This window comes from Ranitomeya variabilis, chromosome 4 (genome assembly GCF_051348905.1).
Source record: "Ranitomeya variabilis isolate aRanVar5 chromosome 4, aRanVar5.hap1, whole genome shotgun sequence".
Classification (NCBI taxonomy): Eukaryota; Metazoa; Chordata; class Amphibia; order Anura; family Dendrobatidae; genus Ranitomeya; species Ranitomeya variabilis.
Window position 1 is genome coordinate 413,330,496 of NC_135235.1, and position 144,179 is coordinate 413,474,674.

General features: G+C 44.7%; 1 protein-coding gene across 8 annotated transcripts; it reads right to left on the reverse strand.

Annotated features, from left to right (window-relative positions):
• Nucleotides 1-3,865: 3,865 nt before the first annotated feature.
• LOC143765040 (gastrula zinc finger protein XlCGF66.1-like) lies at nucleotides 3,866-115,156 on the reverse strand. 8 transcript variants are annotated; one of them, XM_077251297.1, is made up of 10 exons: nucleotides 115,088-115,125; nucleotides 85,805-85,898; nucleotides 24,237-24,389; nucleotides 11,776-11,923; nucleotides 11,472-11,651; nucleotides 11,267-11,390; nucleotides 11,128-11,183; nucleotides 10,896-10,986; nucleotides 7,915-8,003; nucleotides 3,866-7,841 (listed from the first exon to the last, which is right to left on the reverse strand). In XM_077251297.1, the coding sequence occupies exons 4-10, from the start codon at nucleotides 11,851-11,853 to the stop codon at nucleotides 7,095-7,097; spliced, it is 1,365 nt and encodes a 454-aa protein (XP_077107412.1). In that variant the 5' UTR covers nucleotides 11,854-11,923; nucleotides 24,237-24,389; nucleotides 85,805-85,898; nucleotides 115,088-115,125; the 3' UTR covers nucleotides 3,866-7,094. The 8 variants fall into 8 exon arrangements, with proteins under 8 accessions (XP_077107412.1, XP_077107416.1, XP_077107411.1 ...); XM_077251301.1 differs by having other exon boundaries at nucleotides 7,915-8,000; nucleotides 11,776-11,981; XM_077251296.1 differs by having other exon boundaries at nucleotides 11,776-11,981.
• Between the last annotated feature and the right edge of the window lie 29,023 nt (nucleotides 115,157-144,179).

The window sequence follows — 144,179 nt, forward strand, 5'->3', positions numbered from 1 at the left end:
AATGCTGCATAAAAGGTTAATGATGGCCCCATAAGATGCTCCATAGAATAATATGCCCCATATAATGCTCCATAAAAGTTGATGGCCCCATAAGATGCTCCACAGAATAATATGCCCCATATGCTGCTCCATAAAGGTTGATGCCCCATAAAATGCTCCATAGAATAATATGACCCATATGCTGCTGCGATTAAAACATAAATAAATAAAAAATTACACTCACCTCTCTTCGCTGGGGGCCAGGTGCCGGTGTCGCCACTGGCTCAGGCTCCCTACACTTGCGATATTCACCTGTCCCCGTTCCACTGCCACGGTGTCTTCCGGCTGTGACTGTTCAGGCAGAGGGCGCGCACTAAACACCTCTGACCTGAATGTCACAGATAGAGGACGCGGAAGACAGAGCCTGGCGGTGGAACGGGGACAGGTGAATATCGCATGGCTCACCCTCCCCGTCATACTCACCCCCTCCTGGAGCAGTCTCTGCACGTGCTAGCTTCTTCGATGGTCTCCGGCAGCTTGCTCCTGTGTTCAGCGGTCACATGGTATCGCTCATTAAAGTAATGAATATGCGCTCCACTACAGCATGGACCACGCTGGCGCTCCTCCTCTCTCCCGAGCCTCACTTCCAGTGCCTATACACCAGAAGTGTATTTAAAGATCACTGCAACCAATGTCCAGAACATCACCGCAGATAGCATGAGGTATGCTATACACTACCTTTACTCACGGAAGAGGTTAGTAGGAGGCTCTCTATCTTGCATTCCCCTGCTGAATTAACTTTCATTGATACTAGGTATTATATATCCTTGGATTGATAAAGCCCCAGATAGGGTTGAAACGTAACCTTGCCTTCACTCATTTCAATATTCTGTGGTGATTTTTTTGTACATGTTGTGAGACAGTGACCGGCGTTATTGTGAACGGCTGGTATGTCGCAGAGGCAGAGGTCATCTGCTCTGTAAGCCTGAAATGTTTCTCTGGGACCTGTAATTCCATGAGCCTTGTTTAGTTTATGGGGGATTGCAGGTTAGCCGGAGAGATGGGCGGGTCTGGTTAACCAGCTACTTCCCATCAATGGGCGTGCCTCCTGGGATATAATGAGACTGTTGTTTAGTCGCATACTCTGTTTTGGAAAGTCCTGGAAGAGGACAGGTCTTCCTGCAAAGCACATGGTGGAGGTCATGTGCCTGTAAAGTCTGTGACGGCTATCGGAGGTGGGGAAAACCACCGTCCTTCTGAGGGCCTGGAACTGACAGGTTTTGAGCTTGTCGAGCAAGTCATATTACGGGTCAGTGGTCCCAGTAAGGCAGCTTCCCTGGAAGTCAGGACAGACTAGAAGTCAGTGTGTGGAGCAGAGCTCCTGGAAGGTAACCTCGGACAAGGAGATTGCAAGAAGGCAGAGAGGTGTTTCTGCTATTGGAACGGACTGGTGGTCATAACGTGTTTTGTTGATGTACCGAAATGGACTGTACTTTATGCGGTTTATGCTGTCTAAATAAACCGGATGGACTGTTTAAGTGGGAAAGTGTTCCTGTGTGCCTTAATCCCATTGCCAAGTGAGTGCTCCCCAACACATTGAGTGAGCGCTATCTCCCAATTTAATATACAGTGCCTTGCGAAAGTATTCTCCTTGGAACTTTTCAACCCTTTCCCACATATCATGCTTCGAACATAAAGATACCAAATGTTAATTTTTGGTGAAGAATCAACAACAATTGGAACACAATTGTGAAGTTGAACGAAATTTATTGATTATTTTACATTTTTGTCGAAAAACAAAAACTGAAAAGTGGGGCGTGCAATATTATTCGGCCCCTTTAACGTAATACTTTGTTGCGTCACCTTTTGCTGCGATTACAGCTGCAAGTCACTTGGGGTATGTCTCTATCAGTTTTGTACATCGAGAGACTGAAATTCTTGCCCATTCTTCCTTGGCAAACAGCTCGAGCTCAGTGAGGTTTGATGGAGATCGTTTGTGAACAGCAGTTTTCAGCTTTTTCCACAGATTCTCGATTGGATTGAGGTCTGGACTTTGACTTGGCCATTCTAACACCTGGATACATTTATTTGTGAACCATTCCATTGTAGATTTTGCTTTATGTTTGGGATCAAATCTATTGTTAGTGTTTCTCTGTATCTTGTGTTTTATTCACATACAACTTCACTGCATGGACATTAATAATACACATCCGCCTGATGAAGGAGCCAGTTATAGCCCCGAAATGAGTAGCAAAATAAAATTTGATTTCTATTCACCTCATCTCATGTTTGGAATCCTTCCTGCAATGACTGGCAGTGCTCGTTCTCACACCAGTAATTTCTTCTCATCACATTTACATACACACAGCTCTGCTACATACACACACAGCTCTGCTACATACGGACATTTACATATACACAGCTCTGCTGCATATTTACATACACACACAACTCTTGAATACATATACACTGTATATACACATTACCCAATTTGCAGTTCCTTCCAGGTCATGTGATTACATGATCTGAAAGGTCCTTCAGCTGCTCACTCAGGAAGTGCAGCCTTTGTGCAGATCTGGGTACCTTCCTCTCCTGGTCTGCACCAATCAGTTACTTATTAGGCAGATTTTTTTTATTAATTTCTTGCTAAAAGTGTTTCTTATATCCCCCAAAATACAGTAAGTTCTAAAGTAATTTCCCTTTATCATTTAATCATATGACTGTTATATGTTTCTCTACGATTTGCAAACAACTATATATATATATATATATATATATATATATATATATATATATATATATATATCTCTATCTATCTATCTATCTATCTATCTATCTATCTATCTATCTATCTATCTATCTATCTATCTATCTATCTATATATAGTTTCTCCTCATCAACAAAGTACGATTTTCCGCTAATTCATTCTTCACACTCTAGGTATAATAATGGCTTCTCACTGTGTGGTATTTTTGATGTCTCAGGGTATGTGCACACGTTCAGGAATTTTCACGTTTTTTTCGCATACATAACGCATACATATGCATCCTATCATTTAGAATGCATTCCGCAATTTTTGTGCACATGATGCGTTTTTTTCCGCGAAAAAAATGCATCACTATAAAAAAAAAGCAGCATGTTCATCAATTTTGTGGATTTTTGCGGTTTTCCCGCTATTTAATGCATTGGGACAAAACGCAAAAAAAAAACGTGTAAAAAACGCGAAAAAAATGGATGCGGATTTCTGGGAGAAATGTCAGTTTTTTTGTCAGGAAATTTCTGCAAGAAATCCTGACATGTGCACATATCCTAAAGGACAACCCCTTCTCATCATTCCTCAGGTTTGAGTCTGTTAACCCCTTTCTGTCATTGGACGTACTATTCCGTCCATGTGGCCCTACTTCCCAAGGACGGAATAGTACGTCCAGAGTGATCGGCCGTGCTCACGGGGGGATCGCGGCCGGGTGTCAGCTGACTATCGCGGCTGACATCCGGCACTATATGCCAGGAGCGGTCACAGACCGCCCCCGGCACATTAACCCCCGGCACACTGCGATCAAACATGATCGCAGTGTTCCGGCGGTATAGGGAAGCATCGCGCAGGGAGGGGGCTCCCTGCGGGCTTTCCTGAGACGATCGGTACAAGGCGATGTGCTCACCTTGTACCGTGCGTCTCCTCCCTGCAGGCCCCGGATCCAAAATGTGAGTGGGGCTGCATCCGGGTCCTGCAGGGAGGTGGCTTCACAGCGCCTGCTCAGAGCAGGCGCCGGGAAGCCTGGAGCTGTGCACGTCAGATCACCGATCTGACACAGTGCACAGCAAAGTGTCAGATCAGCGATCTGTCACTTTACTGTGATGCCAAGCCCCCCCCCCCCCCCCGGGGCAAAGTAAAAATGTAGAAAAAAAAATACATGTGTAAAAAAAAAAAAAAATCCAAAATGAATAATAATAAAAAAAAATATTGTTCCGATAAATACATTCCTTTAGCTAAATTAAAAAAAAACAATAAAAGTACACATATTTAGTATCGCCGCGTCCATAACGACCCGACCTATAAAACTGTCCTACTAGTTAACCCCTTCAGTGAACACCGTAAAAAAGAAAAAAAAAAACGAGGCAAAACACAACGCTTTATTATCATACCGCCGAACAAAAAGTGGAATAACATGCGATCAAAAAGACGGAAATAAATAACCATGGTACCACTGAAAACGTCATCTTGTCCCGCAAAAACGAGCCGCCATACAGCATCATCAGTGAAAAAATAGAAAAGTTATAGTCCTCAGAATAAAGCAATGCAAAAATAATTATTTTTTCTATAACACAGTTTTTATCGTATAAAAACGCCAAAACATAAAAAAATGATACAAATGAGGGATCGCTGTAATTGTACTGACCCGAAAAATAAAACTGCTTTATCCATTTTACCAAACGCAGAACGGTATAAACGCCCCCCCAAAAGAAATTCATGAATAGCTGGTTTTTGGTCATTCTGCCTCACAAAAATCGGAATAAAAAGCGATCAAAAAATGTCACATGCCCGAAAATGTTACCAATAAAAACGTCAACTCATCCCGCAAAAAACAAGACCTCACATGACTCTGTGGACCAAAATATGGAAAAATTATAGCACTCAAAATGTGGTAACGCAAAAAATATTTTTGGCAATAAAAAGCGTCTTTTAGTGTGTGACGGCTGCCAATCAAAAATCCGCTAGAAAACGCGGTATAAATAGTAAATCAAACCCCCCTTCATCACCCCCTTAGTTATTAAAAATTAAAAAATTAAAAAAATGTATTTATTTCCATTTTCCCATTAGGGTTAGGGCTAGGGTTAGGGTTGGGGCTAGGGTTAGGGCTACAGTTAGGGTTAGGGTTGGGGCTAAAGTTAGGGTTTGGATTACATTTACGGTTGGGAATAGGGTTGGGATTAGAGTTAGGGGTGTGTCAGGGTTAGGGGTGTGGTTAGGGTTACAGTTGAGATTAGGGTTAGGGGTGTGTTTGGATTAGGGTTTCAGTTATAATTGGGGGGTTTCCACTGTTTAGGCACATCAGGGGCTCTCCAAACGCGATATTGCGTCCGATATCAATTCCAGCCAATTCTGCGTTGAAAAAGTAAAACAGTGCAGTGCTCCTTCCCTTCCGAGCTCTCCCGTGCGCACAAAAAGGGGTTTACCCCAAAATATGGGGTATCAGCATACTCAGGACACATTGGAAAACAACTTTTGGGGTCCAATTTCTCCTGTTACCCTTGGGAAAATACAAAACTGGGGGCTAAAAAATAATTTTTGTGTAAAAAAAATATTTTTTATTTTCACGGCTCTGCATTATAAACTGTAGTGAAACACTTGGGGGTTCAAAGTTCTCACAACACATCTACAGTAGATAAGTTCCTTGGGGGGTCTAGTTTCCAATATGGGGTCACTTATGGGGGTTTCTACTGTTTAGTTACATCAGGGGCTCTGCAAATGCAACGTGATGCCTGCAGACCATTCCATCTAAGTCTGCATTCCAAATGGCGCTCCTTCCCTTCCGAGCTCTCCCTTGCGCCCAAACAGTGGTTTACCCCCACATACGGGGTATCAGCGTACTCAGGACAAATTGTACAACAAGTTTTGGAGTCCAGTTTCTTCTCTTACCCTTGGGAAAATAAAAAAATGGGGGCGAAAATATCATTTTTGTGAAAAAATATGATTTTTTATTTTTACGGCTCTGCATCATAAACTTCTGTGAATCACTTAATGGGTCAAAATGCTCACCACACATCTAGATAAGTTCCTTAGGGGGTCTACTTTCCAAAATGGTGTCACTTGTGGGGGGTTTTAATGTTTAGGCACATCAGGGGCTCTCCAAACACAACATGGCATCCCATCTGAATTCCAGTCAATTTTGCATTGAAAAGTCAAATGGCGCTCCTTCGCTTCCGAGCTCTGCCATGCGCACAAACAGTGGTTTACCCCCACATATGGGGTTTTGGCGTACTCAGGACAAATTGGATAACAACTTTTGGGGTCCATTTTCTCCTGTTACCCTTGGTAAAATAAAACAAATTGGAGCTGAAGTAAATTTTTTGTGTAAAAAAGTTAAATGTTCATTTTTATGTAAACATTCCAAAAATTCCTGTGAAACACCTGAAGGGTTAATAAACTTTTTGAATGTGGTTTTGAGCACCTTGAGGGGTGCAGTTTTTAGAATGGTGTCACACTTGGGTATTTTCTATCATATAGACCCCTCAAAATGACTTCAAATGAGATGTGGTCCCTAAAAAAAAAATGGTGTTGTAAAAATGAGAAATTGCTGGTCAACTTTTAACCTTTATAACTCCCTAACCAAAAAAAATTTTGGTTCCAAAATTGTGCTGATGTAAAGTAGACGTGGGTAATGTTACTTATTAAGTATTTTGTGTGACATATGTCTGATTTAACTGTATAAAAATTCAAAATTTCACCAAATTTCCGCTTTTTTTCACAAATAAAAGCAGGTAATATCACAGAAATTTTACTACTATCATGAAGTAGAATATGTCACGAGAAAACAATGTCAGAATCACCAGGATCCGTTGAAGCGTTCCAGAGTTATAACCTCAAAGGGACAGTGGTCAGAATTGTAAAAATTGGCCCAGTCATTAACGTGCAAACCACCCTTGGGGGTAAAGGGGTTAAAATGAAAACAATTATACAAACCTCCCATACAAAGGCCCTTCCAGTGGTGTCGGCACCCGGGGCTCATGTGAAGTTGTTACATAATGTGAGCCCTGCGCCCAATCAGCAATAGTATCACTGTCACAACCTTTGAACAAATCGAACATTAAAAGGAAATTGGAGAGAAGCCAAACCCCTGGCTTCTTGTTGATGTTCAACATGTCTGAAGGCAGAACAGTGAAGCTGGCCTTGATTGAGCGAAGGGCTCATGTGATGTAACAACCTCACATGAGCCCCGGGAATGCAAGTCCCGACATCGCTGAAACGGCGCTGGCAAGGAAAGCGAGTATGAGTGATTTTACTATAATGAGGCCAAACATGAGGAATGACAAGAGGTTACCTAGTAGTTGACAACTTCTTTAAGAAGGTACATTTTTCAGTTAAAACATTGACATTCTGAACATGAAAAAAGCTTCTACCCTGTGTGATAGCTCTGGTGACTAAGAAAACATGATTTTGTCACAAAACATTTCCCACATTCTGAACATGAAAAAGGCTTCTCCCCTGTGTGGGTTCTCAGGTGTCTAGCAAGATGCACTTTCCGGTTAAAACATTTCCCACATTCTGAACATGAAAAAGGCTTCTCCCCTGTGTGGGTTTTCTGGTGTCTAGTAAGATGCGTTTTCCGGTTAAAAGATTTCCCACATTCTGAACATGAATAAGGCTTCACCCCTGTGTGAGTTCTCTGATGTCTGATAAGACTTGATGTGTCTGTAAAACATTTTCCACATTCTGAGCAGAAAAAAGGCTTCTCCCCTGTGTGGGTTCTCTGGTGTATAACCAAATTTGATTTCCGGTTAAACCATTTCTCACATTCTGAACACGAAAAGGGCTTCTCCCCTGTGTGGGTCATCTGATGCTTAACAAAATATGATTTCTGGTTAAAGCATTTCCCACAGTCTGAACAAAAAAAAATCTCCCCTGTGTGGATCCTCTGGTGTTTAGCAAGATATGATTTCTGGTTAAAAGATTTCCCACATTTGGAACAAGAAAATCTATTATCTGCTGTGTGAATCTTAAAAAAAGACTTTTCGAGGGGAAAACCATTTCCATATTCCGAATTTAAAAATGGCTTCTTTGCTTCTGGAGCACTTCGCTTTTTAATGTTTATTTTGTGACTTTGATTTTCCTTAGTAGTCGGTAATGAATCAGAAGACAGGACCTGTTTCAAAAGGATCAGATGTCAGATCTTTGCTGTGAAGGGATGATATTATATCTGTAGTAATGCCACTCACTTCAGTTGTATCCTGTGTGATCTCAAGATCATCTGATTTAAAAATTGAAGATGTCAGCTGTCCCTCTGATTTTCTGGTACAGTTATCTGCTAAGAATAAAATATTTTTTAATTAAACATCCTGGAATTTTTCAATTTTTAACATTTCTACTTAAACTGTTTGTAAAAATGGCAAGTTATATAAAATATTTAATTATTCACCAAGAAAACGACAGTTCACAATCTAATAGAAAACCTCATAGGATGAACCAGCAGAGCGTGGTGTTCAACTGTTTGTTCATTTTGCCTCCCAAATATGGAATAAAAAGCCACCAAACAATGTAATGTAGGCAAAAATAAAACTAATAAAAACTTGTACTCATCTCACAAAAAAAGTCACCCACTCAGGTCCATCATCTGTCAGTGGAAAAACAGAGGTTCCCACATCATTAGTGGCCCAAAGGCTCTTAAAAAAGCAACATTGCTTCCACAATTCAATCCAGCAATATCCTACCTCCCAAGGTCAAATCTCCCCCTCGCTTCTGAGCATTGTAGTGTGCCCAAACTACATTTAGAATCCATGTATTTGGCTTTATTATAGTGAGAGGAAGCCACTTAATTTACTGTGTGTATGTCTACTGGAGCACAATCTGGACACTATGTGTTGGGTAATAAAATGTTATTTTTGCAATTTTCACTTTCCAACATCCACTGTGTGTCAATTTCCATAAATTGCCTTAGGAATCAAAATAGTTACTACACCTACAGATTAATTCACTGAGGATTATAATTTCCCAAATTTAGTCACTTTATGGAGATTTTTACTGCTCTGGTTTTCTGCCATTTTGTCAAGTTAGGGCTTCTGCAAATGGTTTGCCCATCTCCTCTGGGATCTGCTCCTGCGACATCTGCTTCTGTCACCAGGAGCCGCCTTATTAATTCTGCAGGTGTTGCTGGTAATGGAGAAGATGTCGGAACCAGAAGCTCTTGGTGGCGCAGGCTCTGTCCAACCACTAAGATTAGGGTGCCTAGGACCAGTAGTACCATTCAGTTTAGCAGCATGGGTGAGTATGCTATCCAGCTGGAGTAATCTGCTCCCTGCTTCAGCCAACTGGAAAGCACCACACTCTACTAAAGCTCAAGGCGTATTGCCGGAAGCGGCCACATACAGTCTTGTTCTCCTCTGATTCAGTCCTCTGTGCTCAGCTCCCGGCTTGTGTATTTGTTCTCTGTTGTGACCCAGCTACCTGATTATTCTTCTTGTCATCTCACTCCACAGAAAAGCAGGTTACACTGTGGCTCAAACATATGGGTCTCTGTTTAAGTCCAGATCCATTAGAGGGGTTAAAGGGTGATGAACAAGACAATCTCTGGGATCAGGAAAACGGAGTACATAGTGCCAAGCCTGTTCATGGTGGCTGTCTTTTGAGCTGCCAGGTGATCACAAACAGTGCTGCCAATACATTTGTGTCTGCAAACTATCCAGCAAGATCTGCAATGAAATACCTAACTGGCACTTCCTCCCTTCTTAACCCTGCCATGTGCCCAGAAAGTAGTGTACAACTGTATATAGGGTGTTGTCGGATTCAAGAGAAGTTGGAAAATAATTTGTAAGGTCCATCTGTTTGCTGTTCCCCTTTGTGAAAATAAAAAAATTGGAACTTATATTTTGTGAAGAATTCAAAAGTTATCACCACGTAAAGTGACACGTCAGATTTGAAGAATGGGCCCTGATCAAGAACACAAAACTAGCTGTGGTAAGTGGTTAAATCAGAGTATTTTGGGCATCAACTACTGTAGTCAAAACCTGTGAGTATAGACAATAACACATCTACTGAAATGATCAAACTAAACAGTCTTCATCAGCAGAAAATGAGTAACTAGTGGTGACATTTCTCTGGGGTAATTAGAGTATGGCGATCGATGGCTCTTGGCAATCTAAACTATCGTAAGGGCCAAAATTTTATATCAGATGACTTTCAAGAAGAAATATTAGATAGTCAAAGATAACATTTTATAATATTGCAGAGCTGATTTATCTTAAATTTAAAATTCGGGCATTTGGAAGATGGAGAATCGTAATGGAGACCTTTTGTTAAAGACTATCAGGGAGTTAGAGCTACTATGAGTTCTGACCAGAAGAGTAGAGAAAGTATTAGTTCTCCCCTTTTCAGAAGAGATTGTGCAGTAATCTGAATTCCTTATGATCGAACACAAATTGTAATTTATGACGTGGAGTTAATCCATGAAACCAGGGCTTGAGCTATTCCGTCACATCTCTGGCAGGCGTGAATAAATGTGCATTACAGCCATCATCCACGCACAGGTTAGAGATATATCAAGGCACAAGTGTAATGTTTAAAAAAACATTTACATTTGTGTAGTTTATCACAATCCTGTTTGAAGTTAGGTTTTAAAAGAATCTGAAAGTCAGGATAAAGGGAAACTCTGTTGTTATTGTACAGAAATTCACACTTGGCCTCACTGCACATTTAATGTTATCGATAATAAAAGCATAGGTCAGAAAGACTGGACCTGGTCTTGTAGGGACCATATATGCACATTCAGCAGAACAGAAGGGAGAGAAGGTAGATTCATCAAATAAGATATCAGGGCTCTAGGATGCCAACAGCATCATTATTCTCCACTTTCTCTTAGAGGCCCAGCATAATGTTTTTCTTCAAGTGATTTACTAATTTGTCTGCACATTTTACATACGCTGTCATTTGGTTTTGTAGTTTACAGAGCTGGGCAGGTAAGGGTCAGCGTCTTATAAAGTCAGGCGGTAGGTGGATCCTCCAAGTAGTAAGGTCTATAGAAAAGGGCTTTCACAATTTCACAAAGTAATTTCAACATTTTTGGATAGGGGAGAATGTTGTGCTCTTGCGGCAAAATGGTCGTCACACGATTGTTATAGGGCCAGACTACACCACCGATAAATCAGCCACAGCCAGTGACTGAAAAGAATCTGTGACTGCTCTGAATTTAGTGGTTACAACGCACCTGGGAAGTCATATGTAAGAATCTCATCTTTACACTGCTCATCGCCTCTCACATATGTCACTGTAGTATTAATATGGGTCAGATCTTCACTCTGAAACAAATATTGTAAAAGTCAACGACAGATGTAGATGTCAAATCTATGATCAGCTCTAATCATGTCATCTCCACCGTTCTCATTACACAAGTATAAAACATATAATACTGAGCAACATTGTTGTTCTTGTTTACAGACCTGTGGAAGAAGAGGACTGGGACATCTCTCTGTTGTTGTTCTCTTACTGGATAGAACTGGAGTAAACACATACAGGAACTGAATTCATTCTTTACATGCAGATAATTATAGGCCATGTTTATTTAGTCCTATCAATTACCTGGGGATGTGTGGGGCTGGGGAATCTCCATCATGACGTTGTTGTACACATCTTTGTGTCCTTCTAAATACTCCCACTCCTCCATGGAGAAATAGACAGCGACATCCTGACACCTTATAGGAAACTGACACATACAATGATACCGTCATCCCCAATCTCTTCATAGCGCTACTATATAATGTCCCAGCATTCCCAGCAGTGTCACCTCTCCAGTCAGCAGCTCAATCATCTTGTAGGTGAGTTCTAGGATCTTCTGGTCATTGATGTCCTCATGTATCAGGGGGTGAGGTGGAGGCCTTCTGATTGGGCTCAGGGGTCCTCCACATCCCTCAGACACAGGGTCCTGAAAGCGCTCACTAGAGGTATTCTTCACTATTGTGTAACCCTGGTTATGTAGACACATTGGAAATGTCTGTAGTGAAATCTATTAGATTCCTCACCTCTCTTCTATCCACCTTTTATTCCCATAGATAAGAATGATGTAATGTGACATCATCAGAATCTCTCACCTCTCCAGTAAGCCGGAAGATGATCTCTAGGGTGAGGTGTAATATCCTTTCCACCATCTTGTCTCTGTTCATATCCATCCTTGACGGGTAATTCAGAATAATTCTCTTAATATAGATCTACACTGTGGGGATCCAATATTGTAGGGGCCTGAATGAGAAGATGAGCTGATGTAACATCATAAAAATCCTCTGTAAGAATACAATTACTGGAGATATAAGGGGAAACACATGAGGAGATTAATTATTTTACAGTATTTAGTTTTCTTCTTTACATCTACTAATAAAACCTATACATTTTAGGCCACAGACAACAAGCAGTTTCTTCCTCGGAGTATGCAGCTGAATACGTTATTCGTAGACTCATCTTCCATAACGCTAATTCTCGTCTCATTTACCGACACTTGAATCGCCATTAGCAATACTGTAGGAGATATTCATTTTATAGCTCAAATAAAGTCCACAAATAATATACCCATAACCTTAGGTTGGGTTTTAGTACTTCAAAGAATAAATAGCTCACACAAAATTTACCACTAGGACGTAATCATTGGTAAAAAAGGAAGTACATTAAAAATTCAAAAACAAAACATAATTTTTATTATTACTAATATTAAAAATATATTTTTAGTCAAAAAACACAATAACAAAGAAAGGTGCTGGGATTGTCATGTCGGACGCTGTTCAGACCAGGTCGTTCGACAGACAGCGGTAATTCCGCTTTTGACCACTATGCGCTCATTGGCGTCGGCTAGATTTTATCTAGCTGGTCCAGGGCTAAATTACCTGGTGCTCGGATTGGAAGCTGGGCCATGCCCACTGCCTTTAAATAGTTCTCCTGAACATTGGGCTTCGCCGATTATAGCTTCTGTCTTGTGCATGTTATCTCGGTCTGGAGTGGTGAGCTAGTAGTTGGAGTATCGTTGCTGGTGGTGTATTTCCCTTTGTCTTATTTGCTCCTTCCTATATTTGTTTTTGTTTTGCCCTTTGCATTTATAGTGTATTCCTGAGTTACTGCGGCGTGGTGCTTATTTTTCCGTTATCCTTGTCTGTGCTAACTGTGGGTATTGGAGTGTGGACTCTTCACTGGGTGGTGGGTTGTGGTTTCAGCCTAGGGTTGAAACAGAAGATAGGGCGAGGGTGGAGGCCCAGACATGCACACCATCAGTGTAAACTCTGGGAGAGGGTCAGTCAGGATTTCCCTAGTCTGAGGGAAATTGCAGGGGCCCGGGTTATTAGCTCTTTCCTGCCTAGGTCTCCCGTGACATTATAATCGGCCAACATTATTTCCATGGATCCCATGATTTCCATAACCCGCCAGTTGGAGGCGCTGTCCCTACAGGTCACTGAGTTAAGGGGGGCAGTGCAGCAACAGGGACTAGCAGTGTCTAATGTGCAAGCCGGAGTTACAGGTAAAGTTGCTGAGCCTAAGTTTCCTTTGCCTGAAAAATTTGCTGGGGAACGCAGTAAATTTGTTTCTTTTCATGAAGCTTGCAAACTGTATTTCTGTATACGCCCGATCTCCTCCGGTAATGAGGCTCAGCGTGTGGGCCTGGTGTTGTCATTATTAAGCGGGGATCCCCAAGCATGGGCGTTTTCTTTGCCATCTGATTCTGCTGCATTTGACTCTGTGGAGAGTTTTTTTTCCTCTCTTGGAAACATTTACGAGGAGCCTGACAGAATGGCTCTAGCAGAATCTAAGATACGCACTATTCGCCAGGGGGAGCGTGTTGCAGAGGATTACTGTTCTGAATTTCGCCGCTGGGCGGTCGACACACAGTGGAATGAGTTTGCGCTGCGGAGTCACTTTATTCATGGAGTTTCTAATAGAACCCTATTAAAAAAGCCCTCCTGATGTACGAGACTCCTGCTTCACTAGATTCCGCTAGGAGTCTTGTTGTCCGCATTGATCGCCGTTTGCGTCAGGGGGAGCATGAGACACTGCCTGTGGGTGAAGGTTTAGGTTCACGTGAGGTTGCTGCAGGTGAGCCCACGGAACCTATGCAAGTCGCAGGGGTATCACATGTTAAGGATCGAGCCCCTGTACTCAGGAAGCCTGTTTTTTCTGCGGTAAAACTGGTCATTTTATTAATATCTGTCCTCTGCTGTCAAAGAAAGACGCAACGGTGGAAAAACTTTTAAGCTCTGAGGGTGTGGAGGAGTCCAATCTGAGCTTATGTATATCCTCCATGATGGTTTCTCAGTGCATGCTCCCGGCCAAAGTTGTTGTCGCTGGCAGAGAGCTGCCAATCACTGTTTTTGTGGATAGTGGTTCTGCCACAAATCTCATTGATGAGGAGTTTGCGCGCACTGCTGGTTTTAGGATCGAAAAACTGCCTCATCCTATCCGCGTGGTCACCATCAATTCTGCTCCTCTCCCACAGGGGGAGATTACTGAGTTTGTGGCTGAGGTTAAACTCCACATTGGGGTTCTTCATTTCGAGCAGGTTACATGTAAGGTACTCAAGAGTCTTCCGGCACAATTGTTTCTGGGTTTCCCATGGTTGTCTACACACAACCCGGCTATTGACTGGAAAACTCAGGACATAATTCAGTGGAGTGATTTCTGTCAGGAGAATTGCTTGGCCACATGTGTTTCTGCTGTGACTCCAAGCGTTCCTGAGTCACTTTTGGATTTTGTGGATGTGTTCTCTGAGAAGGGTTGTTCAGAGTTGCCACCACATCGCTCCTATGACTGTTCTATCAGGTTTAAACCAGGGGCCAAGTTGCCTAAAGCAAGGATGTTTAACATCTCCGGTCTGGAGAGACAAGCGCTAAAGGATTACATTGCTGAAAGTTTGAGCAAAGGGCACATCAGGCCTTCGTCCTCACCAGTGGCAGCAGGGTTCTTCTTCGTTAAGAAGAAAGATGGTGGACTACGGCCGTGTCTGGATTTCAGGGAGTTGAACCAGATTACGGTTCGTGATCCATACCCCATGCCATTGATACCGGATTTGTTCAACCAGGTGGCAGGTGCTAAGTGGTTTACCAAGCTTGACCTCAGGGGGGCGTCCAACCTCATAAGAGTCCGTCAAGGTGATGAGTGGAAGACGGCTTTTAATACCCCTGAGGGTCATTTTGAAAATTTGGTGATGCCATTTGGGTTGACAAACGCACCTGCAGTGTTTCAGCATTTCATAAATGATGTGTTCTCGCATGTTTTGGGGAAATTCGTTATTGTGTACCTAGATGACATCCTCATATATTCTTGCAACCGTGATACTCATTTAGATCATGTCAGGCAGGTGTTACAGCTCCTCAGAGAGAATAAGCTGTATGCAAAATTGGAGAAATGTGTATTTTCGGTACAGGAGTTGCTTTTCTTGGGCTATATTGTGTCTGCTTCTGGTTTTAAAATGGACACCGCCAATGTGCAAGCGGTGTTGCATTGGGAACGGCCTGATAACCTAAAAGCACTTCAGCGGTTCCTTGGGCTTTCTAACTACTATAGGAAGTTTATCAAGGATTTTTCTGTCATTGCTAAACCGCTAACTGGCACCAATTTCTCCGTTTGGCCTGAGGCTGCTGTGTGCGCATTTGAATCTCTTAAAAACAGGTTTGTTTCGGCTCCTATTCTGTTGCAACCAGATGTATCGAAACCTTTTGTTGTAGAAGTTGATGCCTCTGAGGTTGGTGTGGGGGCGGTGTTGTCACAAGGCTCTTCCTTGAGCGGTTTACGTCCGTGCGCCTATTTTTCCAAGAAACTGACGCCCGCCGAACGTAGCTACGATATCGGCAACAGAGAGTTGTTGGCAATCAAATTGGCCTTTGAGGAATGGCGACATTTCTTGGAGGGGTCGGGTCATCAGGTTACTGTTAATTACCGACCATAAGAATTTGCTTTATTTGGAGTCTGCCAAGCGTCTGTCTCCCAGGCAGGCTCGCTGGGCATTGTTTTTCAATAATCACCGTCAGGAGTCTTCTGGGGAGTCTCCGTTTTTTTGTGTTTACGGGCTACTTCCTCAATTTTGTACTTTGAGTCAGAGGGGCTCTTCCGGCGTTCTGGAGGAAGACCAGTTAGGAGCACAATTGTCATCAGTCTGGAGGAGAGTTAAACAGCGCCTGTTGAGTGTGGGTGCTAGGTACAAACGTGTGGCTGACAGTAGGCGTGTGCCAGGTCCGGACCTGAGTGTGGATGACTGGGTGTGGTTATCCACAAAAAACATAAGACTCAAGATACCATCCCTTAAATTGGGTCCACGGTTTATTGGTCCATTTAGGGTCACCGCCGTCATTAACCCAGTAGCGTACCGGTTGGAGCTTCCTACGGTGTATAAGATACACAACGTGTTCCACAGGTCTCTTTTAAAGAAGGTGGTGGGTTCCGTGGACGCGGCGCCTATGCCACCTCCAGTCTTGGATGGTAATTTGGAATTTGAAGTCTCCAAGGTGGTTGACTCTCGTGTAGTGCGCCGCACTTTACAGTACTTGGTACACTGGTGTGGTTATGGGCCTGAGGAGAGGTCCTGAGTACCAGCCTCGGACGTTCATGCGGATCGGCTGGTCAGGTTTTTTCACCGCCGCCATCCGGACAAGCCGGGTCCTATAAGCCGTGAGGGCCCTGGGGTCCCTCGTAGAAGGCGGGGTACTTGTTGTGAATTCTGTTCTCGAGCTCCCTCCTGTGGTTATGAATGGTACTTCGGTGAGTTCTGTTCATGTACTCCCTCTGGTGGCTGTGAATGGAGCTGCTGGTTCTGAGATTCCTTCTCCAGCTGATCTCGTTCAGGCCTTGGCTGGCTGCTCTATTTAACTCCACTCAGATCTTTACTTGATGCCAGCTGTCAATGTCCTAGTACTGGTTCAGTTCTCTTGGATCTTTCAGATGACCTGTCTATTTCAGCAAAAGCTAAGTCCCTGCTAGCTTATTTGTTACCATTGTGTTTTTGTCCAGCTTGCTATTATGATTTAATCTTGTTTGCTGGAAGCTCTGGGATGCAGAGTGGCACCACCGCGCCGTGAGTCGGTGCGGTGGTTTCTTTTGCACACTCTGCGTGGTTTTTTGTTAGTTTTTTATGCTGACCGCAAAGATACCTTTTCTATCCTCTGTCTGTTTAGTTAGTCTGGCCTCCTATGCTGAAATCTATTTCATTCCTGTGTTTGTGACTTCCATATTAACTCACAGTCAATATATGTGGGGGCTGCCTATTTCTTTGGGGAATTTCTCTGAGGCAAGGTAGGCTGTATTTTCTATCTTTAGGGGTAGTTAGCTCTTAGGCTGTGAAGAGTCGTCTAGGCAGAGTCAGGAACGCTCCATGGCTATTTCTAGTTGTTGTGATAGGATTAGGGGTTGCGGTCAGCAGAGCTCCCACTTCCCAGAGCTCGTCCCGTATTGCTAGTTTGCTCATCTGGTCATTTCTAGTGCTCCTAATCACCAGCCAAACATAACAGTACAGCTGGCCGACAAAGTGTTAATGCATCTCAATAGAGGGATAAGAGAAGTTCTGAGACCATTTTTTTTTCTCTGCAGTGTGTTTTGTATTTCTTTTCCCCTTAACCTCTGGGTGGTTCAGGACACAGGTGTAGATATGGACATTCAAGGTCTGTCCTCTTGTGTGGATCAACTCACTGCAAGGGTACAAAGCATTCAAGATTATGTAGTTCAGAACCCGATGTTAGAACCCAGAATTCCAATTCCTGATTTGTTTTCTGGGGATAGATCTAAGTTCCTGAATTTCAAAAATAATTGTAGACTGTTTTTTGCTTTGAAACCCCGCTCCTCTGGTGACCCCATTCAGCAAGTAAAAATCATTATTTCTTTGCTACGTGGCGACTCTCAAGACTGGGCATTTTCTCTTGCGCCAGGAGATCCTGCATTGCGTAATGTAGATGCGTTTTTTCTGGCGCTTGGATTGCTTTATGATGAATCAGATTCAGTGGATCAGATCGGCAGAGAAAATTTTGCTGGCTTTGTGTCAGGGTCAGGATGAAGCGGAGGTATATTGTCAGAAGTTCAGAAAGTGGTCTGTGCTTACTCAGTGGAATGAGTGTGCCCTGGCGGCAATTTTCAGAAAGGGTCTTTCTGAAGCCCTTAAGGATGTTATGGTGGGATTCCCCACGCCTGCTGGTTTGAATGAGTCGATGTCCTTGGCCATTCAGATCGATCGACGCTTACGTGAGCGCAAAAATGTGCACCATTTGGCGGTGTTTTCTGATAGGACCTTGACCAGAGCTGAACGGCAAGAATACAGCCGTCAGAATGGGCTGTGTTTTTACTGTGGTGACTCCACTCATGCTAGCTCTGATTGTCCTAAGCGCACTAAACGGTTCGCTAGGTCTGCCACCATTGGTACTGTACAGCCAAAATTTCTTTTGTCCGTTACTCTGATTTGCTCTTTGTCGTCCTATTCTGTTATGGCATTTGTGGATTCAGGCGCTGCCCTGAATTTGATGGACTTGGAGTTTGCCAGGCGCTGTGGTTTTCTCTTGGAACCCTTGCAGTATCCTATTCCATTGAGAGGAATTGATGCTACACCTTTGGCCAAGAATAAGCCTCAGTACTGGACTCAATTGACCATGTGCATGGCTCCTGCACATCAGGAGGATATTCGCTTTTTGGTGTTGCATAATCTGCATGATGTGGTCGTTTTGGGTTTGCCATGGCTACAGGTCCATAATCCTGTATTGGATTGGAAATCAATGTCTGTATCCAGTTGTGGTTGTCAAGGGGTACATGGGGATGTCCCATTGTTGTCTATTTCGTCTTCCCATCCTTCTGAAGTCCCTGAGTTTTTGTCAGATTACCGGGATGTATTTGATGAGCCCAAATCCAGTGCCCTACCTCCTCATAGGGATTGCGATTGTGCTATTAATTTGATTCCTGGTAGTAAGTTTCCGAAGGGCTGACTGTTCAATTTATCTGTGCCAGAACACGCTGCAATGCGGAGTTATATAAAGGAGTCCTTGGAGAAAGGGCATATTCGCCCATCGTCGTCACCGTTGGGAGCAGGGTTCTTTTTTGTGGCCAAGAAGGATGGTTCTCTGAACCTTGTATAGATTACCGCCTTCTTAAGAAAATCACGGTCAAATTTCAGTACCCTTTGCCGCTACTGTCTGATTTGTTTGCTCGGATTAAGGGGGCTAGCTGGTTCACCAAGATAGATCTTCGAGGGGCGTATAACCTTGTGCGTATTAAACAGGGCGATGAATGGAAAACAGCATTTAATACGCCCGAGGGCCATTTTGAGTACCTGGTAATGCCATTCGGGCTTTCTAATGCTCCATCTGTGTTTCAGTCCTTTATGCATGACATCTTCCGAAAGTACCTGGATAGATTCATGATTGTATATTTGGATGATATTTTGGTCTTTTCGGACGATTGGGAGTCTCATGTGAAGCAGGTCAGAATGGTGTTTCAGGTCCTTCGTGCTCATTCCTTGTTTGTGAAGGGGTCTAAATGTCTCTTTGGAGTCCAGAAGGTTTCATTTTTGGGCTTCATTTTTTCCCCTTCTACTATCGAGATGGACCCTGTTAAAGTTCAGGCCATTTATGATTGGACTCAGCCTACTTCTGTGAAGAGCCTTCAGAAATTTCTGGGCTTTGCTAATTTTTACCGTCGCTTCATCGCTAATTTTTCTAGTGTTGTTAAACCATTGACTGATTTGACCAAGAAAGGTGCTGATGGGGTCAATTGGTCCTCTGCGGCCGTTGAGGCTTTTCAGGAGCTGAAGCGTCGTTTTTCTTCTGCCCCTGTGTTGTGTCAGCCAGATGTTTCGCTCCCGTTTCAGGTCGAGGTGGATGCTTCTGAGATTGGAGCAGGGGCTGTTTTTTCTCAAAGAGGTTCTGATGGCTCTGTGATGAAACCATGTGCTTTCTTTTCTAGAAAGTTTTCGCCTGCTGAGCGCAATTATGATGTGGGTAATCGAGAGTTGTTGGCTATGAAGTGGGCGTTTGAGGAGTGGAGACATTGGCTTGAAGGAGCCAAACATCGCATGGTGGTCTTGACAGATCACAAGAATCTGACTTATCTCGAGTCTGCCAAGCGGTTGAATCCTAGACAGGCTCGATGGTCGCTGTTTTTCTCCCGCTTCAATTTTGTGGTTTCGTACCTTCCGGGTTCTAAGAATGTGAAGGCTGATGCCCTTTCAAGGAGTTTTGTGCCTGATTCTCCGGGAGTTTCTGAGCCGGCTGGTATTCTCAAAGAGGGGGTAATTTTGTCTGCCATTTCCCCTGATTTGCGGGGGGTGCTGCAGGAGTTTCAGGCTGATAGACCTGACCGTTGCCCAGCGGAGAAGCTGTTTGTCCCTGATAGATGGACTAGTAGAGTTATCTCTGAGGTTCATTGTTCGGTGTTGGCTGGTCATCCTTTAATCTTTGGTACCAGAGATTTGGTGGCTAGATCCTTTTGGTGGCCTTCCTTGTCACGAGATGTGCGTTCTTTTGTGCAGTCCTGTAGGACTTGTGCTCGGGCTAAGCCCTGCTGTTCTCGTGCCAGTGGGTTGCTTTTGCCCTTGCCGGTCCCGAAAAGGCCCTGGACGCATATTTCCATGGATTTTATTTCGGATCTCCCTGTCTCTCAGAGGATGTCAGTTATCTGGGTGGTTTGTAATCGCTTCTCTAAGATGGTCCATTTGGTACCTTTGCCTAAATTGCCTTCCTCCTCTGATTTGGTTCCATTGTTTTTCCAGCATGTGGTTCATTTACATGGCATTCCGGAGAACATCGTGTCGGACAGAGGTTCCCAGTTTGTTTCAAGATTTTGGCGGTCCTTTTGTGCTAAGATGGGCATTGATTTGTCTTTTTCTTCAGCTTTCCATCCTCAGACAAATGGCCAAACCGAACGAACCAATCAGACTTTGGAAACATATCTGAGATGCTTTGTTTCTGCTGATCAGGACGATTGGGTGTCCTTCTTGCCTTTGGCTGAGTTCGCCCTTAATAATCGGGCCAGCTCGGCCACTTTGGTTTCACCTTTTTTCTGTAATTCTGGTTTCCACCCTCGTTTTTCTTCAGGGCAGGTTGAGCCTTCGGACTGTCCTGGTGTGGATTCCGTGGTGGACAGGTTGCAGCAAATTTGGACTCACGTAGTGGACAATTTGACATTGTCCCAGGAGAAGGCTCAACGTTTCGCTAACCGCCGTCGCTGTGTTGGTCCCCGACTTTGAGTTGGGGATTTGGTTTGGTTGTCGTCTCGTTTTGTTCCTATGAAGGTTTTGTCTCCTAAGTTTAAGCCTCGTTTCATTGGTCCTTATAAGATTTCTGAAATTATTAATCCTGTGTCATTTCGTTTGGACCTTCCAGCTTCTTTCGCCATCCATGTGTTCCATAGGTCGTTGTTGCGGAGATATGTGGCTCCTATGGTTCCCTCCGTTGATCCTCCTGCCCCGGTGTTGGTTGAGGGGGAGTTGGAGTACGTGGTGGAGAACATTTTGGATTCTCGTATTTTGAGACGGAAACTTCAGTACCTAGTCAAGTGGAAAGGTTATGGTAAGGAGGATAATTCCTGGGTAGTTGCCTCTGATGTTCATGCTGCCGATCTTGTTCGTGCCTTTCATTTGGCTCGTCCGGAGCGGCCTGGAGGCTCTGGTGAGGGTTCGGTGACCCCTCCTCAAGGAGGGGGGTACTGTTGTGAATTCTGTTCTCGAGCTCCCTCCTATGGTTATGAATGGTACTTCGGTGAGTTCTGTTCATGGACTCCCTCTGGTGGCTGTGAATGGAGCTGCTGGTTCTGAGATTCCTTCTCCAGCTGATCTTGTTCAGGCCTTGGCTGGCTGCTCTATTTAACTCCACTCAGATCTTTACTTGATGCCAGCTGTCAATGTCCTAGTACTGGTTCAGTTCTCTTGGATCTTTCAGATGACCTGTCTATTTCAGCAAAAGCTAAGTCCCTGCTAGCTTATTTGTTACCATTGTGTTTTTGTCCAGCTTGCTATTATGATTTAATCTTGTTTGCTGGAAGCTCTGGGATGCAGAGTGGCACCACCGCGCCGTGAGTCGGTGCGGTGGTTTCTTTTGCACACTCTGCGTGGTTTTTTGTTAGTTTTTTATGCTGACCGCAAAGATACCTTTTCTATCTTCAGTCTGTTTAGTTAGTCTGGCCTCCTATGCTGAACTCTATTTCATTCCTGCGTTTGTGACTTCCATCTTAACTCACAGTCAATATATGTGGGGGCTGCCTATTTCTTTGGGGAATTTCTCTGAGGCAAGGTAGGCTGTATTTTCTATCTTTAGGGGTAGTTAGCTCTTAGGCTGTGAAGAGGCGTCTAGGCAGAGTCAGGAACGCTCCACGGCTATTTCTAGTTGTTGTGATAGGATTAGGGGTTGCGGTCAGCAGAGCTCCCACTTCCCAGAGCTCATCCCGTATTGCTAGTTTGCTCATCTGGTCATTTCTAGTGCTCCTAACCACCAGCCAAACATAACAGGTACTGTCATGTCGGACGCTGTTCAGACCAGGTCGTTCGACAGACAGCGGTAATTCCGCTTTTGACCACTATGCGCTCATTGGCGTCGGCTAGATTTTATCTAGCTGGTCCAGGGTTAAATTACCTGGTGCTCGGATTGGAAGCTGGGCCATGCCCACTGCCTTTAAATAGTTCTCCTGAACATTGGGCGTCGCCGATTATAGCTTCTGTCTTGTGCATGTTATCTCGGTCTGCAGTGGTGAGCTAGTAGTTGGAGTATCGTTGCTGGTGGTGTATTTCCCTTTGTCTTATTTGCTCCTTCCTATGTTTGTTTTTGTTTTGCCCTTTGCATTTATAGTGTATTCCTGAGTGACTGCGGCGTGGTGCTTATTTTTCCGTTATCCTTGTCTGTGCTAACTGTGGGTATTGGAGTGTGGACTCTTCACTGGGTGGTGGGTTGTGGTTTCAGCCTAGGGTTGAAACAGGAGATAGGGCGAGGGTGGAGGCCCAGACATGCACACCATCAGTGTAAACTCTGGGAGAGGGTCAGTCAGGGTTTCCCTAGTCTGAGGGAAATCGCAGGGGCCCGGGTTATTAGCTCTTTCCTGCCTAGGTCTCCCGTGACAGGGATAAAAAGAGGGACTCTATTTACCACATCTCATAGGGATCCAGCATACAGTGACATCAAAATTCCACAATTCATTAGTTGGCTGTAAACAGAATTACATGAAAGATATTGTATAAAAATATATCTATAGGCCGCAACAGCGTACCAGATTAAAAAAAAAAAACATCTAGACCAAAAAAAGGCCTCAATGCCAAAAAATGAAAACATAAAGCAGAAAAAAGTCACTGCACAAGGTGCAAATATGAGAATTCACTATATAACCCACTAGTAAGACATCAAGAATCGATTAACAAAGGCTACTATGTAAGCATACCTATTAGAAGAATCAATGTATCAGCTTGTTAATGTAATTAGGACTAAATCTCTGTAAGCCACAACTATGAGCACACATGACCCGGCCAAACAGGGAAACAAATATAAAACTAATGTGACAGTGTGGTAAAGACTGTACCTGTATTGCACTAAGCCTGGTGAATGCGGTTAAGTCCCTCTGCCCCGACATGCGTTTCGCTCTGCTTCGGGAGGCGTGTCAGGGCTGGGAGTGTGTGGGTTTAAAAACTCTGGACAGCCATTCAGGAAGAACATGGAATACGTGACACAAATGGAGAATCAATAGCGGTGCATGAACCCTCGCAGGAGACCCGTGTTGCCAATGGTGACACAAGAGCATTGGTCACGTGAGCGAACATGGTACATCACTATCCTTCAGTTGTGAATTCCATGCACCGTTCCTTCACAGACCGCAGATCAAGTTCAGAACAAGCTCTGTCACTGACTATCACCACCATCATCTATATGAATCTATATGAATGTTTCCCGTCTTCCCCGGACTGTAATCTTCTATCACGTTAGATCTCATGTCTGATTCACGCACAGAAGTTTGAGGCTTTTATAAAAGCTTGTTTGTAAGAAGAACAAAATAGTTATTTTATGCCAATATATCCATATACAGTGTTTATTTTTACTGTGGATGTGATTTTTTTTTTTTTTTGCCGTAGACTTCCATATATTACATGAAAAACGCCAAATAAAATAAAAAAGTGTTAAAATGTAACAAAATAAATTTGGGGATGGTGGTACTGTGAGATCAATAGAGTAGTATGAGTATGAGTAGTATAGAGTAGTGTGAGGACCAAGAAAGGGGCACCGTACTATTAGAGTAATGCATGATTCCTTCTTGGTTCCCATTTTTCATAGTTGGGTCGTATGTATCTATCAGTAGAAAAGGAACAAAACCATTATGATTCTTATAAGAGGCAACACAAAAACTCCCTAAATGTAACATTTTTATAACAACCCCACAATTTGTGAATCTTCAGGGTAAATCGCTGTCTAACCATTTGCTTAGAGCTGATATTATTAAGCTACAGTGACTAAACAGACTTTCTGTCACATCCATAAAGGGGCACTTTTCCGTGTTAGTCAGAACTGTCCCAAGATTATTAGAGGTGAGTTCCCCCCCAATTAGAAGGGACACCTGTGGATATTGGGGTCTTTACCTGCTACAGTCCTGGTGGGATTTACTCAGTAAAGTGCCTTGTGGTAAGTGGACGTTGGACAAACGTCACCATCAATTAACATCAGACCGAAGGAACATCGTCCTCTATTCAGCCCTATGGATCTAGGATCTAGGATGAAATCAACTGCGGCCCCTGCAAGAAAAGAATGAGAAAGAGCAGAAGTTTGGTGAGAACACCAAGTTCTGATCTCCAATGGTCGGTGTTAGAAAAGGCGATCGCAGCGTATTAACAATCACAACGCAAGAAACTTCTACAGAGACGCGTTCTGGATTTACTCCCTGGAATCACTTTATCCCAAAGGGTAAAATGCAGTCTGTAACTTCAATGTCTTTCTATGAAGCTTCTTCTTTGAACTTTATTCCTCTGTTTTCTGCCGTATTGCTATTACTCTCCGGAATCAGGAATGTATTAAAGGGAACCTGTCATCAGTTTTGGCCACTATAAGTTACCGCCTTTCTGATGTACAGCATTCTATAATGCTGTATATCTGCACACAACCCGACCTGTAAGAGTAGAAAAATAACTTAATATACTCACCTGCTTGTTAGGGCTAGCGGAATGCACCGAGTAAATAGAGATGTTTTTATTGATATTGGTGCGTTCGCAGCCCGGGGTCCACCGTGCAGGAGTACCTGCTGCTAGCAAACGGCGGCACTATATGGCGGTATGGACTAACTCAGTTAATTCACCGAGTAGCCGTGAAAGCAAAGCACTGTGCCCTTTTAGACTTCACAGAGGCACAGGCTAACTGCCCAAACAGAGAGCAGTCAGTGGTCATGCATGGACACAAAACTCCTCGCCTGAGGTGCCAGCATTCTAGGGGCTTATTTCAGCCAGGTCCCTGAATACATACAAACACAAACTCCTCGCCGGAGGTGCCAGCATTCTAGGGGCTTATTTCAGCCGGGTCCCTGAACACACTCTCACGTGACCACACTGGCGCAAAGCACATAACAAAGAACAATACTAGCGCATGGCCGTGCGGCCATGTGAGCCTTAAATAGTTGCAGCACGTACAGGACCTTCCTAGAAGGACCAATGAGAGGCTGCCACAGAGTGTGAGCACCTACAGGACCTTCCTGAAGGACCAATGGCCTTAGCTGCAGTATCTGATCATGTGACCCTCGATCTCCACTGAGAGATCTTACACTGGGCATGCTCAGAACGAGAAAAGCAGGACTTAGTCCCAGAAGCGTCCGCTCGCCGCTGCCCAGCACCGACTTCAATGGCAGAAGCAGGAAAGGCAGCAGTAACTCTTTGTACAGAGTCAGACTGAGCGAGACGCTGGGACCGACGTCTCTGCTGAGCAGGCTCCACTGCGGCAGGAGAAGAATGGGAGACCGCAGCGGAGATGGCCCGAGATTCCCCCTGTGCAGAGGCGGGAACTTGACCCCTAACATGCGGTCTCGGATATGTTGGGTAGTCTCACCAACATATCCGAGACCGCAAGGACACTTGATAAGATATATAACAAATGACGAGTCACAACTAAAGAAACTGCGAATGGAGAAGAGCTTACCCAATCTGGGATGAGAGAACAAGTCCCCTTTGGTGATATTTGAGCACTGTAAACAGTGCAAACAGGGAAAGGTACCTCTGCGACGAGTCGCCAGAAATGTTTGAGTATCTTTAATTCTAGAACTCCCCATATCAGCCTTGACCAGAAAATTCCTTAAATTAGGTTGTCTCTTATGGCAAATCAAAGGTGGAATCTGAAATTCTGGAATTCACTTTTTAGCATTACACATACAGGCTTAAATATAACATGACTTTATATGTAACATACTTTAATATGCATTAATTTTGGCTTTGTTTCTTTTTGATTCTTTCCACAGACCTAGATTGAGGGGGCCCTATTCACTTCTTTGGTTGCTCTTTACGTATATGTCTGGTGGCCTTGTAGATCTTCTATACACTACTATACTATTACTGTTTACCTCTTCCGTAGGTTAGGCATTCTCATATATTACACTGATACTTAGACACCGCCACTTTATTAACACATCTGTGGGGTTTTTTCCTCCTATCCCTAGCGCGTTATCACATTTCCTTATGTGGTGCCTCATTTTCGGTTGTTTGTATGGAGTTTGCCACACTTCCGTCCATCCTGACGGTGTGCGCACGCTCCGCTTCCATCCTGCACGCATGCGCAGTCTTATCTGCTATGCTCCTATGCACGGTTTCACTTCTGGTCCGCCGATATAAAACGGCGCTTACGCTACTCCCGACACATTTCATTCCTCCAGCGGTACTATCCCTGTCTCGTGTCACCACTTTACCAGGTATGATCTTTATACCCTATACCCGTTCTGGCTTTAGTTCTCTCTCCCATCCTGATGGTTATGTTATTTCTTGTCCACAGTTAGTGAATTCAACCCATCACACAGGTGTCATTTGTAGCCTTCCCACATTTTTAGTATTCAGGTCACTTTTTAATGTTTTTTGTGGTGGCTCTTTTCTTCATCTATGCTCCTTCTACTTTTGGGCATCCCCCCCAACTTAGATCTAATATATTATGTATGTTTTAATAATTTCATAATTTGTGTGCAGTCTGTTTTTGGAGCATAAATTATCTTCTTTATTTTTTCATTTAGCCCACAGACTTTCCTTTTCCTCTCATGGTTCACCTATGACTTCATTTATGACATATAGTGAATATTCTGTTTTGGTTATGTAATCTTACTATTATTTTGATATTCTTTTGATATACATTCTGTATGTTATTACTGTGTTCTACCTGTCACTTGACCAATTATATGTTAATTTTGATGGTACCGGAATGTTATTGATTTGCCCATATTACTTTTGTTTATAAATAAATTCCTTGACAAAGGCTATACGGCCGAAACATCGGATGTTGTATGATTGGTCTAAATAAAAACTGAATTTTTGTCACTATTTCCTAGGTTTGCCTCAGGTTTATCTACTTACTATATTCTCATTTTTCCTGGTGGCACTATTCTTATAACGGCTACCCCCTTGATCTACAAAAAGTCAATATCATTGAGCCACTCTGGGGAGATCTCAAGTGGGGAGATCTCAAGAGTGCAGTTCATGCTAGGCAGCCCAGGGATTTACAGGAACTGGAGGCTATGCCTAGAAGAGTGGGCAGCTTTATCATCTGAGAAAATAAAGAACCTCATCATCAACTACCACAAAAGACTTCAAGCTGTCATTGATGTTAGAGGGGGCAATGCACAGTATTAAGAAATATGTTATGTGAACTTTTGATCAGGGTCATTTGGATGTTTTGAGTTGTCATTATGATTTAAAAAGAGAAAACACAGTAGTTTGACAATAAATGGCTTCACCCAAACACTAACCATGAGTGGAGAAAAAGTTTTGGTGTTATCATTCATATTCCCTGCAAAAAGGCCAAGGAAGCAAAAATTCTGCCGGGGTATATAAACTTTTGAGCACAACTGTGTATTGATAGATTGGGCGATTCTGAACGCGGCGATACCAAATATGTGTATATTTGATTTTTTTACAGATTTTTTTTTTTGAATGGGGCGAAAGGGAGGTGATTTGAACTTTTATATTGTTTTAGCATTTTTAAAAACATTTTTTATTACTTGCTTTAATAGTCAGCATGGGAGACTTGAAGCTGCACTTGCCCGATCGGCTCTGCTGCATAGCAGCAGGGCTGCAGCCCTGCTCTATGTAGCAGATATATTCTCTTTGGCATGAGTACTAGAGGACCACTAGGCGGCGTTCAGCGATCCAGCAATGACAAACACAGGGGTCTCCTGCTGACCCCGGGTTGTTATGACGTGTCATGTGACACAGGCGCTGATGGGAGGAGGTAAAGACGCGCTTCCTGCGTGTCCATGTTAAATGCCGCTGTCAGCGTTTCAGAGCGGCATTTAACATGTTAACAGCCACGAGTGAATCGCGATTCCACCTGCAGACGTTCCGGACACATCAGCTGATCAGATCAGTTGTCATGTGCCAGAAAAGGTGCGGGTAAAATCGCTGGAGCCCGCACCAAACGGGGAGGCGTCCAATGAGTCCGTCATTGGACGTTAAGGGGTTAAAGTCCTATAGAAACTGTGGAGAAATAATAATTTCTAATTCTGTGTTTCCAGGATTCTTCTTGTGGGAATTGGCTGCAATATCCCCTGTGCAACATATTTCTAGTATTAATGCGCCAGTAAAAGGGAATCGCCACATCCCTCCACATGCAGAGCCGCACACCACATATATGGCTGTTCTATGCGCACAGAACCTGTGATGAGGTCACAGTAGGGGAGGAGTCAGGGGTCACATGATCAGGGGCCTCAGTGTATGCAGGACTCTGCTGTGCTGGTTGTCATGGTGCTGGATGAGGGGAAGTTTGTGTGTGGAGTCAGGAGGGGTTTAGAGTGTGGATGTGGAAGAGCTGTGTGTGTACGAGGTGTACAGAGCAGAGCAGTGCGTGTACGAGGTGTATAGAGCGGATCCGTGTGTGTACGAGGTGTGCGGAGCGGAGCTGCGTGTGTACGAGCCGCGCATGTACAAGGTGTATGGAGCACAGCCGCATGTGTACGAGGTGTACAGAGAGGAGCCACATGTATGCAGCGCCCCAGAGTCCTGGTCGTTGCAGTACTGTGGCTCCGCCACTAAGGGGAGCTATGGTACGTCTGATGGCACTGAAGGAGTTCATCTGACCAGGTATCACAGACACCAATACATTTCACAGCCGGGCCTCCAGGGGGAGCTAAGGGTTCTATTCATTAGGCCACTCCTCACCATTGTGGGTAAACTGGGGGTCAGGCAGGAAGTTAGATCAGAAAGCTGACTGGGTTGGAACCAGACAACACCTGGTGGCAGAGGGTGTTGTGGGAGAAGATTCGGTAGGGTCCCTGTCAGGGGTGGGATCCTGACAGAGGCCTGGCAACTTGAGCGAACGTAACGGGACCGTGCCTGCTCAGCATAGCGGCAGTGCCCAAGGAGGGACTGGAAGCGAGATAGATTGTGCTGAGTGAGAAACGAGATCAAAGCAAGAAGGAGAATACCAGTAGGAGTCGTGCTGTGAGACCGAGGCAACATCCTATTGAGGCGCATAACCAGCGGCCGGAACGCCGAGGGAGTATTACAATATTCAGCTTCAGGCAATACTCTAAACCAACGGCAGGACAGTCAGTCTAAGGCGGGCTGTCTCACCTAAATCACCTATGCAGTCTTGGGGGGCAACTTGTGGAGAGGGGCGACTCTAGGGTCCCGGAAGAGCTCCGAGCCTACCCGTCATACGGGTGCCGTCCTAACCGTAACATCAGGGAGGGACGGAGGATTAGCAGAACATCATCTAATCGAGTTGTGAGGGAACTTAAAAAACGGACACAACAGTTGTGGGGACTTTCCGTAAGCACAGCAGGGAAGGACCGCAACACCTAGCGCTAGAAGGAAGGCACAGATTTCCACCTGCTAAGAGAACTCTGGAGGTGCCATTGGACCGACCGGACTTGCGCAGCCTGGTTATCCGGATTCCGGACTGAGGACCCAGAGATCTTCAGTAAAGAGGTAAAGAGACTGCAACCTGGTGTCCTCGTTATTTACTACAACCTACACTGCACCGCAACACCACCATCCACATCTATCATTCATTGTGCGCCCCTCGGCAGGGTCACGGACCGGGCCTAGCCACCGTGACAACCCCAGAGCAGAGACTCAGAGGCCCGGTACCGGGTACCCCTCGGCCCTGCGGCAGTGGGGGCGCTACATGTATACGAGGTGTACAGAGCACAGCCGCGTGTGTACGAGGTGTACAGAGGGGAGCTGTGTGTGTACGAGGTGCACGGAGCACACCCGCGTGTGTACGAGTGTACAGGGCACAGCCGCGTGTGTACGAGGTGTACAGAGCACAGCCGCATGTGTACGAGGTGTACAGAGCACAGCCGCATGTGTACGAGTGTACAGAGCACAGCCGCATGTGTACGAGGTGTACAGAGCACAGCCGGGTGTGTACGAGTGTACAGGGCACAGCCGAGTGTGTACGAGGTGTACAGAGCACAGCCGTATGTGTACGAGGTGTACAGAGCACAGCCGCATGTGTACGAGTGTACAGGGCACAGCCGCGTGTGTACGAGGTGTACAGAGCACAGCTGCGTGTGTACGAGGTGTACAGAGCACAGCCGGGTGTGTACGAGTGTACAGGGCACAGCCGCGTGTGTACGAGGTGTACAGAGCACAGCCGCGTGTGTACGAGTGTACAGGGCACAGCTGCGTGTGTACGAGGTGTACAGAGCACAGCCGCGTGTGTACGAGTGTACAGGGCACAGCCGCGTGTGTACGAGGTGTACAGAGCACAGCCGCGTGTGTACGAGGTGTACAGAGCATAGCCGCATGTGTACGAGGTGTACAGGGCACAGCCGCGTGTGTACGAGGGGTACAGAGCACAGCCGCGTGTGTACGAGGTGTACAGAGCGAAGCCGTGTGTGTACGAGGTGTACGGAGCGGAGGTGTGTGTGCGAGGTTTACGGAGCGGAGCATCGTGTACGGAGTGGAGCCGTGCGTGCACGAGGTGTACGGAGCGGCGGTGTGCTTGTACGAGGTGTGCGGAGCAGAGCCGTGTCTACGAGGTGTACGGAGCAGAGCCGTATGTACGAGGTGTACGGAGCAGAGCCGTGTGTGCGAGGTGTATGGAGCGGAGGTGTGTGTGTGTTCGAGGTGTACAGAGCGAAGCTGCGTGTGTACGAGGTTTACGGAGCGGAGCCGTGTGTGTACGAGGTGTACGGAAGGGAGGTGTCTGTGTACGGAGCAGAGCCGCATGTGTACGAGGTGTATGGAGCGGAGGTGTATGTGTACAAGGTGTACAGAGCAAAGCCACGTGTGTGTACGAGGTGTACGGAGGTGTGTGTGTACGAGGTGTTCGGAGCGGAGCCGTGTGTGTACGGAGCGGAGGTGTGTGTGTACGAGGTGTATGGAGCGGAGGTGTGTGTGTACGAGGTGTACAGAGCGGAGCCGTGAGTGTACGGAGCGGAGCTTTGTTCCACCATGTTTTGTTTCGTTTAATAAGCAGATTTTTTATAAAACAATGATTGGATGGATCTGAATATTACATGTTTGTTCTCCAATATTTCCTCTCTATTCCCAGTGGCGTATCCAGGGGGGGCAGCCGGGGCATGTGCCCCGGGCGTAGCCGAAAGGGGGGCGCCAGCGGGCCGCCTGATGATGCGGCAGTCCAAGGAGGCTCCTCGTCCTGTACTGAGCGGTCACATGGTACCGCTCATTACAGTAATGAATATGCGGCTCCACCCCTATGGGTAACGGAAGAAGCTGCCAGCGCCAAGGAAGCAGGGACTGCACAGCGCCAGGAGCAGGTGAGTATAACGGGGAACGCACTGCTGCGCGATATTCACCTGCTCCTCGTTCCAGCGCCGCTCCGTCTTCAGCAGTGACGCTGAGGTCAGAGGGCGCAGTGACGTGGTAAGTGAGCGCCCTCTGCCTGAACGTCAGTGCAGGAGACGCTGAAGATGGAGCAGTGGCTGGAACGAGGAGCAGGTGAATATTGAAAGTGCCGGGGGCCTGAACGACAGAGAGGTGAGTATGTGATTTTTTTTTTTTATCGCAGCAACAGCAAATGGGGCAAGTGTCTGTATGGAGCATCTTATGGGGCCATAATGTTTGTGCAGCACTATATGGGGCCAGTGTCTGTATAGAGCATCTTATGGGGCCATAACGTTTGTGCAGCATTATAACGGGGCAAGTGTCTGTATGGAGTATTTTATGGGGCCATAATTAACGTTTGTGCAGCACTATATGGGGCAAGTGTCTATATGGAGCATCTTATGGGGCCATAATTATCGTTTGTGCAGCACTATATGGGGCAAGTGTCTGTATGGAGCATCTTATGGGGCCATAATTAACGTTTGTGCAGCACTATATGGGGCAAGTGTCTATATGGAGCATCTTATGGGGCCATAATCAACATTTCTGCAGCACTATATGGGGCAAATATATTTATGGAGCATCTTATGGGGCCATAATCAACGTTTCTGCAGCACTATATTGGGCAAATGTGTCTATGGAGCCATTATTAACCTTTATGCAGGATTATATGGGGCTCCTGATTCAATATGGATATTCAAAAACACTTAACCTGCTTCTTGCTAAAGACCATGGACTACAAAGCCGAGGAACGGTCTTGGCTCGGACAAGTAAATCCGGTTTTCAATAACGAAGCACCAACAACTGGCGGCTCTGGGGCTCAGATTATGAAGGATTTTAATTATTTGAGAAAAAAATCTACTTTTTGAACGCACCAAAACCTGGTGGAACAAATCTTTCCTGGGAAATGATCTTGACAAACTATTTTTTTTCAATCAGATCATTTTTTTATTGTGAAAAATATTAAGATATATTCATATTTTGATTTTGTTTTTAGAAACAATCAAAACTAAATGGAACAAACACACAAATGAAAAACATAAATGGCAATACAAACCAAATACAAAATGGTTAACATTAACATTCATTGTAGGTATCATCATTTGCTTACTACTGTTTACATACATGAATACAAATATAAATGAATACCATCTGACTGCTCGTGTATTGCGCCAAAATACAGAGAATCACAGCATTTACATATATTGTTTCTCAAAACCAAAATCTAACACTCTGGGTATGTGAGTTAGGGATCTGAGATGAGTTAGGAGATTTTACAGGTTTATGACAAGGAGATGTACAGACTGTCTACAGTATTTCTGAGGTTTCCAATAAAATCCACAGACTAGTTAACCATTGTTCTCATACCTTTATACATTTTTTAGGGAGTTTCTTTTCATATATGTTCCCCTTTCTATGCATAAGACATTTAATTTGAATCCCAATTCTTCTATTGTTGGGGGGATCTTTCTATCCAGTGTAGTGCTAACAGTTTTCCAGCTTGAAATAGCACTCGGCTGATGGCTATAGCTAGACAGGAATCCGAATTCAGCCCCCCTCGAATAGACCAAGTAAGCAGATTCTGGGTTCCAACAATATATGGATTCCGAACAAAGATTTTATCAAGCCAATAGTTCTCAATGTTCACACACTCCCACATCATGTGCATTCGGTGAGTGTACTTTTTCCCGCATCTTGGACACATGTCCAGTCTTATACGAGTTTTAAATAGGATACTTGGGGTCTTGCATACAGTGGGTACAGAAAGTATTCAGACCCCTTTAAATTTTTCACTCTGTTTCATTGCAGCCATTTGGTGAATTCCAAAAGTTCATTTTTTTCTCATTAATGTACACTCTGCACCCCATGTTGACTGGAAAAAAACAGAAATGTAGAAATTTTTGCAAATTTATTAAATAAGAAATACTGAAATATCACATAAGTCAAAAGTATTCAGACACGTTGCTCAGACACTCATATTTAAGTCACATGCTGTCCATTTCCTTGTGATACTCCTTGAGATGGTTCTACTCCTTCATTTAACACCCAGCTGTGTTTAATTAAACTGATAGGACTTGATTTGGAAAGGCACACACCTGTCTATATAAACCTCACAGTGCATATCAGACAAAGTGAGAATCATGAGGTCAAAGGAAATGGCCAAGGAGCTCAGAGACAGATCTGGCCAAGGTTACAAAAGAATTTCTGCAAAACTCAAGGTTCCTAAGAGCACAGTGGCCTCCATAATCCTTAAATGGAAGAAGTTTGGGACCACCAGAATTCTTCCTAGACCTGGCCGTCTAGCCAAACTGAGCAATCGTGGGAGAAGAGCCTTGGTGAGAGAGGTGAAGAAGAATCCCAAGATCACTGTGGCTGAGCTCCAGAGATGCAGTAGGGAAGATTATAAGAAAGATTTTGGACAGTCTTTGTGATTCAGACAAGGATAATTTAGGAAGTAGATCCAGCACCTCTTTCCATTGTTACTCAGATAGGGGACTCAAATCACTTTCCCACTTTACTTTGGCTGTGATAGGATACTTTTCTAATTACAAAGCCATAAGCTGCTTATATACTGTAATTAAACCCTTTGTGTCTATTGCAGAAGCAATTATATCAATTAAAGAGTACTTATTTATAATAATGTCATTTGCTCCGAGTTGAGCATTATATGCGTTACAGTACATATTTGCAAAAACTGATAAAGCACTTTGTGATTAAGATCGTATCCTGCTCTTATTTGTTCAAAGTTTTGAAATATTCCCTCATTTAGGAGTTGAGACAAAAGCAAAAATCCCCCTGTTAGCAGCGGGTTAATCAGCGTGACGTCCACAACGAGCAACAGAGAATGTTCATTTATTAAGAACTAAGAACATTCAGCATACAACATGAGAACAGGATCAATCTGGTTTCTGAGAGAGAGATATGCTATTACTTTCAGTTTCAATTCCACACACAAGAAATGTGCTCACAGGGAAGGAGGAGGAGGAGCATCCTGTCTGTACATGAGGACTCTTTTTTTTTTTTCTTTTAAACTTTGTTAACAGATGAACAATATGCATGCAGACATAAAAATCACATCATATTAAACAAACAATAGTTGTTGCAATACATACAGATCAATATGCATTAGGCCAACACCCCCACTCAACAACTACTTATTCTGTCAGTCCCATAGTGGTTCTCAATTCTTGGAACTTAGGTCGTGGCAATGATCCACTTTGTTCTTTCATGGGCGGGTAGTTTCTGCATTTCATCCCATGACTGTGGCTCTGACTCAGGCAGTGTCTTCACAACGTAGGATAAACGTTTAGCTGGTATTCCTTTGTTTGATCTTGACGACCGTCTGATTTCAGGTTCACTTAGGCCTTTTGTTGTTCCTTCAGTGGTTGAAGAGTCCAGCCAGACTTCTACATTCTTTTCTTCATTGTCTTGTAATTGTGACTGAGATTGTTCTTGTTGCTTCATCTGGACTACTGGCATAATGTCATAAAACTTAGATGACACGAAGTTTTCATCAAACACTACATCTTTACTTATTGTGACCTTGTTTGTCTCTGGGTGTAGAATTCTATAACCTTTCTGGGTTTCACTGTAGCCTACCAGGATGCCTTCCTTGGCGTGAGATTCCCACTTAGTTCGTTTTTCTTTGGGAACATGTGCAAATGCTTTACTTCCGAAAATCCTTATGTGTTGTAGTTTTGGTTTTGTACCATTCCATTGCTCAAATGGAGTTTTCTCTGTCGCTTTACTTGGTAGTCTGTTCTGAAGATAACAAGCCGTCATAATAGCTTCGCCCCAATATACTGTAGGCAAATTTGCATCAAATAACATACTCCTTGCACTCTCACAGAGTGTCCGGTTTCTTCTTTCTGCTACACCATTTTGCTCAGGGTTGTATGGTACAGTAGTTTGAAATATGATTCCATTTTTCTTTAAAATGCTCTGTGTTTCATTACTTGTATACTCGGTTCCATTATCTGCACGTAAAGTTTTTGGCATTCTTCCAAACTTGTTATGTACTTCAGCTAGATATATTCCAAGTTTCTCTGGAACTTCATTTTTGCTGTGAAGTAAATAGACAACTGTATATCTTGAATTGTCATCAATAAATGTAAGAAAATATCTCTTCTTTCCAGGTGTCTGAGTACGCATTGGACCACAGATATCCGTGTGTACTAAATCTAGTGGTTGTTCTGTTCTTGTAGTACTGTTCTTAGGAAAGACCTTTCTGGACATTTTCCCTTTGATACAGCTGGAACACTTCATTGTCTGATTACATGAATCAATTGTAATATTGTCAGCTAATTGTTCTTGAAATAACTTTCTTATTGCTTCTGGGTCTCTATGCGCAAGCCGCCTGTGCCATACATGAATACAGTTTTTGTGCAGTTCTTGCTTAGCTGTGCATGCAAACTCTTTACATTTCAACTGATACAGTTCATCTCTGATTTTTCCTTTTGCTAATGTGTGACCCTCTTTTGAGATGATGCAGCTATCTTCCTTAAATGTAACTTCATTACCCTGTTTTGTGAGCTTTTTCACAGAGAACAGATTACTTTCAAGACTAGGCACATATAGTACATCTTTTACATGAATCCTTCTACTTTGTGTTGCAGAGATGTTACAATCAATATAACCGTCTCCTATGCCTTCTGAGTTCATGCACTGACCGTTCGCCATTATCACTTTCTCTGACTTACTTTGGTTAAGCGTAGTAAAGAAGTCTCTGTCATTGGTCATGTGACTGGTTGCACCAGAATCTATACACCATGCATGCTTTGATTTAAATGCATTGACTGATGTGAATGCAGCTTCAGTATTCACTGAATCATTGCTTTCAGATACAGCACTCTTAACTCTCTGTTGACTGTTTTGCTTTTTCAGCTGATTAATTTTAGCTTTCCAGACTCTGCATTCAGCCTTTAAATTACCTGGCTTCTTGAATACAAAACATTCACGTGTCTCTTTAGGGTGGTTTCTGCTGGTGGGCACACCCTGTGTTTGTAAAGCAGTTTCCTTGTTACATGTTTTGCTGCTCACATTTTCAGCTTTTCTCTTATATTCATCTACAAGCTTTCCTCTGACGTACTCCAATGTAAGCTCATCATCTGGGCGTGCATCTAATGCTGTTACAAGCGTATCATAGCTTTCTGGGAGACCACTAAGTAATAGTGCTGCTACATGGAAGTCCTTCATATCTTCCCCAATGCCCCGCAGGCGCTCTACGGTCTCCAGAGTATTTCTAATGTAGTCCTGCATGTCCTGGTCATTGTGCAGCTTAGACTGGTACAGCTTTCTCATTAGATAGAGTTTATTACTTAAATTTATTCTCTCATGTACTTTCTGCAGCTGCTCCCACATTTCCTTTGCAGATTCACACTTGCACACATGCACAATCTGATCATCCTCTATACTGAGTGATATGGTGCTCTGTGCTTTCTGATCCATTTCTAGCCATTCCTGTGCTACTGGGTCAGGCTTAGGGTCCTGAGTGTATTTCCACATACCTTCTTTTATCAGCAGCATCTTCACCTTGAATTTCCAGGATTGGTAGTTCTGGTTATTCAGGCTTGGCACTGTAAACTTTGTTGAGTTGCTGCTGGCGGCCATTTTACTTCTTCTCAGTTTGCTGTTGTCTTTCTATCTCTGTGCTCTGAAGGTTTAGGATTGCCTTGACTTCTGGGCCGATAACCTGTTAGCAGCGGGTTAATCAGCGTGACGTCCACAACGAGCAACAGAGAATGTTAATTTAAGAACTAAGAACATTCAGCATACAACATGAGAACAGGATCAATCTGGTTTCTGAGAGAGAGATATGCTGTTACTTTCAGTTTCAATTCCACACACAAGAAATGTGCTCACAGGGAAGGAGGAGGAGGAGCATCCTGTCTGTACATGAGGACTCCTTTTCTTTTTCTTTTTTTCTTTTAAACTTTGTTAACAGATGAACAATATGCATGCAGACATAAAAATCACATCATATTAAACAAACAATAGTTGTTGCAATACATACAGATCAATATGCATTAGGCCAACACCCCCTATCTTCCCAATTGTTGAAGCCTTTTAGCTTGTATATCTCTGTCATGTTGTAGTTATACCATAGAGGTGTGTAGTTTCTGAATTTACCAATTCCCAGAATATTCTTGCCTCTATCCCACTTTATATATCAGGTTCAGCGTGAGGCAGTTTCTGACATTCTCTCGAGGAGGATCCATGTCTAATACTGACATTGGCAGTTTACATTTAGTTCCTTCTCTAAGTAGTTGACCCAATATTCCACAGTGCTCAGCTGTTCCCCAACCATGAAATTGTTGCATTTGTGAGGCCAAGAAGTAGATCCACCAATCCACCTTTATCTTTTCCTCTCCGCAGGGTCTCTAGTTTAATTCTGGCCTATTTCTTTTTCCATATAAGTCCTTGGAACAAACTATGAATTGTATAAAAGAAGGTTGGGAGGATCCATACTGGGGTATTATCAGGGCCGGTTTTAGGCAAAGTGGGGCCCTAGGCAAAAGTTTAAAATGGGGCCCCAAATGCTAACACATAGCGCATGTAAACACAACAGAAATGCTTCTGTGTGATGTGCAGAGTTTAGGCCGCTAAACGAGTGTGATCGACAATATCGAAGGTTTTTGCTCGTTTCCTGGTCTCTTTACATCAACTGAGAAAGAGTGATGGGAACAGAACAATCACTATTAGATCATTCTGTCCCCATACAGTATCATGTTATCAGCAGCACATCTACAGTTTACACAGGCGATGTGCTGCTGAGAACAATGATTTTTGTTCCCACATAAACAAATCAAATCACTCGATGAATATGCAGAATTTTGCTTGTTTAGTATAATACACCCCATAGTCCTCCATATATTATAATGTGCACCACAGTCCTCCATATTGTAAAATGCACACCCCATAGTCCTCTATATAATATAATGTGCCCCATAGTCCTCCATATAGTATAATACACTCCCTATAGTCCTCCATATAGTATAATACTCTCCCTATAGTCCTCCATATAGTATAATACACTCCCTATAGTCCTCCATATAGTATAATACACTCCTTAGTCCTCCATATAGTATAATACACTCCTCATAATCCTCCATATATTAAAATACACTCCTCAGTCCTCCATATAGTATAATACACTCCTCAGTCCTCCATATAGTATAATACACTCCTCAGTCCTCCATATAGTATGATACACTCCTCAGTCCTCCATATAGTATAATACACTCCTCAGTCCTCCATATAGTTTAATACACTCCCCATAGTCCTCAATATAGAATAATGCACTCACTATAGTCCAATATAGTATAATACACTCCCTATAGTCCTCCATATAGTATAATACACTCCTCAGTCCTCCATATAGTATAATACGCTCCTCAGTCCTCCATATAGTATAATACACTCCTCAGTCCTCCATATAGTATAATACACTCCTCAGTCCTCCATATAGTTTAATACACTCCCCATAGTCCTCAATATAGAATAATGCACTCATTATAGTCCAATATAGTATAATACACTCCCTATAGTCCTCCATATAGTATAATACACTCCTCAGTCCTCCATATAGTATAATACGCTCCTCAGTCCTCCATATAGTATAATACACTCCTCAGTCCTCCATATAGTATAATACACTCCTCAATCCTCCATATAGTATAATACACTCCTCAATCCTCCATATAGTATAATACACTCCTCATAGTCCTCAATATATTAAAATACACTGCTCAGTCCTCCATATAGTATACACTCCTCATAGTGTTCCATATAGTATAATGCACCGCCATAGTCATCCATGTAGTACAATTCACTTCCGATAGTATATTGCACTCTATAGTTCTTCATATAGTATAATGTATTCCCCATAGTCCTCGATACAGTATAATGCAGCCCACATATAGTATAATGCTACCACCCCAGAGTATAATGCAGCCACCCCACAGAATATAATGTAGCCCCCTGAGTATAATGCAGCTCTGCCATACAATATAATTTAACCCCACACAAAATATAATGCAGCCCCCTCATATAGTATAATGCAGCCCCCATAGAATATAATGTAGCCCCTCCATAGAATACAATGTTGCCCTTCTCATATAGTGCACTGGCGCGGGGGAAACAGTTGGCGCTGGGAGTCAGCGCTGGTGGCAGGCGACTGGCTGGCTGCCCATGGGGGAGCGGGGCCCTAGGCAGCTGTCTGGTCTGCTTGCCGCTAACGCCGGCCCTGGGTATTATGTAGGAGATATAAAAAGTTGAGGCATGAGAATCGTTTTTATCAAATTGACTTTCACGATTACTGACGTTGGAAGTTGACACCAAGTGTCTATTTTAGTTCTGAATTTTAGAAATATGGGACTAGGTTAAGAGAATAGTATTCCTGGGGCCTGGCAGTAAGCACTACCCCAAGATATTTAACACTATTTGCTATCTGTATCTGAGTATTTTTCAGGGACAAATCTGTTAGTAAGGAATCTACGGACATGAGCACTGATTTATCTCAATTAATTGACCAAGTCCCAAATATTTTAATAAGATTCATTGCTGGAAAAATGGAGGAGACCACTTTTCTAAAAATAGAAGCATGTCATCTGCATATAAAGAGACCCTCATCTCCAGTGACCCACAATGGAAGTCAGTTTTTCAATTACGAAGAGAAGGGGCAACAGGGGGAATCCCTGCCTGGTTCACCTCCCCAACGCAAGCATCCCTGATACACGACCATTTACCCTAAGTTTTGCCCTAGGGGATACATATAACAGCTGTATATATGAAATAAATTTATCCCCAAATCCCATGCATCTCAAGACCGCCCACAGGAAATTCCACTTTACGCTGTCAAACGCTTTGGCAGCGTCGATGGAAAAGACTGCTCTGGAAGACTCTGAACTTAGTTTTAAATTCAAAAAAAGGCTTCTCAAATAACTGATGTGGATTTGTTTGGCATAAAGCCTGTTTGGTCGTCATTAATCACTTTAGTAATTACTTTTGATAGCCTGCTGGCTAATGCTTTTGCCAGTAATTTAACATCGGTTGAGAGAAGTAAGATTTGTCTGTAAGAATTAGACTGAAATGGGTCTTTCCCAGTTATTAATAATCGGTTTATTACAGATTCCTTCATAGATGATCTTGACAAAATTAATCCCGTGAGGATTGTGGATACATGTGAGACCTTCTTTTCTTATTGAGGACCAGGAGTTCATCAATAACTGGGAAATATTTGCAATAACAGCTCAAAGAAATTCATGGAACTTCTCATTGAATTTATTAGCAAGACCCTATTAAATATTCAACACCAACTGGATGAAGCACTTACAGCATTTACAGCACACAGTGGCCTGTAAAGTTTGGGCACCCCTGGTCAAAATTACTGTTATTGTGACCAATTAAGCAAGTTGAAGATTAAATGATTTCTAAAAGGCCTAAAGTTAAAAATGACACATTTCCTTTGTGTTTTACACAAATATATTGTATTTTTATTACATTTTACAAAGTACAAAAAGCAAAATGGACTGATGCAAAAGATTGGAACCCATGGAGATTTGTGTGCTCAGATAACTTTGACCCAGGTTTCACACCTTAATTAGCCTATTAAGGTTATGGCTTGATCACTATCATCATTAGAAAAGGCCAAGTGATGCAAATTTCCCAGCTACATAAAAACCCAGCCTTCTTTAACCGTGCCTAAAAAACAGCAGTCATGGGTTCTTCTAAGCAGCTGCGGAAAACTATGAAAATGGTAGAGGCCCACAAAGCAGGAGAAGGCTATAAGAAGATAGCAAAGCGTTTTCTTCAAGTTGCCCTTTCCTCAGTTTGAAATGTAATTAAGAAAGGTCAGTGGAGATCAAGATAAGGTCTGGAAAACCAAGCAAAATTTTAGTGAGAGCTGCTTGTAGGATTGCTATAGAAGTGAATCAGAACCCCCGCTTGAAAAGACCTTCAGAAAGATTTAGCAGACTGATTGTTCTACTGTTCAGAGACACCTGAACAAATATGACCTTCATGGAAGAGTCAACAAAGTAAAACCTCTCCTGCATCCTCACCATAAAATTCAGCATCAGAAGTATGCAAAAGAACATCTAAACAAGTCTGATGCATTTTGATAACAAGTCCTGTGGACCAATGAGGTTAAAATAGAACTCTTTGCCCACAATGATAAAAGGTAAGTGTGGAGAAAAAAGGGCACAGAATTTCAGTAAAAGAACATCTCAACAACCACTAAGCATGGGGTGGATCATTCATGCTTTGGGGTTGTGCTGCAGCCAATGGCACGGGGAACATTTCACGGGTAGAGGGAAGTATGGATTCAATGAAAATTCAACAAATTCTTGATGCAAACATAACACCATCTGTAAGTAAAAAAGATTAAGTTGAAAAGAGAATGCCTTCTACAAATGGATAATGATCCTAGACACACGTCAAAATCCACAATAGACTACCTCAAAAGGCGCAAGCTGAAGTTTTTACAATGGACCTCACAGTCACCTGATCTGAGCATCATTGAAAATCTGCAGCTAGACCTCAAAATAAGAGTGCATGCAAGACAGCCCAGGAATCTCACTGAACTCTTGCGTGGCTACAAAAAGTGTTTATAAGCTGTGATACTTTCAAAAAGGGGGTTCTACTAGGCAATACCCAGGAAGGGTGCCCAAACTTTTGCATCAGCCAATTTTCCTTTTTATAATTTTTAAAATGTAAAAGATGAAAGTATATATACAGCTTCAGCAAGGCTGGAATTGGGCAGGTTAATCTTTGCGAAGGACGTATGAATCAAGCCACATACAAGGTTATCCTGGAAAAACAGTTGATTCCTTCTGCTCAGGCAACGTTCCCCAACTCTGAGGACTGTTTTTTCCAGCAGGACAATGCGCCATGACACAGCCAGGTCAATCAAGGTGTGGATGAAGGACCACCACATCAAATCCCTGTCATGGCCAGCCCAATCTCCAGCCCAAACCAATGGAATGTAATCAAGAGGAAGATGGATAGTCACAAGCCATCAAACAAAGATGAACTGCTTACATTTTTTCTAACAGGAGTGGCATAAGGTCACCCAAAAGCAGTGTGAAAGACTGGTGGAAAGCATGCCAAGACGCATGAAAGCTGTGATTAAAAATCATGGCTATTCCACAAAATATTGATTTCTGAACTATTCCTGAGGTAAAACATTAGTATTGTTGTTTCTAAATGATTATGAACTTGTTTTTTTTTTTTGCATTATTTGAGGTCTGCCAAGCAATGCATTTTTGTTATTTTGGCCATTTCTCATTTTCAGAAAATAAATACAAATTTTATTGCTTGGAACTTCGGAGACATGTTGTCAGAAGTTTATAGAATAAAAGAACAATTTACCGTACATTTTACTCAAAAATATACCTATAAAGAGAAAAATCAGACAAACTGAACATTTTGCAGTGGTCTCTTAATTTTTGCCAGAGCTATATATTGTTTTGCCTGCAATACAAAGGAAATGTGTCTTCTTTAACTTCAGACCTTTTAGAGATCATTCCATCTTCAATTTGCTTAACTTTTCACAATAACATTAATTTTGACTGGGGGTGCACAAACTTTTACATGCTTCTGTACATTTGCTAAATCAGTATTATCAGCAGATGACCTTGAAATCCATTCATTCCCAAATGGATAAAGATGTGAATACTTGAGTTAAAACATTCAGCAGACTCACGTTACTAAATTCACACGAGACCCCAAAGACCTGCAGATGAATAACGTATACCGTATATAACGTATTCTGGAAACGTCTTAGTCTGTAACAAATTTTAAAAGGAATAATTAATTCAAATGTAAATAGGATATGCGCCAATTCCATAATAGAGGTCATCAAAATCCGTCACCTGACAATAAGCGTAACAAGGTCATTAATTTGAGCACTCAAGTATAATTTGAATGTGACAGCTGACACCCCGCAGCAATGCCCACGATCGGTGATAGTGTAAGGGGCTCTAAGGACTGGTGCTCGCCCCTACCCCTTTTTAGAACTGACCCGGTTCTCCTTATAATATGTGGACATTTTATATTATTGTAATTGCTGTTGTGTACCTGTATATTGCTATGCATATCCACCGTGTCTTGTTATGTATGATAGCGACAGTGTAGTATTGAAGTTGGGGTACTTTAAAACAGTGTACGTAGTTTTCTAAAAGGAGGGGTCACTGTAGAATAAGATAGGACTTCCTGATTAGTGTTCAGTAAAGACTGGGAGCTGAGACAGCTCAGAGTACAGGGAGCCCCAGGCGTCCCGAGGGGCTTAAGAGCCCGGGACAGCGCAGCAGCTACGCAATGTTCTATGGAAGGGGCCCAGCTGCCCAGTGCCAGTGGGTCAGAAAGTTACAGTTAAAGAATTGCAGCAGGATAAAGATGCAGGTCGCTCCGAAAATGTGGCAGCTATCTACATGGGCTGAAGCCCCTCTGTCTGGCGTGAAACAGATGAGGGAACTCCTAAAAGTAATCATATTGGACAGGGAGGACGCTGCAGTCCCGAACGGTTTGGTACGTCCTGGGGAAACCCTGGAAGGAATAAGTGAAGACACAGGGAAAGAAAAAGATGTGAACGATGTCAAACTCTGTGTTGATGCTGTAACTGATGTGGATATGCGGTGACTGAAACCAAATAAAGTTCTTCGTTTTTAGTTTAAAATGGACTCTGTCTCTTTGTGCTCAACAACACCAGCAGCCGAACTTCAGCAGCCCCGATGGGCCCCTGACGGTGCAGAAGGTGCAGCAGAAGGTATGCAAGAAAAGGGACATTGTTTATATGTGACGGGAGGCCAGGGTGGGCTTAACCAGATATACTCAGCCACGATTACGGCCCTGGCTCTGCCTCTCACCCTAGCACCGATGGCGGGCATTTAACCCCTCTGATGCCGCTGTCAGTAGCGACAGCGACATAGAGGGGAATCGCGCAGGGAGGTTCTTCTAGTTCCTGCAGGTTAGGCGGCTTCCCAGTGTCTGCAGAGAGCAGGACCTGAGAAGCCTCCTTCCCTGCCTGTCAGATCGCTGATCTTACTCTGCAGTGCAGAGTGTCAGGTCAGCGATCTGACACAATACACAATACATCCTGTGGCAATGTAAAATAGTTTAAAAAAAAATTACAAAATGTTAAAACAGTCCCACTAGTTAACCCTTTCAGTGAACTTCGTAAAAAAAGGGCAAAAAACAATGCTTTATCATCATACTGCCAAACAAAAAGTGCAATAAAAAGCGACCAAAAAGAACATAAAAAAAAATAAATGAGTTATTGTTGTAATCATACTGACCCGAAGAATAGAAGCAGTCTTATCAATTTTACCAAACGCAGAATGGTATAAAAAAAAAAAAAAGCAATTCCTGAATTGCTCGTTTTTGTTCATTCTGTCTCCCAAAAATCAGAATAGAAAGCGATCAAAAAAGGTCATGGGCCCGAAAATGGTATCAATAAAAACGTCAGCTCGTCCCGCAAAAGACAAGCCATCACATGACTGTCGGCTGAAATATGAAAAAATTATAGCTCTCAAAATATGATGATGCAAAAACTAGTTTTTGCAATAAGAAACGTCTTTTAGTGTGTGTGACAGCTGCCAAACATAAAAACCTGATATAAATCTGGTATCGCTGTAATCGCACCGACCCAAAGAATAAAGTCTCCTAATCAATAATACCCCACGAGAAACTGCATAAAAAAATAAATAAAAACAATAAATCACATGCTGTTGATTTTTTCATTCTGCCTCCCAAAGATTGCAGTAAGGCTTAGCGCACATTTATCCTGCTTTCTACGTTGAGTGCTTACATCGGGGTTTCTGTGTAAATCTCTGAAATACGTGATTTAGACAGAACCAGAAATTCCCTATAATGAGACCTGTGATCCGGTGGTGTCTGTCTTTTTAGGACTCCATATAAGTGCCGTTGGCACTTATTTTGTGCACTTCTGAAAATGACACCGCTGATCAAAGGCCAGACGGAGTCCAGAGTAACTCTGCTGCCTCATTATAGTGAATGGATTCCTCGGGGGTTTCATATGTCACGTCACTCGGAGACTAGATGGAAATCCCAAACGTTATGTAAAATGTTCTCAATAAAAGCTTCAACTTAATCCACAAAAAAAACCAAGTCCCCACTCAGGTCTGTAATCTGTTAACGGAAATATAGGTGGCTTCCACATTACTGGTAGCACAAAGGCTCTGGAAAAGCGAAATGGCTCCATAACCCTCCAAAAGAAAATCAGCAAATTCTCCGCTCCCAAATCCATATGCCCCCCTCCCTTCTGAGCCCCAATGTGTCTAAACCACATTTAGAGCCCACATGTTTGGCATTTCTGTAGTGATGAGAGCCCTCCTAATTTACAGGTGCTTGTCTCCAGAAGCATGAGCTGGGCATAATGTACTGGTGACTGCAACGTACTGGTCACTACAATGGCAGTTTGCAATTTTCTCACAGCAATATTCACTGCTGCCTGTTTCTGGAAAACACCCATGGAGTCAAAATCGTCACTACATCTGTAGATAAATTTCCAAAGGGGTATAATTTCCAAATTGTGGTCACTTGAGGGGGGATTCTGCTTTTCTAGCACTTAGTGGCTCTTTATATGGAATCCGAAAACCAGTCTAGGAAAATCTGCGCTCCAGGAGGCAAATAGTTCTCTGTCCCTCCCGAGTCTCTCTGTATGGCAAAATAGTACTGTAAATCCACAGGGGTATTTCTACATTCAGCAGATATTGTGGGAAAAATTCTGGTGCCATTTTTAAAACTTAGGGCTAACACACAATCTTGGTAGTAAAAATGTAAGTTATTTTTTCTTCACTGCCCAATAGTATAAAAGTCTGCGACACACCTGTGGTGTCAATATAATCACTGCACCCCTAGATGAGTTCACTGAGAGGTTTATTAGGTAAAATAGGGTTGCTTTGGGGGCTTCTGCTGTTCTGGCACCTCAGGGGCTCTGCCAATGTAACATGGTACCCTCAATCAAGTGCAGCAAAATCTGCACTTTAATATGACGCTACTTCCCTTCTGAGCTTTGCACTGTGCCTCAAAAGTAGTTTTCGACCACATATGGGGTATCAGTGAACGCAGGAAAAATTGCACAACAATCTTTGGGGTTCATTTTCTCCTTTTGCTCTTGTGAAAATACAAAATTTGTAGCTAAAGTTTTTTGTGGGAAAAATATCTTTCTTATTTTCACGGCTTACGTTATAAATTTCTGTGAAGCACCTGTGGGTTCAAGGTGATCAATACACATCTAGATAAGTTCCCTAAGGGGTCTAGTTTCCAAATTTTAATTTGAAGGGGGTTTCCACTGTTTAGGCACATTAGGGGCTCTTCAAACATGACATGGCGTCCGCTAAATATGCCAGCAAATTTTACATTCAAAAAGTGAAATGGCGCACCTTCCCTTCCGAGAGGCCAAACTGTATATTTCCTCCACAGTATGCTCAGTAGAAATTGAACAACAAAATGTATGGACAATTTTCTCCGGTTACCCTTGTGAAAGTAAACAAAATTAGGTGTAAATGAAATTTTTTGTAAAAGAAAGGTAAATGTTTATTTTTTTTCTTCCACATTCCAAAAATTCCTGTGGAGCCGGCAGCCGATCCCTCCCCTCCAGCAGTGTCACAGCAATAAAACTGTGGAACATGGAGGGGCGGGGCTAAACAGAAGGGATGGAGTCACAGACAACTCAGGGGAAGGAGGCCGAAGGAAAGAAAGAAAAGAGTGGGAGATGGAAAAGATGGAAGAAGTGACAAGAGAGAAAGATAGAGGCAGGAAACAGCAAAGTTGAAGGCAGAAAACAGAGAGGAATGAGACACGAGAGACAGGTGTGGGGGCTGTATATAAGACACTGGCTGTCTCCTCCCTGACTTACCCCTTTTTCTTGCAATGTACTCCCTATTGCCTGGCTGCAGTATGCATGCCAGTGCTGCTTGTCATTTATGATAAATTGAATGTACTATTTTGTGTCTCTTTTCTATTGGTTGCAGCCTATGATGTTATAGGCTGTCAGAAAAGAACATAACCAGGGGTGGGATTAGCCCGGTTCAGGGGAACTGATTGTTCAAATTACAGCCGGCTCCCCGATTCCATTATGTGTGCTGCCTAGTTTAACTGAATGTGTGTCCTCAGTCCGGGTCCCTCTCCTCACCGGACCCCAGGAGCAGGATTCTGCCATTTGCAAATAACTGAATGTGCATTCTAGATCCAGGCTTCTCTTCTCACCCGTCCGGGCCCCCTTCCTCACCGGGCTCCAGGGGCAGGATTCAGCAGTTCGCAAATAACTGAATGTGCGTCCTCTGTCCGTGCCCCTCTCCTCACCAGTCCATGCCCCCCTCCTCACCAGGGCCCAGTGGCGGGATTCAGTCATTCACAAATAACTAAACGTGTGCCCTCAGTCCAGGCCCCCCCTCCTTACCAGTCCAGGCCCCCCTCCTCACCTGGCTACAGGGGCAGGATTCTGCCATTCGCACAGTAACTGAAAGTGCGTCCTCAGACGCACATTCAGTTGAAATCTATTGTCGTGCAGAAACGCTTCCTGCTCGGCAATAGGAGCCGCCAGCCAGGCTAAGTTCCCACAATTAGGAGGTAGCAGCACTTTGGATACAGTGTATTTCCATTGCATTCAAAGCACTGCATTCTAGTCACGCAGGTAAATCCACATGTTTTCACTGAACTGTGCAGATTTACTGAATCCAAATACATTTCTATTTTTGAAATTTCTAGCGTTTCTACAAGAGAAATTGCCATGCTTCGGCTCATAAACCCATGCCACGTGTCAGTGTCCGCAGGTGATCCGCAGGCAAACATGCACGCAAAGTGAACATGGCATTTTAGACATCACATCCACTATGCTGTAACAACTGACCACTGCATTCTTAACACTGTATAAATATGCAGCACTAAAACCGCGGCAATTCCTGATCATGGGCACGTACCCTTAGAGGCTAACAGCTCACGTCGCCGGAGTATAGTGTCACTGCCTTGTGCTAGTGCCTCAAATGGTTGAGGAAGAGGACAACTCTGGACCGTGGCCAGGTAAGGAGAATTTTTTTTTCACAGAAATCTGCAATATGGAGAGACATATGAAGGGAGGGGGCAGGGTGAGAGGACATATATGGGGCAGGATGGAGACATATATGGGGCACAGAATGAGAGGACATATATGGGGGCAGGAAGGAGACATATGGGGGCAGGATAGAGACGTATAGTGGTTAGGATGGAGACATATGCAGCCGAGATGAGAGGACATATATGGGGGTAGGATGGAGACATATGGGGGGACAGGATGAGAAGACATATATGAGGGCAAGATTGAGACATATGGTGGTCAGGATGAGAGGACATATATGGGGGCAGGATGGAGACATATGGGGCCAGGATGAGAGGACATATATATCAGCAGGATGGAGACATATGGGGCAGGATGGAGAATATATGGGGCCATGATGGGAGGACATATGGGGCCAGGATGGGAGGACATATGGGGCCAGGATGGGAGGACATATGGGGGGCAGGATGAAGATATATTGGGGGGCAGGATGGGAGGACATATGGGGGGCATTATGGGATGATATGGGGCCAGGATGGGAGGACAAATAACATGGGGCCATAATAGGAGGACAGACAAATGGGGCCATAATGGGAGGACATATGGGAGCAGGATGGAGACACATGGGGCCAGGAGGGAGGACGTTATTACAGGAAGGTGGCAGGATGTAGGGCATTATTACTGTTGGGGCTAATTAAGGGATACAATTACTGCTGTGATAATTTTATTTTTGAGGATACTGTTTTCAATGGGGAGGGGGTCCTGTTACTGTGCAGGGTGACACTGTCACTTTTTTTTTCATCTGGCATAGTGTAGAAGTTGGGGAAACATTGGGGAATGTGCTCTACATAACATGTTATTTTCAGCAGAGACGAGTCCTGGCTGGAAGTGATGGTGGTCTGTGCTGGATGGAGAAGAAAAGTGAAGATGATAATCTTCAACTAGAGACATCACTGGTGAGTCAGTGTGTTACTTACACTATACATTGCACACTATATACAGAGCTCCTGTGTATATTGTCAGTGGTGATCACTGTTACCTGTACACTGACAATATATACAGAGCTCCCGTGTATAATGTCACCAATGATCACTGTATTACCTGTACACTGAAACTATATATAGAGCTCCTGTGTATAATGACACTGGTGATCACTGTATTATCTGAACACTGACACTATATAAAAAGCTCCTGTGTATAAATGTCACTGGTGATCCATGTATTACCTGTACACTGACACTATATACTGTGTATAATGTCACTTATGGTAATTTTAGTGTGTTTTTTTTTTTTTTTTTTAACTAATGATCAGTACTGTAGTAGTATTCAGACACTATGTGGTGGTAACATGTGATCTGGTCATGATGTTGCGGTATTTGTCCCTTGTATGTGGTATTATTCGGTTACTATGTGATGGTAATACGTGAGGGTGCTAAAAAAATGTATGTGATATATTTCCTTAAAATAAAAAAATATATATATATCTAAAAAGTGTATTGGATATTTCAAGAAATGTGTAATAGGTTAGAGTAGAGTAGGGCCCAGCCAAAAGAGTCTACCTTGTCGTGGTGGTGGCTTAAAAAAAAATCTTTTGGCCAAAACAAATGCTGCTGGCTATGTATATGATCTGGTGTTCAAAGTGAACTGTTAATATGCAATTGCTGAGGACGTGGTGCAGAAATTAAGTTTTTCCAAGAGCAGGCGGTGGGACTGTGGAAGGTTTGAGGGGTGGAGGCGGAGCTAGAGTGGAGCCTGGGCAGAGTCTCAAGGGGGCCCGAAAATTTTGCCAGTATGGGGCCCTAGTATTCCTGATGGCAGCCCTGTATAGGCGCCTCAAAGTCACTTCAAATGTGAGGTGGTCCCTAAAACATGGTTTTGCAAATTTTCTTGTAAAAATGAGAAATTGCTGGTCAACTTTTAACCTTTATAACTTCCTAACAAAAAAAATTGTTTCCAAAATTGTGTGGATGTAAAGTAAATATGTGGGAAATGTTATTCATTAACTATTTTGTGCGATATGACTGATTTAAGGGCCTAAAAATTAAAAAGTTTGAAAATTGCGAAATTTTCACCAAATTTCCATTTTTTTCATAAATAAACACAAGTCATATCAAATAAATTTGACCACTAACATAAAGTACAATATGTCACGAGAAAACCATCTGAGAATCACCGGGATCCGTTGAAGCGCTCCATAGTTATGACCTCATAAAGTGACAATGGTCAGAATTGTAAAAAATTGGCCTGGTCAGGAAAGTGAAAACAGGCTTTGGGGTGAAGGGGTTAAAACACATTTCCATGAGCAATCCTTACATAATTTGTTTCCAAAAGAATCAGAACAGGAAGCACTAAAAATCTTGGAAGAATTAGCTCATGATCATAATACCTAGGAAGGAGGTAAGAATCCATCTAGTATTGCCCTAGATCATAAAAAATGTCGACCTCCATCTACCTCTCCTAATGTGGATATATTTATTCAGTTGATCAGCGCAGACGTTGAGAAAATTCCTAATACAATTAACAAAAACAATTTAAGCAGAGATGAACATTACAGTGTAAATAACCAAAAAAAATTAGACCTGTGGAGAAAGGCGGCAACATAGTGATATTTCCAAAAACCATGTATGAGTCTAAGGCATTCTGTCATCTAAAAAAATAAGGATTGTTATAGAATGCTTACTAGTTATGGACGAGCACCAATGCTCGGGTGCTCCTTGCTTGGGTAAAGCAAACTGGAATGCTCTCGTGCTCGACCCGAGCAACAAGCCCAATGTAAGTCTATGGGAAACTCGAGCATTTTTCTGGCGGCCCCCAAGCGGTCTGCCGAGGGACTAGAAATTTCAGAAATCGATGGGAACAGTGCTCAAATGACATTGGAACAGCATGGGAACTACCCCTGGAAGCATTTCTGACTCCCAGGTAAAGTGAACAATGTTGTCAGTGTTACGCCACTTTTGCAGACTCACAATGAAACATACAAAAATGAAACCAAAATAAATTTTAGTGGGAAATATGTTAAGGAACATCCTTTCCAGGGTAATGACTTGTATATAAGGCAAAATAAAAAAACAAAAACAAAAATGCTCCTCCACACCTTGGGCTATGTTCACAGGTAGCGTTTTTTGAACTTTAGCTTTGCTTTCAACCAAGGCAAATGCATTCACTGGGAAATGTCATTTTAACATTTTACAACTTTATCTGGCCAGGTGGTGTGTGACACATCCTGTTTCATTTATTCATTCATTTTTATAAGAGTTATCCTGTCAACATTTTCATTTGACAGACGGATGCGCTTGTCAGTTATAATTCCACCAGCAGCACTAAAAACCCGCTCTGACAAAACCTGACCAGGACCTCCAAGGCGTAGAGAGACAGTTCATGCTATGTGTCCAGCTTGGATACCCAATAATTATAAGACACAGAGGAATCACGGTGAACGTTGGTACGGTCAGCAAGGTACTCCCTCAGCATCTTCCCAAACTTTGCACTCCCTGTGAGAATACCCCGCGCCTCAGGGCCTGTGCGATGGGAGGGTCTGAGAAAACTTTGCCAGTGTTCCCCTGCCTCTGCTGGATTGGAGTTGTGTCTCTCTCGCCTGTACTTCTTGGTTTTCCAACGAACAGTGACCTCTGCCGCCAGAGTTTTCAGATGGCAATTTTTTTTTAATAATCCCGCAACAAGGGTCTTCTAGTACTGCCCCATTTAGTAGACCTGTCCGCCTTGGGAATAAAAGATAGAAAGTTCTCCTTGTAGCGTGGGTCTAGAAGTGTCACCAACCAGTAATGATTGTCATCCAAAATTTTGAGAACACGAGGGTCACAGGAAAGGCAGCGTGTAATAATTATAGGGGATAACTCAGGAGACTCTTTGCGTGGAACAAAACAACTACAGGACACAGTTTTATAAGTGGTAAAGTCTATATTATCACACGATGATTCAAACAGGTGCAGAGAAAAACTCAAGTCCACAACACTTGGTGTAAATATTAAATGCAGCTTAACAGTCTATAGGGTACTTCATAGGAAAATGCAATCAAGCAGAAAGTCTATGAAGCACAGTTATACTTGAGGATACTTGACACGAGTAAGTCCTTGTTTCGTACAAACACAGATAGATATGCTTATAAGGCAGTTCAAATAATGTCTTAGCTCAACCAGGGAGGCCTGGGTAATAGTCTCAGGTTTTTGCAGAGCAGCAACAGCTTACATGTCCAACAAAGCCAGGGATCCACCAGGGCCAGAAGCTGGATGCAAGGTAGAATACTCTAGCAGACTAAAGGCTGGGGTGGAGTTATAAAGCAGAAAGACACAGTGCACATGAGACCAAAGACACCATCTTGGAAAAGGGCAGTATTGCACAAAAGGTAATCAAAAATGTTCAGAGTCCTGACACAGCGTAACAGTGCCACACTGCTAACAGGCAAGACTTCTGTGTCCTCACCAAGAGGACGACTGACCATGCTCTCCTCCTCCCTGTCCTCAGGCCATCCACGCTGAAGAGACGGTATGACAGTTGAGCAGGTAGAATCGTTTATAGCGCATGAAACTAGCTCCTGCTTCCTCCTTCTCCCCCTCTTTGTCACCCAATCCATGTTGGGATGAGATGAGGCTGGGCTGTGCGTTATCACCCTTTATGGTTCCTTGCTCTATCTCATCGTGCTCTGCCTGCAATGCATCCTCTTTGATTGTGAGCAGAGAGCATTTCAGAACATACAGAAGCGGGATGGTGACAGTAAGTATGGCGTCATCTCCGCTCACCATCTTGGTGGAGTCCTCAAAGTTTTGGAGGATGGTACATATGTCTGACCTCCATGTCCACTCCTGAGGTCTTATGTGTGGAGTCTGAACTGAATACCGATGGCCTTGTTGATGCTTGTTTTCAACAACTGCCCTCTTCTGCTCACAAATCCTTCCCAACATCTGCAGTGTAGAGTTCCAACACGTGGGGACATCACACACCAGTCAGTGAGCCGGAAGCTGCAAAACGCTGCAGAAGCACGGCAAGGGTGGCAGAAGCTGTAGCTGACTTTCTAAAATGGGCATACAGACGGCGTACTTTGACAAACAGATCCGGCAGCTCCAAGTAGGTTTTGAGAAACTGCTAAACAATGAAGTTAAGCACATGGGCCAGGCATGATACGCGTGTGAGCTCACCTCACCTCAGAGCCACCACCAGGTTCCGGCCATTGTCACACACGACCATACCTGGCTGTAGGTTCAGCGGTGTCAGCCACAGATCTGCCTGCTCTTTCAGAGCTGTCCACAACTCTTCAGCATTGTGCGGTTTGTCACCTAAGCATATTAGCTTCAGCACAGCCTGTTAGCGATTGGCTGAGGCAGTGCTTCCTGCTTGTGACTGATGTAGTCATTTCAGAGATGGAGGCTGAAGAGGAGGAGGACGAGGTGCAGGAGCCGTAGACTGTGGGGGCAACCCTGATTGACCTAGGGCCCGCAATCCTCGGCGTTGGGAGGACATGTTCCATCCCAAGGTCCGACTGGGTCCCAGCTTCCACTATGTTAACCCAGCGTGCCATCAGCGAGATTTACTGTTCCTGCCCACAAGCACTTGTCCACATGTCCAAGGTTAGGAGGACTTTCCCAGTAACTACATTGTTGAGGGCACAGCTAATGTTGTGGGACATGTGCTTGTGTAATGCGGGGACGGCACACAGGGAGAAATAGTGGCGGCTGGGGACCGAGTACCAAAGGACGGCATCCGCCATTAGGTTGTGGACAGCTTCTGTCTCCACGAGCCTAAAAGGCAACATTTCGAGCGCAGGCAGTCACGGAATGTGGGAATTTAGTATTGTGGCCTGTGGGGAATTGGCTGCGTATTTGCACTTGCATTCCAAGGACTTGGGTATGGACAACTGAATGCTACGCTAGGACAAGGACGTGCTTGCTGATGGTGCTAGTTGAGTGTGTGCAATAACAGGTGCAGGGCAGGAGGCATCTTCGCATGCACCATGGAGAGGGAATTGGCCTGCACGCACAACAGCGGAAGAAGCAGTGGTGTCACCGTTCCTGGACCCTGGGGTTCGGTCCACAAAGTCGGGTGCTTTGCTGCCATGTGCCTGATCATGCTGGTGGTGGTCAGGCTGGTAGTTTTTCTACCCCTGCTGATGCTGGCCTGGCAGGTGGTGCAACTGGCTGTTTTGGGGTTATTAGCAGATTCTTTAAAAAACAACAAAACTCGGGAAGACCTAAAAGTTGTACTGTCAACTTTCGTCTTGTTGGTGTTATGGGGAACAGTTGCCCGCCTTCTGTCTGCGGCCACCACACTGCTTCTTCCTGCCTGTTGGGGTGCTTCGCCTCCCACTCCGTGTGCTGCTGTCCTCGCTCTGCATGTCCTCCTGCCAGGTTGGATCAGTTACCATATCGTCCACCACCTCATCTTCCACTTCCGCACCTTTGTCCTTCTCCTGACTTTCTGGCAATTGTGACTCATCATTGTCCACCTCTTGTGACACTTTCCCACCGTCACCTTCATGTGACCATGGCTGCTCAAATATTTGGGCATTGCTGCATGCGATCTCCTCTTGCCCCGCTTCAAGTGGACTGGGTGAGAGGCCCGAATCTATAAATGGAAAAGTGAACAGCGCTTCAGAGTGTCCAAGTGTGGGATTGGTTGTCTCTGGGCACTCTGCATGGTGGGAGGAAGGATGATCAGGGTGAAGAATATGCGGTCCAGACTCATGGCTACTGAGACTTGACCGTGTGGAAGACAAGGTTTTGGTGATGGTGGCAAAGTGACTGGAAGCATTATCCGCTATCCAACCAACAACCTTTTGACACTGTCTGGGTTCAATAGTGGTGTGCTGTGGTCCCCCAGTAATTGGGACAGGAAGGTTGGGCGAGAGGATGTGGGTGTTTGTTGTGGCACAATTTCTGCTTGCCCACGGCCGCGGCCTCTGCATGCACCATCACCATCACGTCCAGCTCCCCATCCCTTTGGAGACCACAAGTAAATTCATTGATGGCCAACTACAGTCACTAGTTGAATGTTTACCATCTTTTATTTGTCATACTGGTGGACTCACTCAAAAAAACTGATGAACTTCACATTGATGCAAATACACTCCTAGTGACATGTGATGTGCAGTCACTATACACTAATATTAGACATACTGATGGCATCAAAGCCACCAAATTCTTTTTACAATCATCCAGCATGAGTCCCGAAAAGATTGAATTTACATCTGAATTATTGGAATTTAGATCGTCACATTTCTTTGCTTTCAAGGGGTCCTTCTACCTGCAGCTCCTGGGCACACCTATGAGGGCTGCCTACGCACTCTCATATGCCACCCTGTTCCTGGGGCTGTGGGAGAGGGTCCTCTCCCTGTCAGATCAGTGTGTGTGGATGGACCGTAATCTGTTTTGGGCACTGTACATCAACATCATCCTCCTGATCAAACATCATCCTCCTGATCTGGCAGGGTTCATTCGAGGAGTTACACAGGTTTATGTCATTTCTTAATAACAATTGCCTAAACATACATCTGACATATCAATATGACTCACAAATTATTGATTTTTTTGAACATTAAAATTAAGACAGACACTATGAATATTTTGCAGACTGACATTTACAGAAAACCCAGGTCAGTAAATGCACTACTGCACTCTTCTTCATCTCATCCAAGTTCCCTTATCGATTCTAGTGGGTCCATTTTTGCGCCTTAAATGATTATGCTCAACTGAAGTGGATTTTGAAACACAAGCTAAAGATCTTAAAACCAGATTTTGTGCACAGGACTCTAGTCATAGATGCAAAATGAAAGCATATCATGGAGCCAAAAATACATCTAGAGAACCATTGCTATATACCCCTAGTATATCATCACCATCAAATGTAATACGGTTTATTACAAACCATCATTCATAATTACCATGAGAAGACAATGCCTAGAAAGATTGCGGGCTATTTTATTAGCAGATGCGACTTAATCCCAGTATCTACTATATAATCGTCTAATTCTGTCTGTTTGTCTGTAACGGAAATCCCGCGTCGCTGATTGGTCACGCCAGCCGCCCGCGACCAATCAGCGACAGGCGCATCACGTTTACTGAACAAGTTCTGTCAGTCACAGTGTGATGTAGTTCAGTCACATTTACTGAACAAGTTCTGTCAGTCACAGTGCCACATAGTTCAGTCACGTTTACTGAACAAGTTCTGTCAGTCACAGTGCCACGTAGTTCAGTCACATTTACTGAACAAGTTCTGTCAGTCACAGTGCCACGTAGTTCAGTCACGTTTACTGAACATGTTCAGTCACAGTGCGACATAGTTCAGTCATGTTCACTGAACACGTTCTGTCAGTCAGAATATTCTAGAATACCCGATGCGTTAGAATCGGGCCACCATCTAGTTTACTATAAACCCCTACGATTACTTATTGTCTGTCAAAAAAATATTGACCTGATCAGCAGTCATACAAATTAAATGGCCATTTTTTGGGGACAATGCTCGCCCTCCTCCTGGTTGCACACCATGTGGTAAGGGTGTCCAAATATTGAAAGAACTAATGTATTCTCTGACTCACCTGGACAAAAAACTTTTGATATAAAACATCATATCACTTGTACTACTAGGACGGTCATTTATTACTCTACTTGTCCATGTCCTGAGATTCGTTGGACTCACAACTAGACAACTAACAGTGAGAGTATGGGAACACAATGGGATTTCTGCTGCCAGACTCGAGGACAATATCTCCACACTCAAAACTATTCCCAAACACTTTAAACCCTGGTTCTTTTTTCACGTTTCCGTTTTTCGCTCCCCTTCTTCCCAGAGCCATAACTTTTTTATTTTTCTGTCAATATGGTCATGTGAGGTTTTTTTTTTGCAAGATGAGCTGTACTTTTGAACGACACCATTGGTTTTACCATGACGTGTACTAGAAAATGGGAAAAAATTCCAAGTGCGGTGAAATTGCAAAAGAATGTGCAACCCCACACTTGTTTTTTGTTTGGATTTTTTACTAGGTTCACTAAATGCTAAAACTGACCTGCCATTTTGATTCTCCAGGTCATTACAAGTTCATAGACACCAAACATGTCTAGGTTCTTTTTTATCTAATTGGTGAAAAGAAATTCCAAACTTTGCTAAAAAAATAAAAATTCGTGCCATATTACGATACCCATAGCATCTCCATTTTTCATGATCTCAGGTTAAGTGAGAGCTTCTTTTTTGCATGCGGAGCTGACGTTTTTAATTATACCATTTTGGTGCACATACGATCTTTTGATCGCCCATTATTGCATTTTAATGCAATATCACGGCGACCAAAAAAACCCTAATTTTGGCGTTTACTTTTTTTTTTTGCTATGCCGTTTAGCGATCAGGTTAATCCTTTTTTATTGATAGATTGGGTGATTCTGAATGCGGCGATACCAAATATGTGTATGTTTGATTTGAATTTTTATTGTTTTATTTTGAATGGGGCGAAAGGGGGGTGATTTGAACTTTTATATATTTTTTTTTTTTAAATATTTTTAAAAACATTTTTTTTTTACTTTTGGTATGGCTCAATAGTCTCCATAGGAGACTACAAGCTGCCACAACCTAATCGGCTCTGCTACATAGAGGCAATGTTCAGATCGCCTCTATGTTGTGTTGCAGATTTACTCACTTGTTATGAGCGCCGACCACTGGGTGGCGCCTACAGCAAGCTGGCACTGACAACCATAGATGTCTCCAGGAGACCTCAGGTTGTCATGCTAACACACTGGTGACCCGCGATCACATGATGGGGGTCACCGGTGAGTGTATTTCCGGTGCGATTGCCAGAAGCGCGATTTAAGTGCCGCTGTCACAGTGTGACAGCTGCATTAACTGGTTAATAGCTGCGGGTGGATCGCGATTCCACTTGCGGCTATTGCGGGCACATGTCAGCTGTTCAAAACAGCTATGTCACCAGAAAGATGTGGACTCACCGCCGGAGCCCACATCAAAGGGAGGGAGTCCAACATTGGCGTAAATGTACGCCCGATGTCGAAAAGGGGTTAAGGTTTATCATGACTGCAATCCATCTCTTTTAAAACTTTGTAATTAAATTAATCTGGCACTCAATTTGTTGCTTGTGCAATAAGTTTATTAAAGATCCCAAAATCTTGTGACATTTTGGTCTTTCACATAGACCTTCTTCAGACTGGGATGTGAACAAGGCAATAAACAACATTTTTTTATTTTTCATTTTCTACTTTTTTTCATTCATTCTTTTATTTCCAATGCCAATTTATTTATTTTTCTTATACGCTATACATAATATTCTATCTATATATATAATTGTCTAAGGGGTACTTCCGTCTTTCTGTTGGCAACTTCCGTCACAGAAATCCCGCGTCGCTGATTGGTCGCGCCAGCTGCCTGTCATGGCTGCCGCGACCAATCAGCGACGGCCACAGTCCGATTAGTCCCTCCCTACTCCCCTGCAGTCAGTGCCCGGCGCCCGCTCCATACTCCCGCCAGTCACCGATCACACAGGGTTAATGCTAGCGGTAATGGACCGCGTTATGCCGTGGGTAACTCACTCCGTTACCGCCCCTATTAACCCTGTGTGACCAACTTTTTACTATTGATGCTGCCTATGCGGTGCCAATAGTAAAAACATCTAATGTTAAAAATAATTAAAAAAAATAAAAAATCATTATATACTCACCTTCTGCCGCCTTTCCCGCTCCTCGCGACGTTCCGGTGCCAAGGATGGTATGCCAGAAGGACCTTCCATGACGTCACGGTCATCGCAGGCCCTGCGCGAGAAGGACCTGCTTGTTGTGAACTATATTTCTTGGCTCCCTCTTGTGGTCACTAGCGGTATTACACTTGGATCATCTTTCTCCAGGTTGGTACCCACCTGGTTCGTTAGGCCTTGGGTGTTCCTATTTAGACTTCCTGGAAACTCAGTCTAGTGCCTGGAATCGATGTAGTCAGTCTATGTCTGTTTGCTCCTGACTCCTGGTCTCCTGTTCTTTGCAAGATAAGCTAAGTCCTGCTTTCTTATTTTTGTTTATTCGCTTTGCTTCTATTTTTGTTCCAGCTTGTTCATAATGTGATTCCTGTTTTTTGCTGGAAGCTCTAGGGGGCTGATATTCTCCCCCCACACCGTTAGTCGGTGCGGGGGTTCTTGGATTTTCAGCGTGGATATTTTTGTAGGGTTTTTGCTGACCGTATAAGTCTCCTTCCTATTTTCTGCTATTAATTAGTGGGCCTCTCTTTGCTAAATCTAGTTCATTCTTACGTTTGTCTTTTCTTCTTACCTCACCGTTATTATTTGTTGGGGGCTTGTATTATAACTTTGGGGTCCTTTCTCTTGAGGCAAGTGAGGTCTTATTTTCTCTGAAAGGGTTAGTTAGTTCTCCGGCTGGTGCGAGACGTCTAGAATCAACGTAGGTACGTTCCCCGGCTATTTCTAGTTGTTGTGCTAGGATTAGATATACGGTCAGCCAAGTTACCACCTCCCTATGAGCTGGTTTTTGTGTTTGCGGACTTAGCTGGAACTTCTGAGATCCTCTACCACTAGGATCATAACACCTGCCGTGACGTCATGGTCATGTGACCGTGACGTCACCGCAGGCCCTGCGCGTCTGCGTGAGAAGGACCTGCCTTGACGTCATGGTCATGTGACTGCGACGTCATCACACCCTGGGACCGGAAGCTGCCGCCTGCACCGAAAACAGGCGACAGAACTACAAGGGGCCCCTTGGAAGGTGAGTATATGTTTATTTTTTAACCTGTGACATACATGGCTGGGCAATATACTACATAGCTGGGCAATTACTACGTGGCTCTGTGCTGTATACTACATGGCTGGGCAATATACTACGTGGCTCTGTTCTGTATACTACGTCGCTGGCCAATATACTACGTGGCTGGGCAATATACTACATCGCTGTGCAATATATTACGTGGCTCTGTGCTGTATACTGCGCAGCTGGGTAATATACTACGTGGCTGGGCAATATACTACGTCACTGGGCAATATACTACGTAACTGGGCAATATACTACGTGGCCTGTGCAATATACTACGTGGCTGGGCATTATACTACGTCACTGGGCAATATACTACGTAACTAGGCAATATACTACGTGGCTGGGCAATATACTACGTGGGCTGTGCAATATACTACGTGGGCTGTGCAATATACTACATGGATATGCATATTCTAGAATACCCGATGCGTTAGAATCGGGCCACCATCTAGTATATAGTAGTATATATGTCCATGTATGGATGATATACCGTATATACTCGAGTATAAGCCGAGATTTTCAGCCCAAATTTTTGGGCTGAAAGTGCCTCCTCGGCTTATACTCGAGTCATGATCGGTGGTGGGGTCGGCGGGTGAGCACTGTCATATACTTACCTAGTCCCGGCGATCCTGGCGCTCCCCCTGCCTGTCACACTGTCTCCGGGTGCCGCAGCCTCTTCCCCTGTTCAGCGGTCACGTGGGACCGCTCATTAGAGAAATGAATAGGCGGCTCCACCTCCCATAGGGGCGGAGCCGCCTATTCATTTCTCTAATGAAGCGGTGCCGGTGACCGCTGATAGAGAAAGAGGCTGCGGCACCGAAGACAGGCAGGGGGAAGGAGCGGGACGCCGGGAGCAGGTAAGTATCGCATATTCACCTGGCCTCGTTCCACACGCCGGGCGCTGTCTCCATCTTCCCGGCGTCTCTCTCTCCGCTCTGACTGTTCAGGCAGAGGGCGCGATGACGCATATAGTGTGCGCGCCGCCCTCTGCCTGATCAGTCAGTGCGGAGAGACGCCGGGAAGATGGCGCCGAGGAGCTGCAAGCAAGACAGGTGAGTATGTGTTTTTTTTTTTTTTTTATTGCAGCAGCAGCAGCACAGATTTATGTGGAGCATCTATGGGGCAATGGTGCAGAGCACTATATGGCACAGCTATGGGGCAAAGGTGCAGAGCACTATATGGCACAGCTATGGGGCAACGGTGCAGAGCACTATATGGCACAGCTATGGGGCAATGGTGCAGAGCACTATATGGCACAGCTATGGGGCAATGGTGCAGAGCACTATATGGCACAGCTATGGGGCAACGGTGCAGAGCACTATATGGCACAGCTATGGGGCAACGGTGCAGAGCACTATATGGCACAGCTATGGGGCAACGGTGCAGAGCACTATATGGCACAGCTATGGGGCAACGGTGCAGAGCACTATATGGCACAGCTATGGGGCAACGGTGCAGAGCACTATATGGCACAGCTATGGGGCAATGGTGCAGAGCACTATATGGCACAGCTATGGGGCAACGGTGCAGAGCACTATATGGCACAGCTATGGGGCAACGGTGCAGAGCACTATATGGCAGAGCTATGGGGCAACGGTGCAGAGTACTATATGGCACAGCTATGGGGCAACGGTGCAGAGCACTATATGGCACAGCTATGGGGCAACGGTGCAGAGCATTATATATATGGCACAGCTATCTATGGGGCAACGGTGCAGAGCATTATATATGGCACAGCTTTATGTGGAGCATCTATGGGGCCATAATGAACGGTGCAGAGCATTATATATGGCACAGCTTTATGTGGAGCATCTATGGGGCCATAATGAATGGTATGGAGTATCTATTTCTAATTTTGAAATTCACCGGTACCTGCTGCATTTTCCACCCTAGGCTTATACTCGAGTCAATAAGTTTTCCCAGTTTTTTGTGGCAAAATTAGGGGGGTCGGCTTATACTCGGGTCGGCTTATACTCGAGTATATACGGTACTTATAAAACCACTTAAGTTAATATGAATTTCATTTGTTGTTCATTCATTTTTTACATTTATACAGCATCAGCATCTTTATTCATCCTGGAATTTGAATATGGATTCAATTCAGGATGGTGCACATTATACCAGAAAACGTTGCATGGATTATTTAATCATTTCCAGTATTAGTAACTGCGCAGAATCAATCATTATGCAAATTGTCTCTTCAGAGAGGAAGAGAGCTAGAACTCTAGTGCCACCTATTGGAAGGTAACAATCCTACAAGTCAATGTTGACCCTTTAAAGAGCCTTGTCACATGACTTAGGATAATAGCCAAACCAGAATCTCAATTTGAGGACACTGTTTCGGGGTACTGCCCCTTGTCAGTGCAAAGCTGTGTGAGAGGCGTCAGACTGTTATCAATCATTTGTATCCTATTTGGCATAGGATTAGAAAACCCCCTTCCTATGTGCAGCTGTAACTGGACACCTAGCTCAGCAGGGAGTCAAGCCTCAAAAGGCTGTAAGTGACAGATCTCACACCTTGAGCCAGCTAACCTCAAAACAAAAAGGCTTGCTTACAAAATACATACTATGTGGTCTAACTGCTTTGTTAAGTCAGCTATAATTGCATAAGGAGAATATGGACTTATTGTACATCCTGGTCACACACCGATTACATTTTCAAGATTTTTGGACCGGACCGAACACCCTCCAGGATCTCGAGCCGTTCTAGCACCACCAGGTGCGGAGATACGTTGAATGGAGGAGCCAGGTATCAAAGCTGTGTTTGCTCTCAATGCGTACCTGGTGCCCAGCCAGGTCCGATGGTGCCAAAACCACCTCCCTAGGACCAGCCATTAAGGAGTTATGACCCCATCTTCGGTTTATCTAAGGTTACATTCTTCCCTAAGTGTTTGATCATGACGTGATTTTTTTACTACTATTTATAAGTGGTTCTATCCAGTGCCCATCTATTATAACTGTGGTTTTGAAGTCTATCTGCAGTGTGATTTCTAGAAGTGTGTTCTAAAAGTGTGGATTACATTAGAATTAAAACCTGAAAGATGTATACAGACTGTGCCCTGCTACCTACCACCATTGCACTCTAACAAGCATCTCTATTCTTCCAACCAGCTCTCCTGCTGTCTGTCTATGAAGTGCACATAGTACATCACCCAGCTTTGCACATAGACTTCCCCCTGCTCCTTGCTTTCACATGGTATGCCTTTCAGCTAACCCCAACTTACCCTGTGATATTTATGACCTTGTTTACTTAGGCTTGATTGTATGCATCTGGTCCACCCTTAATTCTCTGACCAAGATGAGCAGAGACCACTCCTCTCTGCTTCACACCTGAACGCACTTAGTTTTCCATATATTGCATAGCACAAGTCTGCATGACTTTAGTCTGCAGTGTGATTTCTAGAAGAGTGTTCTAAAAGTGTGGATTACATTAGAATTAAAACCTGAATTGAACCTGAAGGGGACTGAAGGTAACTGGCCAGTCACTGCAAACAATGTTTCAGTTTGTTGTCACTTTTACCCCTATAATCTTTCACTTTCTGCTACCTCCCCCAATCCCCACACCAAGTAAGGAACTGCTCATCTCCTCTTCAATCCTCCCCATCCATCTCACCTCCTCCTCAGAACTGTTCCTTAACATACAATCCTCTGTCTCAAAGCACAGGCAGCCCCCTCATGCCCTCTCCTGCTCCCACCTGCTAACACTATCTCTGCTCCTTCTCACTGCTGGTGATATCTCTCCAAATCCTGGTCCTCCTCACCATATTCCCACAGTCATTTCTACCTCCCATCCACGCTCCATCACAAACTTCCGTAACCTCTCTAACCTTATACCCATTCGCCCAGCCCCCACTTCCCCAGTCCCACTAACAGGAGTTCTGTGGAACGCTCGCTCTGTCTGTAACAAGCTTTCCTACATCCATGATCTTTTTGTTACTACCAAACTTTCCTTCCATGCCATCACCGAAACCTGGCTCACCCCTTCTGACACAGCCTCCCCTGCTGCACTCTCTTACGGAGGCTTCCACCTTTCTCACACACCCCGCCCCAGCAGCAAGCATGGCAGAGGAGTTGGTTTTCTCCTGTCAGATAACTGCTCCTTCACCCCAATCCCACTGCCACCCTCTGTTACCCTCCCTTCCTTTGAGGTGCACTCTGTACGCATCTACTCCCCCTCCAACCTCCAACTGGCTGCCATTTACCGCCCCCCAGGGCCAGCCACCACCTTCTTTGACCACTTCACCACCTGGCTACTTCATTTCCTTTCTGCGGACATACCCATTGACACTTCCCTCTCAGCTGCCACTAAACTTCTATCTCTCACTTCCTCCTTCGGCCTCACTCAATGGTCTTCTGCAGCCACTCACAAAGATGGTCACACACTGGACCTCATCTTCACCTGCCTCTGCTCCCTATCTAACCTCTCTAACTCACCTCTTCCTCTCTCTGACCACAACCTTCTCACATTCTCATCTCTCTCCACTCCATGTCTACAATCCCCACCCCACAAACTTTCACACCCTCGCAGAAATCTTAAACATCTTGACCTACATTCATTCTCTGAATCCCTCCTTCCTCTCACAGACATAAGTTCCATACACAATGCGGAAGACGCTGCCGCTCTATATAACACCACAATAGCTGTAGCTTTGGAATCTCTTGCCCCTCTCACACATACCAAAGCTCGCAAAATCAACAGACAGCCCTGGCACACCAGCCTGACCAAAGAACTGAGGCGAGCTTCCAGGGCTGCTGAGCGCAGATGGAAAAGATTCCACTCCAATGACCACTTCATCGCATTCAAACAATCCCTCACTACTTTCAAGACCACACTCGCCACAGCTAAACAAACCTACTTCTCATCTCTCATATCCTCCCTGTCTCACAACCCTAAACAGTTATTCAACACCTTCAATTCTCTCCTCCGTCCCCCAGCACCTCCTCCCTCCCCACTTATCTCCGCTGAAGACTTTGCCTCATTCTTCAAGCAGAAGATTGATAACATCAGAGACAGTTTTGGTCAACAAGCCCCAGAGCCCTTCCTCCCAACTTCCCTACCCTCCACCTCCAAAACCAACTTCTCCACTATTACAGAAGATCAACTCGCCACTCTACTCTCAAGATCGCATCTCACCACCTGTGCACTTGACCCGCTCCCATCCCACCTCATCCCAAACCTCACCACAGTCTTCATCCCAACCCTAACCCATCTCTTCAACCTATCACTAACAACTGGTGTTTTCCCCTCAAGCTTTAAACATGCCTCCATCACACCTATCCTCAAAAAGCCCTCTCTTGACCCATCCTCTGTATCTAGCTATCGCCCTATATCACTTCTCCCTTATGTCTCCAAACTACTGGAACACCACGTCAACCTTGAACTGTCCTCCCATCTCTCTTCTTGCTCCCTCTTTGACCGCTTACAATCTGGCTTCCGGTCACACCATTCCACTGAAACTGCCCTAACTAAGGTCACCAACGACCTCTTAACCGCCAAGAGCAAGCGACACTACTCTGTTCTCCTCCTCCTCGACCTGTCGGCTGCCTTTGACACAGTGGACCATTCCCTATTATTACAGACCCTCTCATCCCTTGGCATCACAGACTTGGCCCTATCCTGGATCTCATCATACCTAACAGACCGGACATTCAGCATCTCCCACTCACACACCACCTCCTCACCTCGCCCCCTATCTGTCGGAGTCCCACAAGGTTCAGTCCTTGGGCCCCTGCTCTTCTCCATCTACACCTTTGGCCTGGGACAGCTCATAGAATCTCATGGCTTTCAGTATCACCTCTATGCTGATGACACAGATCTACATCTCTGGACCAGATATCACCTCCCTACTAACCAGAATCCCTCAATGTCTGTCCACTATTTCATCCTTCTTCTCCGCTAGATTTCTGAAACTTAACATGGACAAAACAGAATTCATCATCTTTCCCCCCATCTCACGCGACCCCCCCAACGAACCTAACCATTACAGTAAATGGCTGCCCACTCTCCCCAGTCCCACAAGCTCGCTGCCTTGGGGTAATCCTTGACGCTGATCTCTCCTTCACACCACATATCCAAGCCCTTTCCACTTCCTGCCGACTTCAACTCAAAAATATTTCACGAATCCGTTCATTCCTCAACCAAGAATCTGCAAAAACCCTAGTCCATGCCCTCATCATCTCTCGCCTTGACTACTGCAACCTCCTGCTCTGTGGCCTCCCCTCGAACACTCTCGCACCCCTCCAATCTATTCTAAACTCTGCTGCCCGACTTATCCACCTGTCCCCTCGCTATTCCCCTGCCTCTCCCCTCTGTCAATCCCTTCACTGGCTCCCCATTGCCCAGAGACTCTAGTACAAAACCCTAACCATGACATACAAAGCCATCCACAACCTGTCTCCTCCATACATCTGTGACCTCGTCTCGTCTAGTTACCTACACGCAACCTCCGATCCTCACAAGATCTCCTTCTCTACTCCCCTCTTATCTCCTCTTCCCAAAATCGTATACAAGATTTCTCTCGCGTATCACCCCTACTCTGGAACCCTCTACCACAACACATCAGACTCTCGCCTACCATCGAAATCTTCAAAAAGAACCTGAAGACCCACCTCTTCCGACAAGCCTACAACCTGCAGTAACCACCGATCAACCAAACCGCTGCATGACCAGCTCTATCCTCACCTACTGTATTCTCACCCATCCCTTGTAGATTGTGAGCTTTCGCGGGCAGGGTCCTCACTCCTCCTGTACCAGTTATGACTTGTATTGTTTAAGATTATTGTACTTGTTTTTATTATGTATACCCCTCCTCACATGTAAAGCGCCATGGAATAAATGGCGCTATAACAATAAATAATAATAATAATATTATAGTGATGAACACGTGTACTCGTTGCTCAGGTTTTCCCGAGCACGCTCGGGTGACCTCCGAGTATTTATGACTGCTCGGAGATTTAGTTTTCCTTGCTGCAGCTGAATGATTTACAGCTACTAGCCAGGCTGAGTACATGGGGGGGTTGCCTGTTTGCTAGGGAATCCCCACATGTACTCAGCCTGGCTAGTAGCTGTAAATCATTCAGCTGCAGCAAGGAAAACTAAATCTCCGAGCAGTCAAATACTCGGAGGTCACCCGAGCAACGAGTACACTCGCTCATCACTAGTCTATTATAAATGGTGTCTCTTTCCTTACTATATTGCTCCTGTTCTGAGAAATTTCTTTTTGCACAGATCATTTCACCCACAGCAATCCCCAATTTAGTGTGTCTGAGGTGTCAAGAATCAGCTCTTAGGATGATGTTACCTATGGGTTCTCACAAATGCAGCAGTGACAAATGTACACCTTGTACACATTTAATAAAAAACATTTCATTAAACAATTATCTGTAGTAAATTTGTAGTATATTGTATTCACTGTGTGGGAAGTAATGTCAGATATGTCGGCTGCAACACCCGTAAATTACAGCAGATAATTAATGAGCACATAGGAGAACCCATGAATCCTGAGGCCATTAACCCCTCCATCATTTCCAAACATTTCCTAAGAGAACACAATGGGGACTTCAAGGGAACCTGTCAGCAGGATTGTGCAAAGTAACCTACACACAGTATCAGGTTGGTGCCATTATACTGATTAAAATGATACCTTGGTTGATGAAATCCGTCTTGTGGTTGTTGTTTAATCTTTGCTTTCAGTCTTGAGTTAATGATACAAGTGCTTCTCACAAAATTAGAATATGATCCAGTTCTTCATTACAAAAAGTGAAACTCATTATATAGTCATTACAGAGTGATCTATTTCAAGTGTTTATTTCTGCTAATGTTGATGATTATGGCTTACAGCCAATGAAAACCCCAAAAGTAATTATCTCAGCAAATTAGAATAATTAACAAACATCTGCAAAGGCTTCCAAGCATTTAAAAAGGTTCCCTTAGTCTGTTTCAGTAGGCTCCACAATCATGGGGAAGACTGCTGAGTTGACAGATGTCCAGAAGGCAGTCATTGACACACTCCACAAGGAGGGTAAACCACAAAATGTCATTGCTAAAGAAGCTGGCTTTTCAGAGATTGCTGTATCCAAGCATGTTAATGGAAAGAAGAACTGAAAAAAATTAACTTTTTGATGATATTCTAATTTAGTGAGAAGCACCTGTATGCTCGTGGTCCGGGGGGCGTCATCATGTGGTGATCTGCTTATGTATTCATCTGTATGGCATGTGACAGGTCACTGATCCCTCACTGACCTGCCCCCTAGCTCACTTAATGAATATCAATATCTATCTATCTATCTATCTATCTATCTATCTATCTATCTATCTATCTATCTATCTATCTATCTATCTATCTATCTATCTATCTATCTATCTCCACACACACTACTGTTCAAAAGTTTAGGGTCACTTAGAAATTACCTTATTATTTGAAAGAAAGAAAAGCATTTTTTTCCAATGAAGCTAACCTTAAATGATTCAGAAATACCCTCTATACATTTTTAAAGGTGGTAAATGACTATTCTAGCTGAAAACGTCCGGTTTGTAATGCAATATCTTCATGGTGTGTAGAGGCCCATTTCTAACAACCATCACTCCAGTGTTCTTATGGTACTTTGTGTTTGCTAACTGAGTAAGAAGGCTAATGGATGGTTAGAATATCCTTGAAAACCCTTGTGCAAGTATGTTAGCACAGCTGAAAACAGTTTGGCTCATTAGAGAACCTATAAATCTGACCTTCCTTTGAGCTAGATGAGAATCTGGAGCATTACATTTGTTGGTTCCATTAAACTCTCAAAATGGCCACAAAAAAAGAACTTTCATGTGAAACTTGACCTTGACATTTTATTCTTATTCTTAGAAATGAAGGCTATTCCATGCGAGAAATTGCCAAGAAACTGAAGATTTCCTACAACGGTGTGTACTACTTCCTTCAGAGGAGAGCACAAACAGGCTCTAACCAGAGGAGAAAGAAAAGTGGGAGGCCCCGCTGCACAACTGAGCAATAAGACAAGTACATTAGAGTCTGTAGTTTGAGAAATCGATGCCTCACAGGTCCTCAACTGGCAGCTTCATTAACCCTTTCACGACATGCGCCGTACTATTACTGCGCATGTCGTGTCTCCCCCTTTGATGTGGGCTCCGGCGCTGAGCCCACATCAAAGTCGCGACATGTCAGCTGTTTTGTACAGCTGACATGTGCGTGCAATAGCGGCGGGTGAAATAGCTATTCACCCGCTGCTATTAACCTGTTAAATGCCGCTGTGAAACGCTGACAGCGGCATTTAACTACCGCTTCCGGCCGTGCAGCCGGAAATGACCTCATCGCCGACCCCTGTCACATGATCGGGGGTCGGCGATGTGTCAGGACCGTAACCATAGAGGTCCTTGAGACCTCTCTGGTTACTGATGCCGGCCTGCTGTGAGCGCCCCCCTGTGGTCGGCGCTCACAGCACACCTGCAATTCAGCTACATAGCAGCGATCTGATGATCGCTGCTATGTAGCTGAGCCAATCGAGTTGTGCCAGCTTCTAGCTTCCCATGGAGGCTATTGAAGCATGGCACAAGTAAAAAAAAATGTTTTTAAAAATATGAAAAAATATAAAAGTTTAAAACACCCCCCTTTCGCCCCATCCTAATTAAAACAATAAAAAAAAAAAAATCAAACCTACACGTATTTGGTATCGCCGCGTTCAGAATCGCCCGATCTATCAATAAAAAAAAGCATTAACCTGATCGCTAAACAGCATAGCGAAAAAATTTTTTGACATGCCAGAATTACGTTTTTTTGGTCGCCACGACATTGCATTAAAATGCAATAACGGGCGATGCATTAAAATGCAATAACGGGCGATCAAAAGAACGTATCTGCAAAAAAGTGATATTATTAAAAACGTCAGCTCAGCACGCAAAAAATAAGCCCTCACCCGACCCCAGATCACGAAAAATGGAGACGCTTCGGGTATCGGAAAATGGCATTTTTTTTATTTATTTTTAAAGCAAAGTTTTGCATTTTTTTTTTCACCACTTGGATAAAAAAATAACCTAGACATGTTAGGTGTCTATGAACTCATAATGACCTAGAGAATCACAATGGCAGGTTAGTTTTAGCATTTAGTGAACCTAGCAAAAAAGCCAAACAAAAGACAAGTGTGGGATTGCACTTTTTTTTGCAATTTCACCGCACTTGGAATTTTTTTCCCGTTTTCTAGTAAAAGACATGGTAAAACCAATGGTGTCGTTCAAAAGTACAACTCGTCCCGAAAAAAATAAGCCCTCACATGACCATACTGACGGAAAAATAAAAAAGTTATGGCTCTGGGAAGGAGGGAAGTGAAAAACGAAAACGCAAAAACGAAAAAGGGGCCGCGACTTGAAGGGTTAAATAGTACACGCAAAACGCCAGTGTCAACGTCTACAGTGAAGAGGTGACTCTGGGATGCTGGCCTTCAGGGCAGAGTGGCAAAGAAAAAGCCATATCTGAGACTGGCTAATAAAAGGAAAAGATTAATATGGGCAAAAGAACACAGACATTGGACAGAGGAAGATTGGAAAAAAGTGTTATGGACAGATAAATCCAAGTTTGAGGTGTTTGGATCACACAGAAGAACATTTGTGAGACGCAGAACAACTGAAAAGATGCTGGTAGAGTGCCTGACGTCATCTGTCAAGCATGGTGGAGGTAATGTGATGGTCTGGGGTTGCTTTGGTGCTGGTAAAGTGGGAGACTTGTACAAGGTAAAAGGGATATTAAATAAGGAAGGCTATCACTCTATTTTGCAACGCCATGCCATACCCTGTGGACAGCGCTTGATTGGAGCCAATTTCATCCTACAACAGGACAATGACCCAAAGCACACCTCCAAATTATGCAAGAACTATTTAGGGAAGAAGCAGGCAGCTGGTATTCTATCTGTAATGGAGTGGCCAGCGCAGTCACCAGATCTCAACCCCATTGAGCTGTTGTGGGAGCCGCTTGACCGTATGGTACGCAAAAAGTGCCCATCAAGCCAAACCAACTTGTGGGAGGAGGTTCTGGAAGCATGGGGTGACATTTCTCCAGATTACCTCAGCAAATTAACTGCTAGAACGCCAATGGTCAGCAATGCTGTAATTGCTGCAAAGGGAGCATTCTTTGACGAAAGCAGAGTTTGAAGAAGAAAATCTTTTATTCGAACCTTGTCAATGTCTGGACTACATTTTCAATTAATTTGGCAACTCATTTGAATAACAAAAGTATGAATTTTCATGGAAAATACAAAATTGTCTGGGTGACCCTAAACTTTTGAACGGTAGTGTATCTTTAAAAAAAAAAAACCTTCTGCAGGCTGGAACCGACCGTGGCAACCTGAGCTGCAGCATAATTGCATATGTACTGTGTATATAATTAATATGGTTGAGGTTATCCCGATATAAAAAAAAAAATCCATTTGAAAATGGCGCCCGCCACGACTGCACAGTAGCAGCTATCGGTGAATATAGAGGTGATCAGATAGCCCCTCCTGCGCAGTCGCTGGCGGCGCCATTTTGCTAGAGAAAAAAAAATCCTCTTCCAAGATGGCGCCACTGGAACCTGCGCAGTAGCAACTATCTGATCACCTCTATATACACCGATAGCTGCTACTGAGCAGGCTTGGCAGTTGCCATTTTCAAATGATTTTTTTTTGTAATCGCAGTACATATGCGATTATGCTGCAGCGCAGGTGCCGTCACTGGTGCCTACCTGCATAAGGTGATTTTTTTCAAGATATATATATATATATATATATATATATATATATATATATATATATATATATATACTAGCTGAAGAGCCCGGCGTTGCCTGGGCATAGTAAATATCTGTGGTTAGTTATAGCACCTCACTTCTCTTATTTTCCCATCAGGCCTCTCATTTTCCCCATCACATCTTTCATTTTCCCCCTCACATCTCTCATTTTCTCCCTCACACCTCTCATTTTCCCCCTCACTCCTCTTATTTTCCCCCTCACTCCTCTCATTCCCCCCTAACACTTGTCATTTCGACCTCACATCTATCATTTTCCAATCACTCCACTATTTTCCCTCACTCCTCTCATTTTGCACTCACACCTTTTCATTTTCACCTCACACCTCTCATTTTCACCTCAGTATACTGTATACATGTTTGTCATCTCCCTTATATATAGTATACACCTGTATGTCATCTCCTGTATATAGTATATACCTGTATGTCATCTCCCCTGTATATAGTATATACCTGCTGTGTGTCATGTCCCCTGTATATAGTATATACATGTATGTCATCTCCTCCTGTATATAGTATATACCTGTATGTAATCTCCTCCTGTATATAGTATATACCGGTGTGTCATCTCACCTATATATAGTATATATCTGTGTGTCATCTCCTCCTGTATATAGTATATACCTGTATGTCATCTCCTCCTATACATAGCATATACCTGTATGTCATCTCCTCTTGTATATACTATATACCTGTAGGTAATCTGCTCCTGTATATAGTATATACCTGTGTGTCATCTCCTCCTGTATATAGTATATACCTGTATGTCATCTCCTGCTGTATGTAGTATGTACCTGTATGTCATCTCTGTTATGATCCTTAGTGGTAGAGGATCACAAATTACTCCAGCTAAGTAACAAACATAGGACAAGCTCTAGGGAGGTGGCAAATTGGACTGACCGCAAATCTGAACCTATCCAAACACACTAGAAGTAGCCGGTGAACGTGCCTAAAAATCCTAGACGTCTCGAGCCAGCCTGAGGAACTAACTACCCCTAGAGAGAAAGAAAAGACCTCTCTTGCCTCCAGAGAAATAATCCCCAAAGATATAGAAGCCCCCAACAGATAACAACGGTGAGGTAAGAGGAAGGCACATACACAGGGGTGAAAGCAGATTCAGCAAATGAGGCCCACTAATACTAGATAGCAGAAAATAGAAAAGGGAATCTATGCGGTCAGTAAAAAACCCTTACAAAACATCCACTCTGAAATTTCAAGAACCCCCACACCAACTAACGGTGTGGGGGGAGAAACTCAGTCCCCTAGAGCAACCAGCAAGCGAGGAAATCACATTTTAGCGAGCTGGACTAAAAACATAATGAACACTGATAATCAAAAAATGATCAAACAAAAACTTAGCTTGTCTTGGAGAGACTGGGAGCAAGGTAGACACAAGGAATCTGAAGAGCACTGAATACATTGATAGCAGGCAAGGAACTGAGTCTCCAGGTGAGCTAAATAGGAAACCAACCAAGGATAACGAACCAGCTGATGCAGCCAACCTGCAGAAAGACAACACTACACAGTACCGCTCGTGACCACTAGAGGGAGCCCAAAAATAGAATTCACAACAGTACCCCCCCTTGAGGAGGGGTCACCGAACCCTCATCAAGACCCCCAGGGCGATCAGGATGAGCCGCGTGGAAGGCACGAACCAAATCGGCCGCATGAACATCAGAGGCGACAACCCAGGAATTATCCTCCTGACCATAGCCCTTCCACTTAACCAAATACTGAAGCCTCCGTCTAGAGATATGAGAATCCAAAATCTTCTCCACCACGTACTCCAATTCGCCCTCGACCAGCACCGGAGCAGGAGGCTCAATAGAAGGAACCACAGGTACCACATACCTCCGCAACAAAGACCTATGGAACACATTATGAATGGCAAACGATGCTGGGAGATCCAAACGAAAAGACACCGGGTTAAGGATTTCCAAGATCTTATAAGGACCGATGAAGCGAAGCTTGAATTTAGGAGAGGAGACCTTCATAGGAACATACCGAGAAGACAGCCACACCAAATCCCCAACACGAAGTCGGGGACCCACACCGCGGCGGCGGTTGGCAAAGCGCTGAGCCTTCTCCTGTGACAACCTCAAATTGTCCACCACATGGTTCCAAATCTGCTGCAACCTATCCACCACAGAATCCACCCCAGGACAGTCAGAAGACTCAACCTGACCCGAGGAAAAACGAGGATGGAAACCAGAATTGCAGAAAAAAGGTGAAACCAAAGTAGCAGAACTAGCCCGATTATTAAGGGCAAACTCGGCCAAAGGCAAAAAAGTCACCCAATCATCCTGATCAGCAGAAACAAAACATCTCAAATAAGTTTCCAACGTCTGATTAGTTCGTTCGGTTTGGCCATTAGTCTGAGGATGGAAAGCCGACGAAAAAGACAAATCAATGCCCATCTTAGCACAAAAAGTCCGCCAAAACCTGGACACAGACTGGGATCCTCTATCAGACACAATATTTTCAGGAATGCCGTGCAAGCGAACCACATTCTGAAAAAATAGAGGAACCAAATCGGAGGAAGAAGGCAACTTAGGCAAGGGCACCAAATGGACCATCTTGGAAAAACGATCACACACCACCCAGATGACAGACATTTTCTGAGATACTGGAAGATCCGAAATAAAATCCATGGAAATGTGTGTCCAAGGCCTTTTCGGAACAGGCAAAGGCAAAAGCAAACCGCTGGCACGAGAACAGCAAGGCTTAGCCCGAGCACAAATCCCACAAGACTGCACAAAGGAACGCACATCCCGCGACAAGGAAGGCCACCAGAAGGACCTAGCCACCAAATCTCTGGTACCAAAAATCCCAGGATGACCCGCCAACACCGAAGAATGAACCTCGGAAATAACTCTGCTGGTCCATCTATCCGGGACAAACAGTCTCTCTGGTGGACAACGGTCAGGTCTATCCGCCTGAAATTTCTGCAGCACTCGTCGCAAATTTGGGGAAATGGCAGACAAAATCACTCCCTCTCTGAGAATACCAGCCGGCTCAGAAACTCCCGGAGAGTCAGGCACAAAACTCCTAGAAAGTGCATCAGCTTTCACGTTCTTCGGACCAGGCAGGTATGAGACCACGAAGTTGAAACGGGAGAAAAACAACGACCAACGAGCCTGTCTAGGATTCAGGCGCTTGGCAGATTCAAGGTAAATCAGATTTTTGTGATCAGTCAAGATGTCGCCACTCCTCAAATGCCCACTTCATAGCCAACAACTCCCGATTACCAACATCATAATTCCGCTCGGCAGGCGAAAACTTTCTTGAAAAGAAAGCACATGGCTTCATCACAGAGCCATCAGAGCTTCTCTGCGACAAAACAGCCCCTGCTCCAATCTCAGAAGCATCAACCTCGACCTGGAAGGGGAGAGAGACATCTGGCTGACATAAGACTGGAGCTGAAGAAAACCGGTGCTTCAGCTCCCGAAAGGCCTCCACGGCCGCAGGAGACCAATTAGTCACATCAGAACCCTTCTTGGTCAAATCCGTCAAAGGTTTAACCACGCTAGAAAAATTAGCGATGAAACGACGGTAAAAATTAGCAAACCCCAAGAACTTCTGAAGACTCTTAACAGACGTGGGCTGAGTCCAGTCATGAATAGCCTGGACCTTGACTGGGTCCATCTCCACAGTAGAAGGGAAAAAAATAAAACCCAAAAAGGAGACCTTCTGTACTCCGAAGAGGCATTTTGAGCCCTTCACAAATAAAGCATTAGCACGCAGGACCTGAAACACCATCCTGACCTGCTCCACATGGGACTCCCAATCATCAGAAAAGACCAAAATATCATCCAAATAAACAATCATAAATTTATCCAGATATTCTCGGAAGATGTCATGCATGAAGGACTGAAACACAGAAGGAGCATTAGAGAGTCCAAAAGGCATCACTAAGTACTCAAAATGGCCTTCGGGCGTATTAAATGCTGTTTTCCATTCATCTCCCTGCTTAATGCGCACAAGGTTATACGCACCACGGAGATCTATCTTGGTGAACCAACTGGCACCCTTAATCCGAGCAAACAAATCAGACAATAGTGGCCAGGGCCGGACTGGGACTAAAATTCAGCCCTGGCATTTGAAGTCACACAGGCCCACTTGTCGCATGGTGACTGTATAATATCTTTGTACACTTGTAGGCTACAAGAAGTGAGGGGAGTGTAACACGACTATATAACATATAATTACAGCTGTATCCAGCATTACAGCTCAGTCCCCATAGAATGTAATACAGCACAGCCCCCATAGACTATAATACAGCACAGCCCCCATAGACTATAATACAGCACAGCCCCCATAGAATGTAATACAGCACAGCCCCCATAGAATGTAATACAGCACAGCCCCCATAGAAGTTAATACAGCACAGCCCCCATAGAATGTAATACAGCACAGCCCCCATAGAATGTAATACAGCACAGCCCCCATAGAATGTAATGCAGCCAGCCCCATAGAATGTAATACAGAACAGCCCCATAGAATTGAATGCAGCACAGTCCCCATAGTGTCTGCGCACTTACAACGCCGGCTTATGGACACCATTATAAAAATACCATGCTTCTGCTAGACTACCCTATTCCCTCTTTGAGAAAGCAACGCGAAACGCGCGTTAGGGGGTACTCGGAGTCCCAGGCAACAACTATTTTTACCATGGGTAAGGAATTCTGCAATGCACTTGTGTTATAACTGCACCCTAACTAGCGCTCTCTATGTATATGGCGTACATGTCCACTTGGACACTGGTATAACCAAATTGATTACCTATATTACATCTTTTTATGCCAGTATGGGTGCTTGTTTATGTTTTTACTACCATGGTATCTTTCACTTCTATTGCCTGTAACTCGGATGTTTTTTGTACTAGGGTCTCCTTTTCTTCTTTGATTGTAAATTTTGTGTATAAAATTTTGGACTATTATGTCTTTTTACAAGTTATGGTAATAAAACTATGAATTTTATTTTCGTATAGAACTCCTTTTTTTGTTCGGCCCCATAGAATGTAATGCAGCACAGCCCCCATAGAATGTAATGCAGCACAGTCCCCATAGAATGTAATGCAGCACAGCCCCCATAGAATGTAATGCAGCCAGCCCCATAGAATGTAATGCAGCACAGCCCCCATAGAATGTAATGCAGCCAGCCCCATATAATTAAATGCAGCACAGCCCCATAGAATGTAATGCAGCACAGCCCCATAGAATGTAATACAGCACAGCCCCATACAATATAATGCAGCACAGCCACCATACAATGTAATGCAGCCAGCCCCATAGAATATAATGCAGCACAGCCACCATACAATGTAATGCAGCCAGCCCCATAGAATATCATGCAGCACAGGCCCATAGATTGGAATGCAGCCAGCCCCATAGAATAAAATGCAGCACAGCCCCATAGAATGTAATGCAGCACAGCCCCATAGAATGTAATACAGCACAGCCCCATACAATATAATGCAGCACAGCCACCATACAATGTAATGCAGCCAGCCCCATAGAATATAATGCAGCACAGGCCCATAGAATGGAATGCAGCCAGCCCCATAGAATATAATGCAGCACAGGCCCATGGAATGGAATGCAGCCAGCCCCTTAGAATATAATGCAGCACAGGCCCATGGAATGGAATGCAGCCAGCCCCCATAGAATGTAATGCAGGCAGCCACCATACAATATAATGCAGCACAGCCCCCATAGAATGTAATGCAGGCAGCCCTCATAGAATGTAATGCAGGCAGCCCCCATAGAATGTAATGCAGCACAGCCCCATAGAATGTAATGCAGCACAGCCCCCATAGAATATAATGCAGCACAGGCCCATAGAATGGAATGCAGCCAGCCCCATAGAATATAATGCAGCACAGGCCCATGGAATGGAATGCAGCCAGCCCCATAGAATATAATGCAGCACAGGCCCATGTAATGGAATGCAGCCAGCCCCATAGAATATAATGCAGCACAGGCCCATGGAATGGAATGCAGCCAGCCCCCATAGAATGTAATGCAGGCAGACACCATACAATATAATGCAGCACAGCCCCCATAGAATGTAATGCAGGCAGGCAGCCCCCATAGAATGTAATGCAGGCAGGCAGCCCCCATAGAATGTAATGCAGGCAGGCAGCCCCCATAGAATGTAATGCAGGCAGGCAGCCCCCCATAGAATGTAATGCAGGCAGGCAGCCCCCCATAGAATGTAATGCAGGCAGGCAGCCCCCATAGAATGTAATGCAGGCAGGCAGCCCCCATAGAATGTAATGCAGGCAGGCAGCCCCCATAGAATGTAATGCAGGCAGGCAGCCCCCATAGAAAGTAATGCAGGCAGGCAGGCAGCCAGCCCCCACCCCCCAATAGCTCCACAATCCAGTCATCACTCATTGATAAAAAACAAACAAACACACTACTCACCTCTCTCCTCGTGTCCCGCGCTGCTCTGGCTCTGGTCTCACTCTCAGCAGTCGCAGTCTGCCCGCCCGGTCACACAGCAGGTGCGCGATGATATGACGTCATCGCGCACCCGCAGTGTCAGCGGCAGGCAGAGCGGGGAATGATGGGAGAGGGGGCGTCAGCAGATAATAGGAAATTCCAAAGGCTCCAGGACAAAACCACAGCGCCTGGCAAACGACAAATCCATCAGATTCAGGGCAGCACCCGAATCCACAAAAGCCATAACCGGGTAGGACGACAAAGAACAAATCAAAGTAACAGACAAAATAAATTTAGGCTGTATAGTACCAATGGTGACAGGTTTAGCGATTTTTTTTAAGCGTTTAGAGCATGCTGAGATAACATGAGTAGAATCACCACAGTAGAAACACAACCCATTTTGACGTCTATGACTTTGTCGCTCAATTCTGGTCAGAGTTCGGTCACATTGCATAGACTCAGGTCTCTGTCCAGAAAATACCGCCAAAGGATGAGCAGATTTGCGCTCCCGCAAACGCCGATCAACCTGAATGGCTAAAGCCATAGAATCACTCAGACTTGTAGGGGTGGGAAACCCCACCATAACATTCTTAACGGCCTCAGAAAGACCTTCTCTGAAAATTGCAGCCAGGGCACACTCATTCCACTGAGTAAGCACCGACCATTTCCGAAATTTTTGACAATACACCTCTGCTTCATCCTGACCTTGAGAGATAGCCAGCAACGCTTTTTCTGCCTGATTCTCAAGATTAGGCTCCTCATAAAGCAGTCCAAGAGCCAGAAAAAATGCATCTACATTAAGCAAAGCAGGATCTCCTGGCGCCAGAGAGAAAGCCCAATCTTGAGGGTCGCCACGCAACAAGGAGATAACAATTTTAACTTGCTGAGCGGAATCACCAGAGGAACGAGGTCTCAGAGATAGAAATAACTTACAATTATTCTTAAAATTTTGAAACCTAGATCTATCTCCAGAAAATAACTCAGGAATGGGTATCTTTGGTTCTGACATAGGGCTACGAATAACAAAATCCTGAATACTTTGCACCCGTGCAGTAAGATGATCCACACTAGAGTCTGAACATTCATGTCTGCAGCTGAGCTCAAAACCACCCAGAGTTCAAGGGAGGGGGCCTGCTATACTGTTCTGATCCTTAGTGGTAGAGGATCACAAATTACTCCAGCTAAGTAACAAACATAGGACAAGCTCTAGGGAGGTGGCAAATTGGACTGACCGCAAATCTGAACCTATCCAAACACACTAGAAGTAGCCGGTGAACGTGCCTAAAAATCCTAGACGTCTCGAGCCAGCCTGAGGAACTAACTACCCCTAGAGAGAAAGAAAAGACCTCTCTTGCCTCCAGAGAAATAATCCCCAAAGATATAGAAGCCCCCAACAGATAATAACGGTGAGGTAAGAGGAAGGCACATACACAGGGGTGAAAGCAGATTCAGCAAATGAGGCCCACTAATACTAGATAGCAGAAAATAGAAAAGGGAATCTATGCGGTCAGTAAAAAACCCTTACAAAACATCCACTCTGAAATTTCAAGAACCCCCACACCAACTAACGGTGTGGGGGGAGAAACTCAGTCCCCTAGAGCAACCAGCAAGCGAGGAAATCACATTTTAGCGAGCTGGACTAAAAACATAATGAACACTGATAATCAAAAAATGATCAAACAAAAACTTAGCTTGTCTTGGAGAGACTGGGAGCAAGGTAGACACAAGGAACCTGAAGAGCACTGAATACATTGATAGCAGGCAAGGAACTGAGTCTCCAGGTGAGCTAAATAGGAAACCAACCAAGGATAACGAACCAGCTGATGCAGCCAACCTGCAGAAAGACAACACTACACAGTACCGCTCGTGACCACTAGAGGGAGCCCAGAAATAGAATTCACAACACATCTCCTCCTCTATATAGTATATACCTGTGTGTCATCTCTCCTGTATATAGTATATACCTGTGTGTCATCTCCCCTGTAAATAGTATATACCTGTGTGTCATCTCCTCCTGTATATAGTATATATCTGTATGTCATCTCCTCCTGTATTAGACCTCGTTCACACGTTATTTGGTCAGTATTTTTACCTCAGTATTTGTAAGCTAAATTGGCAGTATATATTAGCTCACACATACACATAATAGGTCATGTGACTGACAGCTGCCGGATTCCTATATGGTACATTTGTTGCTCTTGTAGTTTGTCTGCTTATTAAACAGATTTTTATTTTTGAAGGATAATACCAGACTTTTGTGTGTTTTAGGGCGAGTTTCGTGTGTCAAGTTGTGTGTGTTGAGTTGTGTGTGGCGACATGCATGTAGCGACTTTTGTGAGATGGGTTTTGTGTGGCGACATGCGTGTAGCAACTTTTTGTGTGTCGAGTTGCATGTGACAGGTTAGTGTAGCAAGTTGTGTGCAGCAAGTTTTGCGCATGGCAAGTTTTGCGCGTGGCGAGTTTTAATTGTGGTGCCTTTTGAGTATGTGCAAGTTTTGTGTGAGGCAACTTTTGCATGTGTTGCAACTTTTGTGCATGTGGCAATTTTTCCGCGTGTGCAAGTTTTGCGTGTGGCGAGTTCTCCATGAGGTGAGTTTTGCACGTGTGGCGAGTTTTGCATGTGGAGAGTTTTGCGCGTGGCGAGTTTTGAGCGGCGACTTTTGTGTTTCGACTTTTATGTGGCGAGGTTGGTGTATGTGTGGTGAAATGTGCGCTGAGGGTGGTATATGTGTTCGAGCACGTGGTAGTGTGTGGCGCATTTTGTGTGTGTGTTTATATCCCCGTGGTGGTGTGGTGATTATCCCATGTTGGGGCCCCACCTTAGCAACTGTACGGTATATACTCTTTGGCGCCATCGCTCTCATTCTTTAAGTCCCCCTTGTTCACATCTGGCAGCTGTTAATTTGCCTCCAACACTTTTCCTTTCATTTTTTCCCCATTATGTAGATAGGGGCAAAATTGTTTGGTGAATTGGAAAGCGCGGGGTTACAATTTCACCTCACAACATAGCTTTGACGCTCTCGGGGTCCAGACGTGTGACTGTGCAAAATTTTGTGGCTGTAGCTGCGACGGTTCAGATGCCAATCCCGGACATACACACACACACACACACACACATACACACATTCAGCTTTATATATTAGATATATAATATTCATTAGGTAAACTAGGGGGCAGGTCAGTGGGGGATCAGTAACCTGTCAGAAGCCATACTGGTGAATATCTAATCAGGGCACCACAAAGACACCCACAGGCCGCCCCAGAGCATGAGCATATCATTAACTCAAAACTGAAAATAAACCACAAGACGGATTTCATCAGCCAAGGTATCATATTAATCAGTATAATAGCACCAACGTGACACTGTCTGTAGGTTCCTTTGCACAATTCTGCTGACAGGTTCCCTTTAAAAAAAACTTAGTTTTGTGGCACTGAAAGGGTAAATTGCTAGTCCAGAGGGGGAGACTGCAGACAAGCATTGCTGATCCGTGAAGCTCACTGGATCCCAAGGCTTAATACATCGTACTGGTGGGTTTACACAGAGGACGGATCTGATCTCACATTATAGAGGACGGATCTCCTCTCACATTACACAGAGGATGGGTCTGATCTCACATTACACATTATGGAATCACCGGCCTTGGAGGATGTTCATTCAGTTGTTTAATTTTGTAGATTAAAAGCAGATCACAGACATGGCACAAAACTAAAGTCATTTCAAATGGCAACTTTCTGGCTTTAAGAAACACTAAAAGAAATCAAGAACAAAAAATGTGGTAGTCAGTAATTGTAACTTTTTTTTAACCAAGCATAGGGGAAAAATTATGGAATCACTCAATTCTGAGGAAAAAAAGTATGGAATCACCCTGTAAATTTTTATACCCAAAAATAACACCTTCATCAAATTAGATCTGCTCGTTAGTCTGCATCTAAAAAGGAGTGATCACACCTTGGAGAGCTGTTGCACCAAGTGGACTGACATGAATCATGGCTCCAACTTGAGAGATGTCAATTGAAACAAGGGTACCGTCACACATTGAAATTTCCATCGCTACGACGTTACGATTCGTGACGTTCTAGCGATATCGTTACGATATCGCTGTGTCTGACACGCTACTGCGATCAGACACCCTGCTGAGAATCGTACGTCGTAGCAGATCGTTTGGAACTTTCTTTCGTCGCTTGATCACCCGCTGACATCGCTGGATCGTTGTGTGTGACAGCGATCCAGCGATGTCTTCGCTTGTAACCAGGGTAAACATTGGGTAACTAAGCGCAGGGCCGCGCTTAGTAACCCGATGTTTACCCTGGTTACAAGCGTAAACGTAAAACGTCTGCTTCCTGCTCTGAGTGCCGGCCGGAAAGTGAGAGCAGACTGTACGGCTGCACTCAGAGCAGGAAGCAGACGGCAAGGGACCTGAAGGACACCGACGGGTGAGTATGTACGGTTTGTTTTTTTACGTTTACGCTGGTAACCAGGGTAAACATCGGGTTACTAAGCGCGGCCCTGCGCTTAGTTACCCGATGTTTACCCTGGTTACCCGGGGACTTCGGCATCGCTCCAGCGCCGTGATTGCAACGTGTGACCGCAGTCTACGACGCTGGAGCGATGATCATACGACGCTGCGACGTCACGAATCGTGCCGTCGCAGCGATGAAAATTTCAATGTGTGACGGTACCCTTAGAGGGTAAATCATCACACAATGCTGCAAAAGATGTTGGTTGTTCACAGTCAGCTGTGTCTAAAATCTGGACCAAATACAAAGAACATGGGAAGGTTGTGAAAGGCAAACATACTGGAAGACCTCAAAGCGCCAAGACTGGAAACTTAAAGAAATACAGTATGTCTCCAAAACAGGAAATGCACTACAAAGCACATGAGGAACGAATGGGTGGAGTGGAGTCAACGTCTGTGACCGAACTGTAAGAAACCGCCTAAAGGAAATGGGATTTACATACAGAAAAGCTAAACGAAAACCATCATTAACACCTAAACAGGAAAAAACAAGGTTACAATGGGCTAAGGAAAAGCAATCGTGGACTGTGAATGACTGGATGTAAAGGCCCCGTCACACATAGCGATTTACCAACGATCACGACCAGCGATACGACCTGGCCGTGATCGTTGGTAAGTCGCTGTGTGGTCGCTGGGGAGCTGTCACACAGACAACTCTCTCCAGCGACCAACGATCAGGGGAACGACTTCGGCATCGTTGAAACTGTCTTCAACGATGCCGAAGTCCCCCTGCAGCACCCGGGTAACCAGGGTAAAAATCGGGTTACTAAGCGCAGGGCCGCGCTTAGTAACCCGATGTTTACCCTGGTTACCAAAAAAAACAAACAGTACATACTCACCATCTGATGTCCGTCAGGTCCCTTGCTGTCTGCTTCCTGCTCTGACTGAGATCCGGCCGTACAGTGAGAGCAGAGCGCAGCGGTGACGTCACCGCTGTGCTGTACTTTCACTTTCACTTTGCGGCGCTCAGTCAGTGTGGGAAGCAGACGGCAAGGGACCTGACGGACATCAGATGGTGAGTATGTACTGTTTGGTTTTTTTTACATTTACGCTGGTAACCAGGGTAAACATCGGGTTACTAAGCGCGGCCCTGCGCTTAGTAACCCGATGTTTACCCTGGTTACCAGTGAAGACATCGCTGGATCGGTGTCACACACACCGATTCAGCGATGTCAGCGGGACCTCAACGACCAAAAAACGGCCCAGGCCATTCCGACACGACCAGCGATCTCACAGCAGGGGCCGGGTCGCTGGTACGTGTCACACATAGCGAGATCGCTACTGAGGTCGCTGTTGCGTCACAAAACTTGTGACTCAGCAGCGATCTCGCTAGCGATCTCGCTAGCGATCTCGCTATGTGTGACGGGGCCTTAAGTCATATTCAGTGATGAATCGCGAATCTGCATTGGGCAAGGTGATGATACTGAAACTGATGATACTGGAACTTTTGTTTGGTGCCGTTTAGTGATGAGCGAGTGTACTCGTTGCTCGGGTTTTCCCCGAGCACGCTCGAGTGGTCTCCCGAGTATTTGTTAGTGTTCAGAGATTTAGTTTTCCTTGCAGCAGCTGAATGATTTACAGCTACTAGACAGGCTGAGTACATGTGGGTGTTGCCTGGTTGCTAGGGTATCCTCACATGTAATCAAGCTGGCTAGTAGCTGTAAATCATTCAGCTGCGGCAAGGAAAACTAAATCTCCGAACACTAACAAATACTCGAAGACCACTCGCTCATCACTAGTGCTGCTCCAATGATATTTATAAAGATGACTGCCTGAAGAGAACATGCAAATTTCCACAGTCATTGATGATATGGGGCTGCATGTCAGATAAAGGCACTGGGGAGATGGATGTCATTACATCTTCAATAAATGCACAAGTTTATGTTGATATTTTGGACACTTTTCTTATCCCATCAATTGAAAGGATGTTTGGGGATGATGAAATCATTTCTCAAGATGATAATGCATCCTGCCATAGAGCAAAAACTGAAAACATTCCTTGAAAAAAGACACATAAGGTCAATGTCATGGCCTGCAAATAGTCCGGATCTCAATCCAATTGAAAATCTTTGGTGGAAGTTGAAGAAAATGGTCCATGACAAGGCTCCAACCTGCAAACTGATCTGCAACAGCAATCAGAGAAAGTTGGAGCCAGATTGATGATGAGTACTGTTTGGCACTCATTAATTCCATGCCTCGGAGACTGCAAGCTGTTATAAAAGCCAGAGGTGGTGCAACAAAATACTAGTGATGTTTTGGAGTCTTTTTTTTGTTTGTTTGTTTGTTTTTCACGATTCCTTAATTTTTTTCCTCAGAATTGAGTGATTCCATAATTTTCTCCTATGCTTGGTTAAAAAAGTAACCATTACTGACTACCACATTTTTTGTTTTTTGATTTCTTTTAGTGTTTCTTAAAGCCAGAAAGGTGACATTTGAAATGACTTTAGTTTTGTGCCATGTCTGTGAACTGCTTTTTTTCTACAAAATTAAACAACTGAATGAACATCCTCCAAGGGCGGTGATTCCATAATTTTTGCCAGGGGTTGTATTACTGAAGCCGTTCATGACGTGTGTAAAGTTGCGGTTCCTCCAGAGAGGTTTATATCGGTCTTGGGTCTCATTCTTACCTGAGGTTATGAGTATGAAGTATCACTTCACAAAATGGCACCCTGGACCTTCATTCTCTCTGGGATTTTTGCCTCCAATGATGTTGTCAATGTTCTGATGATGAGAAATAATTTTTGTGACACAAATTTTTTTTAAATGAAGGAATCTACTATATAATTGTCTAAGGGTCACTTCCGTCTGTCCTTCCGTCTGTCTGTCTGTCTGTCACGGATATTCATTGGTCGCGGCCTCTGTCATGGAATCCAAGTCGCTGATTGGTCTCGCCAGCTGCCTGTCATGGCTGCCGCGACCAATCAGCGATGGCCACAGTCCGATTAGTCCCTCCCTACTCCCCTGCAGTCAGTGCCCAGCGCCCGCTCCATATTCCCCGCAGTCAGTGCCCGGCGCCCGCTCCATACTCCCCTCCAGTCACCGCTCACACAGGGTTAATGCCAGCGGTAACGGACCGCGTTATGCCACGGGTAACTCACTCCGTTACCACCACTATTAACCCTGTGTGACCAAGTTTTTACTATTGATGCTGCCTATGCAGCATCAATGGTAAAAACATCTAATGTTAAAAATAAAAAAAATAAAAAATCATTATATACTCACCTTTGGCCGCCTTTCCCGCTCCTCGCGACGCTCCGGTGACCGCTCTATGCAAGCTGCAGGTTCCGGTGGCAAGGATGGTATGCAAGAAAGACCTGCCATGATGTCACGGTCATATGACCGTGACGTCATCACAGGTCCTGCGCTCATACCAACCCTTGGACTGGAAGCTGCCGCGTGCACCGTGCACCGTACACAGGGCCAGGACTTCAAAGGGCCTTCGGAAGGTGAGTATATGTGTATTTTTTATTTTAAGTCTGTATACTACGTCGCTGTGCAATATCCTACGTGGCTGGGCAATATACTACGTGGCTGGGCAATATACTACGTGGCTGGGAAATATACTACGTGACTGGGCAATATAGTACGTGACTGGGCAATATACTACGTGGACATGCATATTCTAGAATACCCGATGCGTTAGAATCGGGCCACCATCTAGTAAAAGTTAATAAAATGTTATTTGAAGTACTGGATCATCGTCTATTTGTGGAGTCATAAATTGTATCTATATTTTTGTGTTGGAATGAAACTAGAAGAGAATTAATCGCATTTTGTGAGAACTTCTTTGAGCTTCTGTCCTCTCATCCTTCAGTTGTCTGAATGGATCTAATGTGGACTTGAGAACCAGCCAAGCTGCTTTCTGTCCACAGTGTTGAAGGGGTGTAGTGTGACTATAAAAATGGCTATTTTAAATCCATACTGAAATATACAGAATGTATTCACACCATTACGAAGCAGCATTTCTGGTCATACATTTACAGACAGACAATGCTCATAGTGACACGATGTTGAGAACTGTTTAGGCCTCTTTCACACGTCCGTCAGTACGGGTCCGTCGCTATGCGTCGGGCCGACGTACCGACAGACGTTGTGAATTTACTGCACGACGTGGGCAGCGGATGCAGTTTTTCGACGCATCCGCTGCCCATTCTGCAGTCCGGGGAGAAGGGGGCGGAGTTTCGGCCGCGCATGCGCGGTCGAAAATGGCGGACATGACGTACAAAAAACGTTACATTGAATGTTTGTTTGTGACGACGGTCTGCCAAAACACGACGGATCCGTCGCACGACGGACGCGACATGTGGCAATCCGTCACGATCCGTCGCTAATAAAAGTCTATGGGCAAAAAACGCATCCTGCGAGCACATTTGCAGGATCCGTTTTTTGCCCAAAACGACGGATTGCGACGGATTACAAAAAACGGAAGTGTGAAAGAGGCCTTACTTATTGCCTGAAGCCCTTTCACCACACAGTTCTATGCTTCTGTTTGTTATTGTAAAACATTAAGGCTATGTGCACACGTTCAGGTTTTTTCACGTTTTTTTCGCGTTTTTTCGCGCTAAAAATGCTATAAAAACTCATTAAAAACGCATGCATTATGCATTCTATCATTTAGAATGCATTCTGCATGTTTTGTGCACATGGATGCGTTTTGTTCCGCAAAAAAAATGCATCGCGGTAAAAAAATGAGCATGTTCTAATTTTGCAGATTTTCTGCATTTTTCCCGCAATTCTATGCATCTGGGAAAAAACGCACAAAAAACGCGTCAAAAAACGCAGAAATTTCCGTTTTTTGGTCAGGAAAATTTCTGCAAGAAATCCTGATGTGTGCACATACCCTAAGGTTTATTTAACCTCTGTCTGTGGTGGTTTTATCTAATCCTTGTGGCTTTTATATTCTAAGGGTTTATTGCCCATTGTCTGATGATTCCACCTTTTCTTGAATGCTGGCCACTGGAGGGGCTGGGTGAAACCAGATTTACACATAGTGCAAATCACTATATAAGGCCAGAAAAACATGACTAAAGGTACCTTCACACTAAGCGACTTTGCAGCGAGAACGACGACGATCCGTGACGTTGCAGCGTCCTGGATAGCGATCTCGTTGTGTTTGACACGCAGCAGCGATCTGGATCCTGCTGTGATATCGCTGGTCGGAGCTAGAAGTCCAGAACTTTATTTAGTCGCTGCTCACCCGCTGTCATCGCTGGATCGGTGTGTGTGACGCCGATTTAACGATGTGTTCACTTGTAACCAGGGTAAATATCGGGTTACTAAGCGCAGGGCCGCGCTTAGTAACCCGATATTTACCCTGGTTACCATTGTAAAAGTTAAAAAAAACACTACATACTCACATTCTGATGTCTGTCACGTCCCCCGCCGGCGGCTTCCCTGCACTGAATGTGTCAGTGCCGGCCGGCCGCAAAGCAGAGCACAGCGGTGACGTCACCGCTGCTGCCGGCGCTGACACATTCAGTCAGTGCAGGAAGCTCTCGGCAGCAGCGCGTAACCCTGTGGACGCCGGGGGACGTGACAGACATCAGAAGGTGAGTATGTAGTGGTTTTTTTTACTTTTACAATGGTAACCAGGGTAAATATCGGGTTACTAAGCGCGGCCCTGCACTTAGTAACCCGATGTTTACCCTGGTTACCCGGGTGCTGCAGGGGGACTTCGGCATCGTTGAAGACAGTTTCAACGATGCCGAAGTCGTTCCCCTGATCGTTGGTCGCTGGAGAGAGCTGTCTGTGTGACAGCTCCCCAGCGACCACACAACGACTTACCAACGATCGCATCGCTGGTCGTGATCGTTGGTAAGTCATTTAGTGTAACGGTACCTTATGACAGAAGCAGAAAGTTGGGTACCTGTACACGTGTACAGTGTTGTGATACCTGCATAAGTGAGGATGCCCGTGCAGTGTTGTGAATTTCCCAGCAGTTCTATGTCTTGTTGTTGCTTCTCTAATATTCTAGACCAGTGTTTCCCAAACTCCAGTCTTCACTGACCCCACGGGTCATGTTTTCAGGATTTCCTTAGTATTGCGCAAGTAGTGGAAGTATCATCAAGGTATCAGGAATTGTCTCACCTGTGCAACACTATGGAAATCCTGAAAGCAAGACCTCTGGGGTCCGTGAGGACTGGAGTTTGGGAAACACTGTTCTAGACGGATGTTTAAAAGCCTCTTGGTGATGGATGATGTGAGTATAAGTACTTAATCATTATATGTACCGTATTTAATCTTTATATGTACTAAATCTTTGTATGTTAAAATATACAAAAGTGTATGCAATCATACTATTCAATAATACTACTCCTTTAATTTTGTACTTTAAAATAAAATTGCATTATATCGCAAGTAGTAGCCTTCTTTAAAGCTGTATCTGAAACTTAGTGTTAGAAACTTGGCAATACAAGGGGTTAATGTCCCTTGCTCCCAGGGATGACATTAGGGCAGGCACACTAGGAATCTGCCTAAGGTCCCCACTACCATAGGGGCTGCCAGCCAGTGGTGTGCTGCTGATAGTGGCACACTTTGTGGCCATTTTGGGGCCGGTGAGTCAGAGGAGCCTGGTGCCAGCGACCCCACTCGCATTCAACTGTATCGGTATCATTGATGCCAATATTGTTGAAAGCAATGATGACACTCTCTCTCCCATCATCTCCCCTTTGTATCTCATGCTGCGGGTGCGATGGAGCTGCTGAGGTGAGGAAATGCGCTGAAGTGGTGAATGAGGAGAAGAGAATTGCAGTTATTTAATTTTTTAAATCAGTGAGTACGTGGTGGCCATAATACAGGAGGACTATAGGGGCTGCATTATACTCCTAAGGGGGGTCTGTAATATACTTTATGGTACTGAAGTATACTCCTATGGGGCTGATTTATACTCTATGGGGTCGCATAATACTTCTATGGGGGATGCATTATACTCTTGTGGGGACTGCATTATACAATATCGAGGACTATTGTGTGCATTGTACTGTATGGAGCACTATGGGGTGTATTATACTATGTATAGGACTATGGGGTGTATTATACTAATCAAGCAAAATGTTGCCTATTTATCAAGTGATTGGATTGTTTATACCGGAACAGAAATCATTGTTCTCGGTAGCACATCGCCAGTGTAAGCTGCAGATGTGCTGCTGATAACATGATGCTGTATGGGGACAGATTGACCTATTAGTAATTGCTCTGTCCCCATCATTGTTCCTCGGCCTTCAGTATTGTTGATCACACTCATTTAACGGCCTGAACGCAGCCCATGTAAATACAACCACAATGTTTCTGTGTGATGGTGCAATGTGTGAGCATTTGAAGCCTCACATTAACTCCTCTCTGACATCAGATGTACTATTCCGTCCATGTGACCCGGGCCAATTTGACCATGGATGGAATAGTACGTCTCAGCGATCGGTCACGATCACAGGGGGATCCCGGCCGATCGCTGCTGGGTATCAGCTGATTCTGACAGCTGCCACCCGGCACTAGGTGCCAGGAGCAGTCACAGACCGCTCCCGGCACTTTAACCCCCGAAATACTGCGATCGAACACAAGCGCAGCATTTCGGAAGCCTGCGCAGGGGCTGACGGCCCTTCTGCCTTTGCATCGGAGACCCAGTGGCGTGATCTCGATCGCTGACATGGTAACCCGATGTCGTCATGACGACATCTGGGTTGCAAGAGTGAAGAAACTTCCTGGTCATGCGCAGTGCATGATCAGGAAGTCTCTCAGTGTCAGTGCAGCGCTGACAGCTTCTATAGCATGCAGATGCTGCTTCATCTGTATGCTATAGAAGAGATCGGCCTGCAAAAAATAATTGTCCCATAGTGGGACAAAGTGTAAAAGTCAGAATAAAGTAAAAAAAAAGTTTTTTAAATAATTGTAAAAATATAAAAAAAATAAAAAAATCAATATTTATTCTATCACTAAATAAATATTTGAATGAAAAAAAAAAATCTAAACAATAAAAGTACACATATTTGGTATCACCACGTCCGTAATGACCCGACCTATAAAACTGTCCCACTAGTTAACCCCTTTAGTGAACACCATAAAAAAAGGCAAAAACCAATGCTTTATCATCATGGTGCCGAACAAAAAGTAGAGTAACACGCGATCAAAAAGACAGATATAAATAATCATGGCACGGCTGAAAACGTCATCTTGTCTGCAAAAAATGAGCCACCACACAGCTCCATCAGCGGAAAAATAAAAAAGTTATTGTGTTTTAGAATAAAGCAATGCAAAAATAATTATTTTTTATATAAAATAGCTTTTATTGTATAAAAGTGCCAAAACATTAAAAAAATGATATAAATGAGGTATAGCTGTAATCGTACTAACCCGAAGAATAAAACTGTCTTATCAATTTTACCACACATGGAATGGTGTAAACGCCCCCAAAAAGAATTTCCTGAATTGCTATTTTTTGTTCATTCTGCCTCCCAAAAATCGAATAGAAAGCGATCAAAAAATGTTATGTGCCCGAAAATGGTACCAATAAAAACGTCAACTTGTCCCACAAAAACAAGACCTCACATGACTGTCAGCCGAAATATGAAAAAAATTATAGCTTTCAAAATATGATGCAAAAACTATTTTTTGCAATAAAAACCGTCTTTTAGTGTTTGACAGCAGCCAAACATAAAAACCCGCTACAACACCTCTTTCACACGTCCTGAGATTTCCGGTACCGGACATGTCAGTGTCCGTGTGTATAATACTTGCGGCACACATGTGGCATGCGTGTGCTGCATCAGTACCACAAGGACAGGCGTCAGGGAAGAAGCGTTACAGTAAGCGATGTTCCCTGGCGCCGGGTGCTGAACACGGCTCTCATCATTCTCCCCTGCTCTGCCAGCAATCGGCCCGAGCAGGGGAGAATGATGAGTTACATTTAAGTAATAAAAGAAAGCAGGCGGCGGATGATGGGACTATTACTCCCATCAGCCTACCCCTGCTGCTGCTAATAACAGTGACAGCAGGAGTGGCGGATGGGAGTATTCATCTGCCGCTCTAGCGCTGTAAATAAATACAGTAATTAAAAAAGAAATTGCTTGGGTTCCCCCATTTGATAACCAGCCAGACAAAACTCACAGCTGGGGGCAAAATATGGTGTGGGGATCCCTCTATTCTTGATATCCAACCTTGCTGAAACTGACAGCTGAGGGTTGCAGTACTCAGCTGTGAGTTTTGTCTAGCTAGTTATCAAAAATAGGGGGGAAGCCCATTTTTTGACCGCCAATACGTCTTTTAACTGACCTGAAATATAAGAGAATAGCTTGCCCATACAGGTGACAATCCAGCAGCTGCCAGCTGTACACTATAGCTGACAACTTGCTGCCTCAGCTACGATCAGTGTTGGCACCGTACATATCTGTTTAACCCCTTAGATGCTGCTCTCAACAATGACTACTTCATATAAATGGTTAACAGAGTGTGGGGGCTTCCTCTTTATCCCAATTGGTGCCCTCAGATCATGATTGTGTGGTCCTGATGTTTGCGATGGCAATTCAATGCCAAATAGCGGCCTTAGAGTCTGACGGCTGTTGTATCCTGTTCAGAAGTTAGTGATATTTAGGTGGTAAAAATACACATTTTCATTTTTGTCATGCTACTTTGCATTAATTCCTGAAAATCACCTGAAGGGTTAATAATCTGCCTGACTGCAGTTTTCAATATGTCAGGGGGTGCTGTTTTTAAAATGGTATAACTTTTGGTGGTTTACCAATACATAGGACCCCTAAAGGCACTTCAAACATGGATAGGTTCCTAAAAAAAATACATTTTGTAAATTTCCTTGAAAAAAATGAAAAATTACTGCTACATTTTTAAACCTCCTAAAATGCTAACAAAATAAAAGAACATTTTACAAATGGTGCAGAAGTAAAGCCGACATGTGGGAAATATTATTTATTAATGTTTTACTATGGTATGACTATCTGAATTAAAGGGATAATCATTCAAAGTTTGAAAATACCTAATTTAAAATTTTTCTCAAATTTTTGATACTTTTAATAAATAAACAAAACATATCGACCTAAATTTAACATTATCATAAAGTATAATGTGTCACGAAAAAACAATCTCAAAATCACTGGGATTTGTTGAAGCGTTCAAGAGTTATTACCACATAAAGTGGCACTGGTCAGATTTTAAAAAATTTGGCTCCATCACTAAGGGATTAAATTACTGTATTTATTTACAGCGCAGGAACGGCAGATGAATACTCCCATTCATAGGTAGCAGCAGGGGAAGGTCTCTTATTAATAATAATCTTTATTTTTATATAGCGCTAACATATTCCACAGCGCTTTACAGTTTGCACACATTATCACCGCTGTCCTCAATGGGGCTCACAATCTAGAATCCCTATCAGTAGGTCTTTGGAATGTGGGAGGAAACCAGAGAACCCGGCGGAATGCCACGCAAACACGGGGAGAACATACAAACTCCTTGCAGATGTTGTCCTTAGTGGGATTTGAACCCAGGACCCCAGCGCTGCAAGGTTTCATCATTCTCCCCTGCTCGCACCGATCACCGGCAGAGCAGGGGAGAATTATCAGAGCTGTGTTCAGTACCCGGCGCCAGGGAACGGCGCTTACTGTAACGCTTCTTACTCGCTGATGCATGACACATGGATGACATCCATATGTGTTATGTGTATGTACGTGTGCGGGACGTTTTATGGCCCGTGAGGACACAAAAAATGGACACGTCAGTGTGTTTTGCCCACGGACACACGGTCTGTGTAAACACACTGACATGTACAAAGACCCATTCACTTGAAGTGGCAAAGAGGGCTCAGCTTCTCCCGAGTCTCTCCGCATGGCTGAGTAGCACTCTATAGCCATATATGGGGTATTGCCACGTTCAGTAGAAATTGCGAAACAAATTGTTAGGGTTTGCGGAACGCACCGAATATATTTATTCATGTGATTGGTGCGTTCGCAACCCGGGGTGTTATGACCCCAATGGCAGAGGGTCTCAGAAATATATACTAAGTCTGCAAACACAAAAAAACAGCTCATAGGGCAGTGGTAACTGGGCTAACCGTATATCTAATCCTAGCACCACAAATAGCAGCAGCCGGGGAACGTGCCTACGTTGGTTCTAGACGTCTCGCGCCAGCCGGAGAACTAACTAACCCTAGAAGGGAAAAGATAGACCTTTCTTGCCTCCAGAGAAAAGACCCCAAAAGTTGGATACAAGCCCCCAACAAATAATAACGGTGAGGTAAGAAGAAAAGACAAACGTAAGAATGAGCTAGGTATTTAGCAAAGAGAGGCCCACTGACTAATAGCAGAAAATAGTAAGATGACTTATACGGTCAGCAAAAACCCTATCAAAATTTCCACGCTGGATATTCAAGAACCCCCGAACCGTCTAACGGCCCGGGGGGAGAATACCAGCCCCCTAGAGCTTCCAGCTAAATCAGGAATCACATTTAGTACAAGCTGGACAGAAAATAAGAGCAATGCAAATAACCAAAAAACAAGGAAGCAGGACTTAGCTTAATTTTGCAAGAACCAGGACCAGCGGACAGGAGCAAACAGAAAGGACTGATTACAACGATGCCAGGCACTGGACTGAGAATCCAGGAAGTTTATATAGCAACACCCCTGGACTAACGACCCAGGTGGGTGCCAAACTGAGAAAAGACAATCCCAGAGTAATATCACTAGTGACCACAAGAGGGAGCCCAAAAAGTCTAATTCACAACAGTACCCCCCCTTTAAGGAGGGGTCACCGAACCCTCACCAAGACCACCAGGGCGATCAGGATGAGCAGCGTGAAAGGCACGAACTAAATCGGCCGCATGCACATCAGAGGCAACCACCCAGGAATTATCCTCCTGACCATAGCCCATCCACTTGACCAGATACTGAAGCCTCCGCCTGGAGAGACGAGAATCCAAGATCTTCTCCACCACGTACTCCAACTCGCCCTCAACCAACACAGGAGCAGGAGGCTCAACAGAAGGAACCACAGGTACAACGTACTGCCGCAACAAAGACCTATGGAACACGTTGTGAATGGCAAACGACACCGGAAGATCCAAGCGAAAGGACACAGGATTAAGGATTTCCAATATCTTGTAAGGACCGATGAAGCGAGGCTTAAATTTAGGAGAGGAGACCTTCATAGGAACAAATCGAGAAGACAGCCATACCAAATCCCCAACACGAAGTCGGGGACCCACACCACGGCGGCGGTTGGCAAAACTTTAAGTTGTCCACCACATGATTCCAGATCTGCTGCAACCTATCCACCACGGAATCTACCCCAGGACAGTCAGAAGACTCCACATGTCCCGAGGAAAAACGAGGATGGAAACCAGAGTTGCAAAAAAAAGGCGAAACCAAAGTAGCGGAACTAGCCCGATTATTAAGGGCAAACTCAGCCAACGGCAAGAAGGTCACCCAATCATCCTGATCTGCAGAAACAAAACACCTCAAATAAGCCTCCAGAGTCTGATTAGTTTGCTCCGTTTGTCCATTAGTTTGAGGATGAAAGGCAGACAAAAATGACAAATCAATGCCCATCTTAGCACAAAAGGATCGCCAGAACCTGGAAACAAACTGGGATCCTCTGTCAGACACGATATTCTCAGGAATGCCGTGTAAACGAACCACATTCTGAAAGAACAAGGGAACCAGATCGGAAGAAGAAGGCAGTTTAGGCAAAGATACCAAATGGACCATCTTGGAAAAGCGATCACATACCACCCAGATGACAGACATTCCTTGAGACACCGGAAGATCTGAAATGAAATCCATGGAAATGTGTGTCCAAGGTCTCTTCGGGACAGGCAAGGGCAAGAGCAAGCCGCTGGCACGAGAACAGCAAGGCTTAGCCCGAGCACAAGTCCCACAGGACTGCACAAATGACCGCACATCCCGTGACAAGGAAGGCCACCAAAAGGACCTAGCCACCAGATCTCTGGTGCCAAAAATTCCCGGATGCCCTGCCAACACCGAGGAATGAACCTCGGAAATGACTCTGCTGGTCCACTTATCAGGAACAAACAGTCTGTCAGGTGGACAAGAGTCAGGTCTACCAGCCTGAAATCTCTGCAACACACGTCGCAAATCCGGAGAAATGGCTGACAAGATTACTCCCTCTTTAAGAATACCAACTGGTTCTGCGACTCCAGGAGAGTCAGGCACAAAGCTCCTTGAAAGAGCATCAGCCTTCACATTCTTTGAACCTGGTAAATACGAGACCACAAAGTCAAAACGGGAGAAAAACAATGACCAACGGGCCTGTCTAGGATTCAGGCGTTTAGCAGACTCGAGATACATCAGATTCTTGTGATCAGTCAAGACCACCACACGATGCTTAGCACCCTCGAGCCAATGACGCCACTAGGGTTGAGCGACTTTCATTTTTTTAAGATCGAGTAGGGTTTTGGGAAACCCGATTTTGTCCAGAGTCGAGTCGAGTGCAGTCGGCCGATTATCGCTAAAAGTCGGGGATCGACCGAAACACGAAACCCAATGCAAGTCAATGGGGAAGCATAGTCGGCAGTGAGTGGAGGCCAGGAAAACACCTACAGTGCCCATTTTAATGCCAAAAACATCCATTCTTGTTTCTGAAGCTTGCCAATCTTAATTAACTGTATAATAATAGTTGGGCATAAGGAATTGGGGGAAAGTTGTGGGGGGAGTAGGGCTGGCTCAAGTTTTTCGTGGGCCCAGGAAATGCGGACTACGTCACGGCGGTGTTGCAGGGAAAGGTAAGTATTTAAAAGTTGCAAGTGCTGTGATCCTGAGCAAGCAGGGGGGGCCCACTCGTTCGCATTGCCACTGGCACAGGGCCCCTCAAAGTACGGCGGTGTGTTTGCATGGCGGGGGCGCCTCCCACCAGCAGCGACACTTTTGCGTACTCTGAGGGGCCCTGTGCCAGTGACGTCGCCAACGAGTATGCCCCCCCACCTGATGAAGGAACCTGCACTTTCATCTGCACCTTCCTCTTTGTCCCTGTGTAAGGTGGTATAACATGCGGGAAGGGGAACCTTACTTTCAGCAGGGTCAGATTCTGGCTGTGTAGAGTACAAGGGGAATGTAGTGGTCTAGGTCAATGTACCAGCAGACTCATTTAGCAGTGGCTGGGCAATGGGCAGGATGAGGAGGAAACAGATATAGGGCCAAAGAATAAAGTAGGCTACATGCAGTTCAAAATTGGTAACAGGACTAAACAGGCGGCATTGCTTTGTTCAGTGGAGTAGCAAACCCAAGAGCAGCAGACACTGTTTCAAGGGCCTAACCACACTAGTAGGCCAAATGCAGTTTAATATCTGATAGTATAGGGCGAAAGCCAGAATGTGGAAGCTCAGCTTTGTTCAGTTGAGGACAACACCAGGGAGGGGCAGACACCTTTAGTAGGCCGGAAAAGCCTATTGCATTTTTTAAAATGGTAATTTGGAGCAGAAGGTTGAAGCTCAGCTTTATTTAGTTGAGGGCAACACCAGGGAGGGGCAGAAGCCGTTAGTAGGCCCTAACCACCATTTTTTTTTTAAAACCACATAATGAGAGCCGGAAGGTTGAAGCTCAGCTTTATTTAGTTGAGGACAACACCAGGGAGGGGCAGAAGCCGTTAGTAGGCCCTAACCACCATTTTTTTTTTAAAACCACTTAATGAGAGCCGGAAGGTTGAAGCTCAGCTTTATTTAGTTGAGGACAACACCAGGGAGGGGCAGAAGCCGTTAGTAGGCCCTAACCACCATTTTTTTTTTTTTTAAAACCACATAATGAGAGCCGGAAGGTTGAAGCTCAGCTTTATTTAGTTGAGGACAACACCAGGGAGGGGCAGAAGCCGTTAGTAGGCCCTAACCACCATTTTTTTTTTAAAACCACTTAATGAGAGCCGGAAGGTTGAAGCTCAGCTTTATTTAGTTGAGGACAACACCAGGGAGGGGCAGAAGCCGTTAGTAGGCCCTAACCACCATTTTTTTTTTTTAAACCACATAATGAGAGCCGGAAGGTTGAAGCTCAGCTTTATTTAGTTGAGGACAACACCAGGGAGGGGCAGAAGCCGTTAGTAGGCCCTAACCACCAATTTTTTTTTTTTTAAAACCACTTAATGAGAGCCGGAAGGTTGAAGCTCAGCTTTATTTAGTTGAGGACAACACCAGGGAGGGGCAGAAGCCGTTAGTAGGCCCTAACCACCATTTTTTTTTAAAAACCACTTAATGAGAGCCGGAAGGTTGAAGCTCAGCTTTATTTAGTTGAGGACAACACCAGGGAGGGGCAGAAGCCGTTAGTAGGCCCTAACCACCATTTTTTTTTTTAAAACCACATAATGAGAGCCGGAAGGTTGAAGCTCAGCTTTATTTAGTTGAGGACAACACCAGGGAGGGGCAGAAGCCGTTAGTAGGCCCTAACCACCATTTTTTTTTTTTTTAAAACCACTTAATGAGAGCCGGAAGGTTGAAGCTCAGCTTTATTTAGTTGAGGACAACACCAGGGAGGGGCAGAAGCCGTTAGTAGGCCCTAACCACCATTTTTTTTTAAAAACCACTTAATGAGAGCCGGAAGGTTGAAGCTCAGCTTTATTTAGTTGAGGACAACACCAGGGAGGGGCAGAAGCCGTTAGTAGGCCCTAACCACCATTTTTTTTTTAAAACCACTTAATGAGAGCCGGAAGGTTGAAGCTCAGCTTTATTTAGTTGAGGACAACACCAGGGAGGGGCAGAAGCCGTTAGTAGGCCCTAACCACCATTTTTTTTTTTTAAACCACATAATGAGAGCCGGAAGGTTGAAGCTCAGCTTTATTTAGTTGAGGACAACACCAGGGAGGGGCAGAAGCCGTTAGTAGGCCCTAACCACCAATTTTTTTTTTTTTAAAACCACTTAATGAGAGCCGGAAGGTTGAAGCTCAGCTTTATTTAGTTGAGGACAACACCAGGGAGGGGCAGAAGCCGTTAGTAGGCCCTAACCAAAGTTGAAGGCCAAATGCAGTTTAATTTCTGATACTATAGGCCGAAAGCCAGAAGGTGGAAGTTCCGATTTAGACAGTGGAGGACAATTTGAATTAGGGACTGCAGACAGACTTAGTAGGCTGTCCCCTGTGGACCATGCATCCACCACATTAACCCATTGCGCCGTAATGGACACGTAATCTTCCGTGGCCATGCCTACAGGTCCATGCGTCTGTTGTCAGGTGCACCTTTGTACTCACAGATTGCCAGAGTGCATGGACAATGCGGTCTTCTACATGCTGGTGGAGGGTTGGGATGGCTTTTCTCGCAAAAGAAGTGTCGACTGGTTAGCTTGTAGCGTGGTACAGCGTAGTCCATCATGGCCTTATTAATAGTAAATAAAATATATAACTAGGCTCTATGAACTTTTAAATAGGTTCCAGGGGTACACGGGCAGCATTGGTGTGGTCAGTGGAGGAGTATTGCAAGTAGGGGCTGCAGACAGGCTATCAAAGGCCTAAAATAACAAACAGTAGGCAGTCATGGCAGTTTTACATCGGTTACATGGATACACAGGCAGGCACTCCAGGCAGCATTGTGCTCAGTGGAGGAGTATTGCAAGTAGGGGCCGCAGACAGGCTATCAAAGGCCTAAAATAACAAACAGTAGGCAGTCATGGCAGTTTTACATCGGTTACATGGATACACAGGCAGGCACTCCAGGCAGCATTGTGGTCAGTGGAGGAGTATTGCAAGTAGGGGCCGCAGACAGGCTATCAAAGGCCTAAAATAACAAACAGTAGGCAGTCATGGCAGTTTTACATCGGTTACATGGATACACAGGCAGCTAGGTGGTGAGTGGAGGAGTATTTAAAGTAAGGACCGCAGACAGGCTATCAAAGGCCTAACATAACAAACAATAGGCTCATGGCAGTTTTACAGCGGTTACATGGATACACGGGCAGGCAGCTTGGTGGTGAGTGGAGGAGTATTTAAAGTATGGACCGCAGACAGGCTTCGAAGGCCTAACACAATAAAATGGGCTGGCTGTAGGCACTTTAAAATTGGTTCCAGGGGTACACGGGCAGCAGTGGTCTGGTCAGTGGAGGACTAGTGGAAGTATGGACCGCAGACAGGCTTCGAAGGCCTAACACAATAAAATGGGCTGGCTGTAGGCACTTTAAAATTGGTTCCAGGGGTACACGGGCAGCAGTGGTCTGGTCAGTGGAGGCCTAGTGGAAGTATGGACCGCAGACAGGCTTCGAAGGCCTAACACAATAAAATGGGCTGGCTGTAGGCACTTTAAAATTGGTTCCAGGGGTACACGGGCAGCAGTGGTCTGGTCAGTGGAGGCCTAGTGGAAGTATGGACCGCAGACAGGCTTCGAAGGCCTAACACAATAAAATGGGCTGGCTGTAGGCACTTTAAAATTGGTTCCAGGGGTACACGGGCAGCAGTGGTCTGGTCAGTGGAGGCCTAGTGGAAGGAGGGACCGCAGACAGGCTTCGAAGGCCTAACACAATAAAATGGGCTGGCTGTAGGCACTTTAAAATTGGTTCCAGGGGTACACGGGCAGCAGTGGTCTGGTCAGTGGAGGCCTAGTGGAAGGAGGGACCGCAGACAGGCTTCGAAGGCCTAACACAATAAAATGGGCTGGCTGTAGGCACTTTAAAATTGGTTCCAGGGGTACACGGGCAGCAGTGGTCTGGTCAGTGGAGGCCTAGTGGAAGTATGGACCGCAGACAGGCTTCGAAGGCCTAACACAATAAAATGGGCTGGCTGTAGGCACTTTAAAATTGGTTCCAGGGGTACACGGGCAGCAGTGGTCTGGTCAGTGGAGGCCTAGTGGAAGGAGGGACCGCAGACAGGCTTCGAAGGCCTAACACAATAAAATGGGCTGGCTGTAGGCACTTTAAAATTGGTTCCAGGGGTACACGGGCAGCAGTGGTCTGGTCAGTGGAGGCCTAGTGGAAGTATGGACCGCAGACAGGCTTCGAAGGCCTAACACAATAAAATGGGCTGGCTGTAGGCACTTTAAAATTGGTTCCAGGGGTACACGGGCAGCAGTGGTCTGGTCAGTGGAGGCCTAGTGGAAGGAGGGACCGCAGACAGGCTTCGAAGGCCTAACACAATAAAATGGGCTGGCTGTAGGCACTTTAAAATTGGTTCCAGGGGTACACGGGCAGCAGTGGTCTGGTCAGTGGAGGCCTAGTGGAAGGAGGGACCGCAGACAGGCTTCGAAGGCCTAACACAATAAAATGGGCTGGCTGTAGGCACTTTAAAATTGGTTCCAGGGGTACACGGGCAGCAGTGGTCTGGTCAGTGGAGGCCTAGTGGAAGGAGGGACCGCAGACAGGCTTCGAAGGCCTAACACAATAAAATGGGCTGGCTGTAGGCACTTTAAAATTGGTTCCAGGGGTACACGGGCAGCAGTGGTCTGGTCAGTGGAGGACTAGTGGAAGGAGGGAGCGCAGAAAGGCTTCAAAGGCCTAAAATAACAAACAATAGGCTCATGGCAGTTTTACAGCGGTTACATGGATACACGGGCAGGCAGCTTGGTGGTCAGTGGAGGAGTAGGGACCGCAGACAGGCTATCAAAGGCCTAAAATAACAAACAATAGGCTCATGGCAGTTTTACAGCGGTTACATGGATACACGGGCAGGCAGCTTGGTGCTGAGTGGAGGAGTAGTGCAAGGAGTGTCTGTCCCAGTACTCCCAAAATATAAATAGATGTTAATGTCTCGCAAAACAACCAAAACAAAAAAAAAGATGGCATACTTAGGTACAGGGGTGGGCTCATCTGCTGTGTTTCTGACATAGTAATTTGGCAGTAACTATTTAATGGTGCCAATATAGGACACAGACACAGACTACTTTAAGTTGCATCATAGATGTCTACAAATTTGTATTGTCAGTGCCAGACATTGAATGATGTCAGCGAATAGACTAAAGATTGGTGGAGCTGTGCGACATAATTTTGCACGTAGTACAGCCCAGTTTGAGCTGGGGTAGGGGGGAACTCTCTTGAGGCCGGCGGGACCGCCCCAGGGCCACTCATGTTACAACGGTGTGTCTGACGTTGGGTGCGCACCACCACCGCCAGAGACACTACATTGTACTATGAGGGACCCAGTAGCAATGCCGTCAACCAAAAGCGAGCACACCCACCTCTTCAGACAAACAGCAGTCTCACGGGTGCTTGCGCCAAGTCGCGATACCACGGCCCCGTGTGGGGAGTTTGGCCATTTAGGGAGGTGTAAACATGTCGTATGCTGTACAATCTGCAGCAGCAAATTAGACATTAGAAAAGTAATTCACAGGCAAGAGCTTTTCATAGGAAAGCTAGGTGTCGGCCGGGCAAGGTGGGGCAAAAGATTTTGAAATCCAGTTGTGGTTCATTTTAATGAATGTTAGATCGTCAACATTTTGGGTAGCCAGACGAGTCCTTTTTTCGGTTAATATTGACCCTGCAGCACTGAATACTCTTTCTGATAGGACACTTGCTGCCGGGCAAGCAAGCTCCTGCAATGCATATTCTGCCAATTCTGGCCAGGTGTCTAATTTGGAGGCCCAGTAATCAAATGGGAATGACGGTTGAGGGAGAACATCGATAAGGGATGAAAAATAGTTAGTAACCATACTGGACAAATGTTGTCTCCTGTCACTTTCAATTGATGCAGCAGTACCTGTCCTGTCTGCGGTCATAGCAAAATCACTCCACAACCTGGTCAGAAAACCCCTCTGTCCAACGCCACTTCTGATGTGTGCACCCCTAACACTCCTAGTCTGCTGCCCCCTGGAGCTCGTGTGAGAACGATCACGTGCGCTGTGTGCTGGGAATGCCTGAAGCAAACGGTCAACAAGAGTTGATTGTTTGGTTGCTAATATTAGTTCCAAGTTCTCATGTGGCATAACATTTTGCAATTTGCCTTTATAGCGTGGATCAAGGAGGCAGGCCAACCAGTAATCGTCATCGTTCATCATTTTCGTAATGCGTGTGTCCCTTTGTAGGATACGTAAGGCATAATCCGCCATGTGGGCCAAAGTTCCACTTGTCAAATCTCCGGTTGTGATTGGTTGAGGGGCAGTTGCAGGCAAATCTACGTCACTTGTGTCCCTCAAAAAACCAGAACCCGGCCGTGACACGCAACCAATTTCCTGTGCCCCCGTGAAAGTTTCCGCATTAAAAATATACTCATCCCCATCATCCTCCTCGTCCTCCACCTCCTCTTCGCCCGCTACCTCGTCCTGTACACTGCCCTGACCAGACAATGGCTGACTGTCATCAAGGCTTCCCTCTTCCTCTGGTGCAGACGCCTGCTCCTTTATGTGCGTCAAACTTTGCATCAGCAGACGCATTAGGGGGATGCTCATGCTTATTACGGCGTTGTCTGCACTAACCAGCCGTGTGCATTCCTCAAAACACTGAAGGACTTGACACATGTCTTGTATCTTCGACCACTGCACACCTGACAACTCCATGTCTGCCATCCTACTGCCTGCCCGTGTATCCTCCCACAAATAAATAACAGCACGCCTCTGTTCGCACAGTCTCTGAAGCATGTGCAGTGTTGAGTTCCACCTTGTTGCAACGTCTATGATTAGGCGATGCTGGGGAAGGTTCAAAGACCGCTGATAGGTCTGCATACGGCTGGCGTGTACAGGCGAACGTCGGATATGTGAGCAAAGTGCACGCACTTTGAGGAGCAGGTCGGAGAACCCAGGATAAGTTTTCAATAAGCACTGCACCACCAGGTTTAAGGTGTGAGCCAGGCAAGGAATGTGTTTCAGTTGGGAAAGGGAGATGGCAGCCATGAAATTCCTTCCGTTATCACTCACTACCTTGCCTGCCTCAAGATCTACTGTGCCCAGCCACGACTGCGTTTCTTGTTGCAAGAACTCGGACAGAACTTCCGCGGTGTGTCTGTTGTCGCCCAAACACTTCATAGCCAATACAGCCTGCTGACGCTTGGCAGTAGCTGGCCCATAATGGGACAACTGGTGTGCAACAGTGTCATCTGCCGATGGAGTGGTTGGCCGACTGCGTTCTGTGGAAGAGCTGTAGCTTCTGCAGGAGGACGAGGAGGAGGAGGAGGGGGTGCGAACGCCTACAGCCAACTGTTTCCTAGACCGTGGGCTAGGCACAACTGTCCCTAAATTGATGTCGCCTGTGGACCCTGCATCCACCACATTCACCCAGTGTGCCGTGATGGACACATAACGTCCCTGGCCATGCCTACTGGTCCATGCATCTGTAGTCAGGTGCACCTTTGTACTCACAGATTGCCTGAGTGCATGGACGATGCGCTGTTTAACATGCTGGTGCAGGGCTGGGATGGCTTTTCTGGAAAAAAAGTGTCGACTGGGTAGCTCGTATCGTGGTTCAGCGTACTCCATCAGGGCTTTGAAAGCTTCGCTTTCAACTAACCGGTAGGGCATCATCTCTAACGAGATTAGTCTAGCTATGTGGGCGTTAAAACCCTGTGTACGCGGATGCGAGGATAAGTACTTCCTTTTTCTAACCAGAGTCTCATGTAGGGTGAGCTGGACTGGAGAGCTGTAGATCGTGGAACTTTCGGGTGTGCCGGTGGACATGGCAGACTGAGAGACGGTTGGAGACGGTATTGTTTCCGCCGGTGCCCTACATGCAATATTTCCTCCTACAAAACTGGTGATTCCCTGACCCTGACTGCTTTTGGCTGGCAAAGAAACCTGCACAGATACTGCCGGTGGTGCGGAAAATGGTGGCCTTACAGTGACGGAAGGGATGTTGCGTTGCTGACTAGCTTCATTGGCCGAGGGTGCTACAACCTTGAGGGACGTTTGGTAGTTAGTCCAGGCTTGAGAATGCATGGTGGTTAAGTGTCTATGCATGCAACTAGTATTTAGACTTTTCAGATTCTGACCTCTGCTTAAGCTAGTTGAACATTTTTGACAGATGACTTTGCGCTGATCAGTTGGATGTTGTTTAAAAAAATGCCAGACTGCACTCTTCCTAGACTCTGATCCCTTTTCAGGGATTGCAGACTGAGCTTTAACCGGATGGCAACGCTGTGCTCCAACAGGTTTTGGCTTTGACACGCGTTTTGGTCCAGATACGGGCCCGGCAGATGGAACCTGTTGCGATGTTGATGCCTGCTGCGGCCCCTCCTCCACCTCCGCTTCTGAACTACTGCCGCCTGCACCCTGTTCCCCCAATGGCTGCCAATCGGGGTCAATAACTGGGTCATCTATTACCTCCTCTTCGAGCTCGTGTGCAACTTCGTCTGTGTCACTGTGTCGGTCGGTGGTATAGCGTTCGTGGCGGGGCAACATAGTCTCATCAGGGTCTGATTGTGGATCTGTACCCTGAGAGGGCAATGTGGTGGTCTGAGTCAAAGGAGCAGCATAGTACTCTGGCTGTGGCTGTGCATCAGTGCACTCCATGTCAGAATATACTTGTAATGGGCATGGCCTGTTAAATGTTTCACTTTCTAAGCCAGGGACGGTATGTGTAAAGAGCTCCATGGAGTGACCCGTTGTGTCGCCTGCTGCATCCTTCTCTCTTGTTGTAGTTTTTGCTGAGGAGGACAAGGAAGCGACTTGTCCCTGACCGTGAACATCCACAAGCGACGCGCTGCTTTTACATTTACCAGTTTCGGAAGAGGAGGCAAAAGAGCTAGAGGCTGAGTCTGCAATGTAAGCCAAAACTTGCTGTTGCTGCTCCGCCTTTAAAAGCGGTTTTCCTACTCCCAGAAAAGAGAGCGTTCGAGGCCTTGTGTAGCCTGACGACGAAACTGGCTCCACAGCTCCAGACTTAGGTGGAATATTTTTATCCCCACGACCACCTGATGCTCCACTACCACTACCATCATTACCAGCTGACAATGAACGCCCACGACGACCTCTTGCACCAGACTTCCTCATTGTTTTAAAATCTTAACCAAAGTAACTTTATTTGTTGCTATCAAACAACTTACACGGTGAGCTATAACTTCAGTATGATTTCAATATCCCTTAACAGGTTGGTGAGACCACAAGGAAAATCAGGCACAATGTTACACACTCTGTTTTCTGTGGCACAAAATCACAGAGATGACACACACGCAGGACTGTCACTCAAGCACTAATGTCAATATTAATCTCCCACCTAATTTATTTATTTTTTTTTCTCAGGGAGACTTTAGAAACCAAATAATATTAAAAAAAAAAAAAAAAAGGCTTTCTATGGCCCACAATTAGAGAGAGAGAGGTGGCACAACCAGGAGTCAAGACTGGCGCACAAGCTGAAAGGGCAATATTACTCTCCCACTGTTTTTTATGTTTTTTTTGTTTTTTTCAGGGAGACTTTAGAAACCAAATAATATTAAAAAAACCAAAAAAAAAAAAGGCTTTCTATGGCCCACTGAATGAAAGGGAGAGAGGTGGCACACCCAGGAGTCAAGACTGGCACACAAGCTGAAAGGGCAATATTACTCTCCCACTGTTTTTTTAGGTTTTTTTTTTTTTTTCAGGGAGAATTAGAAACCAAATAATATTAAAAAAAAAAAAAATAGGCTTTCTATGGCCCACTGAATGAAAGGGAGAGAGGTGGCACACCCAGGAGTCAAGACTGGCACACAAGCTGAAAGGGCAATATTACTCTCCCACTGTTTTTTTATGTATTTTTTGTTTTTTCAGGGAGACTTTAGAAACCCAATAATATTTTAAAAAAAAAATAAATAGGCTTTCTATGGCCCACTGAATGAGAGGGAGAGAGGTGGCACACCCAGGAGTCAAGACTGGCACACAAGCTGAAAGGGCAATATTACTCTCCCACTGTTTTTTTAGGTTTTTTTTTTTTTTTCAGGGAGAATTAGAAACCAAATAATATTAAAAAAAAAAAAAATAGGCTTTCTATGGCCCACTGAATGAAAGGGAGAGAGGTGGCACACCCAGGAGTCAAGACTGGCACACAAGCTGAAAGGGCAATATTACTCTCCCACTGTTTTTTTATGTATTTTTTGTTTTTTCAGGGAGACTTTAGAAACCCAATAATATTTAAAAAAAAAAATAAATAGGCTTTCTATGGCCCACTGAATGAGAGGGAGAGAGGTGGCACACCCAGGAGTCAAGACTGGCACACAAGCTGAAAGGGCAATATTACTCTCCCACTGTTTTTTTAGGTTTTTTTTTTTTTTTCAGGGAGAATTAGAAACCAAATAATATTAAAAAAAAAAAAAAAAAAAAAAAAAAAAAAAATAGGCTTGCTATAGCCCACTGAATGAGAGATAGCACACACAGCAGTGGCACACAAGCCCTTACTGAGGCCAATATTTTTCTCCCACTGATTGATGTAGTGTTTTTGTGTTGAGGTAGAATTTAGAACACAAATCACGGAAAAAATAAATAGGCTTTCTATGGCCCACTGAATGAAAGGGAGAGAGGTGGCACACCCAGGAGTCAAGACTGGCACACAAGCTGAAAGGGCAATATTACTCTCCCACTGTTTTTTTATGTATTTTTTGTTTTTTCAGGGAGACTTTAGAAACCCAATAATATTTAAAAAAAAAAATAAATAGGCTTTCTATGGCCCACTGAATGAGAGGGAGAGAGGTGGCACACCCAGGAGTCAAGACTGGCACACAAGCTGAAAGGGCAATATTACTCTCCCACTGTTTTTTTAGGTTTTTTTTTTTTTTTCAGGGAGAATTAGAAACCAAATAATATTAAAAAAAAAAAAATAGGCTTTCTATGGCCCACTGAATGAAAGGGAGAGAGGTGGCACACCCAGGAGTCAAGACTGGCACACAAGCTGAAAGGGCAATATTACTCTCCCACTGTTTTTTTATGTATTTTTTGTTTTTTTCAGGGAGACTTTAGAAACCCAATAATATTTAAAAAAAAAAATAAATAGGCTTTCTATGGCCCACTGAATGAGAGGGAGAGAGGTGGCACACCCAGGAGTCAAGACTGGCACACAAGCTGAAAGGGCAATATTACTCTCCCACTGTTTTTTTAGGTTTTTTTTTTTTTTCAGGGAGACTTTAGAAACCAAATAATATTAAAAAAAAAAAAAAAAAAAAAAAAAATAGGCTTGCTATAGCCCACTGAATGAGAGATAGCACACACAGCAGTGGCACACAAGCCCTTACTGAGGCCAATATTTTTCTCCCACTGATTGATGTAGTGTTTTTGTGTTGAGGTAGAATTTAGAACACAAATCACGGAAAAAATAAATAGGCTTTCTATGGCCCACTGAATGAAAGGGAGAGAGGTGGCACACCCAGGAGTCAAGACTGGCACACAAGCTGAAAGGGCAATATTACTCTCCCACTGTTTTTTTATGTATTTTTTGTTTTTTCAGGGAGACTTTAGAAACCCAATAATATTTAAAAAAAAAAATAAATAGGCTTTCTATGGCCCACTGAATGAGAGGGAGAGAGGTGGCACACCCAGGAGTCAAGACTGGCACACAAGCTGAAAGGGCAATATTACTCTCCCACTGTTTTTTTAGGTTTTTTTTTTTTTTTCAGGGAGAATTAGAAACCAAATAATATTAAAAAAAAAAAAATAGGCTTTCTATGGCCCACTGAATGAAAGGGAGAGAGGTGGCACACCCAGGAGTCAAGACTGGCACACAAGCTGAAAGGGCAATATTACTCTCCCACTGTTTTTTTATGTATTTTTTGTTTTTTTCAGGGAGACTTTAGAAACCCAATAATATTTAAAAAAAAAAATAAATAGGCTTTCTATGGCCCACTGAATGAGAGGGAGAGAGGTGGCACACCCAGGAGTCAAGACTGGCACACAAGCTGAAAGGGCAATATTACTCTCCCACTGTTTTTTTAGGTTTTTTTTTTTTTTCAGGGAGACTTTTGAAACCAAATAATATTAAAAAAAAAAAAAAAAAAAAAATATAGGCTTGCTATAGCCCACTGAATGATAGCGCACACACAGCAGTGGCACACAAGCCCTGACTGAGGCCAATATTTTTCTCCCACTGATTGATGTAGTGTTTCTGTGTTGAGGTAGATTTTAGAACACAAATCACGGAAAAAATAAATAGGCTTTCTATGGCCCACTCAGTGAGAGATGGCACACACAGGGATGGCACTGTAGCAGAAATGCCAATCTTAATCTCCCACAAAAAAAAAACAAAAAAAAAAAAAAACTGTCCTACAATTACTATCTCCCTGCAGTAATGTAAGCCAGGTATGGCAGGCAGCAATAGGAGTGGACTGATGCACAAATTAAATAAAAAGTGTGGACAAACAAAAAAGATAGCTGTGCAGAAAGGAAGGAACAAGAGGATATGTGCTTTGAAAAAAGCAGTTGGTTTCCACAGTGGCGTACACACAGCAATACAGCTATCACGGAGCCTTCTAGGGCAGCCCAATGAGCTACAGCGCTGAGGGGAAAAAAAAAAAAAAATAGCTTCCACTGTTCCTGCACACCGAAGGTGGTGTTGGACAGTGGAAATCGCTGCAGCACAAGCGGTTTGGTGGTTAGTGGACCCTGCCTAACGCTCTCCCTGCTTCTGACGAAGCGGCAGCAACCTGTCCCTAAGCTCAGATCAGCAGCAGTAAGATGGCGGTCGGCGGGAACGCCCCTTTATAGCCCCTGTGACGCCGCAGACAGCAAGCCAATCACTGCAATGCCCTTCTCTAAGATGGTGGGGACCAGGATCTATGTCATCACGCTGCCCACACTCTGCGTTCACCTTCATTGGCTGAGAAATGGCGCTTTTCGCGTCATTGAAACGCGACTTTGGCGCGAAAGTCGCGTACCGCATGGCCGACAAGCACAGGGGTCGGATCGGGTTTCATGAGACGCCGACTTAGCCAAAAGTCGGCGACTTTTGAAAATGATCGACCCGTTTCGCTCAACCCTAGACGCCACTCCTCAAATGCCCACTTCATGGCCAGCAACTCCCGATTGCCAACATCATAATTCCGCTCAGCAGGCGAAAACTTCCTAGAGAAGAAAGCACATGGTCTCATTACAGAGCAACCAGGGCCTCTCTGCGACAAAACGGCCCCTGCCCCAATCTCAGAAGCATCCACTTCAACCTGAAAGGGAAGTGAGACATCAGGCTGGCACAAAACAGGCGCCGAAGTAAACCGGCGCTTCAACTCCTGGAAAGCCTCCACAGCCGCAGGAGCCCAGTTAGCAACATCAGAACCTTTCTTGGTCATATCCGTCAAAGGTTTAACAACGCTAGAAAAATTAGCGATAAAACGACGGTAGAAGTTAGCAAAACCCAAGAACTTCTGAAGACTCTTAACTGACGTGGGTTGAGTCCAATCATGAATAGTTCGGACCTTGACTGGGTCCATCTCCACCGCAGAAGGGGAAAAAATAAAACCCAAAAAGGGAACCTTCTGTACTCCAAAGAGACACTTTGAGCCCTTAACAAACAAAGCATTCTCACGCAAAACCTGAAACACCATCCTGACCTGCTCTACATGTGAGTCCCAATCATCAGAGAAAACCAGAATATCATCCAGATAAACAATCATAAATTTATCCAGATACTTCCGAAAAATATCATGCATAAAGGACTGAAACACTGAGGGAGCATTAGAGAGCCCAAAAGGCATCACCAAGTACTCAAAATGACCTTCGGGCGTATTAAATGCAGTCTTCCATTCATCTCCTTGCTTAATGCGCACAAGATTGTACGCACCACGAAGATCTATCTTGGTGAACCACTTGGCACCTTTAATCCGGGCAAACAAGTCCGACAACAGAGGCAAAGGATACTGAAATTTAACAGTGATTTTATTCAGAAGCCGATAGTCAATACAAGGTCTCAAAGATCCGTCCTTCTTGGCCACAAAAAAGAATCCCGCACCAAGAGGGGAAGAGGATGGACGGATATGCCCCTTCTCCAGAGACTCCTTGATATACGAACGCATTGCGGTATGCTCAGGTACAGACAGATTAAATAGTCTTCCCTTAGGAAATTTACTACCTGAAATCAAATCTATGGCGCAATCACAGTCCCTATGAGGAGGCAGAGCACTGGACCTGGACTCGCTGAATACATCCTGATAATCAGACAAATACTCAGGAACTTCCGAAGGAGTAGAGGAAGCAATAGACACCGGCGGGGAATCACCATGAATTCCCTGACAGCCCCAACTTGACACGGACATTGCCTTCCAGTCCAAGACTGGATTATGGGTCTGTAACCATGGCAGACCCAAAAGGACCAAATCATGCATTTTATGCAGAACAAGAAAACGAATCACCTCCCGATGTTCAGGAGTCATGCACATGGTTACCTGCGTCCAAAACTGCGGTTTATTTTCCGCCAATGGCGTAGCATCAATACCTCTAAGAGGGATAGGATTTACCAACGGTTCAAGAACAAAACCACAGCGCTTGGCAAATGACAGATCCATAAGACTCAGGGCAGCACCTGAATCCACAAACGCCATAACAGGGTAGGAAGACAATGAGCAAATTAAAGTCACAGACAATATAAATTTAGGTTGCAAATTACCAATGGCGACAGGACTAACAACCCTTGTTAGGCGTTTAGAGCATGCTGATATAACATGTGTAGAATCACCACAGTAAAAACACAACCCATTCTGACGTCTATGATTTTTCCATTCATTTCTAGTCTGAATTCTACCACATTGCATTAAATCAGGTGTTTGTTCAGACAACACCACCAGAGGATTAGCGGCTTTGCGCTCCCGCAAACGCCGGTCAATTTGAATAGCCAGCGCCATGGAATCATTCAGACTTGTAGGAATGGAGAAACCCACCATCACATTCTTAATGGCTTCAGAAAGGCCATTTCTGAAATTTGCGGCCAGAGCACACTCATTCCACTGAGTAAGCACGGACCATTTCCGAAATTTTTGGCAATACACTTCAGCTTCATCCTGGCCCTGAGAAATAGCCAGCAAGGCTTTTTCTGCCTGAACTTCAAGATTGGGTTCCTCGTGAAGCAATCCGAGCGGCAGAAAAAACGCATCGATATTTGCCAATGCCGGATCTCCTGGCGCTAGCGAGAAGGCCCAATCCTGAGGGTCGCCCCGTAAAAAAGAGATAACAATTTTAACTTGCTGAGCTGAGTCTCCAGATGAACGGGGTCTCAGAGATAGAAACAATTTACAATTATTCCTGAAATTCCTAAACTTAAATCGATCTCCAGAGAACAGTTCAGGAATAGGTATTTTAGGTTCAGACATAGGACTACTGGTAACAAAATCTTGTATGCCCTGCACACGAGCAGCAAGCTGGTCCACACTTGTAATCAAGGTCTGGACATTCATGTCTGCAGCAAGCACAAGCCACTCAGAGGTAAAGGGGAGGAACAAAGAGAGGAAAAAAAAAACAAAAAAAAACCTCAGAATTTCCTTTCTTATAATCCCACTTCTGCAATGCATTAAACATTCAATGTTGGCCTGGCATACTGTTATGACCCCAATGGCAGAGGGTCTCAGAAATATATACTAAGTCTGCAAACACAAAAAACAAGCTCATAGGGCAGTGGTAACTGGGCTAACCGTATATCTAATCCTAGCACCACAAATAGCAGCAGCCGGGGAACGTGCCTACGTTGGTTCTAGACGTCTCACGCCAGCCGGAGAACTAACTAACCCTAGAAGGGAAAAGATAGACCTTTCTTGCCTCCAGAGAAAAGACCCCAAAAGTTGGATACAAGCCCCCAACAAATAATAACGGTGAGGTAAGAAGAAAAGACAAACGTAAGAATGAGCTAGGTATTTAGCAAAGAGAGGCCCACTGACTAATAGCAGAAAATAGTAAGATGACTTATACGGTCAGCAAAAACCCTATCAAAATTTCCACGCTGGATATTCAAGAACCCCCAAACCGTCTAACGGCCCGGGGGGAGAATACCAGCCCCCTAGAGCTTCCAGCTAAATCAGGAATCACATTTAGTACAAGCTGGACAGAAAATAAGAGCAATGCAAATAACCAAAAAACAAGGAAGCAGGACTTAGCTTAATTTTGCAAGAACCAGGACCAGCGGACAGGAGCAAACAGAAAGGACTGATTACAACGATGCCAGGCACTGGACTGAGAATCCAGGAAGTTTATATAGCAACACCCCTGGACTAACGACCCAGGTGGGTGCCAAACTGAGAAAAGACAATCCCAGAGTCATATCACTAGTGACCACAAGAGGGAGCCAAAAAAGTCTAATTCACAACACCGGGGTCCACCGTGCAGGAAATATCCTGCCGCTAAGTGAATGGCGGCGCAATATGACGGTATTAACAAGCTCTGTTAGCTTCACAGAGCGGCCGAGAAAGCAAAGCTCTGTGCCCTGTTAACTCTCACAGAGACACAGGCTAACTAACCAGAAGAGAGCAGTCAGTGGTCACGCATGCACACAACACTCCTCGCCGGAGGTGCCAGCATTCTAGGGGCTTACTTCAGCCGGGTCCCTGAACACATTCACGCATATGACCACAGTGGCGCAAAGCATGTAACTTTAGAAGATACTAGCGCATGGCCGTGCGAGCCTTAAATAGCTGCAGCACGTACAGAACCTTCCAAAAGAGGACCAATGAGAAACTGCTACAGAGCCTGCGTACCTACAGGACCTTCCTAGAAAGACCAATAGATTTGGCTGCAGTACCTGAACATGTGACCCTTGATCTCCAGTGAGAGATCTTACCCTGGGCATGCTCAGTGTGTGCAAAGCAGGACTTAGTCCCAAAAAAGCCTGTTCGCCGTAGATCAGTGCAGGGTACAATAGCATAGCCTGGAGAGGCAGCAATAACCCTTTGCACTGAACCAGACTCAGTGAGACGCTGGGATGGACGTCTCCGCTGAGCAGGCTCCACTGCGACCGATGGAGAATGGGAGACCGCAGCAGACAAGGATCGAGATTCCCCCTGTGCAGCAGAGGAAACTCGACTCCTAACACAAATTTTGTTGCCATTTTTACCCACTTCTTGTGTGAAAATATAAAATCTTTGGCTAAAACAAAATTTTGGTGGTAAAAATTTAGTTATTTTGTCCTCACTGCCCAATGGTATAAAATTCTGTGACACATCCATGGTGTCAATATGATCACTGCACCCCTAAATGAAGTCATTGAGAGGTGTAGTTCGTAAAATGGGGTCACTTATGGAGGGTTCTGCTGTTTTAGCACCTCATGGACTCTCACAGTGGGTCATGGCAGCTGCAAACCATAACAGTAAAATCTGGCACTCCTTCCCTTCTGAGCTCTGACATGCGCCCAAACCGTAGTTTATCCCCACATATGGGGTATCAGCGTACTCAGGACAAATTTCACAATAACTTTTGTGGTCCAGTTTCTTTTGTTACCCTTTGGAAAATAAAAAAAAATTGGTCTGAATTCAATTTTTTGTGAAAAAAGTTCAATTTTCATTTATTTAAACATTCCAAAAATTCCTGTGAAGCACCTGAAGGGTTAATAAACATCTTAAAAAAATTTCGAGCACCTTGAGGGGTGCAGTTTTCAGAATGGTGTCACACTTTTGGGTATTTTCATCATATAGACCCCTCAAAGTGACTTCAAATGAGATGTGGTCCCTAAAAAATGAATGGTGTTGTAAAAATGAGAAATTGCTGGTCAAATTTTAACCCTTATAACTCCCTAACAAAAAAAATTTTTGGTTCCAAAATTGTGCTGATGTAAAGTAGACATGTGGGAAATGTTACCTATTAAGTATTTTGTGTGACATATCACTGTGATTTAATTGCATAAAAATTCAAAGTTGGAAAATTGCAAAATTTTCAAAATTGTTGCCAAATTTCCATTTTTTTTCAGAAATAATCGCAAGTCAAATCAAAGAAATTTTACCACTAACATGAAGTACAATATGTCACGAGAAAACAATGTCAGAATCATCAGGATCCATTGAAGCGTTTCCAGAGTTAATAGTACCTCAAAAAGACAGTGGTCAGAATTGTAAAAATTGGCCCGGTCATTAACGGGTAAACCACCATCAGTGGTAAAGGGGTTCAAATTTTGCCTGGGGCCCCACTTTGTGTAAACAGGCCCTACCTGCGCCCAGTAATAGGGAATCTCCACATGCCTCCACCTGCAGAGCCGCACGGACACCACATATATGGCTTTTCTGTGCGCACAGGACCTGTGATGAGGTCAGAGGAGGGGAGGAGTCAGAGGTCACATGATCAGGGGCCTTACTGAATGATATCGGAGTGCAGATGCTACATGGAAACTTCTCCTCAGTCAGTGACATTTCCGGCAGTTTTTCCCCCTCACTACTGGCACAATTACCCCACGCCGCCTTTTCTACACAGTTTTATGTGTGGACTGTAACGTGTGATTTCTCTGCTTGGAGACAAATAAACCCCCACACATGAGGGAATTATTACCAGTCACCGGACGTCTACTATATGGAGGCATATGATTGTGCTATTGACTCCATACCAGGAGCTAAAATGCCGAAACCTTGTGTGTTTAACCCTTCCAGGAAGGGCGGCCCTCACAGACTATATTCAGAGTCCGGCTAATGGCGCGTTCACATCAGCGTATTGTAAATCACTACGATGTTCATCCCGAAGAGTCGGACAAGTGTCATGCTAGTGTGGGATGTTTTCTCTCCTACCATCAGTATAAAATGCGTTTCTAACATCATCTTTTACTTACTATAAAGTTCTATGTAACGTAAACTGTTTACAGAACTAAGAAGGCAATCTTATATACAGGGAGAGATGATGGAAAGATATTACATATAGAATAGATACTGTAGATATATGAAATAGATGTCCTACAGATATATAAAGTCACACTCCCCTACATACTTGTTGTGAACTCTGTTCTCGAGCTCCCTCCTGTGGTCAGGAATAGTATTTCTGTGAGTTCTGTCCGTGGGTTCCCTCTGGTGGCTGAAAGTGGAGCTGCTGGTCTGGAGGTGGCTTCCTCAGCTGCATCGTTTAAGACTGGGCTGGTTCCTCTATTTAACTTTGCTCAGATCGTTACCTGATGCCAGTTGTCAATGTATCAGTACTGGTTCAGATCTCACTTGCATCTCCTGATGACCTGTCTACTTCAGCAGAAGCTAAGTCCCTGTTAAGCTCATTTGTTGTTCATTTGTGTGCTGAATATATTTCTGAGTACCTGCTAAGTTTTGTCCAGCTGGCTATCATGATATTGTCTCGCTAGCTGGAAGCTCTGGGTTGCAGAGTGGCACCTACCGCGCCGTGAGTCGGCGCGGGGGGTTTCTTGCTCACTCTGCGTGGCTTTTTGTAGTTTTTTGTGATTACCGCAAAGATCCCTTTATCTATCTTCTGTCTATTTAGTAAGTCGGGCCTCCTTTGCTGAAACCTGTCTCATTCCTGTGTTTGTGCCTTCCTCTTAACTCACAGTCAATATATGTGGGGGGGCTGCTCTTTTCCTTTGGGGATTTTCTCTGAGGCAAGGTGAGGCTATATATCTCTTTAGGTGTAGTTACCTCTCAGGCTGTGTAGAGTCGTCTAGGCAGAGTCAGGTACGATCCACGGCTAATTCTAGTGTGTGTGATAATAGATTAGGGCTGCGGTCAGCAGAGCTCCCACTTCCCAGAGCTCGCTCTATTTTGCAGTTTTGACTATCAGGTCATTCCCGGTGCTCCTAACCACCAGGTCCAGCCATAACACATACTATAAATGTGGTCCCCGGTTATTGGGCCCCTCCCTGCCTATAAATACCATCCAGTAGCAGCCCCAAAAGTTGTGCATCACATGAGGTACACTAATTATGGCATTTTGCTTTTGCTTTTGTAAAGGGTTTTGGGCTTGATGTCAGCTGTGATTTGTAAAAAATCCCAGCTGGCATCAAGCCCTGGTGTTAGTAATGGAGAGGGGTCTATCAGACATCCCCATTACTGACCCTCTATCAGACAACCTCACACACACAAAAAAATACTTTGTGTGAATAAAAACTCCCCAACACTTTCTGGCTCACTAATTTATTAAACCCCATAAAAAAAAAACAAAAAAACATGCAGGTCCGACATAGTCCACCGGATCCGACGTTGATGGGAATTCCCACCAATATGTAAGTCTATGTGCCCACATTGCAGAAATGCTGCGGAAATGTCTACAGCATTTCCGCAACTCCCTGCCGCGGGTAAAACGCATGTGGAATTCACATGCGTTTTCCCGCAAAACACAAGCGTTTTTGGCATCGCTTGGAAAAGTGATTGACAGGTTTGTCACACTTGTCAAACCTAGTGCTTGACAAGTGTGATCAACTTTTTACTATTGGTGCTGCCTATGCAGCATCAATAGTACAAGATAAAATGTTAAAAATAATATAAAAAATATGGTTATTCTCACCTTCCCACGGCCCCCGATCTCCTCAGCGGCGCTCCCGATACTTTCCGTTCTCAGGGATGCTTAGCGCGAAGGACCTTTGTGATGTTACAGTCGCGTGACCGCAACGTCATCTCAGGTGATTCGCGCAATGCATCCTTGGGAACAGAAGCCGCCGCGTGCACTGCTGAGAGGCGGAGTCGCCCATCAGAAGGGAAGTATATCCCTATTTTTTTATTTTAATTCTTTTTTTTTTTTACAGGAATATTGTACCCATGGCCTGAAGGAGAGTCTCCTCTCCTCTTCTCCAAACCCTGAGTATCATCCACGGTGGGCATAGCCACATGCATAAAGTGAGTGTGTCAATGCAATCCTATGGCGGCGGAATCGCCGCGATTCTGCAGAAATAATGAACATGCTGCGGATTTTACCACTATGCAATTCCGCAGCGGGAAAATCCGCAGCATGGGCACAGCAAATGGGGAATCCCATAGGATTGCATAGGAATGCATTTAAGTAGCAAAAAACGCAGTGGAAAAGCATAAAAAATGCAACATGGGCACACAGCCTAACAGAGACCCAGCTGAACCGCCGAACCGCCACCACAAGTCCTACACAGAGGGGAAGATCCTATGTAGCACAGTGGGACAACGGTACCATCTAGATATGGTTTTTCTTCTGAGGACTGCAAGTAATAGATCATTTGTGGGAGAGTATGAATGGTTTGTGCCAATCTTAGGGTATGTTTCCACGGTCAGTACTGCCTCAGGATTTGACGCAGGTAAAATCTGCACCAAATCTGCTCCTGAGGTCACTGGCAGGTCACCTGCGTTTTTGATGCATTTTTCATGCGGATTTGTGTGTTTTTGTAAGCTAAATAAAGATATACAAAAAAAAAAGAATTGTGATGTCATATCTTGTCCAACCTCTTCATTTACATACTCCATTGAAGGATAATGCTTAGACACACAGATAGATATAGACAGATAATAGATAGATAGATATAGCTATAGATAGATAGATATGATAGAGAGATCTATCTATCTATCGTATCTATCTATTATCTACCGATAGATCTATCTATAGATATATCTGTAGATAGATGTATCTATAGATAATAGATAGATAGATAATACCAAGCCCGATGTTTAGTAATAAACATAATAAAATGTTAAAGAAAATCGGATGAGTCTCGCAGCTCAATACCCAGTACTGCCGCCGGCACTCGGGACCGGAGTGTGCGGCTGCATGTATTTCTATGCAGCTTAACGCTCCGGTCCAAGTGGCGGCGGCAGTGCCGGGTATTGAGGTGAGAGACTCGTGTGAGTTTCTCGCAAGTGTGACCCCGGCCTTAAATGCAATATATGTTTAATTTGAAAAAAAAAATGGAGTGGCCTCCCGCGCAATTTTCTGCGCCAGAGAGGGAAAGCCAGCGACTGGGGGACTGAAGTTTCTAGCCTGGGAAGGGGTTAAAGGGACACCCATGGCCAGTGGCGTAACTACAAAGTTATGGGCCCCGGTGCGAACTTCCAAATGGGGCCCCCCCCCCTACCTCCGTGACGCCCCCCCCACCCCCTTCCCCTAGATACGCCTCGGACTGTTGCAGGAATCTCCTGCACTGCAACATGGTGTTGGGTGCCAGCACAGCCCGCACAGTGGTATATCCAGCACAGCCCGCACAGTGGTATATCCAGCACAGCCCGCACAGTGGTATATCCAGCACAGCCCGCACAGTGGTATGTACAGCACAGCCCGCACAGTGGTATATACAGCACAGCCCGCACAGTGGTATATACAGCACAGCCCGCACAGTGGTATATACAGCACAGCCCGCACAGGGGTAAATACAGCACAGCCCGCACAGGGGTATATACAGCACAGCCCGCACAGGGGTATATACAGCACAGCCCGCACAGGGGTATATACAGCACAGCCCGCACAGGGGTATATACAGCACAGCCCGCACAGGGGTATATACAGCACAGCCCGCACAGGGGTATATACAGCACAGCCCGCACAGGGGTATATACAGCACAGCCCGCACAGGGGTATATACAGCACAGCCCGCACAGGGGTATATACAGCAGAGCCAGCACAGGGGTATATAGAGCACAGCCCGCACAGGGGTATATACAGCACAGCCCGCACAGGGGTATATACAGCACAGCCCGCACAGTGGTATATACAGCACAGCCCGCACAGTGGTATATACAGCACAGCCCGCACAGTGGTATATACAGCACAGCCCGCACAGGGGTATATACAGCACAGCCCGCACAGGGGTATATACAGCACAGCCCGCACAGGGGTATATACAGCACAGCCCGCACAGGGGTATATAGAGCACAGCCAGCACAGGGGTATATAGAGCACAGCCAGCACAGGGGTATATAGAGCACAGCCAGCACAGGGGTATATAGAGCACAGCCAGCACAGGGGTATATAGAGCACAGCCAGCACAGGGGTATATAGAGCACAGCCCGCATCTCATCCCCCCCCCGATAATGGCCCCACAGTCCGGTGAAAATGAAAAAAAAAACTCTCCTCACCTTTCCTTTTGCCCGCGCTGCTCCTGGTGGCTGCAGTCTGCCCAGGACACTGCAGGTGCGCGATGATATGACATCATCGTGCACCCGCAGTGTACTGTCAGAGGCAGAGCGGGGAATGATGGGAGAGGGAGCGTCAGGTGACGCTCTCCTCCATCATTGCATTGAACTATACCGGTGTCATAGACGCCGGTATAGTTAAATGCGGCGGCGGCGGCGGCGGCGGCACAGTGCAGCGGCCCACTACTGGCATCGGCTCTTCTGGCATTTGCCAGAAGTGCCCGATGTCCAGCCCGGCCCTGCCCTGACCTGCCGGCCCGGGGCCCCTGACCTGCGGGGCCCGGTCGCAATGGCGACCGCTGCGACCGCGGTCGTTACGCCCCTGCCCATGGCCACGGACCAGGTCACTGCTGCCGTGACACATACCTTTAAGAACCGGCCCGGTACTGAGTATCCCCACGGCCCTGGCGGGCGCTCCAAAATCACTGTTGGTACTGAGTTTAGAAATAGCCGCGTGTTCTAATTTGCTGATGTTATTGTTCCTATTGGAATTTAACTTTAATGCCTGTATGTCTCTACATACTGTATCAAAGAAACTTTGTACCGCCGGAAAGAGGGAGGGTATGGCTGTTTTCGTTTTCCTCCAAGAGTTCCTGAAGATCCTTAAAGGGAACCTGTCACCCCCAAAATGGAAGATGAGCTAAGCCCACGGCATCAGGGGCTTATCTACAGCATTCTGGAATGCTGTAGATAAGCCCCCGATGTATCCTGAAAGATGAGAAAAAGAGGTTAGATTATACTCACTTAGGGGCGTTCCCGCTGCGGTCCGGTTCGATAGGTGTCGTGGTCCGGTCCAGCGCCTCCCATCTTCTTACGATGATGTCCTCTTCTTGTCTTCACGCTGCGGCTTTGGCGCAGGTGTACTTTGTCTGACCTGTTGAGGGCAGAGCAAAGTACTGCAGTGTGCAGGCGCCGGGAAAGGTCAGAGAGGTCCGGCGCCAATTCCGGCGCTTAGCCTCTCTCTTCCCACTGCCCTGTAGCGGTGGTATATGGGGTAGTAAGGGGTTAATGTCACCTTTGTAAGGTGACATTAAGCCAGCTTAGTAATGGAGAGGCGTCAATAAGATACCTACCATTACTAATCCTATAGTTGTGAAAGGGTTAATAAAACACACACATGCAGAATAAAGTATTTAAATGAAATAAAACACCACACAGTTTTGATATCTTTATTGTACGCTCATTCCTGCAATGCCTTCGTTCTCCTGGAAAAAAAATAAATAAAAAATAAACCAACAGTATACTTCCTGTGTCTGACGACGAGTCCTGCTCTGTTACATCTGGATGCCTGACATCCAGACATACCAGAACTTGTAGATGACCGCCGGAGATAACTCTCTGGCTATCACCTACACTGTAGTGTTCTCACGATCAGCTGATCAGCTGACCGTGAGAACCATACTAGTGACCGGAGATAACCCCCGGTCACGTGCACGGCAGTTCTCGCGGTAAGCTAAGTTATCGCGAGAACTGCAGTGGACACGGACTTCCGGCAGTGGGACAGGTAAGCCCAAATGTAAATTAGTAGACATGCGTATTAAGCTGCGTTTACGCAGTTACTATGCATGTGACTAATCATTAGATGCGGTTTTACCGCATCTAATGATAGTGTTTGGTAAATTTACTGTGCAGTAACGGAGCGTCGCCGCATTGTAAACAGACATGCTGCATTCTGAAAAGACACGTCGCATGCCGTTTACGCGGGTCTGTCGCAGGCATCTTTTAACGCATAGTGGAGATGGGATTTCACGAAATCCCCTCCGCTATGCTGTAACATCTGGACACTGCGTGTTTAACGCTGCGGCTCTACGCTGACTGTGGAAACACACCCTTCCTCTGACATTTGACTACCCAATTCCTCCTTCCAAGCCCCAGCAAAGGGTAGAGGTCATTGCAGAGAAATGTCCCTTTGTGTTGCTTTGTGTATGCAAGATAGAAGATTAGGACAAAGACCTACCTGCATGATTAAGGGTACCGTCACACAGTGCCATTTTGATCGCTACGACGGTACGATTCGTGACGTTCTAGCGATATCGTTACGATATCGCAGTGTCTGACACGCAGCAGCGATCAGGGACCCTGCTGAGAATCGTACGTCGTAGCAGATCGTATGAAACTTTCTTTCGTCGCTTGATCACCCGCTGACATCGCTGGATCGTTGTGTGTGACAGCGATCCAGCGATGTGTTCGCTTGTAACCAGGGTAAACATCGGGTAACTAAGCGCAGGGCCGCGCTTAGTAACCCGATGTTTACCGTGGTTACCAGCGTAAACGTAAAAAAAACAAACAGTACATACTTACATTCCGGTGTCTGTCCTCCGGCGTCTCAGCTTCTCTGCACTGTGAGCGCCGGCCAGCCGGAAAGCGAGCACAGCGGTGACGTCTGACGTCACCGCTCTGCTTTCCGGCCGCTGTGCTTACACAGTGCAGAGAAGCTGAGACGCCGGAGGACAGACACCGGAATGTAAGTATGTACTGTTTGTTTTTTTTACGTTTACGCTGGTAACCACGGTAAACATCGGGTTACTAAGCGCGGCCCTGCGCTTAGTAACCCGATGTTTACCCTGGTTACCCGGGGACTTCGGCATCGCTCCAGCGCCGTGATTGCAACGTGTGACCGCAGTCTACGACGCTGGAGCGATAATCATACGATCGCTGCGACGTCACGGATCGTGCCGTCGTAGCGATCAAAATGGCACTGTGTGACAGTACCCTAAGGTTTCTAATGGAGTGAGTTCATCCTTTATACTAGTCAGAAATATGTGAGAATTTATAAATGACCTGAGGAAGAAATAAATCAGCAAGGATAGACAACTGCAGGAACCAAGGAGAGGGTCCAGGTCCAGGTAAAAGCAAGGCGTTTATTTGAAGACTTTTTTTTATACATTCTTGACATGGGTAGTAGAGAGGGGGAGTGTGTAGAGGGCAATGCAATGCGTTTCGAACGTGACTCTGGCGTTCTTTGTCACAGCTTCCATTGTGGAGTGTGGTCAACCTTTAAAAATATGCATTAATTAATGCCTCCTATTTTACATAATGCATAGAATATTGTTTGCTTTGAAAAAAAAAATTATCTTCAGTGAAATGAAGCGCCACCACCATTTTGCTGCAGTCAATTTTCTTTTTCTTCCAAGAAAGGGGGGTTTGCTTATAGATGCTACTGCGAAAGTACTGCTAGCGGCGCCATTTTGTTGGAAAAAAAAAATTTGGCTGCAGCAAAATGATGCCGGCTTTGACAGTTGCGCAGTAGCATCTATCGGCAAATTAAATTTGGCGGCATTATGCAAAATAGGGGCAGGTCACTGAAGGATCAGTGACCTGTCATAAGCCCATAGAGATGCATGTGTAAGCAGACCACCACATATAGCCCCGCCCACAGCACCACTCACAGCCCCTCCCCATTGGCCCACCTACAGCCCTGCCCACAGGCTGCCCTGAAGCACGAGAATCTCATTAACTGAAAACTGCAAATACAAATTAAACAACAACCACGAGACAGATTTAATCAACCAAGGTATCACTGTAATCAGTATAACAGCGCCGACCTGACACTGTCGGTAAGTTATTCAGCACAAACCTGCTTTAATCTATGAGTGTTAGGGGTCGAGTTCCTGCCTCTGCACAGGGGGAATCTCGAACCATCTCCGCTGCGGTCTCCCATTCTTCTCCAGCCGCAGTGGAGCCTACTCAGCAGAGACGTTGGTCCCAGCGTCTGGCTCAGCCTGATACGGTGCGGATGGTTACTGCTGCCTTTCCAGGCTCAGCCATTGTAGCCAGTACTCTCATTGGAGGTCAGGGATCACATGCTCAGGTACTACAGCAGCTCCCATTGGTCCTCTAGGAAGGTCCTGAAGTGGCTCAGGTACTGTAGCAGATCCCATTGTTCCTCTAGGAAGGTCCTGTAGTTGCTGCAGCTATAAAGGGTTCGCATGGCGGCACGGCCATGCGCTAGTATCAACTATGTGTATGTGGTTTCAGGGTTCTGCTGAAATAAGCCCTTAGAATACCGGCACCTCCGGTGAGGAGTTTTGTGTGAGTGGATTCAGGGCCCGGCTGAAACAAGCCCCTAGAATACCGGCACCTCTGGAGAGGAATTTTGCATGTGCTATTCTGACTGCATGACCACTGTTTGCTCTATTTGGTAGCTGTGTTCCTCTGTGAGGTTAACAGGGCACAGCGTTCTCTTGTCTTAAGTGACTCTGTGAAGTAACAGAGATCACTTATACCGCCATATAGTACCGTCAGTTACTAGCAGCGAGTTTTACTCCTGCACGGTGGACCTCGGGTTGCGAACGCACCTATTACTCTTTAAATATATATTTGGTGCGTTCCGCCAAACCCTAACATTGAGTCCCTACGATTTTTTTCAGAGCTCAGATCAGACTGAGAAAAAAATTGTAGCATGCTGCGATTGTCCTCTCATCTTGGACAAGACTCGCCAATGCAAATCAATGAGTGTGATAGAAAAAAAAATATCGGACGCCACTCGGACCATGCGAGTGGCGTCCGACACCCATGTCCTTGAAAACTTGACTCTTCGTTTGCCACATAAAGTAAAATCACAGCGTGACCTGACAGAATAGAATAGATAGAATAGATATGTGCACATAGAATAGATATAAAGATGTCAGTCACATATAGTTAGTACAGTGCATGTGCAGTTTAATATACATGTATTGTATTACTAAATAAATTATTTTCTGAAAAATACGGTGTGGGATCCCCTGAAATTTTATTAACCCATTACTTGCCAAATTAGCAATTTTCATTTATTTATTTATTTTTTCAATGACAGATTTTTAATGATTTGGGTCCTAATGAATCAGAAACATAATTTTCCAAACAGATTTTTCAGAAAAGGGCATCCCAATTTTGGGATATTGGCAGAAAGTGATAGCAAAAACTCAGAAAAGATAGAACTTATTCAATTTTATTTTTTTGCATTTTTTGCTTACAAACTATTATGCACACGATGTTTATGCACTTTTTTCAAAATATTATATTACACAATTCTCCAAATAACTCAGTTAGGGGAATGGAATACACAAAATTAGCTAGACTCTCAGTTTTTTAGGAACCAAAGAATAGTAGGATGAGTAAAGCGTGTTCCTTTTATACTAATATTAAAATATAACTTTTAATTTTTATAACTTAAAAAAGTACATATAAAGGTGCTGACAACAAAGTGCTCAGTGCATACTCAAAAAACATCACAAAAAGACACGTATAAAAACGTATTACCGCCAGAGAAATCAAGTGTCCTACTAGTCACTAGTTTCAAATGTCCAAGTGGAGATATGGCTACCGATTCACAGACAACCAATCTTAATATTCACAGAATGTGTACCCACTCGGTATTGGTAGTCAAACTATATATAGTACCCATAAAGTAGGAAAAAGAGTGTCCTCAATTCTAGGACCGTACTCTTGAAGTACTATATTCGACTCAGCGGTGAATTAGCAGCAGTGCTCATAAAGAATTAGCAACCGTATGGCAATATAACCTTATTTCTTATTACAGGGTATATGCCTAGATCAACACAGTTGTATGCATATATAATAAGGTGTTATACTCATCTGCCTTCTAAAGGTCCTTATCTGGACTTAATGCAGTTTGAGTTGGTGCGGACCATTTGCGCGGCTCTCCAAGTACAACCGCATCATTTTCTATAGGTCCACCTTGCTGAATAGTGCCTCCCAACGCGTTTCATACGACTTGTATTCATCAGGGGATCGTGTCACCTTCATGCATCATAGATGAGCGTATCGCTAAAGCGGTCTGTACTCCGCCTTCTTATATAGATTACTCACCGGCGTTCGCAGCCTCGTGCTTCCGGACGCCGGGAGCCTAACTTCCGGTATGTTTAGATACGTGCACTCTCAATTAGGATGCGCACATTAGTTCCGGATACCAAGACATTGGCTGAACATGCCGTAACATCATATCCGGTGGGCGGGGACTTTCGTCCATATACCGCCCATTATATGGTAATGTGCGACAGCGCATTGCGCTCTATACAGTGCCGGACAGGGGACAGCCGTCACTCCAAAACAATCCTGCACTGTTAAATATACATCTTATGTACCAAGGGAGCTATTATCTTACTCCCGAGTCTCTGAAGATGGCACATGCAGGTACAACAACCATATCTACGTAAAGGCACCTCCATGACTAGAGGATCAAATATAGCTCAAAAAAACGGATTAAACCCCACCCCCAAGTAAGTACACATATCTCGCTATGGCCATATAAAAAATGAGAAATGAAAAAATAGATATATACCGAGCAATTAAAAAATAAAAAGTATGTTTATGTGTACGTGACACAGCGGAACTCCGTATTGGAAAAGATAGGAAAGGGTGCATCTATTGATGTCCCTAAGGGGCCCTCTCTATACTTGTCCCTACCTCTCACGGAGGTTGACACCCTTTCCTACGCAGTGGCGCCCCCACTCAACGACGGCTGACCCTATTGCCAGGTTACCCTAATACACCCTAGTCCTATAGGAAGGAAGAAAAGCTGAGCTGATCATTTAACCCACATGGTGTAGTTGTTCGGAGGCGAAAAATCCATTTGCTTTCTCTCTGCAAAATGCTTTTGTCCCAATCGCCTCCTCTCTGGGACTGATATACTCTGTCAATGCCCATAAAGTTAACCATCTTTAGGTCGCCTTGATGAATCCTGTTAATATGGTTAGCAACCGGAGTGTCTCTTTTATTAATTGTGTCAAGATGGTGTTCTCCCACTCTTCTTCTAAGCTCCCTACTTGTCTTGCCAATATACTCCATCCCGCATTTGCATGTCATCTTGTAAATGACTCCCGTAGTTTTACAATTTATGAAATGATTAATATGAAACGTTCTTCCTGTTACATTGCTCAAAAAGTCCCTGCCCTGCTGTATGGACTGGCAATATTTACAGTTTCCACATCTATAGCATCGCCTGGTTGGACTCCCTAACCAGGTGGATCGTGTCTGGGGAGGAGTAAAATGGCTGTGGACTACCCTGTCTTTTATTGAGCGGCCCTTTCTGAACGTGATCTGTGGAGCCGGTGTCAGAATTCCCTTAAGGTCATTGTCCATCTGCAAAATAGGCCAGTGTTTTTTGATGATCTCACGTAAATCACTAGCTCCACTGGTGTATTTTGTGATCATTCTTATATTGTTGTCATCTTCCTTTTTGGGTGTGGGGATCAGCAAATCCTTTCTTTGTCTTATGAGAGAAGACTTGTACGCCTCTTTTAGGATTTTATTTGGGTACCCCCGCTCTAGAAAACGCTCTCTTAGGTCCCCAGCCTGTTTTTGGTATAGGGTACTGTTTGAGCAGTTTCTCCGTACCCGCAGATGCTGCCCTTTGGGGATCCCTCTCTTAAGTGGTCTTGGGTGATTAGATTCCCATCGCAAAAGAGAGTTTGAGGCCGTAGGTTTTCTAAAAGTACTCGTGACCAATTGGCCACCACTCCCCCTTTCAATTAGGACGTCCAAAAATGGTAATTTTGTCGGATTTACCTCAAAGGTGAAGTGTAGACCCAAATCGTTACAATTAAGGCCTGCCACGAAGGCCGTAAAGCTGGTCTCATTCCCTTTCCAGATAACAAAAACGTCATCGATATAACGCAGCCACATAATGACGTTACTCTCAGTTGGTGTGGCATCCCCAAACACTATATTCTCCTCCCACCAGCCCAGGAGCAGATTTGCATATGAGGGGGCACAAGGGCTCCCCATCGCGGTGCCCCTGAGCTGGTGGAAGTACCTCCCATCATACAGAAAGTAATTTCTGGTGAGGCAGAACTCTAAGGCCTGTTTTACAAAATGGTTATGCCCCAAATATTGCCGCCCTCTCATACCCAGGTAATAGTCCACAGCCATGATACCTTTGCTGTGTGGGATTGAAGAGTAGAGTGCTTCTACATCTATTGAGCATAGCAGCATGTCGTCATCCAATTCAACATTATCAAGTTTAATGAGGAGATCCGCTGTGTCACGCACATAAGAACTGAGTGAGATAACAAATGGTCTCAGAATTTGGTCTATATAAATGCCCAAATTTTGCGTTAGGCTACCGATACCGGAGACTATCGGTCTACCCTTCAGGGGATTGGTGCCTTTATGTATTTTCGGCAGGCAATAGAATGTTGCTATTACCGGGTGTGTTGGAACAAGGAACTCCTTCTCATTTGCATCAATCAGTTTGTTATTAAATGCTTCCATTATCAGTTCTTTAAGTTCTCTCATATACATCGTGGTGGGATTAGTCTCTAGTCTTTCATAACCCATTTCTTTTTGGAGAAGGGAGTAACATAGGGCCCTATATTGTGCCACATCCATGACGACCACATTACCCCCTTTATCTGAGGGTTTTATCACTCGTTCGTGATCCCTTTCTAGTTCACACAGACCATCCATTTCTTTTTTGGTCAGGTTATGTGGTCGTCTCTTCAGGCCCTTGGACTCAAGTTCCATCAGGTCCTAGGTCACCACATTCAAAAATACCTCAATGGGGCCTACATCTTTTGTGAATGGAGGCATACGTTTACTTTTGTTCTTTAAAGTTGTAAACGGTCCCTCTCCTATATCATTGGGGTCAACATCTCCTAGATGAAAGAGGAATCTGACGTCACTCAAAAGATCTTCATCGATGCCCAGTTCGGTACATCGTTTTTTGTCTTCATTAATGAAGAACTTTCTCCATTTTAAACGTCGGACAAATAGGTTAAGATCTTTTATTGCTTGAAAACTTTCATAATCACTTATCGGGACAAAAGACAGACCTTTGCTCAAAACCGCCATTTGGTCCTCGTTCAAAGGTTTGGAAGATAAGTTGATAATATTTTGACCTATACAGGATTTCGGGAATTGAACCGATTCCTCAGGGGATAACTGAGGTCTAAAAAACGGTCCCCTTGGGGTGAGCCTCTATTCGCCCCTCTACCTCGTGTACCACCTCTTCCCCTTGATTTCCCTCTTGGATTTTTATATCTTACCACAGAGTCCGAAAATTCGGCCTCTGAGGATGATAAGTCTGTCTCTTGGGGTCTGGGTGGTTTGGGGTTCGCTGCCAGGTTACGGCTATCATAGGCCTTATTATCCCGAAAATCCTGCAAGTCTCTTATGAAAAATTTATGTTTCTTTTCTTTAAGGTGAAATTGGAATTTTTCTATCGTATATTGTAAACTTTTCTCTTTTGTGCCAAATTCTGGTTCGGCGGAAAATTTTTTGGTAATTTCAATTTGTTCTTTGAAACTGTCATTAAGTTTTGTAAGCATCAATTTCTCTTCCTCTAGGAGTAATTTCATCAATTTAAGTGAACTATCAGTGACCTCCTTTTCCCACCTATTCAAGAGTTCTGTATTTTTGTACCTATATCCTGGAGAAATGGGAATTCTTAGATGTCGCATAACACTTGTCCCACTTTTCTGGACTGATATCGGACCTTTTTTTTACGGTGATGAGTATATAAGCCACAAGACTTGGTCCCATGTTTGCAAAAACTGTTGAGTGAGTATTGGTTATTGTTCAGTTTGTACATGTATTTTGTCAATCCAAGGTAGAGATGTGAGTGCCCATAGAGAGAGGTCCCCTTCCATTTTCACCCATTGCTTATGTTTCACAGACCTGCACCAGTCCACTGCTCTCATAGGAACTGCAGACTGATCATATTTTTTGAGGTCTGGCAGACTAGTACCCCCTTTTTTCTTGGGACAACAAAATATTATAAAACGTACCCTAGGCCTCCACGTTCCCTATAGAAACTTGCTAGTAGCCTTGTTGAGACGGGAGAAAAAGATTTGAGGAATGCAGACAGGAACGGTCTGGAATATATCAAGGAGTTTTGACAAAATGTCCATTTTGATCACATTAATACGACAGAACCAGGACAAGAGTTTCAAGTTATAATTGATTAGATTTTGTAGAGTTTGTTCAAGGGTAGGGATATAATTTAAAAGAAACAGATCATCCAAGTCCCCAGGAATTTGCGTAAACAGGTGCTTAACCCTTTCACTACATATATACAGCGCAAGTAGGATGCGGGTATATGGAGTAAGCTCATGCCCCGAGCCCGACCCATACTGCGCATGCGATGGCTGTATTGACAGCCAGGACCTGCAGCAAAAAACCTTTTAACCATTGTTAACCTGTTGAATGCAGCTGTCAATCTCTGACAGCAGCATTTAACTTGCGCCGACAAAGGCAGGTCTTTACTTCCACCCATCAGGATCGCTGCATGTAGCACAAGCGATTGGATGAAGAAAATCAGTAAAAAATAAAAAAAAACTTTTAAAAAACATGAGAATTTTTTTTTTTTAAAAGTTCAAATCACACACCCTTACCCACAGTGAAAATAAAGATATAAAAAAAATTTTTAAATGGAAAAAAATAAGCTATTGTATAGCTCCATTGGACGAAAAATAAAAATGTTACGGGTCTTGGAAAATGACAAAACAGCTCCAAAAATTCAGACTTCAGATTTTATTTCGTCACTAAAATAATAAAAAACTGGACATGTTTCATATTGCTGTAATCGTAATAATGAGGGGAATCATATTGCATGGTCATTTTTACCACAAAATGTACACTGTAAAAACAATTCCCAAAAAACAATGTCAGAATTGTTTTTTTTCACAATTTCACCGCACCTGGATTTGAAAAGTACAACTCGTTCCTCCAAAAACAAGTCTTCATATGTCTAGGTGGACAGAAAGATAGCTTTTGGAACAAGGGAAAGAAAACATAGAAACAAAGAAACGAAAATGGGCTGTGGCGTGAAGGTGTTAATTGCATCTTTCTGCCACTTAAAGGGAAAGTTAGAAATTAGTTGTCAGTTCAGCGTTATGTTCATGACTTCTATTTTAGAGTAATTGACTTTAAAATTGCTTACATGGCCAAATTCTTCAAATTCCTTTATTATAGAGGGAAATTAAATCATTGGGTCTGAAACATAGAGCATCAGTTCATCTGTGTATAGAGCTAGTTTAGTGATGCGAACCTATAGCAAACTCCACTAATATCTGGATTTTTACATAATGTTCTATTATCAATATGTATAGGAGAGGTGAGAAGGGACACCCTTGCCTTGTCCTTTTATTAATATAAAAAGTGTCATATAGAAGGTCGTTTAGCCTGACTATCGGATTAGTGTCTGTGTATAAGGACAGAATTTTAGATAACAAAGGGCCCAACCCAATTTGTCGTAGGGTGGTCTTCAAGAAAGTCCAATGCACTCCGTTGAAAGCTTTTTCAGAGTCGTAAGAAACAAAGCACATTGGGCTCCCGTTTTTTGCATGTGAAATTAACAACAATGTTTTCTCACGAGCCTCTCTACCCTTAATGAAGCCAACCTGATAGTTGCTAATAACTGAGGTAGGTAGTGGGAGAGTGCCGTGTTGCAATCATTTTAGAGAATATTTTAACAACTACATTAATTAGTGATATTGGATGAAAATTTTTTCAGGCATTTGGTTTTTCTCCAGGCTTTGATAAAACTGTTACGGGGGACTCGAACATATTATACGAGCATGCTTAAGATACTCGGATAACACCTGAGCTTGCTCGGATAAGACGCTGACTGAGCACATTCGCCCATCAGTAATAGCAAGCTATAACAGCCATTAAATGCTTCAGCTATGTCACTGGGGTCATGAATTTCTGGGTGCCCCTTTTATTTTGGATATGCACAGTATCTGCAAATACATACAAGTACCTTCTTTTGCAATCTTAATACGTATATACTCGAGTATAAGCTGACCCGAGTATAAGCCGACCCCCCTAATTTTGCCACAAAAAACTGGGAAAACTTAATGACTCGAGTATAAGCCTAGGGTGGAAAATGCAGCAGCTACCGGTAAATTTCAAAAATAAAAATAGGTACCAATAAAAGTAAAGTTAATTGAGGTATCAGTAGGTTAAGTGTTTTTGAATATCCATATTAAATCAGGAGCCCCATATAATGCTCCATACAGCTCATGATGGGCCCCATAAAATGCTCCATATTAAAATATGCCCCATATAAAGCTGCACAAAGGTTAATAATGGCCCCATAAGATGCTCCATACACACATTTGCCCCATACAGTACTGCATAAAGGTTAATAATGACCCCATAAGATGTTCCATAGAGACATTTGCCCAATATAATGCTGCACAAATGTTGATTATGGCCCCATAAGATGCTCCAGCGATATTTGCCCCATATAATGCACAAATGTTGATTAATGCCCAATAAGATACTTCTTAGAGATATTTGCCCCATATAATGCTGCACAAACGTTGATTATGGCCCCATAAGATGCTCCATATAGATATTTGCCCCATATAGTACTGCACAAATGTTGAATATGGCCCCATAAGATGCTCCATAGAGATATTTGCCCCATATAGTGCTGCACAAATGTTGCATATTGCCCCATAAGATGCTCCATAGAGATATTTGCCCCATATAGTGCTGTACAAACGTTGAATATGGCCCCATAAGATGCTCCATATAGATATTTGCTCCATAAGCTGTTGCTGCGATTAAAAAAATAAAACCACATACTCACCTCTCATCGCTCAGGCCCCCGGCACTTGCTATATTCACCTGTCCTCGTTCCCGCGTCGCTGTGTCTTCCGCGTCCTCTGCACTAACGTTCAGGCAGAGGGCGCGGACTAACCATGTCATCGTGCCCTCTGACCTGAGCGTCACTGCAGAGGACGTGGAAGACAGAGCGGCGCCGGAACCAGGAGAGGTGACTATCGCGCAGTGCTCCCCCTCCCCATTATACTCACCTGCTCCTGACGCGGACCCTGCATCTCCGGTCTCCAGGCACTGACAGCTTCTTCCAGCGTTGAGCGGTCACCGTTACCGCTCATTACAGTAATGAATATGCGGCTCCACCCCTATGGGAGTGGAGTCTGGTCCATATTCATTACTGTAATGAGCGGTACCATGTGGACCTCGCACAGCCGCCGCTCCCCCTCCCCTGCCGACCCCCAGGGACAATGACTTGAGTATAAGCCGAGAGGGGCACTTTCAGCCTAAAAAAATGGGCTGAAAATCTCTGCTTATACTCGAGTATATATGGTATTTTCTAATTTTGATCTATTAAACACCTTTGCTTCTTTCTTTTTTCAATGATTGTTTTATTGAACAAAAAGAATTACCAACATTTTTTTTTTTTCTACAAACATTATGAGAAAAACAATAAAAAGAAAGAAAAACCAGTAGACAATGCAACAACTGGTTACAATGGTATGAATCCCAATTTCGCTCTATAGTACAATGCTTTGGAATAGTGAGGCTATGTGCCCACATTGCGGATTCGTGTGTGGATTTTTCCGCTGTTTTTGAAAAATCCGCAGGCAAAATGCACTGCCTATCCTTCTTTTAGTTTATGTAGGTCTAGTAAGTTATAATTGTGCCATAAGGGAGTATAGATGGTGTACTTTCCAATCCCCAAAATATTTTTATCCCTATCCAACACATTATTAACTTTAGTGAAGGACATTTTAGGTCATTTTCTGGAGGAGGCCCCATATCTAGTACCTGTGACGGACACCGTAACAGACTTACCCCCTGAGACTGTATGAGTGCCCGGTGACGTGTTGGGAAAGTCGTGAACTCCTGCTGTGATGTGAGATGCTGTTGTGAGCACGCCTGCAGGTGAACAGGACCTGCAGCACGAGACTACCGTGGGAGTGGTTGGAGGCGGGGCTAGGTCCTGAACTCCTAGGGATGATGACAGGAGCCGGGGAAGCTGAGAGAAGTGTCAGGCGAGCCGAGGTCAGACCAGAGGACATCGCGGTAGCCAAGGGGAGAGACAAATAGTAAGGTAAGAGACAAGCCAGGGTCAGAAGCCGGAGAGAGACACGAGGTACCAGAAGGACTATTAAGCAGGAAGTAAGGGCACAAAGCAGAGATCAAAACCAGGAGTATCACGAGAAGTGCCGAATCAGGAGACAAATGCAAAAACGGGAAACAGACCGGGTCATACACAAGCACGCAAACAGGAATAAGCAATACACACAGGTATTCACAGGGTCAGCTGCTCAGCTGAGATCGGATGTATAACTGACAAAGGGCACAGCACAGGGGCGTGTAAATATAGCCCTCCCCAACCCAAAGAGGCCACATAACAACCCTAGAAGTACTGCCAAAGATATCCCAAACAAACCATGACAGTACCCCCCTCTCAATGAGGGGCCACTGGACCCCCAGGCTTCTCAGGATGCCTGGCATGAGACACCCGGACAAGATGGTCAGCATGTACAGAATGGGCCAGGACCCATAACCGATCCTCTGGACCATAACCCCTTCAGTGTACCAAATACTGCAAAGTACGGCGCACCCACCGGGAATCTATGATGCATCCCATCTCGTACTCCATGTGGTCCTTCACCAATATCGGGGGAAGAGTGGACAAAGAACTCTCCTCAACTGTTCCCAAGGGTTTCAACAGGAACATGTGGAACACATTGGAAATTTTTAACGAAGCTGGGAGCCGCAACCTACAGGCCACCAGGTTAATAATCTCCACAACATAATATGGACCAGTGAATTTCAAACCCAACTTGGCAGAGGGAACTTTGAGCCTTATATAATGAGTTGACAACCACACCTTTCTGGAACGTAGGACCCGACACACTTCTCTTGTCAGCAACAAACGTGTACCTCCCCTGAGCCTTGCAGATGTTACGACGAACCTCAGCTCACAGGACCTTCAAACGCTGCACAGTACCCTCAGCCCCAGGACAACCAGAGTCCAAGTGCAAAAACTCACCAAAATGCAGATTAAACCCATAGTTAACAAGGAAGGGGTACATACCAGTGGACTGACTCACACAACTGTTGAAAGCAAACTCAGCCAAAGGCAAAACATCACAGCAATCATCCTGCCTGGTAGAGGCCAAACACCGCAGAATTTGCTCCAGGGACTGATTAGTGCGTTCGGTCTGCCCATTACTCTCAGGGTAATAAGCAGAAGAAAACGACAATGTAATGCCCAATTTTTTACAAAATGCCCTCCAGAACTTGGCCACAAACTGCACACGTTTGTCAGTTACCACATTCATCGGCATACCATGCAGACAGACCACATGTTGCACAAACAGCCTGGACAAGGTTTCTGCTGAAGGCAACGTATATAAGGGTACAAAATGGGCTTGTTTCGAAAATCTGTCCACCACCACCTACACAATGGTGTTACCCCTGGAAGAAGGGAGATTGGTGATAAAATCCATGGACAGATGAGTACATGGTCTATCAGGAACTGGTAGAAGCACCAATTCCCCAGCTGGCCGGCTCTTAAAACAGGCACAAATCCCACATGCAGACACAAATTTTTTTACATCAGTAACCAGCGAGGGCCACCAAAAACCCTTGTCACGGCCTCTCGAGTGGCTGCAATCCCCAGATAGGCACTTAACACGGACTCATGGAACTCCCGAAGGAGCCTAAGATGAAATTGCTCCGGGACAAACAATCTCCCAACTGTCTTGGAACTGGGAGCAAGAGACTGGGCCTCAAAAATCTCTCTAACTCAGATGAGATATCGGCCACAACCAGCCTGGTTTGAAGAATGGAGGATGGAGGTTTGGGAGAGGACACTGGATCAAAGCTACGTGATAATGCATCAGCCTTAACATTTTTTGATCCCGGGCGAAAAGTAACAGAAAATTCAGAACCGAGAAAAAAAAAGCGACCACCGGGCCTGCCGGGGGGCAGACTCGATGTAAGCTAAGTTTTTATGATCAGTGACCACAGTAATAGGATGAACCGCCCCCTCCAAAAAATGCCTCCATTCTTCAAAAGCCAACTTGACTGCAAGAAGTTCTCTATTGCCCGCATCATAATTTCTCTCTGCTGAAATGAACTTTGGAAAAGAAGGCACATGGTTTGAGGTTAGTCAGAGTGGTGGGTCCCAGAGACAACACTGCCCCACCCCCATCTCGGAAGCGTCAACCTTCACCACAAAGGGTTCAGATGGAATGGGTTGAATCAATACCGGGGCGGTCATAAAGCACTTTTTCAACGCCAAAAAAGATTCTACGTCGGACGTTGAACAGTTCTTTACAGCCGCACCCTTTAACGTGAGATCAGTAAGAGGCTTAACTACCTGTGAAAAACCCTTGATGAACTTTCGATAGTAGTTTGCAAACCTCAAGAAGTGTTGCAAACCCTTCAAGTCACTGGGCTGAACCCAATCACTAATAGCCTCCACCTTCTTGGGATCCATGCGAAACCCCTCATTGGAAACAATCAAACCCCAAAATGATAACTCCTGTACAAAAAATTTACATTTTTCCAATTTTGCAAAAAGTTGGTTTTCCCTGAGTCTCTGAAGGACAGGAAATGTTGTAAATGGGTTCGACTATCAGGGGAGTAAACCAAGATGTCGTCAAGGTAAATAACCACATAGCAACCGATCAGATCAGGAAATACAACATTAATAAAATATTAAAAAATGGCAGGGGCATTTGTTAGCCCAAAGGGCATAACCAGATTCTCAAAAATACCTTCTGAAGTGAGAAACGCTGTCTTCCACTCGTCTCCCTTTCGAACCCTTATCAAATTATAGGCTCCCCACAAATCCAACTTTGAAAACCATTTGGCCCCAGACAATTGGTCACACAAGTCAGGAATGAGAGTGTTCTGTCCTCACTAAATGAGACAGGCCCACGTAGCTATACAGTCAGCTAAACCGCTATACCGGGGTCCAATAAGGAGACTGTGGTTGAGTCTGTGCTTTATTAAACGTAGTGGTATATTGATGCGGTGAAACTGTGAACAATGATATACATGGAATCAGTACATGGTATAGAACAAATACATACTACACATGATATACTGTCCATTATGCATAACATTTAGAAGGCTAGTAACTGAACTAGGAGTGCAACTGGTTAAGCTAGGCTAATATAGAGCAGAAATATCTACAGAGAGGATAAAGACATACCGGCAATGCAATCGCAAGGGGGATGAAGTGTAAGCGTCTTCTCTGGAAGGCAAACTAGAGGAAGTGAAGGAAAAATGGAGGGAAATGTAGGCTGGGCTACCATAATGCATTGCAAGGGAGGAGAATCAGACATAAAAATCCAAAACAGAAAAATAGAACTGTCAACATGACTCTGACCGCTAGAGGGAGCGAAAGCACCACAGATAAATAAAGGTATGAATATATCAAGTCCTGTATACTGGCTGAGAAACTGCAAATTATGCAAACAGATAATCGGAGGTAACAAATTAGATGGCGGAGACAGAACACTCCCCGTCTGACATCAACGGATGTCACTACTCCTTTCTTCCGAAGGCAACAATAGGACCAGTTCAGATACCAGTCTGGAAAATGTCTTAGGTTCATTCCCTTTGGTCATCCTTAGCTCAACTTTGCGGACGTTGCCGTCCTTGCTCGGGAACGTTGCAGTAACTAGACCAAGTGGCCACTGGTTCCGGTGAATTTTACAGTCTTTCACAAGAACAAGGTCACCTATGTTCAGATTAGGTTTAGTAGATTGCCACTTCGTATGTGGCTGCAGGGTAGACAAATATTGTTTGCGCCACCTGTCCCAGAAAGTATTTGCAAGACTTTGTACCTGTCTCCATTGGCGCTTGACCATATTGTGGTAATGTTGTACGATTAGGTAGGCAACATGACATTTTCCGGGAAGTATAAGAGGGAATTTCTCCACAAACTCCATCTCAGCTTCTTTGAGTCGGCTTCCTACTCTCAGAAGGTCGCTATTGTCGATGAATGGGTCGAGTTTTCTCAATGCGTTGCTCATTGGTATTGGAGCTTTGTTAATGAGACATTGGATTTCTGCAAAGTAGGTTTCTCTTTGAACAGTGAGGATGATGTGATTTCTAGAGAACTCTAAGTCGGAGGTAACATAGGTATTTTTACAAAGATGCCAACCTTTACATTTTTCTGTGCCACAAGTTCTGGTGGCCCTGAATGAGCGAGCTATATGAGTCAGGCAGGTAATGGCTCGAATTAGTGACTTCCAACTTGAGAATCTGTCGAACCTGCAAGATCCTAAGCTGGATAACAGAGGTCATTGTATGAAGTGTAGACACCTGAGGGCGGATTTCAGCATCTGAGTCCTCTCCTACTAGTTCAAAGGTGTCTAGAAAACATTCCTCAATGTACAATAGTTTTGGCCCTGAGAGCCATGTTGTGCTTCCTAGTCGACTTGCGTCAACTGCCCTAGTTGCATGATCTGCGGGATTCTGGTCCGTGGGTATGTAATGCCACTGCTTTGGATGAACTGCTCTCCTGATTCGTAGCACTCTATTATTGACATAAACGTAGAATCGCCTGGTTTCGTTGTGGATATATCCCAAGACTACTTTGCTGTCTGAGTAGAACTTGGTCTGAGTCAGGTCGATATCCATTTCGGATGTGATGAACTCTGCTAACTCAACGGCTAGGACTGCGGCACAAAGCTCTAACCTGGGTATAATGTGCTCTGGTTGTGGTGCGAGTTTGGCCTTTCCCATAATGAAACCAATGTGGCCCTGACATTTGGAGTCTACAGTTTTGAGGTAGGCAACAGCGGCAATTGCTTTGACGGAAGCATCTGCAAATACGTACAGTCTTTGGCTCTGTATCTCAGTAGATTGCACAGGGGCGTATGGTCTTGGCACATTCAGGTTGGAGAGTGCCGCTAACGAGTTCTTCCACTCTTCCCACTGGATCCTCTTATCAGGTGGCAGAGGTGCATCCCAGTCAGATGTTTCCCTAGTTAAGTCTCTTAGTAGGGCCTTGCCTTGTATAGTAACAGGAGCTGCGAAACCCAAGGGATCGTACAGACTGTTGATGGTAGACAGGATGCCTCTGCGAGTGAAAAGCCTTTCTTCCTGGCTGACCTGAAAGGTGAAAGTGTCTGACTGTAGATTCCAGAGAAGCCCGAAGCTACGTTGCATTGGTGCGGGGTCTGGCCCCAGGTCCAGGTCTCTGAGACCATTACATAGGTCCTGAGAAGGGAACGCTTCCATGAGATCTTGGCTGTTTGAGGCTATTTTATGAAGCCTAAGGTTCGAGCAGGCAAGCATGTCCTGGGCTCTCCGGAGAAGACTGATGGCAGTCTCATTTGAAGGCATGGCTTTCAGACAGTCGTCGACATAAAAGTCCTTTTCTATGAATCGTCTGACATCTGCTTCGTATTCTGCTTCTCCTTCCTGAGCTAACCTTTTGAGTCCGTAAATGGCAACGGCAGGGGAAGGACTGTTGCCGAAGATGTGCACTCTCATGCGATACTCTGTGACTTCTTTAGTAGGATCATTGTCTCTGTACCAGAAGAATCTTAGGAAGTTCCTGTCTCTCTCTCTCACAAGGAAACAATGGAACATTTGCTGGATGTCAGCGATGAAGGCAATGGAATCCTTGCGGAAGCGCATAAGTACACCCAGCAGTTTGTTATTGAGGTCTGGTCCTGTCAGTAGAACGTCATTCAGGGAGACATCATTAAATTTAGCACTGGAATCAAACACGACTCTGATCTGGCCTGGTTTCTTAGGGTGGTATACTCCGAACATGGGTAGGAACCAGCATTCTTCAGAGTCTTTGAGAGTGGGAGCTAGTTCTGCATGACAGTTTTCAAAAATCTTTGACATGAAAGAGAAAAAGTGATCTTTCATCTCTGGTTTCTTTTGCAGATTACGTTTGAGAGAGGAGAAACGTTGTAATGCCTGATTTCTGTTGTTCAGTAGACGTGGTCTGTGGGTTTTGAAGGGAAGAGGTGCGACCCAGCTGTTGGTCTCATTTTTAATGAGTCCCTTGTCCATTACCTCTAAGAACAACTTGTCCTCTACCGACATTGCCACTTGGTTGTCCTGCTTAGTTCTCTGGAAGACTGTGCACCCTAACTGATCCTCATAGCTTCCCAACACTATACTGCTGTCATGAGTAAAGTCTATTGAATGGTTGGGCAGTTGGATGCTGTGTGGCAGTTCCCTGACATGGAACTCATTGTTACAAGGTTGAAACAGAGATGGTCGTCCTTTCTCCAATGTATTTGTCAGCATGCTTGTCACAGAAGATGGGGCGTGCATGCGTCCCAAGCATACGTTGCCAATTATGACCCATCCTAGGTCTAGCTTTTGGGCATAGGGAGCATTGTGGAGTCCATTGATATGACGTCTCACTTTATGAACCTGCAGGATATCTCTCCCCAACAGCAGAATTATCTGGGCCTGATGGTCGAGTTCCGGTATAAGGTGTACTATTCGTTTTAAGTGAGCGTGATGGATTGCCACATCTGGCGTAGGGATTTCAGATCTGTTGTCTGGGATCTGGTTACATTCGATGATTGTAGGTAGCGGTAGGCAGAATTGTCCGTCTAATGACTCGATTTGGTAGTCAGTGGCTTTCCTGCCTGCTGTTGTCACAGTACCTGCACACGTCTTTAATGAGTAGGGAGTGCTTGGCCCTTTGATGTTGAATAGGTCAAAGAATTTTGATCTTGCCAAGGATCGATTACTTTGATCATCCAAGATAGCATACAGTCTTACAGCTTGGTCTCTATGGCCCTTCGGGTATACTCTGACGAGGCATATTTTTGAACAGGACCTACTGTCTATTGTCCCTTTGCAGACCTCGGTACATTGTGAAGTGACCTCTGGAGTAGCTGAATCAGTGCTCCTTTCCTCCCCGCCATGCTCACTGTCAGCTGGCGTGTCTTGTGCACTCCATGGAGCTGGGCCAGGGTGTAGAGCAGTGTTATGGTCTGTAGTGCCACATTCTGTGCTTTTTACACTGACCTTGCAATCCTTGGCGAGATGCGTTGTGGACGAGCAGCACTTGTAGCAGATACCATTCTCTTTCAGGAAGCTTCTGCGGTCTGGCATAGATTTTCCTCTGAAGGCTCTGCATTTCAGGAGAGGATGAGGCTTCTGATGAAGTGGGCACTGCTTGTCAGGGTCGTGCACATTTGTCTCTGATTGGGAGCAGCCAGCAGACCTGTAATTAGAACCTGAAGAAGAAACATAAGTCTTGTGTACTGCCACGGATGTTCTGCGTGGATTTGCAGGTGGTGATGGTGTGGCATATGGCATTGCAAAGTCAAAGCTGGGATCATTTCTAATTCTCGCTTGTTGGTGTAGGAAGTCTACAAAAACGGAGAAGGGAGGGAATGGAACACTGTGTTTGTATTTGTATGTGGAACCATGTGTGAGCCACCTCTCCTGTAGATTGTAGGGCAACTTCTGGACTATAGGGTTAACACCTCTGGCTGTGTCGAGAAATGCAAGTCCCTGTAGGTCGTCCTCGTATTTGGCAACTTGGACTTCCTTTAGTAGGTCGCTTAGCTCTCTAAGTTTCTGGAGACCTTTGTCAGATATTTTAGGAAAGTCATCGATTCGTTTGAACAAGACTCTTTCTATTACTTCTGCTGAGCCGTAACACTCATCCAGCCTCTTCCAGATCTCTTTGAGGCCGGTCTCAGGGCGGTTTATATTAATGTCTCTGATTCTTACTGCGTGTTTGACTGACTCTTCTCCCAGGTATTTGACTAACAGGTCTATCTCTTCCCTGTGTTGTAGCCCCAAGTCTCTAATGACATTTTGGAAGGAAGCTTTCCAAGCTCTGTATCCTTCAGCTTGGTCAGTGAATTTCATGAGTCCCTTGGCAACCAGTTCACGTCGTGTGAAGAACTTGGCAAATTCTGTCGTGAACCGGTTGTCAGCAGAGTATACTGGTGATGGGTCGCCCTGATAGTGATGTGAGGTGCGTTCATACCTGTTAGTGTCCTCAGGGTGGTGCCAGCCGGTGTCGTATTGCTTCGGTCTGACGTACGGAGTGTCAGCAGGGTGATCCACGTTGGTTACCTGGTGAGGGGCAAGGTAGTCATTAGCAGAGTTGTTTTGTCTCACGTTTTCGAGTTTGTTTCTGTCCTGGAGCTGAGCCTCGTGATGACTCTCGCTCACTTCGCTGGAGACGTCGTATTCTTGTTTTGGTACTGGTTCAGGGTTATAGTTTGGATCAGGAAGTTCATTAACATACTGAGATGTGCGTTATGGTGAGTCTTGTAGTGGAAACTCCAGACTCGACATACTGCTTTGGCTATGCAGCTTGGGGTTTTGTACGGCTTCTAGTGATTCCGCTTCAGCGAGGGCTGCGGCAGCTTCCCTTTTTGCTGCTAGGCTTTCTAAGGCGGCATCCACACGTGCCTTTTCTAACTGCGACCTTCTCTCTTGATCGGCTCTCTCGTCATCTATGCGTGCTTTTTTTAATTTAAGTTGCATCTCTTGGTCAGCAAAGCTCACTCGTATTTTGGCGGCTTCAGAATTTGCGCGGGCAATGGCGACCGCGCTGCTGATGGATGTTGTCTTTGAGGAGACGGAAGTAACAGATCTTGTTCTATGCAATTTGTGAGACATGGTGTCTTGGGAAAGTGCTTGGCTGTGCAGATTGCTGTAGCTGTATTTAGTCTCTGAGTAGCCGGTGACTTAAATCCCACTAGTTGGATGGCTGCCATTTCACTGTTCTGTCCTCACTAAATGAGACAGGCCCACGTAGCTATACAGTCAGCTAAACCGCTATACCGGGGTCCAATAAGGAGACTGTGGTTGAGTCTGTGCTTTATTAAACGTAGTGGTATATTGATGCGGTGAAACTGTGAACAATGATATACAGTTAGTCCTCGGGTTACAACGGTCTCGAGTTACATCGTTTCGTGGTTACAACGCTTTATACAAAGCCTCGTTCCGACTTACACGGTTTGCGTCGTAAGTCGAACTACATGCAACAGAGTCCAGTACTGTACACTGTACCCGGTTACACGAGGAAAACGAGTCTCCTGCACGCCATAACACCCTAATTATGTAGGGTACTGTGTTAGGATAGGTGTTTAGATAAGCTAAGTGTTTGCAGTACTGTACTGTTATTATGGTACAGTACTGTATGAATGTATGGTCCGACTTACATCGAAATTCGGTTTACGACGCCGTGTAAGAACGGATCAACGACGTAAGTCGAGGACTACCTGTACATGGAATCAGTACATGGTATAGAACAAATACATACTACACATGATATACTGTACATTATGCATAACATTTAGAAGGCTAGTAACTGAACTAGGAGTGCAACTGGTTAAGCTAGGCTAATATAGAGCAGAAATATCTACAGAGAGGATAAAGACATACCGGCAATGCAATCGCAAGGGGGATGAAGTGTAAGCGTCTTCCCTGGAAGGCAAACTAGAGGAAGTGAAGGAAAAATGAAGGGAAATGTAGGCTGGGCTACCATAATGCATTGCAAGGGAGGAGAATCAGACATAAAAATCCAAAACAGAAAAATAGAACTGTCAACATAACTCTGACCGCTAGAGGGAGCGAAAGCACCACAGATAAATAAAGGTATGAATATATCAAGTCCTGTATACTGGCTGAGAAACTGCAAATTATGCAAACAGATAATCGGAGGTAACAAATTAGATGGCGGAGACAGAACAGAGAGGGAGTGGGTATGTGTTTCTCACAGTGATTTTGTTGAGTTCCCGAAAGTCTAAGCAAGGATGCAAACCACCATCTTTTTTCTTTACAAAGAGAAAGCCAGCTGCCACAGGAGAAACAGAAGGGTGGATATGCCCCTTACAGAGACTCTCGGTAATAAATTAATAAATTCCTTCATGGCCAGCTACTCAGGACCAGACAGATTGAACAAACGGGCCTTGGGTAATTTAGCCCCAGGAACTAAATTGATGGCACAATCAAAAGATCGATGTGGCGGTAGAACCTCAGCCTCGCTTTCAGAGTACACGTCTTCGAAGTCCATCAGGTACTCCGGAATACCTTCCAGACCAACAGCCGACTCAGATACAGACTTCAAGGACTTAGATAAGGACACAGATTTAGAACATTGGTAAACACAGTTAGACCCCCATTGAACAATTTCTCCAGTATCCCAGTTAATAACAGGGTTATGATGCTGTAACCAAGGCATTACCAAAACCAAGCCCGCAGGCAAATTGTCCAGCACAAAACAACTTATATTTTCAATATGAGCAGGGCCCACCTAGAGTAAGAAGACCTCCGAGACATAGAGATCCTCAATTGGTGAGGAAAGGAGTCATTGGCCACAATTTTAACTGAAGTCTCAAGCCTAACTGTCCCTATCTTACATTGAGTCACCAGGCGAGAGTCAATCAAGTTGATGGTAGAGTCACAATCGACGAAAGCCGTGGTAAGGGATAACCCACTGTCTACCTCCAGCTCCACCGAGTAGAACCTTAGAAAATGAGAAAAATTGTACCA

Excerpts from the sequence above, each read along its gene's own strand:
- LOC143765040 (XM_077251298.1), bottom strand. The coding sequence starts at position 11,853 with ATGGATATGAACAGAGACAAGATGGTGGAAAGGATATTACACCTCACC. Across the intron at positions 11,391-11,471 it reads TTGAGCTGCTGACTGGAGAG|TTTCCTATAAGGTGTCAGGA; the intron begins GTGACACTGCTG and ends TGTATGTGTCAG. Across the intron at positions 8,004-10,895 it reads TCTTACATATGACTTCCCAG|CAGATAACTGTACCAGAAAA; the intron begins GTGCGTTGTAAC and ends TTTTATTCTTAG.